General features: G+C 43.8%; 2 protein-coding genes across 2 annotated transcripts; both read left to right on the top strand.

Annotated features, from left to right (window-relative positions):
* Nucleotides 1-594: 594 nt before the first annotated feature.
* Nucleotides 595-7256, top strand: cab39l1 (calcium binding protein 39, like 1). The gene is made up of 9 exons (XM_070963007.1): nt 595-966; nt 1526-1670; nt 1774-1938; nt 2148-2266; nt 3087-3255; nt 3343-3402; nt 3476-3541; nt 3665-3808; nt 3992-7256. Exons 2-9 carry the CDS (start codon nt 1557-1559, stop codon nt 4181-4183), a joined length of 1029 nt encoding a protein of 342 aa, XP_070819108.1. The 5' UTR covers nt 595-966; nt 1526-1556; the 3' UTR covers nt 4184-7256.
* A 4615-nt stretch (nt 7257-11871) lies between these two features.
* On the top strand, nt 11872-111887 carry gpc3 (glypican 3). Its single transcript, XM_070963486.1, has 8 exons — nt 11872-12406; nt 20895-21056; nt 69795-70480; nt 79435-79574; nt 80087-80212; nt 84324-84435; nt 97753-97957; nt 109824-111887. Exons 1-8 carry the CDS (start codon nt 12250-12252, stop codon nt 109997-109999), a joined length of 1764 nt encoding a protein of 587 aa, XP_070819587.1. The 5' UTR covers nt 11872-12249; the 3' UTR covers nt 110000-111887.
* Nucleotides 111888-114994: the final 3107 nt, after the last annotated feature.

Here is a 114994-nt window from a genome sequence, read left to right as displayed (position 1 = left end):
CATACATACATACATACATACATACATACATACATACATACATACATACATACATATACATATACATATACATATATATAGAGAGAGAGAGAGAGAGAGAGAGAGAGAGAGAGAGAGAGAGAGAGAGAGAGAAGGTGACATTGTGGTCAATCTATATTAATGATTTATCTTTAGAGATTATATACAAAATTATATATTGCATTGATGTTGAAGACTTGATTAGGAAAATGACTACTCGTAACACATAATAGTAACTGGTGTAGATGTTCTTCTGAGCTTTACAAACTATATTACTCTCACGCTCTGCGATTGTTTATAAAAGTTAGTTTCCACACGCAAAAGACTGTCTCGATGTCTCATTATTTCAGAACTTCATTTCTTTGCACTTTTTCTTATAATGTAGATGCACTTGATTAATGTTACAGGGCAGTCCGGCGAGGTTGGCTTTCCGTGTAGTCTTTAATGTGTCCACCCACACGAAATTTGCGAGCCATGAAACACGCGCACCGACAGCGGAGAGGGCGTTTCTACTTCTTCGCTTCGGTCAAAGTGATTGGCTAAAGTTAGTGGCAGTCATTTTGTAAAGCAAAACATATCCGCCCAGTGTCCCCGGGATGAGGAGAGGACGGGAGTTTCAACAGAAGAGAACAGGGAAATGAAGTTGTCAGACAGGCCAGCCCAACAACTCTCTCTTTACAACTAGCTAGGCAGCTAGCAAGTTAGGTGACAGGCGGTCACGAGTCAAGAGATTTACATGAAATATCACAGCTATGAAGGTCGTCCGATTGAGCAACTTGTAGCTACAATTGTTTCACGTTAGATAGCCACAGCCACAGATCTCAGATAACGTTGCAGACATTTCAAACTAGCGTCACAGTGGAAAAAGAAAGTGGGGACAACTTGTTAGCCTGCTAGCTAACCTTTAGCCACCGAGCCTCCTTCAGCTTCAAAAGTAGAGTTCACTCGGTGAGTCTTGAAAGCCTGACCTGGATATTTCAGCAGTGTGTTGTGTGTGTGTTTTCCACGGTACTCGCTGTCCACGTACCGACGCTTGTTTCTTGTAAAGTCACAGCTAACTAGGTCACCAGCTAACTGAACTTTGCTGAAAAATGTTGCTGTATCTTTAGCGTTGGCATTTTAACGTCTTAATCTCCGATATATCCTTCTTTCGGTGAGAAAGTCAGCATTTAGTGCAAGTGTAAACTTGCAGAAACTATTAATTTAGCGCAAACACACCCCAGAAATGTCAGCGGTCCTTCTAATGTACCCGCATTATCTTTGGCGACAGGGTTAGGTTGACTAAAGTAACGCTAGCAGCGTCAGCTAGCTGTTCGTGCTGTGATGGCCTTAAACAGTGTTAGTCAACAGTTTAATTTTGATTGTCGACAGTGTATCTAACTTGCCTGTTTCCCTGCTCTCTTCAGGTGAGAGTGTTTCAGCCATTTCCTGATGCAAAGAGCTACAGGAAGTTGTGTTGCTTTAATTGGAAATCATAGTTATTTGAAACAGTGTTTTCTTTCATCAGAGATTTGGGCTTGGGTTACCAGACTTCAGCCATGCCTTTTCCTTTTGGGAAGTCTCAGAAGAGTCCAGCTGAAATAGTGAAGAGTTTGAAAGAGAATGTGGCATACATGGAGAAGCTGGATGCTGGGGACAAAAAGTGCGAAAAGGTCAGCTGTGGTTTTTCTTCTGACTGTCTTCTACTTGAAATCTGGTTCTTATTGTAAACATCAGCTGATGGTCTTGGCTCTTTACTGTTTTACCACCATTAAGGTTGCAGAGGAGGCGTCTAAAAATCTGGCTTCCCTGAAGGAGATACTTAGTGGAACAGGTGACAAGGAGCCTCAAACTGAAGCGGTGGCTCAGCTGGCACAGGAGCTGTACAACACCAACCTCCTCATTGCTCTCATTGCAAACCTGCAGAGGATTGATTTTGAGGTGGGGAAAATGCACTTATGTCTGTCATGATTTTATGTGTGCAAGAAGTATTGATCACTTTGGTAGACAGCACACTGTCAGTGGGGGTGTGCATGCCTGACTAGAACATCTGTGCCCAAAGCAGAAATGTCTCTGCATATCATCAGCACCCAGTCGACCATTCCTCTGTCTGAGTGCTTCTTTTTTCTTTTTCTTTTTTTTACACACAGGGGAAGAAGGATGTGGTTCATTTGTTCAGCAATATTGTGAGACGTCAGATTGGCACCCGTACACCCACGGTAGAATACATCTCTACACACCCACAGATCCTCTTCATGCTTCTGAAAGGGTAAGTTCATCTTTCCAGAATACAGGAACTCATACATGTTTGATGTGAGAGCTCTATAAGTACGCTTATGTACAAGGGCAAGTTCGTCCTTAGATACTCTTAAACTGTAGACAAATTATTTTGCTGTTGCGACTTTTTAAAAACTTTTTTGGTGATATCACCTTCTCTCAACATGCCTCATGATTTTCTGTGTGAGCCAGTATGTGTTTCAACAACTCCCAGAGGAACGAGCGCGAACTTGTTGCATTCACCTCTGGGTTGAACATGTAGATGAAGAGAGCGATGGTAGAGCTGATTTTACTGCTGTAGAAAACTGAGTCATCCTACCCACTCAAAGAGCAAAATGTCTTACAGCTGTACTGTGTTATGGTTGATTGAGGCTGCTGCGAGTGGATCAAATGCTATCGTTGCCAGTTGCCCTTCTGAAATGGGTTTCTCCTGCTATGTTTTTGAACTTTGTTCCGAAATATCATGTGTATAAAGAGGACCATTCAGTTTGATTGTCAGAGATGGACAAAACCTGACATTTAACATTGATGTGTTCAATGATTCTTCTGCTCATTAATTCCCCTGTCGCTGCGTGGCTATCTCCTGGCACAACAAAAATACATCACCACAAAAAATTAGGCCCAGAAAATATCTCCTTTATCTGGACAATTACACATTTTAATGGCAGATTATCAGTGTTAAAGTGTGTAGGGTGTATTTTCTAAGTGACTCTGATTATTTGCTCTTTTTGTTTGTGTTATATCTCCATTGTTTGTTTTGTAACTGGCTATAAATGACTTGACCTGGACCCGACATGTGTTAACCTGTACAGATATGAGAGTGCAGAAGTGGCTCTAAACTGTGGAATGATGCTGAGAGAGTGCCTGCGTCATGAGCCTTTGGCACGTACTGTGCTCTTCTCTGGAGAATTCTACCACTTCTTCCGCTACGTGGAGCTCTCAACCTTTGACATCGCCTCAGACGCTTTCGCCTCATTCAAGGTACACCGCCATATTTTGTTTCTGTTTCCAGGAGCTTCATACAAACAGTTCTTATCTGATTTCTTGGTCTCTTCTGTTCCCTCTCAGGATCTCCTCACAAGACACAAGATCATGTGCGCAGATTTCCTGGAGAACAATTATGACAAGGTGAGCTCTGTGGTGTGGATTATGATCTCAAATTGAAAGAATGTGCCTAACATGCTTTTAACATGTCCATCAGGTTTTTACAGAATACGAGAAGCTCCTGCATTCAGACAACTACGTCACCAAACGACAGTCTTTGAAGGTAAAAAAATCAAAACCGCTGTTAAACTTTTATTTGGCTACACATATGGTCATGGTCACTTACTTTACATGATTGTCCACTGAAATTAACAAGGTCTTTATTGGATTCTGCACCGTCTTTCAGCTCCTCGGGGAACTTCTCCTGGATAGACACAACTTCACTGTCATGACAAAATACATCAGTCGGGCAGAGAACTTGAAGCTGATGATGAACATGCTAAGAGACAACAGCCGAAACATCCAGTTTGAAGCGTTCCATGTATTCAAGGTGTGCACATAAAACATGTCTCATCAGTGCAGTAATTTGCTGTATAATCCTAGTTGTACTGTGAAATGCTAAATGTCTTCTAAGGAAAAAAATGTGCTGCTAAATTTTTCTGATATTAGTCAGTAAAATGTTGAAAGAGTTGTTTTTTAAGAGAAGTTCATAGAATCTCTCTCTTTTAAAAAGGTGTTTGTTGCAAACCCCAACAAGACTCAGCCCGTGCTGGACATACTGCTGAAGAACCAAACCAAGCTTGTTGAGTTCCTGAGCCACTTCCAGACCGACAGATCAGAGGATGAGCAGTTCTGCGACGAGAAGAACTATCTGATAAAGCAAATCCGCGACCTGAAGAGGCCCACGGCACCGGAGGAAGCTTAAGGCAGTGGCAGCGGCGGTAGCGGCTCCATCAGGTGGTAGATGTACAGGTGGTGGCTGGAGCTGCAGAGGGCTAAAGGAGAGTCTAAAAGAGATGCTTCATTAAGATTTAATATTAACTATGAAATATAGGAAAAAAGTAAAGATTACTTCCTTCATTTTCTGTTTTTTTTTGTTTGTTTGTTTGTTTTTTTTCTTTGCGTGGATGTGGAGCTGATTTCCATCCAGCAACCTGAATGGGCCAAGAACTGTTATTTAAACCGTAGTGCTTCTGCTTTAGTAATAATGAAATGCACCTAGTCTGTTCTTGTAATGTTGGACCTTTAAACTGTTACCCTTCACATACTTTGTTGCTGGTAGAGACCTTAGAATGACAAAACATCACCCCAGTCACAGCCGACATGAGCTCTGAGGTGTTCTTGAAAGTCTGTCTCAGAAACCTGTCTATAATTTAGAGACTGACAAGCTGTGGAGAAGTAAATATATTATTTTTCTAATGTATCTTCATGGTAAACAGTTTAAAACATACAGTAACTCCTCTCTGAACGTTGTTTAGTCTGATTAATTGCATAGCTTTGGTTTTTTTTGCCTTGTTATAAGCTGTCGTGTTGTGCAGGGACTTAAATGATCTTTAGAAATACAGCTTTGGAGGTGTGACATGTGGATCGTATCGGCCAGGTCAGCACGTGGTCATTTTTTGGTGATTAATGTCTAGTCATTAGGCCTTTGGATGCATGTATGGGGTTACAGAGGTCAGAAATGATCCTGCAGTGTTGTACTTGCCAATGCATTAGCTGGCGCAGGAAGAGAAAATCAAAACCATAGAGGAATCAATTAATTGTGCTGTGATTTTGAGGCTGTGTTCAGCGAGGCTTACATGACTGAAATAGAAACAAGGCATCAGATAATGCTGCAGGGTACCAGCCATCCATTCACCGCTAACATGGACAGCCAGGATATACCGATTGATGTCCCTAGGAGCACTCCATTTCATCCTCACACACTGAGCACAGATAGCGACAGTTCATTTTAAAACAATGATTTAACTAACTAACAGTTCATGAGGTTTTAAACTACTTGATGTATGCCACGTTAGGCATTTGTCCTTGACATCATAAGCACTGCATAACACGAGAAATAATATTGCAGTTTACACTGAGGCGTTGGGATGCATCATAAGTACGTTACACTGTAAATCTGTTCTAGTCGTACAGACGCCAACATTCATGAAGGATTGCTTTTTCCTGAGTAATCTTCCTCATTTTGTTTTCATTTGACACATATTGAACATCTGATTACCTGGATTAGAGAACTGGGCAGTTTTATTTGAGTGGAATATTTGGCTAAAACTAACTGGATCACCTTAATCTCATGTGAACAAGAACTCCCATCCATCCATACAGTTAGTTACTTCAACACCAAACCGTGTGAAAAGAAGAGTTGGTGGCAGGTGCTCAAACACACATAGGATTTGAAACGTCATGTTTTTGTCTCTGTTTTTTTTCTGCCTATAATAATAGATTTGAATAGAGCACACTGTGACATGCCTGTGATGCATCAGAAAGCACGTCCTATCCGATAATAACCACATGCACTGTTAAAACAAGAATGAGTTTGTTTTGGATGATACGCACTGAATTTATTGAGTTCCTCACATGCAACACTGATTAGTTATATTTCTTCAGACTTCTGTTGAAATAATTGCCTTACTTATGCCATTGTCAGTGAAATGGCATATTAGGGATTTCAAGAAATGTGTTGTCTGTTCGCACAGTCTTCTAGTATATACCTCATGGGATTTGAGTTTGCAAATGCTGTGTTCTCTTTCCTTTCCTTCTTAGACGAGACATTTTATTTGACATTTCAAACGACATAACAGTGGTTTGTATGCATGCAGAGACTTGGGATATATATTCAAACTTGAGCAGGGACTGGCCTGGTTTTCACGATAGAAAACTAGGTTTTTAAACTGAAATATTTCATTTGGTGGTGCCACACCAACGTTAATTCATAATGAATTGCAGTGTGGTACCTCGTAATGAACGTTGCCTTATTTAAAGACATTTAATGGATCGTAATGATTATGTAAAATTTCAGACGTCTTTATTTGTTTTTAAACCAAAGTCGATATTCAAGTCCCAAATGCATTACTTCTTCATTTCTCAGACTCACATGTAGTGTAATGTAGCTTTATCTCCAACTGCATTATGCTCCAGTATGATCGTGTGAGTGTAAATATATATATTTTAATAGAGATTTAAGACCACACACATGTGGTTAATTGGCTTTTTAAAAGAGTACATCAAACATCAGGCCTTAAGGTATCCATAGAATAGCTTGATAAATCTGCTGTGAATGTGGTACATTAAATAGACTGATGTCCTGCACACAGTGCACTGTCATGTCCTCAGTGTATGAAACAAGGTTTGTCTGAAAGTGTGTTTGAGTTTCTTAAAGAAAATCCTCATGGTGATCAACTTTTCAACTCCTTTGTGATTATTTATTGTGAAACCTAATTTTCCAGAACTATATTAATGCATTGAATTTAACCCACGTAGACAGTAGTCATTAATCTCTCCAGGAGCACAAACAGACTGAAGTTACATAACACACGTTTTCCACCAAAAATAGTTTTTTAAATTTGGTCTAAATGTGCAGTCAAACTTTCTTGAAATTTGAGTCCAGTCATGACATGCACTTTGGAAGTGCATGCTGTGCACAGTCAGTCCATTAGAGGGAGCAGTTGGCAACATTTGGTCCCTTTTATTGGTTGCACAAACAAAGTGTTTTTATAACCCTACCTCTAATTATGACCACATGAATCAGTGGAGAAATTATGTAGACATCAACACAAATTCCATAAGATCAGCACTATATATTTCATGATTTTTAGAGTTTTCTGTTTAAATATTTGTTCTTTACTTTTTTACTCCATTGCCTTTCTTTTTTTCCCCCCTTCTCTCTCCACACTTTGGATATTTTCTTTATTTACCATGGGAGCGAATTATATGTACATAACTTTATAAAGGATAAAAGTGTGAAAGCATTCATGAAAATAAAACTTTATGGCAATTTATTTCTGTGTGGCTTCAGCAGTTCGGTTGACCGACACCTTCCTGTCACTCCTGTTAGTTTGGTTGCATCTGTTAGGGCGAGACACCTCCGTAATCCTTCTGGCTGGTACATGTAGTTTGCCAGCCTCACATTAATACCAGCACGTGATGCACACTCAGAGGATTTGCTGTTTTTCTTTGTTTTACATGCGTGTGATATTGGTGAGCACAGAGGGTTTCTTAACCTTTGGGAACATTGGACAAAGAAAACGGGTTCAGGGAAATTCTGGTGGGCATTTTTTAGCAGATTTTCTCACATTTTATAAGCTTAAATGATGAATTAAATAATAATAGATAGATACACTGATGATGAAAATCATTTAGTTTCTCTGCAATAAACTTCTTGCATAGTGCCACGGTCAGTGATGCAGCATATTGGTCAATACAGTCTACTTTTTTTCAATTCTAAACAGCTTAGAACCAAGACTTAATTGTTGCGTCTTAACAACGAGTGGGGGGATTTTTGATTAACTTGCTTCGACTGAAGTGTACCTGTATCTCAGATCATCATTCTGGACAAAGTCAGTCACTGCTCACGTCTCGTCAAACTCATTTATCCAGTGCAGCGGATGACTATTTGCTAAAAATAACCCCTCCTCCCAGTAGTAACTCAGAGTGTGGAGCAGTCATGTCAGCCCAGTTCAAAACACTGGGACACATTCCATCCTACCAGGAGGTTTCCAGCATGAGGCCTGCTCAATGGGCTGCCAGTCTGTTGTCTGTGTGGAGGTCCATTAGAATTCCTACAAATCTACTGAAGCCAAAAAAAAAAAAAAAAACAGCATTATGACTCCACCAGATCAACCTTTTTTCATTCTAGCAGCTAAATTCATAATGCTAAATTACCCTGCACCCATGAACCAACCCTAGTTTTCTGCACATCAGCTCAAAATGTTATGACCATAATTAACCCTCTTCCTCTATCAGTGGCAGGCTTTGGGAGATCAAACATACTGGGTGAAAGAATTAAGCCAAAGTGGGCAGCTGCAATTTTCTTTCCTTTAAACTCCACCAATCGCAGTCGACGGAGGCAGAGAGGGGAAAAAAGCAGTATGGGAAAGTAGGTCAAAGTTCAGTCAGGGAAGAAGGCAAGTGAGGCAAAGCTGCAGCCCGTTCCCACAGAGGAGGAAGAGCCACCATGCTCTGCAAAGGCTCCGCGGCTCGGTGCTTAGGATCTCAGTAAACTGCATTAGTGCAAAAACACTTTAGAGTGATATTTGTCTGTGTACGAGGCGGGATGGTGGAGGGACGTGCTCCTGCAGACAGAGCAGAGGAGTGTGTGGGGGCAGGGTTTACAGGGGTTAAAGGTCACAAGCCTCCTGGGTTCCTTTGACCAGCAAAGCGCTGAGTGGGTGAGCGCGATGGGTTAATGCAACCAGCAGCAGACCGATCTGCAAATTCTGAGTCTGCAGGTAAAGTTTTCATGGCATGCCGCACCAGAAGAAAAGTCTACATTTGATACCAAGAAAAAAGACAGGAGGAATCCCGTGCCTGTGAGAGGACTTTAAGGACGATATCCGCAAAAGATTGCGTCGCCTGCGCTCCTCTCCCCACCCCCACAAAGAGAAAAACAACAAAAAAGATGCTCCCACATTTTCATGCACCACAGAACTTTTTGTTAGTGCTGAAGGGGGCTGCAGAGGGGACGACATCTGCGGGTAAGGTACGTAGTGATGTTAGACTTTTCTGCGTAATGGGCAGTCAAATGAGTAAACCTCCGTGAAGCAAAGGTAGGCTGTGTGTGGCTTCCCCTGTTTGTTCCATTGCGGATGAACGTGTGTGCTCGTTGTGGTGCTTGTGTTTGTTTTTGTTTCAAGAAGTTTGAGTCTTCATAAAAAATGTTTTGGTTTTGGGTAATGTCGCCTCATCAGGCTGCTGGTGCGTTACAGGAAAGTAGGGCTCAACACGTCTTCTTAATGCACGCTAACGCCTTTTTAAAGGTGATCTGAAGAGTCAAAGGTAATCTCATATTTCTGGAGCTAGAATTGATTTGTATCCTTAAAGTTGGCTCGTAGAAGTCTTTGTGAGGTCTATGGGCACATCGAGCTCATCCAGGATCTATTTTAAAAATCCGCAGAGAGCCACAAATTCAACCACCCGCTGCTGACCAGCTGGTACTGTTTGTAATACTTACGTAATTGAATAAACGCAGATGTAATCGCCAATGAGCTCCATTATTTAATTGACTGGAGATGACAGGCGCATCTTCACAGCATAAGACTGTTGGCGCCACTTTTATTCAAGCTGCACGCTGACGCTCCGAGCGCTTTTCTGAACTCATCATAACTCGGTTACACGGCTTCCAGTAAAAGATAACAGCTTTTAGGAGAAAAGAGACAGATTTCTGATATTGTAACTGTTCGTGCTGTTTTTGAGGATGGAGCCTGTAAGATTGAACTGCTCCTCGTGTGTGCTTTGTATGAGCAGCCAATGAAACCTGGGGACATTTGAACTATTCTCTAAGTAGCCTACTGAAGGTACTTGTACTTAACCTCACTATTTCCACTTTATACTTGTACTTTACATTTCAGAGGGGATGTTGTACGTTTTACACCACTATATTTCCGTGAAAATAATAATCAAATGATATAAAGCAATATTGTATCACGCTGTAAAGATCCATTCAGGTGATGAATGTTTGATATTTTAAATACATTTTGCTGATTTTTCTGTACTTCTGCTTAAATCATTTGAATACAGGCATTTTCCATGCGATGGAGTATTTCTCCTTGGTGGCTTGACTTTGTTGGACACAGACAGGTTGAACAAAGGTCAATATAGCTTTGGCCCTGCACATGTTTGTCAGGCCACACAGCCCTGTAAAAGTCAAATTAGAAGGTATTTGTTGTTTATTAGTTCATTATTATCCTTTAGAATAACTGTGAACAAACATTGTTCTTGCTTTTCAAAACTTTTTTTAAAGAGTTTGTCATTCTTGAAGCTGTGTAAGGAGAAGTTTAAGTCACGCATCACTGATCGTGACTCCTTCACATGGCTGCAGCCTGGAAAGCACGTACTCATTCCCAACAACGAGTTATTGTTACGATCCGTTTACATCTTTCTCTTCATTTGTCACTATCTGTTAATTTTGTTTCGTTTCAGATGGTCCACGCCGCAAGTGCCTTGCCAGGAGGAGTTGGATGTAATCCAGTGCATCAATCCCCCTCCTCTCTTATGGTCCTCCAGCTAAGGTGCATCTAGTGTAGTTAGTGAAGTAGTTCAGCATCTACTGCCCTAGTTGCTCCTTCTGGCTGGTGGGCTTGTTCTCCTTCAGGATGTGACATTTTTCTCACTACTTTATCTCTGTGTTGAAAGGCCTCGTGTCTTTCTTTTTGATATGGTTTAGTTCTGTAAATTAGACTTGTATATGTATGGTTTGAATGTCTTGTTTTACATAAAGTGGAAGGTGAATAAAGTGTCTCACATCGGTGTGTCCGTGCGCAGATCTTTCCCTCTTTAGAAAGACTCGTGACTTTCAGACTCTCAAGCTGAACATGTTGTCGACATTGCAGTTCCAAAGTGCTCACAGTGCAGGTAGTACACACTGATCTACTGCAGTTTGTGCACTTCAGGTACTGCTGGCCACCTCCCCTCATTTATCAGTCTTTTACACTTCAAGGTGGAACTCTGGGTTTACAGCGAGTTTTGTTGGTTTGCTCTCAGCTTCTGCCAGTCTCTGCTGTGCAAATCCATGCAAAGCTCTCTGTTTCTCAGACGTGCAGCCAGAAGCAGTGATATGGTTTGCATTTTCTCTGGTTCCAAGCTTTGATGAACACTTGAAACACTACAAATCATACTCATTGCATTCACAAGAGAACAGATGTTGCAGTCGTGTTAAGGCATCTCAACATTAGCTTCTTTGACACTGCTGTTTGTCTCGCTGTTTTCGGGTGGATGACTTCACAATTTCAGTACTTGACAAAATAAAAAGAAATTGCACAGTATCCATCTGCAATCCGCCAGATGCTGTGAGCAGCTATGCGTTTAGTAGATTGTGCTAATTTGTGAGGAAACACTGCAGAAGAATTGTTCCCGCATATGTACATTTATATGGCTTAATGAACTTTGTTCAGTCTGCATAAAGGGCGAATTACACATGTTGGCCTCTAAGGTGTCGGGCATACAGACTGAACACTAGGTGGCACCATTTCAACTTTATTGGAGCTGAGGGGAAGTTAAATAACTTTCCACTCAAGATGAGAAGGTGAAGAAATAATCATTGTCAAATAAAATGCCATTGTGTTATTGAATTAGATTTATGTAACTGTTAAAGTTAAGAGGAGACTGTTCACTTTGGTTTGTACTGATTTCAGAGCCGAAACTTGCTTTCTCTATACTCTCTCCATGTGGTTGAACAATAAAAGCTTATTTTCAAATCATGTCCGGCGCCTATGTGTCATTTTCATCGTAATGTGCAGCTCCTGGCCACACAGCGCGCCTCTGTTGTGTGAATAGTAAACTACACAGGTACTGTGCCCTAAACGCACCGGAACATACAGCGCCATTCATCTAACACGACAACAGTTCGTGCGCCGCATCAGTCTCCTCCTTACATCTCCTCTCCTGCAGCCGCACATCACTACTATTACACGAGAGGGGAGATCTGTACACGCGCAGGTTCACGCCGTGGCGCGCACGCATTTGGGGGGAGCGCGCATGTATCCGGGGTTCGTCCATCTGTGCAGAGAGCTGAGAGTCGGTGCCGCAAGTGAAGAGGGACTCACAAGTTATCAGTGTTGGAGTAGCTTCACCAAGAGGCTCAACCGAGCTGCTTTCCAGGCAAGCGCAGGGTTGAAGGAGGGCAACCAAGCGGAAGTCTGCTGATCCGAGCTGAGCCTTGAGCTGCGGCTTCACCCCATCAGCGCAAACACGGGATCCCGCTGTAACTTTGAATGTGTTGAAGTTTATCTCGGCTGCTCTGTTCTGTCCTGTTCGGCTCAGTTCTCCTCGCCGGCCATGCTCGGTCCATCAGTCCACAGTGCGCTCTTTTTGTGCGCCTTCATCCAGCTGTTCTCCCTGCCCGGCGGGCAGGTGCCAAACTGCCAGGAGGTGCGCAACGTGTTCCACTCCCTGCATCCGGGCTCCAAGTGGGTCCCCGAGAACCCAGTGTCAGGTACCCGTCCTCAGTTTATAGCGTCTGTGTCCATACTGTATCTGTTGTTACTGGGCTGGTAAATCCTGTGAGTGTCTGCGCTTCTGTTGACTGAAATTGGTTTCTACCATTTCAGCCCTCACTGTAAACACTCAAATTCAATTTCACTGTTCAGTTCCAGAGGACATGAGCATTACAGCAGTTCTCTAACGCCATCGAGCCTTTTTTCACTCTGTTTCAAGGCTGCAGACTTTTTTCATCCCACTCACACTCTCCATCCCTCTGGCTGAACATTTTCTAACCGGCCCTGAGAAAAAAAAAGAAAAAGAAATCTACTGGCCACGTTAAGTCTCCTGGTCCTCCGGGTTGAATTCTATACACCACTAGTTAATGTTGAGTAACAAGCTTACAAGATCGATTCGCTCCAGTATTGATCCAAACATGGAGCCAAGTCACCTTTCCTGAATAACTTTGATTTGGTCAGTTGTTCTGAGAGCTGGAAGCGGATATAAGCATCTTCTTGCAGGTCTTTGTTATGTGAGTTTGAATCTGCTGCTAAGTTTGAGGGGTTTTGTTCTATGATGGACTGCACACAAAGACAAAGATCTTCCTTTATGAGATTAATGGTCACATCGAGGCTGGTATCTTGGCAGCTTTCCCTCAGCCACATTGTCACAAAATATAGATTAGTGGTGTGACATGAATTGAGACCACCCTGAAAACATGTTTGTAAAAGATGTAATTATCCAAACTGGATAATTATTGTTCCCTGGAGCTCAAATGTCCCTGACTCTGGGCTGGGCTGAGGAAGGAACGTGTCTTGTGAAAGGTGACTTGACTTTTGAGACGTGAGGAAAAACACACTGAGTTAATGGTGAAATAATTCAGGCCTCTGTGGGATGGAGAGACAAGTAGAATCCCCCCATCCTATTCTGCAGAACCCAGCATGTTGGTGTACCGCAGGAGCCTGTTGCATGCATTCTGATTCGGTATGTAAATGGGGATCCCTCTCATGTGGCTGAATCACAGCCAGCTGCAAATGTTAATTGGGTGTTGTAGTGTCATGTCAGCATGGGCGAGTGCTCCAGGTTAACTGTTTTCTCTCTCCTTTCTCTGCATGCAATCCTCACACACCTCACTCCCACCCGACTCAAACCGAAATAAAACAAAATGTTCTGTGAACGTGAAAGAGTGTTACAAATCACAAAATGCCTTAAATCAAACAGCAGGAAAGATCTGCGATGCGCTTTGAAGCGTATTTTGTCATGCCTCCTTTACCCCGTTTTTATTCTCCCATCCCCAACCACTGAGCCCTACATTTCCCCGTGTATCCATCTTTAATCACACACCCACCACCTAGGCCATCAAACATTTTATCTGCCAGCCAAGGGGAGAATCATTGTAGCAGGCCAAGAGAAATATTTGGCCTCCCCCAAATCTGATGCAGAGCCACCCAGCTGTCTGTGCACCTTCGCTGAGGATTCAGTGGGAGCTGGACACCCTGCACACCAGGCAGCGTAGAACCATGACTTATACTGGAAATCAATGCACCAGTCAGCCAAAGGACAATTCATCCCGGCCAGTTAAGAGGTAGCTTGGTTTACACATTCCCGCGATGCCCATGGCCGATCTTGCAGATTAATTTGCTGCTTTTATGAAGTGATGGTTGGACAGTAAGTGGCTGGTTATAAAACACAGAATTCATGGCTGTGCAGTAAATGCTAAATTTCCATATTAATGCAGAACACAAAACCTTTTTAGTGCTAATGATCTGTTTCTGCTCATGTTTCCCAATCTTATGAATAGCTTCTAAACATGGTTTTGAAATGATGCTATGTTACGTCTGCTATATATTACTTCTATTTTGGGTCAGATGATTTTTCATATTTCCTTTATTTGGGATTGCCGTTGACAGTACTTTTTGCACCGCACTACCCTCCTAATCCCAAATAAATCCATCTGGATTTCTGTTTTCTAACAGTATCACTTGTCTGTTGCGCCTCTCTGGGATCTAATTGACTATAAATGTGACTATTTGGCACAAAAAAATGAATAAACACCGTATTTGTTCATGCATTGCCCATGTAACAAAAACTTGAAATATTTCTTTATTTGGTGATACTGGAAGATATTTCATGATCATTTCTGTATTTTCTGCATCAGATGTGACAAAGGGACGGGTTAACACTTCAGTACATTTCTGCATGCTGGGTTTGATCTTGTTAGAAGGAAAAAATATTTAAAGCAAAAATGATTGATTTTGCAGCTATTGTTGATATTATAACACATACAGCAGCACAGCAATGAAGAAGTACAGCCAACATGGAAACACATGCGTTAATAGAAGATGCCCAATTAATCTAATATGTAAAAAAAATGCCTGTTTTAACATTTGTCGCATTGAGCCACATGTGAAAAAGTGTTCTGTACTTAGATATGACTGATACAGAGCAATGTAACTGTACAGGGATAGTAACAAGGAAACGCACACCTCAGAGGAAAAATGCTTTTCTCATTCATTCCCAACATGTGTTAACTGTTAGCATCTGAAATGACATGATAGTTCAGATACTGAACAATTCCTCATCCTCTGCACGCTTCCTGAAGCCTCGCACTCTGAGGGATCTCAGGACCCCACTTTGGGAGCTACTGCATGAAAATGTAATGTGATGTGATTTCAGGACTCACAGCCAACAAGAGAGCAGGGAATGGATTACAACAGATTTAATATGAAATCATTCTTCTCTAATAGCTTTAAATTTGCAAATGGAAAGACTTCACTTAAGATAATGTAGCAAGGCCCACAGCGAGGACGGCACATGGCCTTGGGTGTGCCACAGGAAGTCTTTCATACAGCGAATTAGGGAATTCGCTTCACATTTGCACCAACATTGAGGATGAATTCAGAGAGAGCTCGCATCGTCCTTGTAAAGTGCTTGATGGAACAATGCAGTGCGGCACGGTAGAGCAGCAGGTAGTGCGCGTGCCTCACAGCAAGAAGGTCGCCGGTTCGATCCCTGCCCCTGCATGTGTGGGTTCTCTCACAGACCAAAAACATGCTCATTAGGTTGATTGGTGACTCTAAAATTGCCCCTAGGTGTGAGTGTGAATGGTTGTTTGTCTTGTGTGTTGCCTTGCGATCAACTGCCGACTGGTCCAGAGTGTACCCGCCTCTTCCTAATCCCAGCTGGGATAGGCTCCAGCCCCCCTGCAACCCCGAAAAAGGGATAGGCGGCATAGAAAATTGATGGATGGATGGAACAATGCAGTGCTTATTAACCTTTTAGGCTTGTAGCCCTGCTGCTGTACTTGCCTTTGCTTATTTCTGCTCGTTGTGCCCCCCCGACACACACATATTATATGGATCATTTTCAGGGGTAAAACTCTAACTGCTCATAAGAGATTCAGCAAAGATGAGAGCAAAGTCTGTCAAGTTCAATCTAATCTGATGACGCAATGTGTTTCTTGTGTTAATCATCTTGCAACCCTTCAAATGTCTCTTGTGTCTGTGTGTGGGGGTCCCAAACCGCTAGAAGAATCTGATATTGATTCATTGTTTTTCAGCGTGTGTGCACGAATAGCTGTATTACCAAATATTACATCATCAACAATGACCACATGCACTGCTTGTGTACACACAGTAATATATTCTGTTTTCGTGGTGGATTTCTCTCTGTGGATCCTCATAGAAGTAGCTGCTGCTAAATGGTTCCTTCGTCTCAAAAACCCGTAAAGTCACATTCTATTGCTGAATGAATCATACTGTAGATTTGTTTTCACTGGAAGAACGTGCTTTCTTTAAAGAAGTGACACATTAAATTTCCAGACATGTTTCCAGTGTTCTGCACTGTCCTTTAAAGTCAGTGTTGACACTGACGTGTCTCTCATCACTCCAGACAATATTTAAGCAATGCATAAAACTTTTAAAAGTAATATCCCGAATGAGACAGAGTTATGGCCCAAGGCTTCTACTTTAGGTAGGATCTCCCTAAATCCCAGCTCTTCCACTTTTGTCTTAATGAGCTGACGTTTTTATCTTTTTTTACATTTTCCAAAAGCATGAAATATGCAGTCACTTCTCATATATTTAGTACATTTTTCGGCTCTATTTTTCTGGTCATGCCTCATCCATAATATATCCTTGTCATTAATTCATACGGAATAAGTTGGAGGTTTTCAGTCACAGTTACATCTCCTGCAATTGTGCTGAACTTTGTGCTTGCTAAAACATTTGGCGAGTAAATGCGAAACACGGGGCTTGAAGTGCGGCCTCGTGTAACACAAGTTCTTCACTGAGGCGTACAGCGAATGAAAGATTGATGAAATTAAATGTTGAGGGTGGCTTGCTGTGATTTGACTGGGGAAGTATCACTTTCTGTGCGTGTGTGTGAGACGTGGAGTAGCCTGTATTGATATGGTGTATTGTGTGGGGGAGGTGGCTGATTCAGAGAGATGTCCGCAGGAAGGCAGAGCAGAATTCTAATAATGCTGCATGTGGTGCCACGGGGCAAAACAGAGAAAAAACAACAGCTTAAGCTTTTTCTTTTTCGCCAACGTGTTTCAAAAGCAGTGAGTGCAGAGGAACATTACAACAAATGTGCTGGAGGAGTACCACTCATGTCTTTGTTGTGGCTGTTGCTGTGGGTGGTTGTAGTGTCTGAAGGCGAAATGGAGGCTGGGTGTCAGTTCACTCCACCGTGTCGTCATGTATGAGGAAGAGGCGCGCGAGCGGCGTCGAGCTCTTACTCCAGGACGTGAGTGTGAAAGCTGCTCCATCAGTGTCAGCAGCGGAGGATGTGCTGGATCTCTGACGGCAGCGGCTGACCTGGTTCATGAGAGGAGCACCAGATTCTCACTAAATGGAAGAGTAATACTAGTTTGCTGGAGGCTGAGCTGACAGCTGCCACTTACTCCAACAGACAGTCCTGCACAATGGTCCTGCAAGGGAGGAGGGTTTTCACTCCCTGACCTGAAACAATTAATAGTTTCATGTTGTTTGATATTCCTGAGCAGGATGCCAGGGAAGGCTCAGGAGATGTGGGCGTCTCAGTAATTAGCAGCGGGGTCAGGTCATCCGGGCTTGTTGTTCGTGGCGAGAAGCTGAACAACAAAGAACAAACACTCCTGCTGTTTAAATGACACCAGACGCGACTAATAGCTGGATCAGGTCGACCTGAAGCACGAGGTCTTTGTGTCTTGTTAAGCACTGATTTGTGATTTGTTTGTTTTCTTTTTGAAAGACTCTTTAATGAAGGGCACTTGTGTTTGCTGCCTCATTGTTTTGTGTACACTTAGAAAACAGAAATGTGGCTCTTTCACATTCACGCTTCCAGCTTTCAAATTATTGCTTCATCAAACGACTTAAAGTAGAGCAGTGAGCAAAGCACTAAAAATACTTAAAACCATTGTAATCCCCAGTAGCTAATGATATTATTATTCCTTAGGTTGGTTCTAAATCTTAATTTCATTTATTGTCTCTACAAAGTGACACTGGCTTATTTTGCCCTGGAGAGGAAGCCAAGGAGTCCCCACATGCTTCGACTCGCTGGCAGTCGATGTATAATTTATGCTCATAATGAACAGCTTTTAACATATTCTATATCTTAATACAACTTGTTTTTCCCCCATGGTCTCCATCATTAAACTTGCATAGTGATAGCTTTCTAATTGGTGCGGGAAAACTACACATACTGTATTTGTGGCTGTCCCCGTTCCCTTGGCTTGGAGTCCCCGAGCTTGTTAAAGGAGTGAGGGGAGGGACTGCGCTCGTCTGTGTGTACACAGGCCCGTTTGAGCCCCTGCTGGAGTTTTCACCCGTGGCATTTCAGCAGAAACTTTCTGTCATCAGACGGGCAGCTAAGCACCGTCAGATATTGCTCTGACAAACTGGAGGGCGATCAATGCGCTTTTAAAAAGACATTCAAAGACCTTGGCACTCATGAAAACGGCAGCTGTTCTGCATGTCGAATTGTCTGGCCCACCATTACAGGCTATTGATTGAAAGTACGTAATAATTTAAAGGCCTCACCTTGGACTGAGATTGCATGTTGGGGAAATTTACATCTAAATTGCTCCTAGCCCTGCGCCTTGTCTTTCTTCATTTTCTTTCAGAGAATTGGCCATCAGGACACAAAAATCGACTAATTAACCAATAACAGACTGATAGAAAGGTGCTCTTGGTGCCCGATAGCTATTAAGCTCAAGGTAGGTGAAGTGAAACAAGCTCAGAACAAAACTGTGCAGCGATGACAAGGACTAAAAAAAGTGGGGGGAGGAGGAAGAGAGCTGAGCCTAAAGCAAAGAGGAGAAGCAGGAAGCTTATTCCCAAGTGATCTGTCAGTCAGAAAGAAGGCTTTATTTAGACGGTGTGATTTTATTATTTGTGAAACACTACGGGGAATCATTTTCCTGCCGAATCCCTCACTTGTTATTCCTCGCTGCTGTGGAACTTCTGTAATGAAACGCATTTATCATCCGCAAAGCGGCAAACGTGCAGATGAAACTGTCTGTTTTGCCGGAGATAATTGCTAAATCCTCGTCTCCTCCCTGCACCGGCCGCACTCACCTCACCTATGGTGCTATTGACAGCTTAATAATTTTGCCCCTGCAGTCTGAAATTAACTTGATCTTATCTGTCAGGAGTCCTTTGTCGGTATTGATTTAAGATATTAAGCCTGTCAGTATGCATACAAAAGGTGCTGTGTGACAGTTTTATTGCTTCTTTCACTCATTAGACGCTACACCTAAACTCTGATGGGAGTCAGGAGGGAGTTAGCTGAAGCTGTTCTCTGTTTGACTCCACAGTACTTATTAATTATCAGGACTGTCACTCTGTTGCATTTCCTGCTAGTTTAACTTCCCTCCATGCCTGCTGTTTTCTTTGTTACAGTCAGAGCTCAGTTTCTGAAGATCCATTGTTTGAAGATCTCAGAGAGACAAAGCCTCAATAGAGATATTCACTTTTTATACTAAGATAAAGCCTCTGTCTTGGCAAAAGCCTTTCTTCTGCCTTTTGACACGCTTGTTATCAAGACTTTTCTGATATAAATATATATATTCTCAATCTGAGGCCTCCCTCCAAATTAATCTCTGCGCTTCCGTCTCCTTATCCACCGCACCCTGAGCAGCCGAAGCTGGCAGACTCCCCTGACATTTGTTTACCACACCATCAATCAGGGCCTTGTCACTGACGCCTCTCAGGCAGCAGATCCTGCAGACAACTCCTCGACGCAGCCTCCGCCGAAGCTTTCAACACCCACATGGGGCAGAGCAAGAGGGAGGGAAGCACTAAGGAGAGGGAACTCCTCTTTGTACTTAAACATCAGATGCTTGTGCCCTATTTATAAGTGTCTGTGTGGTGTGTGTGTGTGTGTGCGTGCATCCTTTTCAAGCAGTGATGTGAGAATACGCTGGTGATGTATCGCTTGTCTATATTCCACTGGACCTTTCTTTTTCAATGGAGGTGTTTTGACACAGAATTGTGCTAACTGCTGCATACATTCATGTAGTTCCCTCTTCATTAAAAAACACATTAGTTTGAATTACACTTTCAGACTGGAATTTCTGCTTTTTGCAGCATTACTGAGGCACAGTGATAGTAGAGGGATGTTCATGCAGTAAAACAAGAGAGAATGGCTTTTTGTCAAAGATGTCCTTCAGTGCATCATCACACAACGCTGCAGTTCATTCACCGTCACTCTTGCAGCAGCTGAGGCAGCTTTGCTATCCTTGATCAGCCTGAATTTCAACCTTGCAGTCTTTATCGCCCTCCTCTCTGGCATTTTTTCAAATGGAATTAATTTCTTCAGGGCGTTTGTTCTTTGATCCGGTTGTGTGTAGCTACGTTGCCCCGATGACACACCGCCGTCACCGTAGTTTTGCATCGGCGGGGCTTACATCTGCACCTTTCAAAAGAACTCTGAGAATCCAATTATTTCTCATCTGTGTAAACAACTTGTAGTGTCAGTGACCAGGTACAGAAATGTTTTTTCATCACATTCAGTCCTACTCGTGGCGTTTTTTTTTTTTTTTTAATATCGTGCATAGTGAAAGCATGCTGAAACCTGGGTTTGTTTGCCTACGCGCTGAACTGCTCCTGGCTCTCATCTCGCATGCCTAGAAAATACTTTTTTTGATCCTCTGTATGAAAAGTGTAGCCTGGAGTGGGAAAGTTTCTGTTGACCAAATTGATCTCTGAGGAGAACAACATAGCTTTGGTACATTGCTTGAACGCACATCAAAATGACTCATTTTTAGCCACAGTTTATTTTTGACTTCACCCCTGCTAAATAACACAGCCTCTACATAATGATCATACGCTCATTAAGGCTGCAGAATCTGCTGTAGATAGTGTTTCTTGCGTTCAGCATGCAGATGATGCAGCTGAATCTTTTTTTGTGTGTGTGAAGGAAGCGGCTTCTGTTCTGTGAAAATCAAACAACAGTGGCTTTGCAGCTCCTTCCCTCTGCTCATCTAGACTTCTGTCCTGTCTCTGCTGATACCCTGCCAGGTGCGGATCTGCAGGTTTGCCAAACCAAAGGCCCGACCTGCTGTTCCAGGAAGATGGAGGAGCGGTATCAGGTAGCGGCACGCAGCAACATGGAGTCTGGCCTGCAGGTTGTCAGTGCTCAACTCAAACGTCTTATCATCCAGAATGCTGCCATATTCCAAGGTAAGCAGTGAGAACAGCTTATCCAAAACAGACAAGATGTTTTTTGAAGTAGCACTGAGACAAAAAAAAAAAAAAAAAAAAAAATCAGAAACACAGTTTTCAGCGGATAATTGACGTCCTCAGTCAATCCACGTTCTTGGCTACACATTCCTCTTCACGTCAGCAGCTCACTCCTCCAGACAGTGAGTCAAATATAAATAAAGAAGAAGCATAATGCACGCAGACAGGGATGAGACGCTCAGCTGCTGCTCAACTAAATGTTAGAATGGCAGAGACGTGCGGTTGAAAAGTGACTTTAGATGTAGTGTGGCTGCCGGTGCTAGACATGTTGTTCCGGAAAGTGACAGCCTCCTGAGATTTTGGCGCACTGCAGTCAGTGATGTCTGTTATTCACAGTGAAAAACGCCAGTCAGCAGTGGTCCTGGAAAACACTCACAGATGAGCGAGGTCAGAGGAGACCGACTGGTTTGACTGGTTCTAGCTATTGGATGTATTCAAAATAACAGCTCTGTGCAGCAGGGATGTGAGAAATGCACATCTAGACAAACCTGGAGACACCGAGGTTCAACCGGCTGTGAAGACGAGGATGAAGGCGCGTGAGGCAGGTGACTGCAGGGGGACTAACTGAACAGTGAAATGATGCCTGGTCTGATGACAGAAGCAGATGTGTTGTTAAGTGACACTGTCAAATCAGCTTTTCCTTGCTGAATTGTTGCTTTAAAGAACTGAGGATGTTCTGGAGGCAAAGATTTTCCCGGCTGATACGATGTAGGTGGACACAGTGGAGCATGTGTGTTTGCTTTCATTTATTTTACAGTCCAATTTCATTTAAATAACTATTTGATGCCCAGAGACGTCAAATCATCCAAAATTTCACAAAGAACATTTAGAGAAAAGTCAAAACAATTTACAGATGTTTGTGTATTAGAACTGTGTGTAAAGTAGTTGAAACTAGCTCCACCTCAAGCAGCTACAGCAGTAAAATGCTACTTACTCTTTGGTGCATCAGTATTACTGTTTTTAACAATTACTAAGATGTATTTAATGACACCTTCTACCCTTTTCTCCAAGCTGCATTCACAAAACCTCTGACTCTTCAAAGAGTCAAACAATCACCTTGAAACCATTTTGTGTGTGCTCAAAATGAAGCAGTTCTTTCAGATCATACACGCAGTCAGTATATCAACTACTACTGGGCATTTATGACACACTGCATCAATAATGAAAAGCACTGCATTCAGGACGTGTAGCCACAGAAAAAATGTTCATCATGTATGATAAACATACCCACACTTTGCATATTAAAGTGTAAAATGTATGAAATAGTTAAGTATAAAATGTGTAGAAAAACAAAAATTCCATTGAATCCAGTTCAAACACATACGTTAAATGGGACAAATTTTTCAAATTTCAAAGCGCTGCAGAAAGACAGACCTCTGCTGTAGATGTAATCCTGATATACATACAGTCCAACAGAGCAGTTTGACAGTAGTAGTATTGTGCTGTACTGGAAGCATCAGTGCTTAAAGTGTGTTTGAACGTACACTTATTTGCACGCACTGAACTCATGGGTCTTTGAAGCTTTCTCAGTTGCCCTTGGTGTACTCTGTAGACTTGCATCATGATTGCTCTGTTGTGTTGGAGGACACGGTCAGTCGTAGGAAGGCTGGCACTGTTGATTCTTTCAAAATTTACATGGTCTTGAACACCTTTATGCTGTATTTCACACAGCTGCATGGCATTGTTATGAAGGACTATCAACAATGACAGCCTGTTTGGAGTCCTTACAATTCCACCAAAAAGGATTTCATCTGAAATTGCTCTTTTTGTTCTTGCTCTTCCTCATCCTCCTCCTCTTACACGCACTCTTCCTCCTCTGCATCTCACATTGTTTTCACATCCACTGTTTTGTCAACATTGAACTCGCGTGTGCACTCTGAACTGATTTATATTCTTTTCAGTTGACATAATCACATCATTAGAAACAAGTATGAACACTGATGTTGGGTTTGATTTCTGCTGCTGGTGCGCATCACAGTGCAAAGTGTGTTTCAGTGGGTGAGAATGTGTTTATTGCAGTGCTGTCAAAAATACCGCATTATTAACGCGTTAACGCAAATCAGTTTTAACAGCATAATTTTTTTTTATTGCGAGAACTGCGTTAACTTTGTGATCTAGTGAATTTGTAGGTTTTTATAAGCTGTGGCCACTCCTAGTAACGTAAGAAAAACTACAGGATCCGATTGTAAACAGGAAACAAAACAATAGGCACGTCCCACACACGTGTTTGGTCTTGCCTGCTCGCTAGCTGTGAAAGAGTAGGTTACCGGTTTGTCTGGATGTCAAACACGAAATGCCGAAATGGATGCAAACAAGATTCTGAATGGAAAGTTTAGTTTCAAAAAGTTGCCAGATGGGTCGACTAACAAGACCAAAGTTATCTGTGTGTATTGACGGTGTGAACTGAATTATCACCGCAGCACATCCAGTCTGAAATACCACTTGATGGCCAAACACACGGCGGATGCAAATTCTCTGCCGCCTCCTTGTCAAAACCAGGCGACAATGGATGGCTTTGGACAGAGGCATACGGATGTTATTATGTTCAGAGGAAACTTAAGAAAGGAAAGTTTCAGCCATGGTTTAACTGCACTATAGGCTGAGTCCTAGTTTACAATGATGTGCAGTTTGTAACTTTATCTTGTATCACCCTGTTTTGATCCCTTAGAAAGGGCTGTTGAAGGGGCTTTTTTTTGTAACTATTTATTTTTTTGTCATCTGTTAATTGACAGTGTTAAATTGTGTGAGACTTGATTCATTCAAATGTGAATGTTACATGTTGTTGTTTTCAATAAAAAAACATTTGCACAAAGCAAGCCTATCCACTTTTCCATGTTGATAAGACTATTAAAATAATTAATGGGACATTTAGAATAGATAAAAATGTGCGATTAATTTGAGTTAACTACGACATTCATGAGATTAATCGCAATTAAATATTTTGATCGATTGACAGCACTAGTTTATTGCAATGAGAGTGACTGAATTCTGCAAATTGCTTGTAATTACTTGTAACTGTATTTAGATTGTTTTATTGGTAGTTTAACTTCAGTAAATATGAGTACTTCTTCACCACTTTCAACAAGGTAAAAATGAAATTGTTATCATGACTACATGATAAAAAAGTGTGTAGCTGTGGTAAACACAGGCTTTCAAACACTTTCTTGGGGACTAACACAACTACGTAACCTTTGAGAGGAGAAAGGCGTTTCCTCTCACAGGTGAACACACACACCCTTGCTCGACTCGGTAGGCTGAAGACTTTTGCAAGATATGGCAGCAGAGATACTGACTCATCAGTTCATTGACTGTTTATACTGTTAACTTGCTCTACCCTAACTCAATGTATTAGAATTGACCATTATGTCCTAATTTCTACAGGACAGTAAACGTTGCATTTTTTACACTTTAAACAAGAACGTCAACACGAATTTAAAGTGGCAGTTGTAAACTTTATAAGCTGGTTTCAACTCCCGGGCAACAACGAGGTACACAACTTTTCTTCCATCGTGCAGCCATGTTAGTAGCAGTTGTTTTGAAATATCCCTTTCACATTTAATGTTGAGCGTTTGTTATCATGCGACACAGGCCTTCTCCATCCAGCGCAGCAGCTCTGTTTACTGTCTTGGGGTTTCTACTTGAAGAGGGACGTGCAGACTCACTGGACCAACTTTTTTGAGAGCGCACATTCATTGGTTGTGAAACACAGCACCATCCTGACATGCCAATTAAAACTTGGGGTTTAATGGGCACCGTGGGGTTTGCTTGACTTGGTTGTTACACGCTAACTATGTTAGAGACTGCTGCTGTGGTTTGGCTGCACTTTCCTAGAAGGGGTTCAATACTAATTGCTTTAGCATAGGGCTTGAGAGAACTCCCCAAACAGCCCTGAACTGAAATCCTTTTAACATCCTGGTCTTATCTGTTTCCCTCTGCTTCATTTTCATCTTCTCTCTCTCTTCTCCTCTTTTCTTCTCTTTTTCTCTCTTTCTGACCCTGACATCGGCTCTCTCCATCTCTGTCTCGCTCAATCTACTTGACTTTTCTTTCTCCTTCTGTCTTCCTCCCTCTGTCTGCCTTTTCCTCTCGCGCTCGTGCTACTATTGGGAATTGAGTGCATGCCTTGTTTGCAATCTTCTTTGCTGCTCTCTGTCTCTTTTCTTCAGCGCTCACTTCTGCCAGAGATCAAAGGGCTTCCCCTCTCCACTCCTCTATCTCCCATCTCTGAGCGCTCTCTCTCTATCCCTGCATCCCCCTCTCCTTCCAGCTCCACCTGCCCTGCTCCGCTTTCCCAAGCCTCCGACTACACCAGAGGTTTTCGCCCTTTTGAAGTCAACTTCTCCACACAATAGAAAAAGTAATGGCTGTGTCTCTCTTTGTCTTTTAAGCAGTAAGATGACAGGCTGCTTTAACATTAGGCTTCTTCGAGATCAATACCAGGAAATAGGTACAGCATTAGGAATTTCTAATGATGCGTGCCTCTTGTGCAGAATGTCTCATAAGCCATTTGACAATCTAATGAGCCTCAGATGATCTCTTCGCAGTGTACCAGGGAAACACTACGTAATGGATAAACTGCAGCATCCACTCTGATATGTGACAGACTCTTGGATTTCATTTTGATTCACATTAGCGAGATGATAACACCATCTTCCCCCGCGTGCTCTGACTGATTTGCACTCAATGGCCTGATTTAGCTCAAAATGAGAATCTGTAAACCTGTGCAGGATGCTCATCTTTAAATCTAATTTCTTAAAATGAGAAGCTGATCGTGTTCATGCTGAGAATTTAATTTAGAAAATAAATTATGGAGTCCAATATTTCTGAAGAGCGTATTAGTATGTGATGCTGCACGTCATCAGCGGCCTGAAGATAACTTGATACATGAAATGTATTGCAGATTTTTGAGTCAGTGCTGAGGGCAGAGCACTGTGGTAAGGGTGACATAAGAATGTTTAAAGGGCCATTACACTGATTCTGCACTTCAAAGTCTGTTTACTTTTCAGTCACATAGAATCACTTGGTCCAAAATGTCCAATGACTCCGAAGCTGTGACACACTTTGCATATCAAAGTATTAAATGTGCAGAAAAACAAAGCATTGTGGTTGTACAAGCAGCCAACCTTTGGAGGTTTTATTGGACCATCAATAACTAGCTTAGCCTCAGTGAAGGCTCACAAAGTCTGCAGAAAATAAACCTAGTGATGTCATCAGGGTAATCTGAAACCTTTCTTGCAACCTGGGCTGTTCTCCTGACAGGTCTAACAAAGAGATGCTAGCGAGTAGCATTATGGGAAGTGTAGGGTCTGTTTTTCCGGGTTTCCACCTTCTAATATTCCACTTTGAGGCTGCAGCTCAGTTCCAAAACAATGTCTCGACACTGTGGCTCAGCTGACCTAAGCACAGTGTTATGTTTGCGATGTGATTATGGTGCACATCTCATGCTCTCCCCTCTCCCTCACCCTCACCCATATTCTATGCCTGTATCCCCTTTATAGCTGCACGACCAAGCAGAAACTCATCCAGAACCATCTTCTGGCATTTTGGATGATTGGCAGCTCTAATTGTTGTTATTTCCCCAGCGATGTGTCCTTCAGAGAAGCCCTGCTGCTGCTGCTGTTGTGATGCTCAGCCTGAGCCCGATCCTGCAGATTAGAAATCAGATTATCCTCCCTGTTAATGAGGCAAGCTTTTATTTAAGTTTTTAAAAATGAGTTGTTGAGATTTTTACTGTGTAAGAGCTGAAAGCCGGTGTGGCAGTGCAGGCAGGATCTGTGTACTTTTTTGTTGTGCACCGCTTGTGTAAAATCGCACATCATAAAATGAGCCTCTGCTGACTGCAGTGCTAGTGGATAGAGCAAGACCACACTGCTGTCTGCTCAGTTTCATCACAGCTCGATGCTCCTCTGCAGCCTGAGGAGCAGTCTTCACCCAGAGGGGAGTCACACTTGAGTCCAAAGAGCAAACGCAATTAATAAACATGAGGGGACAGGATTGGGCCGATTGCTTATAAAGTCAAATATGTAGGGAGGAAAGTTGAGCAGCGCGAGTGTGTGTGCAGATATCAGAGTCTGTGTGATATTTGCTGAAAAAAGTGGGACAGCTAGCCTGGTGCTCCTGAAATGACTCAATGAGTCCATAGAACGCTGGCACAGTGGGGTGTTCGAAAACAGGTCTGACTTGGACTACTTTCAGGCAGCATGAGGGCGATCTGTATGTGGCTTCACTCGTTGCTGCGAGGCAGGGGAGCTCTCTCCACTTTACTCTGAACTCACAGGGGCGACGCTCTGTAAATGATCGGGAGTTTGGAAGGAGCTTGAAAGGATGCTCATATCTTTTTATCAAACATAAAGACACCGGACAACCTGCGGTGTGCACTACTCAACAAACTCGCTGAATATCTGTGAGGACGTGTGGGACACACACCGTAAATGAAAAAGTTCACTCAACAGAAGTGTGAATAAATCTTGTTTTGTGTCCTTGAGTTCTTCATACCTCATTCCTAGTGGGCCAACAAATTAGCATCTCATTAGCAGTCTCAAAAAATTCTATCGACCTCCCCCGCTTCTTCTGGATGGGTTTTAATTACTCTAAGTGTATAAGGAATTAGAATGGCAGACCCCCTGTGGCCCCAGTGGAGGTGGTTGTTGACCTTGAGAAGAGTTTGCCCTCATTTGTCTCAGATAGTGCTGAATGGACATTTGCTGTGGCAGTAACCCAAACGAGATGTGGCAGGAGGCGGATGACGCAGAACCTGGCAGGCCTGAGCTGCTTCTCCATCAAGCAGCCAGTAATCAAAATCAGATCTCGCTGCCCTCGTTCCCTGTCTCCTGCTCGTTAGCCAGCCGCTCGATCCAAAGTGTTCCAGGACTCTGGCCTGAGCAGGCCTTTCCTCTCTTCTTCCCATCATCTGCTTTCCAATAATCATCCCCTGCCTCACGCTTTCCATGGAGTCATTTTGTCTTCTGGAGAAGTTTCCCGGAGTAATCCAATAACAGAGAGGACTGGTGGGACATATATATGCCTACTGCGAGATGTCTAAAGTTGTTTACTCGCTGCCCCGGGCTAATCTAATAACTTAATGATGGGGAGAGGCAGTTTTGCTATGTCCAATGGGCTCCTTCGAGCATCGTTTACCAGACACAATGGGGTATACCAGCCATTACCACGTCTTCTTCTATCAGCTCATAATTTGATTTTAACTTAATTGCTGTGTTTTATCATTATGCGTCACTTCTTAGTTTGCTTATGAGATTTTTTCAGACTTTTTTGGGTGCTGGGCTGGGCTGGCAAACTGTTGTACAGATTGATATTTAATAAAGCGGTGTAATCCGGAGAATATGTCTGTTTGAGTTCTGAGGTTCAGGAGCCACAGAGGATAAAGTCAGAGTGTCTCTTTGCAGTGAACAGCCTGAGAAAACATTTCAGTGTTTGTGGGCCCGAGGAAGAATATAGACACATAAGCACCAAAACATCCCGGTACAGCAAATGCACCAGTGGTGCAGCCCTTCTTAGTATTTCCTCTCATTATTCAGTCTGCTGTTTGTCGAGATCCAGTGTAATATCAAACACTGAGTCACCAGAGCCAAATACAAAATAGATGTTTTGGTGCAGTTTTCCACTGAATTAAGTTGACATGGTCTGCATGTGAACCTAATGTGTGTTTTTGTGTCCCCCCCCCCCCCCCCCCACGTGTCAGGCTGCAGCCTCTGTGTAGTTCCAGACAGAACAGAACTTATGAATCCTGCTGCTTCAAGTTTTCTCCATTGAACAAGAAAAAGTGGAATTCTTGTCTGAATTGAATCCTCAGATGGTGGATTTCTCTTGTTACGAATGATGGTTTAGTGCTTTCGGTCTTAGTGTTCTTTTGAAGTGCTATGTCAGCAGGATTTTCAGTCAATGTTAGCCTTTTTTTACCTCTTTGTAAGGAACTTTTTTGTGCAAAATAGGGAAAACCAGCATGGAATTCACACTGACTCTGAAAAAACAGTGGGGTGGTGACTTCATGCCACGGAGATCATCTTTTTTGGCAGCCCTGCCCTTGTGTCCGTCCTCTGCCATGCCCTAGTCTTCATCAAGCCACTGCTTCACTCTTTTTGGACTGAATCTCTGTCTAATGTGTAAAGTGGGAGACTGTCAGGCAGGATAAAGCAGCACATATCATAGCCACAGACACTCAGTGATCTGAATAGGATCCAGTCAGTCATTTTCACATTAAGTCAACAACTTCAAGGGCCCAGGAGTCCACATCACAGAGGACCTCTCATGGAACCTTCACACATCATCAAAAAAGCACAGTTAACCTTCCTCATCAGACCGAGGAAGGTTAACCTAAACACCAGGCTTCTCTCTCCCTTCACCCGATGCACGGGTGCATGGAGATCACGCTGACCAGCTGCTAACTGGTAACACCACAGCATCTGACCGCAAGTCCAAGCAGCAGGGGGTCAAGACGGCCCAATGAATCACAAGGACTGCTCTACCACTCACATCTACATCTACGACAACAGATGCTGGAGTGGAGCCCACGGTATCATCACTGACCCCACACACCCACACCCTGGCAGGTAGGAGGTTCTGGACTGTACAGACACACACACCCAGACTGAGAAACAGCTGCTGTCCCAGAGCTGGGAGAGAAACTGCTTACCCCATACAACCAAACACTGGACAGTAAACTGTCTACCTCTCCAGAGCCATTCCTGCATCCCTTCACTCCTATTGTTACTGTTATTTATTATATGAGGCCTATATCATAACAACTCCACTGACACTTCACTGACTCGTACCCTGACAGCTACACAGTTGTGTTCTCATGGACTGCCTTGTTGTCCCACACTGTCATGTTGTATGTATTGTACGTCATGTATGTTGAGTGTGACACCAGCTTATAAGCTTTTTGCTTCTAAAATATACCTGAGTATAATATGACAGTAAAGTTGAATTGAATTGAATTCTTTCGCCCACAGACCACTTTGGGAGGCTGTTGAAATCAGCTCTTCCTGGGAATCATTTCACTTTTCCTTCACCCAGATAACCCTTTGTTTTCATTTTTACATGCTTTCATTTTTCATTGTTTGGCTTTCCAAACGTCTGTCTTATCTCTGTGGGCTTTATGTAGGTTGCCAGGCACTCCTGTCTCCACAGGAGGCCTCAGCATCCTATCCCCAACAGGGCTGGCATCCTGTTTAAAGTGCTCCTGTTGTCTCGCCTGCTTCACAGTACACCTTTTTAATCGTGCCTCCGTCTTTTGATTTGACCGCACTCAAACCTAAAAATGCGACGGCTGTCTCTCTGCTGATAATATGTCAGCCAGTCTGCACCCCATGGGGTGGATATTTGCATACTATTTCAGCTGTGGCTCTGGAAATCTTCAATAGCAGAATTATCACCCTGGAAAGAAAAGAGCCAACTCTTTCAGACTTACATTTTGGGCTGTTCATTTTTGCGCATTTCCACCATTATTCTTAAACAAAGGCTGATTTCTCCAGTGAGATTAAGAGTTGGTGAATTATGTTCATATTCATTGTGGAAAGACCTGTGGAGAGGAGGATTAGTAAGCTTTGGTTTTAAGCTTGTTATAGATATGAAGGAAAAAAGATCAAATAGCAAATAACTTGAAAAATGTGTAGAATGAATTCTTTCATTTGTTCAGTCTTGTGTCCTTGAATGTTTTCTTCAGGGGAGCGATGCTTTAGTCAAAGAAAATCTTTCATTTGAGGTTGAATTTGAGTTTTTATTAGTAGTCGTATCTCCAAATATACTCCTCATTTTCTCTAGAAGGCAGGAGTTTGTGCTTCACTCTTTCTAGACCGCAGATAAGACTCTGACAGAGCTGCCTCATTAAATTCATTCATTCTCATTCAGTCTTTAGAGAAAGACCCGAGTTTTGACTCAGCTTTGGTGTCACCTCAGAGGAGCGTTATCTGCCGGGACAGTACATGATTTCTGTTCGTCCCTACTGTTCCTCCAACACCTACCCTGTCGTCTTCTTTATGCTGATGTGTCAAAAAATTGTCATGAGTGGTTTCTAGGGACGAGCGTGGCTCTTTGCGTTTGAGCCACATTTTAATGATGTGCCCTGTTGCACGCCTCTCGAGCCGAATTTCATCATAGAGGCAAAACAAACAGTGTGGAGTGAGGATCAAAGTGTCATTTGAAATGCTATCATCAAACAGAGCTGAAGGGACTGACAGCTCCTCCCAGCTCCAGCTGAGAGAAGGAGCCTTTGTTTCTTTCTGCGTCTGATGACTGCTGCAGAGGAGAAGAGAAGAAAGGAAAGGAGAGGAGAGGAGAGGAGAGGAAAGGAAAGGAAAGGAAAGGAAAGGAAAGGAAAGGAAAGGAAAGGAAAGGAAAGGAAAGGAAAGGAGAACAGTGCAGAAGAGTGGAGAGGAAAGGAAATGAAAAGGAAAAGAGAGCAGATGGGAGGAGATGAAAGGAAAGGAGGGAAGAGAGGAGAGGAAAGGAAATTTGTAGTAAAGGAAAAGAAAAGGAGAGGAAAGGAAAGGAAATGAAAAGAAATAAGAGGAAAGAAAATGAAATGAAAAGGAAAAGGAAATGAAAGGGAAAGGAGAGGAAAGGAAATGAGATGAAAAAGGGAAGAAGAGAAAAGAGTGAAAGCAGCATATTGACATGAACACATCTCATACTGAGCTAATGAGCTCCTTTAAATGGATCACCCAGCATGTCCATACATCATGTGAGACTTTTTTCCACTTAATGGATGATACAAATCTGCTTCTCAGAAATACCCACAGTTCTATTTAATCAAAGCTGTTTCTGTGAGCTGAATCAATGCAAACGCAAGATCACATTTGAACAGCCACATCTATTAACAAGACGTGTTCGAGAAAGTACACATTTGTCTTCATATTAACCCAAATGGAGGTTATTCTTAGATGTCGCTTTGTTTACATTTATCCTCACTCCAGGGCATGCATACTCAGTATAAATCCAAAGCCTTTACAGCTGATGTGTAGCGGCTGCAAAACTTCTCTCTCTCTTTTACTTAAAGCTATCACTCCCTCAATCTGAAGCTGTCTGAGTTCAGCTCTGTGGGGGCAACCCCAGCACGACCTGAAGGTGTTTGCTTGTCAATCCTTTTCTTTGTGCATGGCGTTTGGCAGGTTGTGGCATGGGACAGCTGCTCCAGAATTAATCTTCAAGGTCTTGTTGTTTATGAAAAGCATCCTCCGCTTAGGCAAAGTGCACTCAGCAGTCAGTTCAGTCACAGGTCTTAGTTGTTGTTTGAACCTCATTCAGGCTGCAGTGCAGAGTTTCCTTGAATAGGAAGGTTATGAGTCTGTCACTGCACTGAGATGCGACCCGTTTATTTCTGCTCATCCTCTATATTTTCATAGTTCTTCCTTCACCTCACGACCCCACCAGCTTGCCCTCTTCCTCCTACTCCAACCATGCACTTATAGTTCAAAGAGATGCATTTTTCATTTTGGCCTATGAAATATTGAAACACTTATGCAACTTGTGCTCAACCATGCAGACATAACAACCTGTCAGGGCAGGGTGAAGCAGGGCAGAGGGGCTGATCTTAACATCTTTGGGACGTCATGGCTTATTCACAGCACTATAAATATGGAACAACTGACCAAATTTAACTTCTTCTGAAAGAGGGTCACTGTTGTCACCTGAAAAACAACCATTTCATTCACTGTTCTACCACACAGCAGCAGATGTGGAAGTGGTGTGATGTTGTTGTAACATTGCAGAGTGTGTCAACACTGGTCTCATGTAAGCATACGTTTCACTAACTTATACCAAGCAGTCTTCATCGCTCAAACTGGCCTCAGCGGGCTGGAGTGAAACTCGAATCTCCAGATTAGTTAGAGAGTCTACGGCCCTGCTAGCAGCTCAGTGAGTCTGTGCTTTGAGCTAGATGCTAATCATCACCATCATCCTAACATGCTCACAATGACATATTAATATGTCCAGCAGGTATAGTTCACCATCTTTGAGTCAGTGTATTATCATACTGACGACTGCTAAGTGCTAATTAGCACAAAGTGCAGCTGAGGCTGATGATAATGTTTTTAGTTTTTATTTGTCATAAACTAAACTCCATCCATCCATCCATCCATCCATCCATCCATCCATCCATCCATCCATCCATCCATCCATCCATTGTCTATACCCAACTATCCTTTTCAGGGTTGCTGGGGGGCTGGAGCCTATCCCAGCTGCCATTGGGCGAAAGGCGGGGTACACCCTGAACCGGTCGCCAGTCGATTGCAGGGCAACATATAAAGACAGACAATCATTCACACTCACACTCACACCTAAAGACAATTTAGAGTCACCAATTAACCTAATGAGCATGTTTTTGGTCTGTGGGAGGAAACCGGAGTGCCCGGAGAGAACCCACGCATGCACGGGAAGAACATGCAAACTTCACACAGAAAGGCTCCGCCCGACCCGGGGATCGAACCGGCAACCTTCTTGCTGTGAGGCACGCACACAACCTGCTGCTGCACCGTGCCGCCCCATAAACTGAACTGTTGGACAAAATAAACAAAAGTTCCTACAATTCATCCTGAGGGGAACGTGCATGTCTGTACAAGTTTCATGGCAATCCATCTAAACATTGTTGAGACATTCAGTCTGACCAAAGCGGTCGATCACCTGACTGCCATTCATAGTTCATGGAACCGTGAGCCATGAGCTTCCCTCCATATGTTTAGATCAGGATGGTAAATAAAAATATATGTAGCTGTAAAGGCCAGAAAGAGGTGACAGATCAGAAAACACTCATGATGACTCATTTTAGAGAACAAGTGACCTGTTTTTAAAATTGAGCTGAAATGCACTTGTTGGAAAAGGACCCTTCAGGGATTGTTTCTACTCTTCTTGGTGGTGCATTGACGTGCTGTTTAGTCACAGTGATTCAAGATGATCAAATCAGACTCAACCACATTCTCTACAAATCTAAGCAAAGCTTTTTCCAACCGAGCTCCAAACACACCTCTGAGTCATGAAACTGTTCTGCTGCTACGACCCACAAGTGCAGAATAATGTTCACAAGGTTTAACTAATGACCCCGGATCACGTTTTATTGGATAAATTTATGCATACGCCCTCGTGTTCAAGGTGATCCTCAAAAATGTTTTTACACTTTACGGGAAGAGAAAAGAGATTATTTCTTTAACAAAAAATATAGCAAGATATTTTTTAAGAGGTCTATTTTATTAACAAGATAAGCTTTATTAATCCCACACTGAAGGAATTGGCCTGTTACAGCAGCTCAGTCAAAAAGAGGAGGGGAAAAAAAACAAAAAAAAGACAAGAAAAACAAGATAAAAATGAAATAAAAATAAAGACTGTATACACACAGGGACAGAGGATTAGAACCTGGAAAATCTATTTAATTTCATTGTGTTTTTAAGGTCTGGGGCTAATGTCATACTTAATTATCACATGCTTTGATCTCACATGGGTTCTTAGCCGGTTCTCACCCCTCAGCGTCCCATACAGAGACACAAGGTACCCTTTAGCACAGGGGTGGGGATCCTTTTTCCAAGGCCATTTCAGTTTTTATAACATCCTTCGAGGGCCATACTAAATTATTGAACACATATATCACACTAACCTCTGCAGTGGCTGGAACTGCTTCTCTTTGGTGAGGCGTCTGATGTCAGATGGTAGTGATGATGATGATGATGATGATGATGATGATGATGATGATGATGATGATGATGATGATGATTCTCACAGCTGTTTTCCAGGTTTGGGTCAGGCAGTCTTGAGCACAACTGATTGTTTGCAAGAGTCCATTTTGGGCTGAGCTGTTCACAGTAGCAGAGACGCAAACTTCACTGCATGTCTCAGAATGGGAAAGTCCTCTGGACAAACATACAGCTTATAGAACTGGACCAGAGGGAGGTCGTTGTACCTTTGAGCTTGTCGTTGCTGCAGCTCAATGATTTCATGTTGCTGGTTGTCAGACACATCAGCTGGTTCCAGCCAGCAAATATGTTCAGTTCGTTTACTTTTCAGGTCCTGAAACCTCTCACCAAATGCCTGAAGGAGTTTTCGCACACAGCAGCATATTCAGATGTCGTAGCAGCTTTTGTTCTTGCAGAGCAGGAAAATGCAGTGTTTCCTCTTTCCAGTTGCACTTGCCACAGCTTTAATTTCACATTTGAAGGCAGAGAGCTGAGAAGCTGCTGGAGCTTGAGGTTCAGCTCTGAGAGGTTCTTGGTAACATCCACCATGAAGGCCAAAGCACAAACATTTGCTGTCAGTTAGTTTCCACGTCAGGTTTTCTCTTCATCTCTATGAATTATTCCAGACAAACTGACACTTTGGAGCAATCTTACTTTGTCTGGTGCTCGCAGCTCCACGGCAAAAACAAGGCTCTCCTTCACAAAGTCTCCTTCTGAATGAGGTTTCAGCTTCTTAGCCATTAGCTCACTCACCACAAAACTGGCCTGAATAACACTGTCTCTGTCTGAATGTGGTCTTGTGAAAGCTGCTTGTTGGGCATACAAAATGCTTAAGCTAACTTCATTAACTATTTTATATTATTTCTCTTGTCTCTGAAAAAAGTAATTGCTATAGTCTATATGAGACACACCAGGCTTTCAGCTAACTCCAATGTAAACTTATCTGTGGCATTACTCAGAGCAAATGGTCCAGGTCCTCATCCCAGCAAGTCACAAAGCCCTCCTGCCATGGACAGGACATGAACCACAGTCTCCTAGATGAGAATCATGTTTGTTTGACCCATCCATCCACCCCACCTTCCTCCATTTGTGGACTTTCTGGCTCTCTGTACTACATCACCGTGCTCCAAGTGGCTAATATTGCTGCAGATGTGTTAACATTAGTTCAAAACCTGGTGCATCTGAAGCAAGGCTGGGGAACTTACAACCTTGTGTGTCTGTATGAGACGCAGAAAGGCGTGACAAAATGTCAGTATTTGACACTCTGGGAATGAGACCAGGCTCGGTTTGTCCCGATTGAAAACAGCAGTCGTCAGGTTTTCACCCTCTTCTAAAACAAGACCACTGCCCCATTCAGGCTGCTGCCAAAGGAGTAGTCTTAATTGAGGCGATTGACTCTAGGAATTATTGATGAAGCAGGACACCATGTTCGCCCAGCAGGTGTGTGTGAAGAGTGCACCGTAGCCCAAGGGTGAGCCAGGACTGAACATCTTAACGAAGGAAAGAAAGAGAGGTGGTGGAGGTAGCTGCTGCATGCTTCTCTGCCCGCATGGCGTGACTGATGTGAGGAGAAATGTTTGGGTGGTGAGGAGTCTGCTCCGAGTCCCGGCGGAGCCTCATCAGTAGCCTACCTCTCCACCCCCTCCCTCTTCCCATACATCCCTACATCTCCAACCATCCTGGCTGGAGGAGAGGCTAAGTGGTGTGAAGCAGGGAGCTCTCCGACAAGCTCCATTACTCCTCCTCAGAAAATTCCCCCGGTCCGCCTGTCAGTGGAGAGGTGATGGGGCGGGTGTTGGGGAGTGGTGGGTCGATCAAAGGAGCCAGAATAGAGTCTCATTCATTTATCAGCTCCCTCATCAGTTATAAGCTTTTTGAATAACTTCATAACGATGGCTGTAAACGTAGCTAATTCTGCCTTGTTAGCTTGACTTTTTAGCTTTCATATAGAAGTCAGTTTATTCTGTTTTTTCTCCTCCTAAGAAGCAAACGCTGGCAGTGAGAGTGGCGGGAAGATGGGAGGTAAAAAACAGAGAGGAAGAATTGTCATGACTAACTTGGACCTTGTTAGTATCGATCCTCTCAGATTGAGCACCCTTTCATTTATAATTCATCTCCGTCTGATGGGCACAGATGGAGGTTGGGGACGGTGGGAATCAACTGTGTTTTAGTGTGTTTTCCTCAGCAGTCTGAACCGTTTTCTTGTGATGGCACAGATGATAATGAGCCACAGGGGGGTTGTGTTTCAGCCCATAGGGAGGGCCTCTCTGCGGTTGGGTGCCTCCTGGTTGATCTCTGCTCTGTCAGGGCTGATGGGTGCCACAGGCGGCCCTCGTGGCCTCCACTGTGTTACAGGAGGCCGGCATATCTGCTCCCTTCTGCAGCGCCGTCGTCCACTTCAGGGAATGTCACTTTGAACAAGGCAAGAGGAGGGGATCACTCCCTATTAATATTTGAGGAGCTCTCGTCGCTGCAGCTGTTTACTTAACAGAACACGCTCCGGGGCTCCCCTGAAGAGCGCACCGCAGAGGAGCTGACAGCACCACCCTGTCACTCACTCCTCTTGCCCTACACCCCACACCCCCCCGTCTCTCATGGTGCTGTACGGCTACCTGTGTCTTTTTCCTGAGCTCCATCTCCAGCTTCATCCATCACAATCCCACCATGTTGCTTCCTAACTGTCAACCTCTGTAGTGACTGTCATTATTTTTCATTTGTGCAGCCATGTCATATGAGGTAAGTGCACACGCTCGCTCAGTGAATAATATCGTTGTTCTGCCGTCTGGGTCTCCCTTTCGATTTGTAAACATATCTGTATCTGTGATCTGTCAGGATCTCTGTCAGGATCTCGCCAATGTGTCACAGCACTGGTTGTTTGTCACCTTGGAGCAGTCCAAGTGGATTAATGGCTGTTATGACCAAGCTGTCCTCCTCTTCCTCCACCGCTCCAGAGATGCTGACAAGCACTCACCCGTGCAGGCCATACCACCCCCAGCCTCATTTGCTTGATGTGTATATCACTGCTCTGAAGTCAGACAGAGTTCAGGAGTTCATGCAGCTTTAATAACTGAGAGCCTTTGTTCCTAATTTCTCTCTGTCTTGTGTCTGCAGATATGGCACAGTTCACACTCTTTAAAGGAATGGTTCTACATTGTGGCAAATATGCTTATTATCATTTTTACTCAAAGTTAGACTCGACTCTTGTGTCTCTTCAGTAATTATGAAGCTGCAGCCATCAGCTTATAAGATCAGCATAAACACTGGAAACGGGAGAACAGCTACCTGGCTCTCTCCAAAGGTAACAAAATCCCCCTACCAGCACCTCATAAGCTCACTAAAGCTTGCGACAAATCTGAAGATTAGCTGAAACCTGCAAGACTGGACAAACCACACATACAGATTGTTTCCACTAATTCGCACTCATTTTTTAGTCATGGTCAGTCAGGAGGGAGTATAAACCTCACGGCTGAGAAAATACACTAGAGAACACATTAAACCGCTGGTCAGTAGAGCAGCTTGTCAGCAGCTTGTATTGGTTATTTGTAGAAAAACTTGAAAGGAGAAACAAGACATGGAGTTTTTTTGACATTCTGTCTGGAGGAAATTCAGGTAAAGCTCATTATTTACAGGCATGTCTCCCTCGGGAAACACACAAGTGACACTGGCGATGTCAGCTGCTCATATTAAATCTTATCTTCCAACTGTCAACACAAACTGACCCAGACCAGAACAGATCTGGTCCAACCAGGCCCGATCAGCTGTCACGCCCAAACCATATTCATAACCGGCTCAGCTTAATTATCATACACTGTTCATTGTTCATACTAAACCCTGGGTAATATAAACAAGACCTGGTTTTACAGTTAGTTATGTCCTTGACTCTTTCTTGGAGCAGCCTGTTGAGCTGATGCTTTTTCAAAATTACTGGTGAACTACTGATGACAGGAAAACACAACTGGGGGTAGAAGCAGAGCAGGACACTGGATGTGGCTGGTAGGAAACAGAGAACATGCTTGACACAGGAAAGATCAGGACACACTGACAACCTGAGGTGAAGAAAGCCAGACTTATATACTGCTGGTCTGATGAGCCTGATGCGCCGCAGGTGCGCAGGTGATTTTGCAGGAGGCAGCAGAGAATGGAGGAGACCACGCCCAGACTCAGACAGACAGGGGAACAGACAGACAGACAAAGAAAACGATGGGAAAGGGGAAAAGGAAAACACCAGGGACGGACAGGTGAGCAGATCCTAACACAGCCGTTCCCTCAATTTCCTGTCTTTGTGCTAAGCTAACCAGCTGCTATGTAGCTTCATAGCACACAGGTATAATTTCAAAATCAATCCTCTCATCTAACTCATCTAAGAAAGCAAAGAAACATCCAAAAATGTTGAGCTGAAGGCCTGTCATGAAGGAGGACTCACCACAGACACACATCAATAAAAACAGCAGAGCGGAAAAAGACGAGATTTGAAACGGGACTCCATACTTTTAGGTCAAGCGTTCTTTTTGTCTCTCTTTTCCTTATTCTTCTCCTATTCTTTCTGACTATCCGGAGGCTTTCTGTTCCCCTCAGTTGAGCAGGATTTGTCACAGGTGTTAGCAGGAAGCTCCAGCTATACAGCAGAGTCTTTTCCAGTCCTGCTTTGAACCTCGCTTTATTTCAGCATTCTCAGATTCAGAGGCAGGCTTGATACATGCAAGTAGATTGCATAAACTTAATGGTCGAGACCATATCAGGAGAGGTAAGGCCTGTTTGTGTGTGTGTGTGTGTGTGTGTGTGTGTGTGTGTGTGTGTGTGTGTGTGTGTGTGTGTGTGTGTGTGTGTGTGTGTGTGTGTTTGCGTGTGTGTAAATGCCCCATTAATTGAAAGAACAAGAGCTGCAGTTTGCCAGAGCCGGTGCAGATTTCCTCTTTTGTCTTATGCAGCTTAATTTGCACACCTTACACCACGCTGGTAGCTCTTATGTTGTGTTTTTGTTTGATGCCAGGCTGTGTTTTTTCTAAGTGGGCTTGTTTGTTGAGCAAAACTGCACAGTCAAATGCACCAGGGAAAGTTTAGAGGCTGGTCACGTGTCTGTCTGTGCGCAGATACTGTAGGTCGTGTGCAGGTTTGTGTGGTTTTCAGATGTTTCTCTGCCTGTCTCTTCTCATTCATACATATATGTATGCCACATGGTATGTTGATGGGTTGATGTTGGTGAATAAAAGAGACCAGGGCAAAATGGAGGCTGTAAGTGTTTTGTTGAGGTAGCATGGGCCGAGAAATGTGGGCTTTTAAAATGTTCCACATTTTTACATACTTGTAAAAGTGCCTTGGCTGAATATTCAAGTCAAATGAAGGACATCGTAAGTTCTTTTAATACTTTATTATTCATTTTGTTAAAGGTGGTTAAAGGGGTTTTGTTCAAGGTTTCTCTTTTCTCTCCTGACTTGTAAAAGATTTTCTAACACTGACCGCTTTGAACACAACAAAAAATCATCTTCATAGTCTGAGCAAGGTGTGCTGTTGCATCATGGATATTTAAAGGGTTAGACGCACCGCTCCTGCAAGATGAAAGGTAGAACAAATGACAAAATGGTAGTGTTCTTATTCATGCATTTTTCAGAAGGGCATAGAGTTTTTTTGTGCACAGTTAGTAAAGATGAACACACACACACACACACACACACACACACACACACACACACACACACACACACACACACACACAAAGAACCGTCTGAACCTTGAGAAAACCCCAGGAGAGGTGTTGGGTTTAACCACGACATTTCAGAGCAAACTGCAGACAAGGCCCAAGAGTGTGGTGGTGACTGGATCTCCTTACAACACTCCAGGACGAGTACAGATGCCCTCATGAGGTTTAGAGGGTAAAAATTAGAAGAGTGTCTGTGCGGGCTAATGACCGACTCAGGGGAAAATGTGTTCGGTTAGTGGCACCAGCGAGAGAAGAGAAACAGGCTGGGGCTCACATAGCTGGCACATAATACAACAGATAATGTTTTCTCTTTCATTAGACTTTAAAGAAGAAGAAGAAGAAATCACCTTTATTTATCACAGCACACAGAGAGTTACAGGGAGAGAACTGTATACGCCATGCAAGCGAAATACTTTCTCCACTTTTGACCCATCCTTGAATGTCGTTCCTCCGCGGCAGACCAGGAGCGGTGGGCTGGCAGCCAACAGCGGCGCCCGGGGAGCCAGTTCCTTTCCGTCACCATTGGTCAGGTGGTGATCTTCTTGCATGTTTTTAGTAGGGGTATTTTTATGGAGGATTCCCCAGGTGAGCACGGGGAGAACATGCAAACCTTTCCTCGAGCAGCAGGCACTGAAGGCATGGTGGAGGACACGCCCCCAGTGCCCACAGCGCACCAATCAGTATTTTTGAGTCAGTCAGATGACCACATGCTACATGAAAAGCGCAATGCAAATCACCATCCAACTGGAGCTTTGTGGTCTCTTTTCTCTTCATTGTTTTTGGTTTAAGGCACAAAGAATTCACTCATCAGTGCATCAGTCACAGAAGGCATCTGTTTTCAGTGAAAAAGCTGTGATAAACCCTGTGTACGCTGTGTGCCCATCACCAAATGACAGACAATGCTAGCAAGTAGCTGTTGTAACTGTCAGGTAGCAGAAACGTGGCTTGAAAATAATGCTACTGTTGCTCTGTTTGCTGGATGTTTGAGTCTAAGCAACTGTTTGCAGTAAGAACGTTATAAGATGATGATGTGTTCATGTTTAGCTGTGTAGCTGGAGCCGATGTGTGCAACCTCAAAAATAGAATTACACATTGGGGCTATGATGGCAACAGAAATACAAGGCGGAGACCGCAAGAACTGTGGTTGGTCAGCTTGGGCTGCTAGTGTCTGAGATTCCAGTCAGGACATTATTAAGAAAGATGAATAAAGACACAATCTGCAGCTTTTCACAAACACACATCTCCGCTGCAGACCTTCTGCTCGCTGTAATCACCTCTCTCTCTCACCGTGAAGAGACGTAAACATGGCGACTGCACAGCAGAAGTCTCCTATTCAGTAATGAGACACAGAAGAATAGAAGTTACCAGAGTGTGACTCCAGCTCTATAAGAACACAGCGTCGTTCCATATCACACAGTAAATGAAAAGAGAGTAAACACAGTTACTTTGAGCAGCACAGTTTAAAGCGTGATACAGCCTCCATCATGTGGAATTTTTGTGCTGTCAGCGGGTGAAATCCTCCGCCGAACTGTAAATCAAAACCCGCACCACAGGTATCAATGATGGGACCGCCATTAACCCCTGACGTCGACTATAAATCCCGCTTCAGATGAAAATGCAGTATAGTATTTCTGGCCTGATGAACTGAACACAGTGTCAGTTAAAGTGAAGTTTTTCCAAGCTGAGTCAGGAATTTAATTGTATCTCCATGGTGCATGTAATAATTTATTAAGAGAAGATGTTAGTTAGCCTCTTTCAGTCCAGACCATCAAAGGGTTGCTGTGCATGAATGGCTATTCACGCATTAGTTAAGAGGAAAAATATTGATTTGAATTAATTTTTCTTTTTACCTGAAGAAGATGCAAAGGTTTTGCCAAATTAGGACCTCAGCATTGGCGATCACTAATGAGTCCTAGAACTTTGTGATCGTATGTAAGCATCATAAGGCATTGTGTGGTTCAGCTCCATGGATGCTGCATCAATGCAACATTTATTCTTCATTTAACCTTTTCAGGTTGGTTGGCTGTGCTGCTCTCTTCTAGCCGCTTCCTGTTTTCAGTCCCACTGGCAGGAACAAAGGGAGTCACAGATAAACAGAATAACTAACGTGCAGGCTGAAAGGTAGAAGAGTTCGGAAGCGTCTTGAAGATCGAAGAGGTGCTCTGTTCAGTTCTGTTGCTATTTATTCAGATCAAATGAATCATTGGAGTTAGCGGTAATCCGTCCTTGAATTTGAAGTCACAAAAATGTTTGTAGCCAAAGAACCTTGTGTTCTTGGCTGCTGGAAACAAGGAATTTTGTGTGACTGATTGTAGATATTGGCTGTGGCCAGCTATTCTTTGTATTTCTTTGGTTCATGCTGGCGGAAAGCTCCACTGTTCTTTGAAAAATAATAGGCAGCCTTGGGATTGTAGCGAAATGAAAGCACAAGACGAGGCATGTCAGGAAATTACTTTCTCTCTAAATTATTTTTTATAAAGAATTCACTTCTCTGAAGCAATGTCTTCTATTGACCGCTTCCCTTCGGGTCTTTTTTTATTTATTTTTTTTTACTTTCTTTGTGTCCAACATAAAAAAAAAACACAAATTGAATGAAATTTGAATGAAATGAGTTTCCTTGTAAAGAAAGCACAATCAATAGCTGTTGCTGTCATTTGCTCGGCAGGAGAGACTTTGTCTGTCAATGTCATTTGAAAGTCTGCGCAGTTTGAATGACAGTGGGGACGCAGCTGCTTTGAGGCTCTCAGTGAGACATTGAAGTGAAGAACACAGAGAAATTAAATCTATGGCACGGAGCTGCAGTCTGACTGACGATGGCTGTCACTTCGCCAGCGTGACACTGAACTTGTGCTGCTGAGCCACCCACAGAAAGTCAGACTGGATTACTTCTGAATTTGAAAAAATTTGTGCATTTTAAATTTTCACTGTAGGTTTTATAGAGTGTTACAGGAAATGACTGCTTGTCAATATGCATGTATGTGTGCGAGGCGATGCCGGCGTACAGCCCAGTGTGTTTCCTGCTCTTGTGGTTGTGGGTCTAATTATGAGACCCCAGACGGAGCCAGAGGCCAACAGGTGTCTAGAAGAGGCTGCTCTGGATCAAAGCCAGTGAAAATAATTACACAACCCAACTCTCCCCTCTCTTAGATAAGACTAACTGCCTGCCGCCTCACACTCGGACACGCTCTAACCACAAACCACATATCTGCAGCCCCTTTACTTCAAGGCAAAATATCACAATCAGTTACATTCATCCTCTGTGCTGCGAGGATGGCGGGCAGACAGACGGATGGGCACCCCCATGCTTTGTGTTTGTGTGTGCGCGCACATATGTCTGGGCACACGCAGAGCGCTGAGGGGTGAGCGCAGGCAGACAGATGCAGAGTAATGCCACTCAGTTGAATATTTTATCTGTTCATCATTAACACGCAGCCAGGAAGCCAAGAGCAAACTTTAAAGGACAGACGCGTGCTCCACCAGTGCTCTGGCATTTTCATGGCCTCATTTCAAAGAGCCTCTTTGAAGTCTCTTAACTAACTACACTCAAGCCACATTTATCTAAAACTACTGAACAACGATAAAACTGATTGGTTCATCAAAAAAGGAGCCTGATTTGATTCGATTGAACTCCACTGGACTCGCCCCGCCATGACTTCAGTAACCTTGGCTCAGTCTGATTAGATTTTTTTTTGTCAAAAAAAGATATGCATGTTAAAAGATTTCCAACTGTGACCAGAAAATAGCATGTAGAAGTTCTGGAAAACACGATTAATAAAATAGCGGGATATATTGTACAGTATGTTAAGCTGGAGCTGTTATACTGAGGATGTAAGTTAAACACCTGAAAACAAATGTTCCCACATCCGTCAAAGATTGTATGCCAGAAAAGAAAGACAGTATGCTAATAAATCTGAGCTAAACCATCTGTTTATTCTAAATAAACCACCTTTTCTTTTGCATCCGTCTGTATGCACCAGTGTACTTCTGCCATGGGGAAGATTTAACTGATGCTGACAAGAAGAGGAAATGCAAAAATCAGCTTAATTGTGACACAGTTTTATTAATTAGCTGTTAAGCACACATTTGTTACAATGAAAATGGAACAGGTTATCACCTGTACACAATAGTGCTTGAGTGATATTTTATATGCGTGCCCTACAGTTACGCACAGGGACACAGGGCCTCCGGCAAGATGCGCAGTGGATGTGATGAGTATGTAAATGAAGACATTTCTGCCTTTACATTATGATGCTGGGACTGTGACTTTGACTGCTGTCCTTGCAGAACTGAAATCTCCAAACTATGTCTGACTCTTTCATAATGAATGTACATTTACTCCTGAAACTAAATATGAAAAGCATTTGATGCCATTAACCTGGGGAGTCAAAAGGACGGCGGCACAGTATCCATACAGATTGCACACACAGTATCCTGATCAGTAGGCCTTTGACTTCCCAGCGACCGCTACTGCATCAGAGTATGCAGCCAGAGAATAACGGCCAACGTGGGGTAGTTGTTAATTACGAACAAAAGAAACGATTTGTTGGTCAACCTAGCATAGCAGGCGATGCGTGATCAAGGACAGATTGTTCCATGTTGTGAGCTTTCCAAATGTCATCTTTAGCTGTGCTCATGAACCCCTGAGGGTCCAATGAAAACATACAGGAAAAGACAAGCAACAGTGAAAATGTCCTTGATCATTTAGTTTGCATGTAAAGTAGATGTGGCTAGTGCAGGAGTTTGTGCTTCGTTTCAATGTCTGAGTGGATTCAGAATGAATGTGTTCAGTGCTTTAACAACAAAAAGATAATTTCAGTTTTTCAGTCATTTCAGATTTTACAAAGTTTTTGATATTGTTTTTATTTAATGTACCCACATGGTATATGAAAGGAATATGAAGGGATCTTTACAGCACACCAAAGGCCCCACATGGATCCGCTCGTCTGGTGGTCCCCCCTCCTTCCTGGTTTGATGTCGGGGGTGTGTTGTTGGCCTACTTTTGTTATTCAAACATAGCATGGATTCCCTGTCAAATCTGCAGTGCTGGTGACTCCTGGAATACCATCTGTGTTTTTTACGGTGGCTCAGGAAGTTCATGACCTGTGTGCTGTGTTGGTGTGTGGGCAGCCACTTTAATCCTGCAAAGCCCCTTAGAGGGCAAAACTTTGTTACACTAGTTCTGTGAGTGCAGGTGAAGCCCTGCTGGAATGTCTGGTTTGGGTATGACGGTCATGTATAAATCCTGATTGATCGAACAAGTACCTGTGTGGCTGAGCGGATTGGACGACAGAGTTGGCTTGTGCTCATAGAACAATGCATGTAATACATAAAAACTCCCCCTCTGAAGGTACCATATGCTTTTTGACATTAGCATCTTGGATCTTTATGTTTTTTGTATTGTTGAATATCAGTATTTATGTGTTTTGTTTCACAAGAGATTAACATTGGTTCGTGTTTATTATTAAGCACTTCTTCTCACATTGTAAGTGGCTTATTGACTGCACTGCTGGATGTTGTTCTTTCAGCCTCCCTGAGTTAGCACTGACCTGAGACAGAGAGATTTTACATTTTGTGCTCCACATACCTGGAACAAATTGGAGCATACGCTGAGGCCTGATGTCATGGGTGCAGTGGAACAATTCAGAAATCTGATGAAAACCTGATTAACTCATGAACGTGAAGGTTTTAATTCATTTGTACTGAATGTTTGAATCCACGCCAGAATATTTTCTCTGTGCCTTTTTCTGTGTAGAATTTTAACTTGTAAAACAATAATCAATGCGTGTTTGTGTATTAAGTAAAACTGAAATGTGAAAGCATTTAGGTGTGTGTGTGTGTGTGTGTGTGTGTGTGTGTGTGTGTGTGTGTGTGCGTGTGTGTGCGTGTGTGTGTGTGCGTGTGTGTGTGCGTGTGTGTGTGTGTGTGTGTGTGTGTGTGTGTGTGTGTGTGTGTGTGTGTGTGTGTGTGTGTGTGTTTGTGTGTTTGTGCGTGTGTGTGTGTGTGTGCGCGGGTCTCACTTCAGTGGCTTAAGCTGGAACAGTACAGCTCTCACCTCACAGCTCTGATTTCACAGTGTGGCAGGGCCGTGTCATGGCGAGATCAGGCATCACTGGAGGCTCCCTGATCTGCCTGCGAGCCAGAATTCCTCCCTGGGGTCTGACTGCCAGGCTCAGCGCAAAGTGTGTGACAGACAAACTGCCGTCTGTGGCAGCCCACAGCGGACCAGAGCAATAGAAAGAACAAGACCCAGTAGGAGAGAGTCGGTGTGTGTGTGTGTGTGTGTGTGTGTGTGTGTGTGTGTGTGTGTGTGTGTGTGTGTGTGTGTGTGTGTGTGTCTGTGAGCTCTTGTGTGCTCTTGTGTATGTGGGTCTGTATGCATATAGTCCAGGCTCTGCCTCAGCTACTTAATGCAGGCAGAAATGTGATGGGACCCCCCAGTGAGACTTGAACTTTCAGCCCTCGCGGCTCAGGTCCAGAGGCTGTCAGGGGCCAGTCTTAAGTCTCTCTGCTGTGTGATCATATGATCACAGCTGGAAGGAGTTCTATCACGTTCTTCTCAGGTAGAAATGTGCTGCTACTTAATGAAATTTTGCTCAAGGGGATGAAAAAATACTGGTCCAAGCTGCATAATTTTAAAACATGTCACACTTTCAGAGTCAGCAGGGTTTTTGACCATGAATGCAGGGACGAGATCAGTAACAGGATTGTTCAAACAATGTGTTACCATCTACTGCAAATTAGGGATCGACCAATTATCGGCCTGGCCGATAATATCGGCCGATATTCGGCATTTTTTAGATAATCAGCATCGGCCGTTTTTTCCACCGATAACCGATAAAATTAATTAATGTATCTTGAAACGCGCTCCTTTGGCTCTGATGCAGCCGTCTCTCCGCCTGAAGTCAATGCTCTTGGCTGTGTAACAATGTCCCGCCCACAGTCCTCACTGATTGGCTACATGGCACGAGTCAGTGACAGCCAATCGACACTGAAGCCTCTACATGCAGCTCCACAGACAAGGAAAAGCAGACAACTGCTCTGGTGATCCAGCAGAGAAATGGTTACCGTTACATTGTGGGAATAATAAGTCTCCCAACGTGAATTGGGAGTCCTAACTCAGACCCAAATTTCAGAACAGTTCAGTTTATTTTGTTGATGTTTCAAAAATTCAGTGAGGGCTATTTTTTTCATTCATTCATTCATTCATTCATTCATTCATTCATTCATTCATTCATTCATTCATTCATTTATTCATTTGAGTTAGTTTTCAAGAAATGCTGCTTAAAAAACTTAAAGGCATTTCAATTAAGATTTTGTGTTTGTGTTATTTTACAAAAAGTTAAGGTCTTTTTTTCAGTGTGCACAAAACAAACAGTATACTGTATTCATTCTAATCCCAGGTGTGTTACTCTAAATTTTGACACCACAATTTTCATTTTTTGCTGCAAACAAATATAGGTTCTAAATATCGGCAATCGGTTTGGCTTGATTATTAATAATCGGTATTGGTATCGACCCTGAAAAATCCATATCGGTTGATCTCTACTGCAAATGTGTCCCCCACATTCCACGTTATGAGTGTGAGGGAAAGCCAGTAACTGCACGGGATTTCAACTAGAACAGCACTTACTAGAACAGACTACAATAAAATATCTACTTGAATAACAGTAAAATCAATTTCACTCGAGAATTACACAAATACATAACATGACTGAGTTACAGTAACAGGAGATAATGTAAGAATTACTTAAGTAAAAGTACCAATATGTTAATGTAAAAATATGCTGTTATGACAGAAAGTATTGCAGTATTATCAGCAAAATCTATTTAAGATAACAAAAGTACATGCTGCATACAAATGGCCCCTATGACCAGTATATTCTTCTTCATGATGTTGTTTGATTGTTAAGGGGTCACAAGATAAATCTGGGTTGTGTGGATCATAGGAGAGGAAGGAATAGAAAGCAAAGGTCTGCTACACAAGTTTATGCTCGCTTTTTGAACTTTTCCCTAACCTTTCCTTTTTTGGGAATTATTGGCTAATTTCAAATACTTGAGTAAATGTACTTATTTAAGATTCCCCACTGAAATACGACACCGTGATCTTTATTTAACATGGTTCAGATATGTTGGGCGGTTTAAAGAAGACACAGAGTTGCTGCTGTGTTAGAAGTTTCAGGTTCAAAAAGACTCATTTTCTTTAATCTAGTCGTGGTGGGTTGTTTGAAAATGCTAAAGCACCTTTAGTCATCAGACTAGACTTTAGTTTGACTCAAAGAGACTGGCCTGCAGGTGTCTCACTCTGATCTGGCTCATGGGGGATTAAAGACTCTGTAATCTAGTACAGCCATGAGCCAGGTCTGGCCTTATCTTAAAAAGTGAAGAACTTTAATGCATTATTTTATATGTTAAATTACTTCACATGGCAGGAATCGTAACATGAAAATGAACGTCTTATACGTTTCTCATATATATATGCTCATGTGTAATACAACATGTCATATAGGACAAAATACCAGTCATACTCTCCAGCCCTGTTTTAATAAGACAAAAACAAAGTGCTTTTCAGTGAAAGCACGCAATCATTCCAGGCCTGGACTTTTCATGGATGTTTGCACGTCATTGTCCAGCTGATATATCTACTGCACGGATCCTTTGGTGTGTCTGCTGGTTGAAGTTGAGCATGACAATGCTGAGAATCGTCATCCGACAGCATCACATCCTGTCTGTCAGACCGCCACGGGGGGCGACCGTGACACAGCAGACTGTCACTCTGAAAAGAGCATTTGAACATTTTTGGACAGCAGTGAGCAACATATGAAAATATACTTTCAATTTTTACTCCAACCGCTTCCAAGTAACAGGACCAGCCATTGTTAACAACATAAACTATTATGTAATATCAGAAAGTGACAGATGTAGATTATAACTTGGATATTCATCTCATCATTCAGGCAGTGTGAACAAATGAACAGCTCAACCAGCCTGCCCATGTGTAAATGATGGATGTACTGAGTGTGTGTTAAGCTCAGCACATTTCTTGGCTCTCTGTGCGCCCTGATGGTGCCACTTCCTTTGATGATTCCTCACGAAGTCAATTGACTGGTGTGTGAGACGAAGCTGTGTGTTAGAGTGAGGAGCAGTAGAAGTGCACACAGAGCTTTCGGCTGCACGTTTAGTGGATTGAATCTGCGGTTACTGTTCCTTTAATGCACAGTTAATGTCAGTGATTATGGCCTATTTGTGCTTGACGTGGCGTGGTCACAGAACTTTGCTCAGTCTAAAGTCATCCAGTTGCTAAAAATGGAAGAGCGAAGTTAACAGAATTTCTTTAGACGGTCGTTCAGCAGTTTTAATCCACTGTGATGTGGCCGAAGTTAATCAGTGATCAGATTTCTTGTCACTTGTCATTCTCACCTAAAATACAATGTGCATAAAACATAACATAAAGCCTGCACTGACCTACATCTGCTCTCATCAGTAAAATATCATCATGTTCACCATGATGTGACTGTTAACCCACCAGTTTTTATTTGGAAGACTCATCTGACTTACGAGAATTTAATGCTTTTGAGTCCAACCAGCTTAATTACACTAAAACTTAGTAACGTGAAGACTGGAAACAGGAGGAAATAGCTAGTCTGTCCTAATTTAACAAAATCCACCAAGCATCACCTTGTAAACCCACTAATTAATACATCAAGTCTACTTTGTGTAATCTGTACAAAACCCCAAAATATAAAGAATATTAACACTTCCGTTTTTACTCCCATTTTCAGGGGTTAAAATAAAAGATCTAAGACATTTTTTATGCACACAAAAGGCTTATTTCTCTCAATTTTTTTTCACAAATGTGTTTAAATCTGTGTTCATGATCATGTCTCCTCTGCCAAGAAAAGGCATCCGACAGGTGTGGCATATCAAGATTAAATAGCATGATTGTTGCACAGGTGTGCCGTGGGATGATCGCAATAAAAGGCCACTATAAGGCCTTGACCACACGTGTACAGCTGTAAGCCACATATCTCAAAAAACGATTCTGTCCACACGAGCTTTGTTTTGAAAAATGAGCAGACTTCTGGCGCACAGCCGAGCAGCGCTAACGCAAAGTAACCAGTATTCCACCATTGATGTTGTTTTAGACGCATGCTGACAAGCAGCAAGGGACACGCGTGAATTGAGGTGATGACATCAATCTTACACGCACACTGAAGCTTTGAAAAATCTACACTTTAGTTTTAGTGGCATGAAACTATTTGTGAGGCTGAAAAAAAGAGGAAAGTGTTTGCTTTACAAAATATCTGTATACATGCTGTCAAGGCTTCAAATGTGCAGTTTTATCACATAACACACTGCCACAGATGTCGCAGGTATTGAGGGAGCGTTGTCTGATGGTTTTTGTTTTTTTTTTGAATTTTGGGCTTTTCAGCCTTTATGGTAGCGACAGCTGAAGGAACAACAGGAAAGGGGGCAGAGAGAGAGGGGACGACACGCAGCAAATGAGCTGCAGGTGGGAGTTGAACCTGCGGACGGCTGACAGCCTCAATACATGGGGCGCACACCCTACCAACTGAGGTATAGGGGCGCCCCATTTGAGATGTTATTCACCCATTTTAAACACCCATCACAGTTTTAAACACAGAACATTTCCATCAGCCTGCCAGTCACGAGTGATGAAAACAGTCCCTGTCAGAAGTGACACGTTGATGTCGATGGTTTCGCAGTGCGTACCTGCACGTTTATCAGCTCAGCAGTGAACGCTGCAGAAAGTCAGATGTTTGCAGTTTGTTGTGTTGTTCATAGTGTACAGAGGCGGAAGAAATTGACAGAAAGCAACAACTCATTATGATGGGATTAAGAGAGCAGTCTGTTGTGCTTGTAAACTTCTTTTATTTGATGTAAGTGACTCTGTTTGCACTCACAGCAAGCACAGCATTTAAAGCTCCACTTCATCATGGCTTCCCCTTCTCCCCTGGTGATGTCATGAGATACGTTTATGTGGAACATCTTAATGATCAGCGTTGCAGCTGTAAATGTACAATATGCCATTCAATCATGAAGCCTGAGACAAATCTCAGTTGACTAACTCCTGTTTGGCTGTTTGTTCAGCTTGTTCGTCTGTTTGTTTGGATGATTGAATGCTGCCATGATGTTCCTTTTGCACCGTCACATTTCATTTTCATTAATTCCTGCGTCTGTTTCTTTGTCTGCCCCACTTTCATTTTTTTTGCGATTCATTTTGTTTCTGTCGCGGTCTGTCACTCGCTATCCTCTCTTCTCACATCACTTCAGACACATATTTCAAAAAAAGCAATAAAACAGAATGCACCAGTATTTCTCTCATAATCTCAGACTCATACAGTCACTCTTCGTGAACTAGAAGAGCTCATTTGCTGAACTGTAAAGCAGAGAAACAAAGATCTAACGCTGCTGATTTTTTAGATACACATGCATGAAAGCAGACTGCTCTGGGTGAATATCAGACGCAGTACCTCTATGTGTGTAGTTATGTACTTTTGAAGAGCATGCTTTCTTACATATTTCAGGGAGAAGAGATATCAGAAGATCATATACATAACTGCACTTCATGTCAGCATCTGATGCATCTTCACTTGGATCTCTGTCTGTCCTGTGGATGAGACAAAAGGACACATTGTCCAAAGAACGTATTCATCATGATGAAGCAGCTGGAGTTACAGTGCTCAGCTTTATACTTCTACTCTCAACTCAGGTTTCACACAACATTGCACACGGTGACTGAAAATTAACAACTACCTCATTTCCTAATTGTATAATGTTTGTATCTATAGGTGTGTAATCTAACAGTGTATTGCATTATATCAGGAAATACAGGCTCCTAATTCAAACACATTTTGCTTTTGTTGAAGTTAATATTATTCTGAATTAAGCTGAATTAAAAGGTAAGGCATATTCTCAGGCGCTTGTGGTTTTCGTTGAATATGTTAAGTCGAACACAAATTTATTCTAAGTGCTGTGTCATACCAGCTTACTTTACAGTAAAGAATGAGAGGAGTGCAGAGCTCTGTCAGGTGTGTCTGGGAGCATCAGGGTGAAGCAGTCGTTGATCCCTCGCAGCCCCCACTGGCTTGTTAAGCGGAGTCAGCAGTCAATGGTGGTCTAAAACAGATAAAACAGAGAAGTCAATAAACTGGGTTTTTTTTTTTTTTTTAAGTGAATCACTGCAACCAGGAGAAATCCTACAGTCACAACAGACATGCTGCATAGTTTTCATGTGAATCCCTCGTGTGTAGATATCTGAATTCAGCGCAGATCAGGGCGGACTCCACCTCCACCAATCAAAGTTGCTATAGAGAGAGATAATTGCTGAATGTAAGCACACTGAATGGCTCTTGCAGATAAAATGCGGCCATGAAAAGTATCAAAAATGTGGTTTGAGTTCATGACCGTTTAAAACTTCAAAGTGTGAAAAGCAGTGTTTTCTCTTAATGACCCTTTCACTCCTGTTTCACCTCTGACCACAGCCAGCATCACTGATGGATGCTTTTAAAAGTGCTCCTGAAGCACACCTCTACATCACTGCAGGAAGGCGACACGCACTCACTAAGTCAGGTATTGACACAGACAGCCACGCATTGTGTTGACACTGGTATTGAAACATCCCAAACAATAGCCAGTCCTTGTCGAGCCCAAGATGACTTTACTCTTGTCTTGTGTTCTCTCACAACTCGACTCCACAGACTTGTGCGCTATCATAAATTAAGCCTTTGTTATCCAAGATCCCACAAACTGAATGACATTTAAATCATGTTTTATGCTGGATTTAATTCTGTTTTATTCCGTCTTTCTTCCTCTAATCAATTCTTTGTCTGAACCCCTCCCTTCTTCACACTCTGTGTAATTCACCCCTTTTAACTCCTGCACTCACCTCTCACTTACTTCTTGTCCTCTGCCTCCTCAAGCCCTGCCACTCCTCCACCTTTCACCACCATCCACTCTGTAACATACATTCTCCCCCCTCTCTCTCTCTCTTGCTCCCTCTCCCTCTTCTCGTTTCATCTCTCTCTCCCTCCTTTCAGCCTTTTAATGTCAAAGACATTAAAGAGCTTTCCTGCAATGATAAATGTTTTATTAGGCCTTACTCGCTCTCTCTTTTTTTTGAAGGGTAAATACAAAGAGGAAGTGAAAGAAAAGTTCGTATCTCTGTCTCCCTCTTGACTTCATTTCCATATCTGTCAGTCTGCTCTCCTCTCCGCTGTGACCTCTCATCTCCACTCATCCCTCCTCGCCTATCCTCTTTCATCCAGTCTTTCCATCGCACTCCCTCATCTCACCATGCTGGAAACCAGCAGCTGTTGGCATGCTTCATAAAGGTCTGGTAATATAAAAAAAGAGTCCCATGATGGATTGGACCGTGGAGAAAACCGCATTTCTGTCTTTTTACAATTACAATAGTGTTCAGAGCCTCAGCAAATGTCCTCTATGGGTGGACAAGTCTCTTTGATCAAATCTTCAAGCATCTCAAACACATTTATGAGACATTGGGGGTTGCCGGTTGGACTTAAAAAGGACTTAACTCCTCTTCTGCACTGTTGCTGAATCTTACATTTAGCCTCTAGGCTCGTAGATGATTGTATTTCCTGTGCTGTAATAGCTGTCTGTCCTCTGGGACTGCTTGTGTGCTCCCTGTCTCTGCACCCCTCGGCTGTGCTGCTGATTGCTCCTCCTTTCTGAAAAAATGGGTCACGTTATGTGGGCTGCAGCGCGACACCTACCTGTATTCAGGACAGCCAAGTCATATCTCTTGATGAGGAGGAGGAGGACACTCGATGAAAACGCGGAGATGGTTTTAAGCCTGTTGATCGGTCCAGGCTATAATACCCAAACAACTGGAAGATGGATTGTTATGAAATTTGCTCTCTTCCCCTTGGCATGGATTTTAATAACTTCCCTCAGCTCATCCAGCATCCATCATCAGGTCATAATTTCACTGTTGGTCATTAATCTAAACTTTGGTTTATGAGTAAATACCCATCAGCCTCAGGTGCACTTTGTAGTTTGGGCTAGTTAGCAAATGTCAGCACTAACTGAGATGGCCAACATGATAAACATCATGCTAGTTAGCATTTAGCTCAATGCACCACATCCTCACAGAGACTCTGTCGACCCTTAGCCTTTATTTTGATAAACTTTAGATAAAAGTGTTGCACCATTCATGCACTTATCTGCTGCCTCTTGTGTACCAGAAACACATGAAAGCTTGACACGAAGCATCCAAACACAGTTTCCTCTCCCTGCAAGGCCTGTGCTGTCTGTGCCCCTCCCCCTCTACGTGCACTCACACAACCTCCACGCAGTTTTCATGTATGCTGCAAAATCCAATATTTCTCAGCTATGTTCCATTCAGTCCTGGAAGGTTGACACATTTCCTCTCTCATTTGTGCCATAATTGCCAGCCTTGTCCATTAATACACGCACACTAAAACCCGAGAGACCACACACTCAGAGCAGCTCTCCAGCATTGAAGCCATTTCCTCCATTTCCCCTCAGTTATCCTATTAGGCTATAGGGACATGTTATTGGTATGCTGGCTAGGCCAGGGCTAATGATGCATGGAGCTGTAGCCTCTGGTTAGACGTCATGGACCAGAGGAAACCAGCCAGGCGCTTGTGTACGGGGCTCCACGCTGCACTAATCGGTCATCCCCCAAAACATTAAGCCCGTCAAAGTGGATAATGGATTGGCCCAATTAACATAGAGCTTTGATGGAGAACACACCTGTTTATACATCCAGCTCCTACACATCTTTCATTTACCTCATAGATGTCTTGGAGACTCTCTTATCAAGGTGAATGCAATTTAATTTGGAAGCCGAGTCCTCCCTGCCGTCTGCCGACGATTAGAGTTTCCTGATTAATCTGAGTAACGGCACCGACAGCGGATTTACTCAAACAAAGCAGCTGAAGTAATGGCTCACACCCCCTACACATTTTTAAAAACCCTCATTCTCCATCCTCGCTGATGTGGGAATTCATTGTGGATGTGGTGTATGTGTTTGTGTGTGTGTGCCTGTTAGTGCATTTGACCCTGAAGTTCAAGGACAGCCTTCTATGCGCTGCCTCTGGCTGCTCCTGTCTGTACCCAAGTGGTGTTTATTTAAGGAGCTCATCTACCCACTCACTCACTCACACACACACACACACACACACACGCACACACACACACACACACACACACACACACACACACACACACACTCAGGTGAATGCACACACATTCAGGTGTCAGCGCACACTCAGGTGCAAACACACTAGCCTAACCTTGTGCTCTGAAACACAGCACCCCAAGTTCTACGCAGATAAAACTGTCTGGTGTTTCTGTCCTCTGTTTCCAATAATGTACTCCAACACACACTTACACTCACACACGCTCATACACACACAGTGTCCTGAAGCTCACAGTATGTCCTGCAACCCTGCCTCCCATCCTACTGGATTAATTACTCTCCTCCCCGCCTGTGATCCCCGAGAGCGTCTGAGCCGTGTTAGCCGGCCTCTGCCTCTCGCTGGTGGGCACGGAGATGGCAGCGCTCACCCATTCATCACCGTGACTTTGGGAAGGTAGACACGAGGGATGGGGTGCGTGGGCGAGTTAGAGTAAGTGAGAGGGAGGGAGAGGGTAGAAGTGAAGGTGAGAGAAAGGTGGCGGGAGAAGGGGAGCGGAAAAAGCCAGGTCCCCTCTGACCAAGGCCCTGATTAAAAATTAAAAGTGTTGCCGTTTCGCTGGTTCGAGTGGTCCAGATTGTAATGTATGGATTTCTGAGGTGATTCTCAGGGGGAGGAGGAGCAGGAGAAGAGAAGGAGAGGGAGGGAGTGAGGTGGCTGGAGAGGAGCACTGGGGCTGTGGGAGCGTAGGATTAGGAAGGGGGAGGAAAAGTAGGGGATGAGACAAATCTTTACCTGGAGATAAATAACCTACGTAGCGCAGCGCTGGGACTCTCCCCATTGTTTCCCCCAAAAAAGCATTGTCACATTCATTTGTTATTCTGCTGGAGATGTCTTTTTCACAGTAGATGGATGAAGGTGGGAGGGAAGGAGTGAGGAAGAGGAGGGCAGCGGCGAAGGTTAGAGCGGCTCTTATTAATGGAGACAAAAAGGAAAGTAAAGACAGAGAAGAGGGAGGCAAACTGCAGTGTGTGTGTGTGTGTGTGTGTGTGTGTGTGTGTGTGTGTGTGTGTGTGGGCCTTGTCAGGCTGTTTGTGCCTTTTCGTGCCTCTGTGTGTCTCATTTGTGTTCTGGTGACTGAGGCGTACACCGTGCAGAACTGGCATCAGCCTTAACAAGTGTGTGCGTGTGTGTTAGTGTGTGTGAGGGAGGGCAAACAAGGGAGTCCTGTTCAGCTGCTGGGATGAGAGAGATGCGAGAAAGGAGGCAGTGAAGAAGAGAGAGGGTGGGGGAGAGGAGGAGGAGGTGAGGAGAGGAGGGGGTGAGGTGTGTCTCAGCCATTCAGGCAGTGTAGGCGTTTGTCTTTCATCTCCACTCTCACACAAACAACAAAGAGGCTCTAAGAGGTTTTTTTCCCTCTCCATCATGTACAATACCCTTTCTTAACTCTCACCTATTTATAGTAGCGCCAGCTGAGAGGTGCAGCATTGTTTAATTAGGCGCTTGTTTACCAATAAACTCAGTGAAGTAAACACGGCTCAGAAACTCATCTGTATGAGCAAACAAGACTCAACTGCATTGTAGCGTCTGTCAGGAGAAGAAGAAGAAGACGACGACGAAGAAGTGGCGTGAAGTTGCAGGCCAGGAAGTTTGTTTTTCCTGCTGTGGAAAAGAGAGAGAAGATCATTATTGCCGTTCCCAGGATTGCTGCTCGGTACGTCCGTCACGTTATAAAGAAAGGAAAAAGACAGGCAGAGGAGCAAGGGAAAATCAAGCGATGCGTAGTGCAAAGTCACACAATTGTGGTAGGGAGCGGCAGATGCTTGTTTACATAATGCTCATGTCAACAGTGCACACAGCAGAAAGTGCAGCAGTGATGATGCAAGCCGTGATCAAGACTCTCAGCCTCCTGAATGCAAAGGTTCTGATGAGGCAAAGGGCTGGAGGCAAGCAGGGTGCAATTTCATTTCATTTAGTTAACTCTGTGGGTAGTGAAAAAGACTCAAATCGTGATGTTCTCTCTTTTATACCTCACTGATCCGTGAACCAAGAGGTGCATTGTGTGTTTTTCTACAGGAAGTAGCTAGCTTGGCTCTAAAGTTCTGCTGACGCCTCTAAAGCTCATTGATTCACGTGTTGTATTTTGGTGATTTGATTCATACATTAAGAGAAATGCAAAAATAGCAGTGAGCTAGTCCAGTAAATACATAATAATGAGTTTCCCAAAATGTCTTTTATTGAAAAAGTGTAGAAGGTGTACTAATAGTAGCAATATTGGTTCTATTTTCTATGATGAATTTAAATTGTTTCTTCCTGTATCCTTATGACAATGTGAGCTCCATGACTTAAATGCACCGCCATGTTTCAGGCTGCAGTTCACTGTTGCCGCTGTTGTTGTCTTAGGTTTGCTTTTGTTTTCTAATCCTTACCTCTCTGCTGCCCACAGTTCTACAACAAATATTTTCCCCTGATGTCTTTCCAAATGAATTCCTTCATCACCTTGTTGAATTTAAAAGGGAGATTATGCCACGCACTGTAATGACAATTTTCAGGGGATGCAATGTTGCGGTAAATTACAACGGTGAAACACATTTGAATGTCCTGTAGAAAGGCTTTAAGCAGATTTGGATGTTTGCTACTTGAAACGATGTTTGTGCACAGTGCCGCTAAGCCAAATGCATTTTTCAGATGTCAAATATAACTTGGGCATCTCTGCTCTGTTGTTTTGCTGATTGAATTTGGTGCTAATCATGCTTGTGTGATTTAAAAAAACACAGAAATGCTTATACTTCCTTCATCAAAGTATATTTGCTGGTTCAGTATAATTTGCCAACTGCTATGCCATCACGCTTAAGGAAATATTTGCTTCCAGATCAAAGGGGCTTATGGGCAGGAAGTGATTTCTTTCGAAATAGTCTTCCTGTTTGAGATCAGAATTCCTCCTCCTCTTCCTCTGGTTGACAGATTAGTTCTAGATTCTCTCTTTTGTTACATAAACTGACAATCCCAAAATCTCAGGACATCTGGTGTGCTTGTAGGAGGAGACTCCAGTGGGCGTTGATTAGCTCATTTACTAGGGATGCTGCCATATCAATATTAATTGAAGTGTAGTACAACCATCATGGGCAATAAACACTTTGTTGTATCATGTCCAACGACATGCCACGAGCAACAGAAGCCACTGGATTAAGAAGAAGAGTGTGGATTGTTGCTTCTGATAACTTCCATTAATTCATCCTAGTGGTCAGAGTTGTGACCACAATTTCATATCATGTGTGTAGAGCTCTAAAACAGCTGTGAATGTTTTTGTGACTCTGGAGTCTGTATTAGAAACACCATGCTTAAATATAAACTTGATTTCATGTGAAACATATAATAGGAATTCAGTTTATGTGCTGTAAGGAAGTCATAAGTACCATACTTGCATAATACATGTACTTGTACATAATGTATCAGAGATACTGTACTGCCAGATTTATATCATGTTCTTGCAATATTTTAATTACTTTTTTTAATTGATTGAGGAGCACGACCCCTCGCCTGCCTCCCACCACACTGACGACTGTGCTGCAGTTCATTCAAAGATGTACAACTGCTGGGAACTGAAATGGAAATGAAACCATGGCTCCTTGTGGTGGTATGCCCTTTGCATGACTCCAGTGAAGCTGTGCGAAGTCATTTTTAACTATGGAACAGAAAGACTCTGCGGAAAAATATCAGAATCAAGCAAATTGTGGCATACTGACAAATGTAGCAGGCACAGATCATGTGGCGTCTGTATTCAGATACATATCTGCCTTTTAGATTAGATAGTTTTAGACCACATTGTCATTTCGCATCATTAGTGTCAGTTTTATTGCTTTTCAGAAAAATATTATCGGGTGTATTATGGCTTGGCCTTGCCTGAAAACCACTGAAAGCAGTGTGTCAAGGTTGCCTTGTAGATGGAAATTCTTTGCATCTGCTCAATGCTGAAACACACACACAATAAACGTAATACGAGAGGCTCTGCTGGGTCAGGGACTAGAGTTCTGTAACATAAAAATAAAAAGTTCAAGGTCAGGTTTAGAGAGGGACAAAAGGTTCTGGTACTTATAACAAACCTGCTGGCAGCTTGTTTCCATCTCCTCTGCTCTTCTTCTTTTACAGTTTGCTGCAGCAGCTAAGCAGAAGCCTGACTTCTTGCTTCGGAGCTGCCTGTGTGGGATGTCTGAATAAGACTGAAGAACACTTGTTGCATGCTATGTTCAGATTTCGGTCCTCTTCAGAAAATCCACTCTATTTTCACTTTCTGCCGGCCGCTGACACTCTCCCAGCAAACAAAGCTGAACAGGATCTCATTATTTTGTGTGTGATTTCAAAATATATTCTAGCATTGGCTCTCAGGATGAATACATTATCGCTTCAGAGCGTCACTTAAACCTGCTAGCTGTGCTGTGCTAACTCTTGTGTTCCACTGATGCCGTGAGTGCAGCGATACCCCTGAGAAACACCATGCAGTCAGTGCTGAACACCTTCACTTGCAGTTTTGGATTTTCACATGATAGCACATCTGAAGTGAGCCTCTACCCTGCTATGTTCTCTCAATGTGTCATTTTTGAGAACACTTTGAGACAGTAGCCTCGCTCGTATCTCTCCATTTCACACTAAACTTTATGATTGCATCACATTTCGAAATGTTGGAAAAATCTTGATATAAAGGGTTAAAAGATACAAGATTACAGCAGGTAAAAAGGAAAAGTGCGAAGGATAAAAGACTGTATGATGATGAAAGACTGTAGCAGGCTGATGGGCTCTCAGCTGCAACAGAAGGGGCTCGTGTGCTGAAATACTGCCTAAACATGGGCTGCAAAGAGGATGAACATTGTTAACTCTAGATTGTATGTTCGCTTAATACATTTCATGAAGAGGGGAACGATTTCATCAATTTTAAATGAGCCTTGCAAAACGCTGTCTTAGCTCATTCATCTTCTTTGTTTCTTCCTGGCATCCTTTGTGGTCGTCAGTGCGAACAGGGATTCTTCCAGTTTACACTTTAAACAGCAGAACACTGATTCATTCTCTGTCATCTTCTGAAGGCTGGCTTCGCAAGCTGTCTCCTGCTTTGCACTCGCTGTTCAACTTGTTGCCATTTCCTAACGTTTCTTTTGTTTCCCAGACAGCTGCCTCCTTTGCCTTGGCAGACTCTGAAGCTCTCCACTCTGTCTCTTTACTCTGATAACTTTCCCAGTTTAACTGAGTGTTTCTCAGTCAATCTGTCAAACGTTGTTGTTAAATCAGCATAAATCTATTCGGGCCCCCTCTTTTTAGCGGCCCCTGGCTATTTCAGCGATTTCCCGCTTATCGTTTTCCTCCTTGGCCGTGTGGCCCTCGTGCCCTCCTGATTCCTGCATTTCAGCCCCGATGCCTCATCCTCAGTGACAGCTATGATAACCTGTGAGCTGTAGTGTGCAGCCTGTTGCTGAACTGCTGGGGCCAACATTTTTATTATTCTAAAGCCTGTTAAGGTTGCTTTCTGCCAGCCATAAAAAAGCTCAGCCAGAGCTTTTTCTTCCTTCACCAGTTCTTTTAACTGCTGCTGGTAAAAAGCTCCACATTTTCATGTTACACATCAAAGTGTGTTGGCATGTTATTTCTCCCTGAGGCCATCCTTCCTTTCACAGAGTTAGGACTAACGTTTCCCTGCTGAAAGTGTTTTTTTTTTTTTTTTTTTTTTGCAAGTGAAAAAAACTCTCTGCACGACACACACCGATTGAGTGTTTTGAGTCGCATTTGAGCCAACACTGTCACGAGGAAGAGCTGCCATAAACAATGCAGCTCCTACGCTGCGCTCTGATGCTCTGCAGTGAAACTGCCGTTGATGTCCTTCAGCCCTCATGGGTTCAGGCAGTCAGTTGCAAACATGCTCATACACTAACACACACTCACAGTCCATTTGATCTCATGACAAGGCATTTTCAAGTAATCTTGCAGTACAAGTATGTAGCAGTATATCTCACGCACTGTGTATCATTATGGAGTAAAACAGCTAATATAACTCACAGTCAATTAATTATTAAAACAGCAAGGCACTGGCCTTTCAAATCTGTTATTAAATTCAGCTTGTATTCATTAAGAAGAAAGTTCGGATTTGTTCTCACCGTGAACATGCACAAACACTCGCAAACATCAAGGGGTGAGGGTGTAATTTAATGGACTTTAATGAGTTATGTTTTAATATTAACCTCCAATATTCTGTGGTCACGCTGACTGAAGCACCCGAGCTGCTAGCTGTGGGTCCGACACGGCGGGCAACAATCTGACATGAGAGTTTTAACATCGTTTTTCAATCCGCTCAAAGTTCCTTGTCTTGTAACGACGCTGCTGCTCCACATTCACAATTAAGGCATCCCTCCTGCACCCTCACTGTTTCACTCCATCTCTTTCTCTCCATCTCTCACACTGCTTGTTTTTCTCTCCATCTCACACTGTGCACCCATCTGTTTCAAGAAGTTCAAAAACACTGTATCCCCTTGCTGATTTTCTATAAAAGTTCACTTTAGTTCAGCCCATTGCTCTTTTATGTCTTAAAAGCCCAACTTCAAAAAGGAAAGAATCTCATATTTTGCGAGTATTGAAGCACTTTATGAAATGGCAATGCAAATATTCCTCCTATAACATTTGTTTCTGTGTGAAAGCGAGCTGTGCCGAATTAAGCCCCTGCATGGGCATGATGCATTGCAAGCATGAAAGATAGACTGAGGGTGAATGAGTGGGAGTGTATTCATCTTCAACCACAGGATCTACTTAGAGATGCATATTGGATTAATAGAGCTTGGAGGCTTGATTTAGAGTGCAGTACTCAAACTGTGTTTGTCGTGACCTCTCTCATCTCTGCTCAACCTGTCTCCACTCTGGATGAGCTGCAGGCTTTTTATCCACGTCCTCAAATCACAACCCTGGAGAGCAACAAGAGCTGTGTGTGTGTGTGTGTGTGTGTGTGTGTGTGTGTGTGTGTGTGTGTGTGTGTGTGTGTGTGTGTGTGTGTGTGTGTGTGTGTGTGTGTGTGTGTGTGTGTGTCCTGTCTCTCTGTCTCGCCCTGTGTGCTGGGAATGAATCCATTATTGGAATAGCCTTTCACTTCTGAGTGGTGGGATTCCTCCGAGTCCGGAGATGTATCTACTGTATGTGTATTTTGTCTGCGAGGCGAGCATTTGATTGGGGTGTCAGGTCTCTCTCACCCGTGGCTAAGTTTTGGCGAGAGGTGTGCGATGTGTCTCGCAGCTCTGGCACTGCTTGACTCCAGCTGCCTTTGAATGCAGCTTCAAAGCCTGCCTCGCTGAATGTTTCTCTCCACACGTTTTGGCACTAGTCACTAACCCCTTCCTCCTCCTCCTCTTCCTCCTCCTCCTCCTCCCCTCTAGCTCTCTGCTGTGTTTTTCCAGTTCACTTTTGCCCTTGCGTCCTTCCCACCTCACTGTGTCCTCTATTCTGCCGTACTCCATGTCCTCTGTAATCGTCTCTTTGCCGGTCTGAGACAGAGCGTGACTCAACTTTGACCTCAGCAAGGACCGCAGCGCCAGAGATCAATGAAGTCAATGGTGAAAGACAGAAATATGGAGGCAGAGGAAGCAGTCTGGCATATTCTGTGTCAGAGCGGAGCAGCAATATTGGTCTGTCTGCATGTCCAGAGCTTCCTGTCTTACATTAATAAATAGGAGCTCCTGGCATTTCGGATAGGGCCTTATTGTTGCTGGGCTAATTTTACAATCACTCAAAAGGGAGGTGATGTATTTTAAGATGGAAATTAATATGAGTATTTAGATTATGAGGATTCTTCTCTAAAACCCCACTGAGTTCACAAGCACACAGTATTCATAACGAAAGTGACACATTAACCAGCCCAGTTTTCCACATTTCACTGTGTCCGGTGAAATGAATTTCCCTCAGTTCTACTCTTTTATTATTTTCATTATTAACTTTGACGATAAATAAAGAGAAAATGCGGAACTACCACAGTTCAGTCAAAGACACTCCTCTCAAGGAATTTACAATTTATAGTAAATTAATATACGGCTCTGCTCTTTGAGGGAGCTGTCAAAGAATCAGAGGAGCAACGAGGAGGCTGGTGGGAGAATGAATCCCCCCTTAAAAAACACATAAGATCTTATTTCATTTAGCAATACCAGAAACACATAAGGAGGAGGTTGGGGTGGTGGAGGGAGTGCGTTGGCATGAGTGCATCAGCATGGTGATGGTGAGAAGTGCCAGCTTATACTTACTGCACATGAAGTTATGAGTCAGCTGGTAGCCGTACAGCCGCTGACTGAGCCGGTGATTGTGCAGCATGAAAAAAGAAGCTGATGTCAATCATCGAATGAAGCACAGCGTCAGAGCTCTCCCTCAACTAGTGCTATTCTCCATTCAGCAAATATCACTAATACCAAGTTAATTGGATGTTGGTGGCGTTTATACTGTTATTCTCAGGAATACGACCCTGAATATGACCTGCTCCATCTGTGATGTGTGAAATAGAGATCCAGCAGGTCCTTCCTTCCTGCTGCTGTCAGACTTTACAGTCAACACAGCTCCCAGCAGACCACACACACCCAAACTGTCACATTCACTCAGGTGCAGTTTCACTGTAAATTAAACTGTGCAATATCAGTATTTCCTATGCGCAATAATATGAATTTAACCATTGCCCTGTTTTACATGTTATATCGTTTGCTTATGTATCATATCTTGCTTTTGTGACTGATGCTTCTTATCCTCTTTGCTGCTGTTAAACTAATTTCTAATAAAGAATTAAATGATCTCTTATCTTATAAAGGATAAATACAACTTGCGTTATATTCTCACAGCTCTTGTTGGTAATAATAAGTGCACTGAGTTGATTTCTGCAATGAAGGATCATGGCGATATTGCTATAAAGGAGTACAGTGTGGCACAAGCGGACAGATGATAATGCAGGTCTGCCGTCGGTACCGTAGTAGTGCGGGTACAGTTTTCCTCTGTAATTAGGCAATAGTAGTCACATTATTGCTGCACTCACTTTCTGTTTTACCTCCAAATAAAGAGATTTAGATAAGCTGACAACACTATGGGTGAGTTTACAGTTGCCATACCTGATTGCTCGTGTGTTTGCAGATCTTATCAGTTACATCAGTGGATGCAATGTCAAGAAAAGTAATGCACATAATGGCCAAAACTACTGCAAAAATACCAAGTTATAATAAACTAGAATTATCTTTTGTGTTATTTTTTATTAAGAAAACATCAGTTCAAAACAAACAGCAGTGTTGATGTTTTCAAAATGTGTCGAGTGACTGACACGCTCCTCAGTTTTGAGCAGACTGCAGTAATAAGAGCAGAGGATGAATTCTCATTGTTTCTTATTTTGTCTAGCTGTGGGGAAACATTTTCCAGAAGCTCCTGGGGAGGCAGATAAATGAATGAAAAGGAAAATCTGCTTTTGTGTGTGTGTGTGTGTGTGTGTGTGTGTGTGTGTGTAGCTCTAGTCCTTACACCTGACTCACACCTTGCCCTCCCACTATGGTCTGCCAAATGTTCGGCCACACTGTCACCACCTGGCTACTGCTGCGCGCTGTGTGATTGCATTGTGTACGTTTGTGTGCACGTGTGTTTGTGTGTGAGGCGAGCTGCTCTCTAACAGATGGAGTAACCTAATACATGTCTCATTTCTGCCCCGCTGTCCATTGGCCCTCATGGTCTGCTGGTGATGCTATCTGGGCCTTACCAGCATCCTGTCTGCTTTGTTCCTGGAATAAGCCCACCCCCACCCCGCCCTGCCCTGCCTCGCCTCGCCTCGCCGCCACCGTCCCGTAAGCCCAGGGCACCCAGACTCAGACACACACTGGTCCTGCAAGAGCAGTTCGTCAGGTGGCGCTGCTCTCGGGTTACCTGGGACAGGTCACTCAGTGGGAGTGAAATGTGACTGGAAAAACAACATATTGTTTACAGTCAACGAACAGATGCTGCTTTTGTTATAGACAGGCTCATGAAATTGCAACTGAACGCAAAGCCTTCTGGGAGGTTTGTGCGTGTGTCAGCCTGTGCACATGCTCAATACACTCATGTTAAAACTTTATCACCAGTTTTTGTGATTTGCTCTTTTTTCTGCAGACACATGTTGTGACATTTTGACCACTGTTGGCTTTATAAAGCTTCAAAAGTCTAAATTGCACAATCAACAAGCTAAAAAAAATGCCTGTTTTGCATGTGTTACATGAAAACTGACACTCTGGAGATACAAGGTTTCCACCTGACACACAGTGACACTCTGGAGATACAAGGTTTCCACCTGACACACAGTGACACTCTGGAGATACAAGGTTTCCACCTGACACACAGTGTGCTGGCATGTGTCTTTATGAATGGTTCTGCAGCCCTCCTGCCAGTCCTCTCTCTGCGTCCTGGACAGGTACTGTTTTGTCACCGGGACCAGGTGGCAGCGGCTTCTCCATCCGTCTCTGTGGCGGCTAGAGGTGACACTCCATCAGCCAAATGGATTAGTCTCATTGGCTCTGTAATTTATTGATGTTTTCCTCTCCGGGGGATAATAGGTGTATGGGCCGCTGATTGATGAGGCCGCACGGCGCATGTCTGCCGTTGCAGCGTGTCAGCCACAGTCAGTGGTCAGTCAGTCAGTCACTCAGTCAGTCAGTCTGGTGTGTTATGAGCTGCAGAGTTGACTTATGTAACACCCAGACTGATGGCCTCATGAACATCAAATATGTTCATTTGACAGGCCATTCATAGATTATATGAAAAGCCTGTTTTATGTCAGAATTGGAGTCACTTAGAGCCTCTGGGTGTCAGCAATGCAAGTGACCCCTCTGTGACATAGATTTATTAGATGTCTGTTAAACTTTGGACTACCTGGAATCTGCAGCATTTGATCATACTTTAATTGGGGGTTTGATTAATGACAGAATATAGAGAAAGTAGATATTATAATAAAGCATTCACAGTGTAACACTGCAGACTTACACTCTCCTCACTGTCAGTGTGACAGAGTAGCTGTTGAATACTGGACACGATATAGATGATATCCATATTTTAATGCCCAAGGAAGATGAGAGGCCTGAAATCCTTGGAGAAAACATTATCTGGCCGGTGAAATAGGTGGACAGAGGTTAAAAAAAGAAGAGGCAGACATCTCCATCTGCCTTGTGCTGCTGATCTGTGTGTAAAAAGCCTTCAGTCTCAGAGGAGAAGCAGTATTCCAGCAGCCAGCCTTCTGCCTCCATCTGTGACACTGACAAAATATATGCTACTGCTAATTTTAAGCGTGACCCAATATGTTTCTGTGGGCTCCTGCTCTGGTAATGCGTGCTCTTGACCTCCTACAGTTGTATCCAGAATGTCACAGGTCCCTGACATACAGCCCCTCTCCCCTCCATTAGAGGATACCTGATCCTGCACAAGCTCTCACTGATGAAAGAGTGCGAGCAGCACGCACAGGAAATGGGCTCACAATGGTTCTTACCATGATCCCGGTTACTGAGAGCCATTGAATTGCATTTATGAAGAGCCCTCTAGTCTTTCTCTTACCATTACAAAGTGGCTCTCCTCTTTGTGGTGTAAGAGATACTACAGGTAGCAGCTAAATTACAGGGTTTGATTTAAGAGGCTTTCATAGAAGTCAAGAAAAGGAGTAGCAAATAGCTTTGAGGTGAATGTGTGCATTTTTTTCACTGAAGCCTCCTGCTTCTGTATTACTGGCAATAAAAGACTTGGTATTTTTATGTGTGTGTGTGCGTGCGCATGTACGTGTAGGTGTGTCCTACCTCCTCCCAGCCTGTCTCCTTGTCTTGGTTGGCAATCTGCACATCTGTCTGCTCATTGATCACAGAGGGAAGTGCTCTAGGAACGCAGCAGGGCAGCCGTATCCTGAAAATCTAAACAGATGTGCGCTGCTCCCGAGCATCCTCTCACACCCACCAAAATATCCTCAAATGTTTTTCGCAACCTTTATTCACCCAGCAACTGTATCGCTGAGCACGCGTGTGGTTTTCCACCCTGCTTCATATTCACACACATTCAGATTTACAACCACAGCCTGCTACTGTTTACAACTGAGGCAGTTTGGGGATAAATGGTTTGTTTAAAGTGAGACTATGTAACTTCTGTTGAACATTATACACTGGGACCAGAATCAACTGATACTACACTGAAGTTAGGTGATACTGAAGCTAATTTCATTTATGGTGTGTTCACAACCCAAACCAATTTTCATGCTGTGTAATTTGCACAACCCAAACAGCAATGTATTGACTGTACTGACATGATCTGTTGCTAGCTACCATTGTATACACACTCCGACTATGTATGTGCAGTGTGTACAGCGCCTGTGTGAGTGACAGCTATATCGTTAACAGAAAATCAAGTTCTTTTTCATATTTTCTTCTTTTTTTCTACTTTTCTTTGTAAATTGTGTCATAAAGCCTTAATATAAGAACAATTTTCACTCAAGTTGCAACATTTTCAGTGTCACATCCATCGACTCCCTACCTGCTGCTGCTCTCCCTCTCATCTGCTCACCAGTCAGCCACGCCCATCTGTTCATTCACCTGACACACACCTGGGACTCATCACTGATCAGTGCAATACTTTAGGCTCTCACTCACTCACTCATTGCCAGACTGTTACGCAGTTATCCTCGGACGGATTTCCCGATATCGACCCAGCCTGCCTTTGACCTCGCCTGTACTCCTGCCCCCTGGTAACGACCTCAGCTTTGTGACTCTGACTTTGTCCTTTGTCGTGCCCTTGCAGTATGTACTGTATCTAAGCTTAGCCATAAGCTACTTTTTACAGCAGACGAAAAGAGGCTGTAGCAGCAAGCTGTACCGAATGGACAAATGTTTTGTTTTTTATGAATTCAACTTTTAATTTATGTCTTAAAAGTGAGATAATTCTTCTGTAACGTAGTTGAAATGCACACCAGCAGCAGTAAGACAGAGAGAGGGAGTTCATTTCCTTTGCTCCGATATTATCATATTCTTATATTGACCTCCTTGTGTGTCCAAAATTGCACACAGAAAAACACATTATACATTCTGCACAAAAGAGACAGAGCTGTCATATCGTTTCTCAGCTCTACCCAAAGACCCGGAGCTCTGCATAGGCTGACGAGCATCATTTGACCTCAGAGAAGCATGAAGAGAAAGAAATTAAACTATCCAAGCACGAAAAATCAAATAACAAAGATGAAATGGCGAGCTTTAGTAGCACAAAAACCAATAACTTCCTCTAATGTCCCCTAAACCAGTGCTTCCCCCGAGCCCCCGCTCTCACAAAGCAGTTGTGGCTATCACTCTCAACAAAGTGATGTAGTGGACTAGCTGCGGTATAAATGGGATTTTGGCATCCCTAGCTATTCTCCTGTCCAAAGCTTCATTTCACTGACTCTCAGCTCCCCTGCTAAGTTCAGTAATGGAGCTTTAAATCCCCTCTGTTGTTGGGTCCTCACTCATTTTGCTACTGGGTCGATGATAGAGCTCTCGCTTCTTGTGCCACCTTGTTGATAAGACTTCCCTTTGTGCCTTGAAACGCCACTGATTATTTTCCCTCCTCGCATCAACCACGCAGCCCTCCCTCCTGCGTGCTCTGTATGCTTTTCTCCCTGCAGACAACCACATGGTCATGCCTCTCCCGGTGGACTAATACAGTGAGATTAATACTCTCTTTTAAAGGGACTCTTTAAAGATCCTGGACTCTTTTCTAGTCTACTTTTTGGGTATAATGAAAGGGCTGTTACAGATGCTTTGCACTCTTTATATTCTAAATCATCGACTATTATTGCAGTATTTTGTGTGTGAGTGTGTGTGTGTGTGTGTGTGTGTGTGTGTGTGTGTGTGTGTGTGTAGTCCCATTAGCGAGAACAACAGATTGAGAAACACTGGGAAAAGTGAAAGAGAGGCTGAGCGTGGGAAGTTTCTCTGACTGTGTTAGTTAAGGATTGAACGGATGTTTGGGGAGAATTGCATCTATTTGACTGTTTCATGTTGTTGAGCGAAACTGCCTCCTATTTCTGACAGCTTTGTGTAGTTATTGTGATTATTGAGGCATATCATCGCCTGCTGAATGCAACAGCTTTCGGAAAGGGGCCTAACTTTCACCTCGTCTGACTCTGTCTTGCATTGCTTTCTTGCAGAGGCCTTTGACCTGGTGCTGCGTCACGGCCGGAACTTCACCCTGGCCATGCTGAAGTCAGAGTTCCCAAGTCTTGGAAGTGGAGCCCAAAGCTCTGTGGGGCAGCTCTTCCTGGACATGTCACTCTACATCCTGGGCTCAGACTCCACAGTGGATCACATGGTGGCGGTGCTCTACGGGCGCCTCTTCCCCCTGACATACCGGCGGCTGCTGGGGGGCAGCGTCTCCTCTGTGTCTGAGGAGTGTGTAAGAGGAGCCTGGAAGGACTCAGGAGCATTTGGCCCTTATCCCAAACTGATGATGACCCGTCTGTCTCGATCCCTCCTGGCCACACGAGTCTTCCTACAGGCGCTGAACCTGGGCATCGAGGTTGTCAACACCACTGACCACCTGCGGCCCGGCCGGGACTGTAGCCGGGCCCTGCTGAGGCTGTGGTACTGCCCCCACTGCCAGGGCATGCTGGGGCCACCAGCTTGCAGAGGCTTCTGTCAGGCAGTGATGCACGGCTGCCTGGGGGGAGCAGCCGAGGTGCAGCCTCATTGGAGGAGCTACGTAGACGGACTGGGGAAGCTGGCTGGTGCCATGAGGGGAGAGCAGGACATGGAGGCTGTTGTCCTCAGACTGCCTTTAATGATCAAACTGGCTCTGAAACACGCTGTGAACGCCCGCACGCGCCTCAGTGCCCTGGTGAGTCCAGTACACAAACACACTGCAGACTGTAAATAACACTGCATTCAGAATACAAGCAGCTGCATTGGTGCGGGTCTGTTCATATAGAGACAATTAGACTGTCACCTGGAAGAAGTCCAGTTTGAAGGCTCACCAGAACATTGCACTGTTTCGTTTATAACGCTATGACATAGTGTCATTACAATCATCTTATCTTCCTATAAAATAAACTGCAGAATTAAGCTGAAGTCACATGAGCACCAGTCTCAAAATTTCTCTCTCATTCACTTCATTTATGTGGAAGAGAAAGGGATTCAGTCCATTAAGATGCTGCTCTGTTCATTCCAATGAAAGCTGTTTGTTGGGCACGTAAGCCGAAACATTATTCAGGCTTCGGGTGTTTTGGGCCTGTAGAGCATGAGCATCTCAGTCCCTCTCTGGCTGAGTGACTGCCGCTGACTACCAGCACACATAGATGGTATCCAAATGATTTAGTGTCTGACTCTTTGGCTTCTTAATTTAACTGATGGCTTTGAATGCAAGTCGAATGATCATAGTGAAGTTGAGGTGAGTAACTGGGATGCTTGCAAAGGGGTCAGTGTGCATCATGTGACCTGCAAATCCAACTGTGGCCACTACTCCGAAATCACTGCACAGCTCAGCACTGTTCCTGGTGGTATGTGTGAGCTTCTTTGCATGACATACTTCGTCTGTCGTTGACTCATCTGCACATTTACACAGTCTCCCAATACAAATAGTGATGTATTGTGTTTGGAAACGGATTCAAACAGTGAGTCATCACACTGTTTGGTACAGTATTATGCTACTTGACTTTAAGACGAAGCATCAGCCTGTTTACACTTTTTACATTAGATTAGATTTAGTGCTAATGTTATTACTGAAAAGAGATTAAGACGAGATGATAAGATGACACTGACATTATTAAATGCTAACTGTGACTATATCTTTATAGAAAAGAAGTGTCCGGTGTGTTGCACATGCCTTATCATGACCTAAAAGTAGACTAAGATTAAAACGCCCAGGCTTTTTTTGTCAGCAACAAAAAAGAAAGAAAAACAGGATGAGATTGACAAAATATGAGAAAAACTAACAAGGATATTTGACACAGGACTAAGACTAAATATAACAAATAGAGCTGACAAAATGAACACTAATTAGATTAGATTAGATGAGCTTGTATTGTCTGCCTCAGGAGAAATTTGTCTTGGGCTTTGGAGAGACTCATTTGATGTAGCAGCACACATTTCAAATTACAGTTAGCGGTTAATTACAGAGAGTTTTTGTGCTGCCCAGCATTTATTTTTTAGCTACATCAGACCACATCACATCCTCTCTCAGCGCTCTGTGCAGGGCCAGTTCTGTTGGACAGAAACTTAATATGACCTCACACTCATGCTGTTCGTGTTACAAAGTAAACTACCAGGAATGTGCGGTCATATGTCCGTGATTAACCAAAGCAATCCGTTGCCAAATGATTGCAGTAAAGTTGAGCCAGCAGCATCGCTGTGCCAGCACAGTGGTCTCATTGAAATGAGTGAGGAAGCTGGATGTTGTGATGTACAGTCGTGGTGCTAACATCGCGGCCAGACCCTGGCTCTCAGAAAAACACATGAAGACATGAAGGAAATCTCACATTCTTGCAAATTTAATTGAGGTGGGAAGACTTTTGTTGAGTGAGGGAGGAGAAGTGATGAAGACAGACCTCTAGACACGGCTACAGCCGACCTACAACATATTCTTTCCCCGCATCTGAAGCAAGAACACACCTTGGATTCAACTGAATCAAGTAATAGCAAAAGAAAGGGAAGGAGCGAGGACAAGCCTGTGTTTTTCGGGGCAGCCAGACGCATTCTCCCAGCACGTCTCGCTGGAACTCGTCTCTGGCTCGTCAGCAGCAGTGACCCGTTATGTGTGGTTTCAACTGCAATAAAACCGTCAAGTTTGTTCGCAGCCCACATGTGAAGTGAGGGTGAAGTGCTCATGAAATATGAAGGCCTTTCTCTGCCAGAGTTACAGAGCTGGATGTGCTTCTGCCTCTGTATATCTGCTGAACTTTTCACTCTCACACCCCGGATCCCCGCGGTGACCAGGTTTCCACTCAGAACCCATCATTTATTAACACACAGGTTGACCTCACTTACTCTACAGCGCCAGGGCGTGGCTGCATCCATGAATCGCTGACTTAGGGGAAATCGCTGCATGTGTGTGTGTGTGGGAGAGAGAGAGAGATCCTTATCCAAAATTAAATAAAGCCTGTGTGGGTTTATTTAAGACTGCAGTTCCAGTCACTGCAGATGCCTTTACACTGTGTTTATGGTTCTGACTGTGGTTCCAGTTTGGGATTACAGCTGCTATGGTAGTGTATTGTTCAGCACTGTGACAAGGTCGTGTGTGTGTGTGTGTGTGTGTGTGTGTGTGTGTGTGTGTGTGTGTGTGTGTGTGTGTGTGTGTGTGTGTGTGTGTGTGTGTGTAATCTTGCAGAGACACTCCTTGCTCTGTGGTGTCATTGAAAGGACAGAGGCATCATTTCCCTAAAGGCTAATTTTGTCTCATGGTGGAGTCATGGGAGATCAACCAAAATTAGACACCTCAAATCACCTCAAATAGTAATTTGTGTGTATATTTAATTTCATTTATTTTTTGTCAGTTATATTATTGTTACATGCTATTGCAAGAAGGAAATAGAGCCATGGATCAAGCCATTTTTGTGTCCAAAAGAAAGAAGACAGTTCAGTTGGCCACAATTAAAGCTGCAAGCAGCAACAAGAGGTTCCAGGGCCTCACAAAGTTGAGCAAAGTCACTTCGGCTAGTGTGATTGTGTTTAAACGAAGAGAGATCACAAACTTGTTTGATCATCACAAAGCCTGCAGCATTTCAGTAATTGCGTACTCAAAGAAGTGGCACAGGATGTTTCATGTTGCATCTTGAGTTATGAGCAAATATGTGATTGGTCATGCCTACTTGCATGAAATAATACAATAAATAAATAAGTAAAATATAATAATTTACCAGCACAAACACAACAGAGTTCTGCCCCTTTAGGCCTTAAACCCTAATATATCATTATATAGTATATCATGATAATAAAAGGAAGAGCAGACTGATTTTCCTGGATTTTACCCAGGACTTGTTGAGTGGGTGTGCAGAGACACTGACTCAACACAGTGGCAAGAAAATATGACGTCTTTTCTCAGTGAACTCAACTGAATATGCATCATGTACTGTCAGAAAGTTGCTCGGTGCACCAGAATCCCTCGAAGTAATCAAAAACTACCGATGGTTTCAGCAGGTGTTTTTTGGGTTTGTTTTGAATTTCACCTGCATACAATCAAAAATGAAAATGAATCGGAGCCAATATGTAGAGCAGCTTTTTCATGTGATTATAAAAGCTTTTAAATTATTCAGGCAGGCTACGGTTTTGCTTTTTTCAGTCCACTGAATATCAGTGCAGTCCATGTGTTGCTTGCAGCTTATTCAGCTTACACCATAAAGACCACGAGTGACGTGGTTAGCTGTCTGAATGAGGCAATGTGCATGAGCCAACCGTCTACATGCATTGCTATCACAGTGTCTCTTTGGAAATCGCCACTGGGGGGCACCAAAGTCAGAGATGTTCAAATCACACAAAGTGCCTTTAATTTTTTTTTTTTTTCTTTTAATTACATTGTACAATAACTAATTAAGAAACAAAAAGCTGATAAGAAATTGGATTTTGGAGCATCTTTGAGGGTTTTAAGAACAGTCAATTCTATTGTCGCTGAACACAACTGGCAACCAAATGTATTACCTACTGAAGCCACTGCTGATTTTCTCTACTCTAAATTAAATAGAAATCTGTGATGACAATATGTCTAAAAATGTTTTGCAAATGCTATGTGGGCTAAAAATGCTGTCTGCTTGTCTTTGAGATATGCGCATGTTGCTCTTAAGTGGAGACATGAACTGATCTTTCACAGTATTCTCTACAGCAGCATAATGGATCTTGTTATTTATAATTGTATATAATTGCGTCTTGTTCTGTGGTTTCACATGATTGGGAGAGCTGGTGGTCCCTCACTTTACCTCCCCTCCAGTGAGAGCGCAGACCGCTGCTACTGAGGGTGACGAACGGATCAACTCAGTCTGAGAAATAGAGTCCTCGTGGCGTGAGAGAGATGTCTCCTCTCTCCTCTGTGGACTGTGAACATGGTACTCTGCTGGGGAGATGACCACTCATCGTCTGCCAGCCCGCTCCTCGGCATGTTAACATTCATTTCCTCCATCCGGTGCAACTCCAGCGTGAATCAACCAATGTTCAGAGAGACGGAGAGGGCAGCCAAGAGCCCTGCAGCTCCAATCTATTCCCCTGTCAACTTCCCACCCCTCTCCTGGAGTTTGATGTCATCCACCTTCGTCTCTACATCTCATCCTCAACATCCCTCTCTCTCTTTCACCCCCCCTCCCATTTATTTCTTTTCCTCTCGTTCTTATGTGCTGCTGTGAGAGAAGATGCATGATTTATGAAGCTCTATTTTTACCAGTTACTGAGGAGAAAGAGAGGAGAGAAGCGGTGAGAAAGAGAGGGAGAGGAAGAGGAGGGAGAAGAATGGAGGGGAGAGTGTGGAGCGCGAGCCCAAGGGGAAGGAGGACAGGAGGGTGTGAAGGAGACATCCATCACCCTGCGACCCCTCGGCTTAAGATGAAGACAGGAAGTAGGCTGAGACAGAAATATGAAGGATCTGACCAAGATTAGAGGAGATATACTGCCGAGCACACCAGTTGTATATTGTTACACACTCGATACAGTTTGGTGATTAATTATGAGACTAATATCTCATATCTCTTTGTGGGCCTCTAACATTTTTTGTCAATAACACGCTTTTCATCAGCTCTCGTTTTTGTTGTTTTCCCCATTGCGCGTGACAACAACTGAAGTAGATCAAATCACATCGGAAGTGTTGCTGCAATGAGGAAACAAGAGCACTAATTAAACCTCTGCTGCATCTTTATTGCTTATTAACCCTTCAGACATGTAGCCTCCAGCAGACACAACAATCAAACTCTGCTTTACAGACATTTAGATTTCAGACATGCAATGAATCATATTTATAAATGCTGTAAGATGTCTTCAACGTTATTAGCATTATGCAAGCTTAATTTGAATAACAGCAGATAAATGCAGGTGCTTAAAATGCCAATCTGCATTTTTCTGACCACTTAAATTACAGCTATATTTGCATTTATGATTGAAAAGTTGGACGTGATGATGAGAAATTAGCAATTTGTTAGTTTAGTAACTTCTTTGTGCTGTTTAAATTAAGCTTTAAAAGCATAAGACAAATATATGTTTTAAAAGACCTGCCAGTCAAATTGTTGTTAAATGCTGCTGAAAATCTCCTTCTCGTTTGTTTAATCCACACAGGAGAAAAAGTGCAAGAATGAAGAGTTTCTGTTTTCCAGGGGATTGTGTGACTATATTGTGACTATATTTACCATAACCATATTTACCAAACTACAGTGTGTTTGTAATGTTTTTACTGACTGATCGTCATTTGTATGCTACATAATTATTGATCATTTGGTTATAAATCTCAATTCCACATCTGTGTTACATCCTCTGAACTAAAAAGCCATTCATCAAGTCTTTATTGTTCTCCCTGCGCTGACAATTTGCCCCTCATTGCGCCTTATCGGCAAGTCTATCAAATTCCCATCACAGACCCGTTTTCCGCCCTTCTTTGATGAAAACATCATGTACCTACTTCACACCCACAAATCTGACTATTTCATCCACAGTAATGTGTATAAAATCAAAAAGATATCGAGCTTTAATGGCTTTTCACAGCTCTGAATGCTTCAGGAATTGCAGAACTCTGAGTGAGAAGTGTGAAATACGTTTTTCTTACAAGCATCTCTTTAACCTTGATTCGCAAACAGCTAATGTCTCACTTTAATCAGACTGATACGCACAGCTTCCTCATCTATTTCAGGTCGACCTATATGCTTTAGCATCGACACTACAGGTCTCACCATGCAGGGGAACTTTTGTAATCCAACCTTGTGCCAGAAACAAATGATTATATTCACAATATTTGGGGATTTGTTGATCTCATTAAAGTGAAGCAGAGAATCCTGAACCGGTAGATTTTCTAAATAGGCATACTGAGCTGAGCTGATTAGTGAGATTTGGAGATTAGACTGAAACAAGTTACCTGAAACTCTGTGTGAGTACATGTCTTATGCTGTAAATAGCTTTTATCTGTGTGTTTCAGTGCTTCATATCCACAATATATGGATCATTTCAACAATGGGGAAACCTATTTAATGTCAATGTAGAGATGAAATTGGATGATTATTTTCTAAGACTTGGCAGCTGAGGTGGATTTTGTGATGCTGGTGTTTCTATGCTGCTCTGCTATACCTGTTTTCAGTTCCCTGCTAGTTTTATAGGATATATGAGACAAGAAAGGTTGGGAACAACTGCTCCACAATTTCCATTCAAATCTCCAAAAAGCCTGCCTTAATAAAACAACAGTTTGAGATATTTGCGAACAATTTACATCACGTAGGACTGAAAGATATTGTTGCACCATATTCTTCATTTCCAGCCCAGACAGAACAGGATCTGTTTGAAGATATAACCGTGATAGCTGTCTGGTATTACTTTACTTCTGACACATGGTGAGACGTTTTCACTTCACTGGGAGAATTTAAAAGGGCTTCAGCTGAAATAGGATGTCTGCATTTCACCAGAAGTCAGTTTCTATGCTGGTGACAACAATGCAGAGAGGAGGAGGATGAAGAGGAGGAGGGCTGAGTGCTGACTCAGTCTCTCCCCTGAGCCTGGACTCCTCAGGAGCACAAACATTACTCACCAAACATTCTACAGTATGTTGTTACAGCTGTGCATGGCACCTTGCCACCTTTACAACACTGATAGTACCACCCTCCCTCCTCAAACGGTTTGCTTATTAATAACTCACTGGGATCAAGATGAATGTATAATCCTCATTATACATTAGTGTCAGCATCCTCGTGCTATTGATTTGTTTTGAGTTTACCTTTCCACCATGTTTGCACAAGCACAGGGCCACATGGAACCTAAGATGCAGGTGTGCAAGTGCCCGAACATGTGGACTGTGAGGCTGACGTATGTGTGTGTGTGTGTGTGTGTGTGTGTGTGTGTGTGTGTGTGTTGTATTACTGGCTGTCAGCACCTCTCTCCCTCAGTGAGGCTGGCTGCTCGGTGCAGATAAAAGTGTGCAGATATTTCCCAGCTCTCATGCTGAGGCAGGCTTTATCTGCAGACTCTCCTGTTGGTTGTGTTAGTCCAGCCCTGGGTGATATTAATACCCCACTAATGAGCCCTTTCCTTGAAGAATCCGGAAACAATCGGTGGGTGGGGGGTGGGAGCGGCGGCGCTGAATCAGTCTTTCCCTTGTGCCACAACTCCCCTACGGCTTCCTGGGAACGCACAAACAAAAAGAGGAACGCAGCTCCAATCACATTAATCATGGCCTGTGGGAGCGCCGACACTCGCTCCAGGCGCAGGAGAATGAGAGAATTACACGAGAGGAAGATGTGGAGGGAGAGACTGGGGTGACAGAGACCATGGGCTGATGTGTGTGTGTGTGTGTGTGTGTGTGTGTGCGTGCGTGCGTGCATGCGTGTGTGTGTGTGATTTTCTCCAACTGCATGGTAGGGGAGCGTTAGTGGAGATGGCTAGTCAGGGATGCTGGGTGTAGGAGACTCAACCATCTGTGACTATCAGAATGGTGTGTGTGTGTGTGTGTGTGTGTGTGTGTGTGTGTGTGTGTGTGTGTGTGTGTGTGTGTGTGTGTGTGTGTATGTGTGTGTGTGTGTGTGTGTGTGTGTGTGTGTGTGTGTGTGTGTGTGTGTGTGTGTGTGTGTATGTGTGTGTATGTGTGTGTGTGTGTGTGTGCATGTGCGTGCTGTATCCTTGGATGGCAAGGCTGTATTGATTAACCCTGATGATTCTATCTTACAGCTGATCAGCATTTCTGTGTGTGTCAGCATGGGTGCAATAAAGTGTGTGTGTGTGTGTGTGTGTGTGTGTTTATATAACACGTGTGTTTTTTTTATGTAGGAGTGGATGTTTATCATGTTAAAGGGTTTAGGTGCATTATGTTGAAATGAGTAATTGCATGAAGTGATTCATTTTTGTCTATGCTGGGGAATCTGAGGGTATACGTGCATGCGCACGCATGTGTGTAGTAGTGTGTGTAGTGTGTGTATCTGGCCTCGGTTGCCACCATATAAAGATGTCCAGTGCTTCTCTATCTGGTCACATCAGTATTCAGCAGCAGGGGTGCCAGCCTATTCACTTAGAGGGGAGCTGGGCACAATTAGCTGTTAACATTACATGGCAGAATTAAGCCACAATCCCCGGGGGAAATTAAACCTCAGGCAAATCAGTAAACCACAAGCCAAACATTAACATCCATTTGCATTTTTATTGCACCTGAAAAGAATGTGCCAGGTCCATTATCTCGAAGAGACAGAGAGGGACTTCTTATTTATTATTGTTATGTCGTCCCGTGTGGAAACACAATGGCATTTATGTGCCATGGGAAAGACGACGCAAACGAGAGGCCTTATTTTCACGCTCGCGTTTTTGGAGTGTTATGATTACAAATTCGAACAAGGCGGAAACGGCTGGCAGAGGATACAATGACTTGTTTGTTATGCAAATCCCCCCGCTTTCATCCCTCCCAAAAATAAACAAACCCAAACAGATGACAATTTGCGGAGGGGCTCAGCTGAGTAAGGCCGGCAGTTTGGCGGTTGACAGGTTCTTACTGTCTGCAGTGTTGCTGCTATTAAGAGTCTGAATAAACAGGCTTACGGCCAGGAACCGGGAGCAATGAAACATAAGTGGGGTGAAGAGGTTTGGGGACCTGAATTCACTCACTCAATCCCAGAATCTCATTTTCTCCTCTCTCCTCTGCAGGTGAGCGGGATGTGTGGAAACGCTCCTCAGCGCGCCTCTCGCTCCGTCGGGTACCCTCCTCCCCACCATCCCGCCTCTGCAGCCCGCAACGCGCAGCCCTCGTCCTCGGACTCGGATGAGACCCTGGCCGGTCTCCGCAGGTGAGCAAATCTGCAGCCGTAATCCAGACCGAGACCCTTCCAGCTGTCGCTCTCCAGACCACTACAGGAGCAATATGTGCCTGACAGACAAAGACTGTCCCTGACACTGTGGACAAGTTTCCTCCTGTTTCCTCGTGGCACTCAGTCTTTCTCCACTTGAGTGTTTTTAACACCCCTGATGCAATAACAGGCTTAAATGAACAGTGTAATAATGCCCAGCGGGGGCTGCTGGCCTCGGCAGCACAATTGCCAGATTAATGTCAATTAGGAATAGAGGCACTGCTTATTCTTGCCTCTTCAGCGTGCTTTCAGTGTTACCCAGCTGAATTCCCTCTCTTCTTCTATCTCTGCCTCTTCTTCTTTGTGTTTTTTTTCTTTGTTTCTCTCACTCCAGGACAATTGATCTTTTTTCTCTTCTCCCTGCTGATGTGTGTGAGTCATATTCAGATTAGCTGAAATTTTGTTCTTTGTCTCTCTCTGTGTTGAGCGTTTCCTTTCTCTGCCTGCTTCAGAGACTTCATATCCAACCTGAGAGGCTTCAGCTCCTTCTACAGTGGTCTTGGGGAGGCGCTGTGCAGCCGTGAGCCTGCTCCAGCGAACCACTCCCTCTGCTGGAATGGGCAGGAGATGACAGACAGGTAAATCAGTGTCTCTTTTGCCTGTAGCTGTAAAACAAATGAATGTGCCTGCAGACTAGTCCTCAGTCTTGCACAGCCTGCAGTCCTGCTCATGTTTATCAGCCTTCTAAAGGATGAAAGCTAAATGATGGTATACAAATAGTCTGCTCTGATTCTTGAATTCCCAATACTCCAGCAGCACATCGAGGAGAGTGTAGGTGAGTTGAAGGGTAAGTTTGCCCAGAGCTGATGAGCTTCACACGAGGGCCCCCCTCTCCCACTGAGTGTGAGTGTAAATCTTGACTTTGGCTCTATGGGATGTTATTAATGTCAGGCGTGCTGTCACCTTCTTCTCGCTTAGTTAATTGCTGTTTCGATCGTTCTCCCCTCTTTCATCCAGCATCTCCTGTGCACACTGCACAACCTCATTTGGTTTTCGCAATATTTCACTTCACCCCTGTCCGTGGGCTCCACACATCATAACCTCTTCCTCTTCGTCCACGCCGTCAGCCGGGCCCCAATTTCAATTTGGCTTAGATAGTTCTAGATATCATTCTTTTTTCTTTCCTGCTTTGTAAATTATGTGTAGAATTTAACCAATGCAGAGATGCACATTTCAGACGAGAAGCGCTGCAGGTTAATGTTTCACCTCTTTTCCCAGAGATGGACAAAGAATAAATTCTGAGCTTTTTCAAACTGCTGAAAGAGAGTCTCTCACAAAGACAGAAAAGAAGCTCAGTCTGAGGAGGAGGCATCAGGTTGGCATGAGGGCAAAGCTGTCCTGAGGGTGTGATTACAAGCTGGACCAAACAGTGCGATAGGAAGGTACAGGGAGGCGGGAAAGGAGACCAAATGATGGAAAGATTACAATGTCTCGCGGCTAGCAATTCTCCGAGTCTGCGAGGGCACATGTCCTCAAATTCACTGCGGGTCCATTTTCACTGTGAGATTTGTTCTGGATCATCTTCCATTATCCTCCCAGAGAGGACCTTCTCCAGAGCCAAACCTGGCATTCATGCTCATATTGTCTCATGCAGATAAATTTAGATTGGGCGGGTGGGCTGTGTGTGTGTGTGTGTGTGTGTGTGGGGGGGGGGGGGGGGGGGGGGTAAGCGCTGGAGGGGTCGGGTACTGAATGTCTCTGATACTTGAGGAGTGATCTTTAGAGCTAAATATGGCGCTTTTTATCAGACGTGTTTACCATCCCACCTGGAGCCCAGATCAGAAGAGCAACACTTTTCACCACATCAAAGAGCGTTACACTGATTAACTGTGATAACAGATGCGATGCCGTGTCAGCTCAAAACATTACATTTCCATTCCTCTTTCGGATCTAATGACGGTGTAAACTTGTGTGTGACATGTGATAAAAGATAAAATGCTGCGTCAACTATGAACATTTAATTTAGGGGCTGTATGAAAATGAATAGGGGGGAGAAGTCAGGAAATGGGGAGGATATTGTTATTTTGTTTTTGTTTTTTTGGCCTAAATTGATATTTTATTTCAGTCTTGCAGAATAATTAATAGCTAAAGAAAAAGTTACAATAATAAGACAACCTTCCGTTGTACAATGTTTTATTTGTGTGTGTTTTTCAGGACAATACACACTGATCAGCAGCACTGTAGATGTGTAAATGAAGATGTGCCAGTGTTAACCAAAAGGCTCATTTTCAACTGCTGTTGAGTAGGACTGTCTTGTTCATGGGAGACTGACAGCCATGCTGATCCTAGCAGCTCTATGAGGCTGTACAGCTTTGCCTTGAGCTAAATACTAATGCCAGCATGCTAGCACGCTGATGTAAAGCCGCTGTAATGTTTACCATGTCAATAATCATAGTTTCGCATGTTAGCATTCTAACTTTTGCAGTTATCTCGTCAAAAAACAAAGTGTAGATTATAATTTTGATCTTGTGGTGTTGTTCAAGGAAAAGTTTAGGGATCACCAAAGTAATCACAATTCCTCCTAAGGGGAACAGGAATGTCAATTTCATGGTAATCCATCCAATACCTGTTGAGAAATCTCACTAAAAAACACAAATGTGAGTCTCATGGTGGCAGGAGAGGAAAAGTCAGGGATCACCAAAGTCATTAGAGCAGAGTACATTCTGTGGGTACCATATCTGTGCCTTCCATCCTATTGTTGTGGACCGACAGACAGATGGGCCAACACAATCCCTCGAGCCATGCCACGAACATGACTGTAAATAACATTTTCACACGTTGTGGGGAAGCTGTCGTAGCTTTTTGTGTGTTTGTTTCCTGTCTCGAGACAAAGGTTCACAGCACACATGAATAGCTCTGAAGCTTTGTGCCACTCCGGTAATTTCCACACAGTCCCTTGCAGCTCTTTTCATGATATCATCTAAATTTGATTCTGTTTTTGCTCGATATGGCATTCAGCCAGAAGAAGTGCGGTGTTTTAACAGTAACAACCACAGTGTTTACACACCACGGGACATGAAGTGTGATCAAGTGGTGTGAAAAGCGTCAGACTCCATTATTTATTTCCTCAACACCTGGACTCCCGTGTCTCTCCTCCTTTTGTCGTTTATTCTGATGTGAGAGCCAGCTCATTCACACTGGACCTAATAGCATAGTAATTGGTGTTAGATTAGATTAGGTTATCACTGGAGTTAACTGGTCTGTTCAGATCTGCTAGCAGCAAACAATAACACAGAAATGATCAGATAACAAACTGAGAGCTGACAACTGGAATGATCAATGATGAAAAACAGTCAAATTGCGTCTCGGTATAATTATCTGACTGGCATCCATCATGTGGAACACTAACCTGCCTCTGCTCCTTATCTTCACTCAAAATCTCCCTCGCGTAATCCTCCTTCCTCGACCCATATTTCCCCTTTTCCTCTTCTAAATGGATCACACATCTCCCTCCATTATTAATGTGCTAATTAGCAGCGGATGGGGGTGAGATCATGGCTAATAAGAAGAATAAATAACTTGGGAAATGTAATTTGAGTTTAATGAAAAGTCTCACTTCAGGCAGAGTGGAAGACTGATGAATGGAGATGGCAGGTGAAAGGTGTGTATGTGTGTGTGTCTGCTCAGGGCTGTGTCACAGAGATGAGAAAAGACAATGACCTCATGCTTTGCACACACACATACATTTTTTAAGGCCCTTTTCTCTCTCACTAACCTTTCAAAATCAGTTTTGCCCACTCCTGTCCATTTGTCCTTCATCTCTCCAACATTTGCGGCAGTATAGCTGATGACATTTACGCTGAGATATGACCTCTGCCCTCACCACCACATGGACTCCAGTTCATCTAAACACGCTCATCTCATATGTGCAGGAGTGAGTTAGCCTCCCCCCCAGAGCTGTGATGTTGTGGTGGGAAGGAGTTAATTCCTGTCACTCCCAGAAGCAAAGAAAACACCTGCAGGAAAGTTTGAGACTCACCAGCTCCTCCTCTTGATGACTTGCACAGGTGTCAACAGAGCCATGTTTCCTCAGTTACACAGACATGTAAGCACCTGCCTGTAGGCTAGCTGTGCCTAAATATACCCTCACCGCTAAAGCGGGACAAAAGTACATCTCCACTAATGCCCTGTTACATGGAGATGATTAAAAGCCATTAATGTCCAGTTTAATGTAGCATGAAATTAATTAGCAGCTGGACTTTGTTTAATGGTTAAACTCCTTTGAGGATGTTTTTACATCATGATGTTTATGAATCAAATTTTATGCATAATGCCTCAGTCTGAGTACATATCCTGATAAAGGACAGCGCTGAACATCAATAGTTTCTTTCTAAGAAGTATGCAGTCTCCATGGCTTTTACTAAAAATATGACCTGAAACATTATAAATGTTATTTCCTGTTCAACTGTCTAGACGTAACGCCTTCAGTGATGGAAAAGTCAATCCTTTCTTTGGGGTCGAGTTACAAATGAACTTTCCAGCTCTGGAAATCGGCCCTTAAACTAAAAACCAACATTCACCTTATCAACACAAGACTGTGATAAACACCTTGTTTGGCGTGATGGAGCAATGGTCATTAAGCTTTCCATTCAGGAAGCTTACACTGAAGTTTCTAAATTCAGTGAAACTCCTCTAAAAAAATCAGAAACATGTGAGTCTCGTGTTCATGTATCCATCCTGTTCTGTCAGGTTTCCTGGGCCTGGTCTGAAACGATCACATCCCAGCTCCGAGTCCCGAAGCAACAAGCCCCCGGAGCCAGTAATCAGCCAGATCATAGACAAACTCAAACACATCAACCAGGTGAGCTGTGTGCATGTGTTGTCCATGTTTTTGTGTGTTTTGTACATGCACCACACGTCATGTTGTTCCCGTGCAGTCTTGTTTTTAACTGTTTTACAGGAAGTTCAAACACTTCCAGTCTCTGTGGAAGTTGCCCACTCCTCTGCGGAGGTGTGAGAGTTTACCTTACCATTAGTTCTGCCTCTTGTTTCACAATTGCACATCGATTTCCAAGCTGCTGTAGGTCTTACTCTGCAGCTCCAGCGGGGGTCAGCAAAGAACAGGTGAAGATGTGAAATGAAGAGGCTTTGTGCTTTCTATTTCATATTTCAGAGAAACTCCATCGACAAGCTGTGTCCAAGGTGATGTCACAGCCCGACTCTTTTTAGAATCAATGAAACAGGAAATTTTTTGAAAAGACATTTTATTTTCTGTCTAAAAAGAAAAAAAAAAAAACCCAAAACAAACTCTTATTAGACACAAATCCACCGAAGTGGCGACCAGACGAGGACGCGTTTTCTGAGAGAGATGGGAAGTTGTTGTGACGGCCAAGCATTATGTCCTCCATCCACAGTGAGCCCCAGCTGTCATCAGGGCAGAAGCCCCCGTTTTTCACAGCTGCCATCACCATGGAAACCACCTTTTGGAGAGCACTGAGTGAGTGCAGAGATACTTGCGTGTAGGTTCAAAGTCTGCCTCTGTAGGTACATGTATCAGCCCAGAGATCTGTCTGTATTTCCAGGTTCCTGGTGGTTGCACTTATAGCTGTCAACACGTCGGATTGCCACTGACCACCTACCACACCCCACCCTCCCCCGCCACACACACACACACACACACCATCTCCCATCTGAAAAGTGTGTTTGCGTGTGTGCGTTTTGGTATGCATGTGTGTGTTTGAGCCTCTGAGTGCTACAGGCCTGTCACAGAGGATTACAATCCTTCTCTCCTGTTTAAACAAGATGGGAGATCCAATACGCAACTGTGGACCTTCCTCCACTCCCTGTCTGACAGCCAGAGACCCTCAAGAAAAATACAGAGGGTTGTGGTTTGAGACGCTGCAATTTTCTCAATTACTTTAGCTGTATTAGCTCATTCACACTGCTGTAAGCGAAAGGAGCGTTACTTGGACAGGAGTGTTTCCTCACTCTAAACCCTCTTCAAAATCCCCACAATTCCTCCTATATCTGACTCTGAATGTTTTATGAAGGTTTAAAAGATGATTGCGGCTTATAAAAACATGGGCATTGTTTTATAGTTCAGAGCACCTTTTCTACTCTTCATAAAAAAATATTGCATTTTCTGCATTGCATTATTGTATCTGATGAGATCAGGGAGCATTGAAACATCATTGAAATAAAGCTCAATGGGACAAGAAGCAGGAGTGGTCAGATGATCAGACAGGATGTAAACTTACAACTGTTATGCCAGATTGTCTAAGCCACTTTATTTTGTGGTAAAACAAAAAGTGTGTGTATATGTCAGAAAAATCCGCCATTGTACAGGAAAACTGTGTGAACTCAACTTTGGTAAGCATGTTAGGTCAAAGCTGAAGCAGAAGTTTGGTCTTTAAAATATGACTACAATGCACAGTTTGGGTAATAATTTTGCTGCTCACCTGCATTTTTCTAACCTGGATGTTTGCCTGAAATGATTGTCTTACTGTGTTTGTTTCCTGCTCCTGTGTGCAACATTCCCAGATCTCAGACCTTGTTGAGTACAACGTTAAAAGTCCAACAGGAATGATGACCAAAACAGCAGAAATAACATCCAAGTTGTAATAAACCAGAATATTCCTTTAATGTTAAAAACACAGGACATGCACACACATGCACGCAAACGTAATAAGCCTTTCAAGACTTCTTGCTCTGACAGGGGCAAACATCTGTATCCATATGACTACAAGCAGAGCTGCTGCAGCGCAGACTGTTTACTGTGTAGATCAGGTTCCTGATAGGCTTTTGATGAGATTTTGCAAGAAAATGCGGTTTGGTGAAATGAGTGAGCTCATTGTGTTACAGACATTCAAACAATCCCTTAGAAACATGGACACAGTCACACTCCCTCTCTCTCCGTGTGTGTGTGTGTGTGTGTGTGTGTGTGTGTGTGTGTGTGTCTCAGTAACCTAATATTTCTCATTGACTCCCATGTGGTGCTGATGACGTGGTGTACATGTGGACATTTGGGGGTTTTGAATCTGTTTCCATAAACGCCTGATATTTATGCAGATTAGCTATTCACAAGGGAGCATTTAATCCCATATCTGATGACCATACATACAGAGTCAAGTACATTTCTGCCTGAACTCAAACTTCCCTTTAGATCTCAACTTCAATGGACTGGAATAACATCTGACAAAAGACTGACTGTGCTTGATTGCATATTTCATGTGCAGTAAAACTGTTTATGACTCATCGCCATTTGTGCACAAATGAGATTACATAAATATTTTTACTACAAATCATCACAATACTGAGGTGTACAAAATAACAGGAACGCCTCACAATATGATGCAATATAATACACTCGTCCTGCAATAAAAACTCCCTTTTGGGGAGTTAACAATATCACAGTTTTCTTGTGCCTGAGAGAGCTCGTTCAACTTCATGGTAACTTTTGAGTTTTCAGTTTATGATGTTTATATATCCGTTTTCATTATTTTGTAAGCTGTTCCTGTTATTTTGTCTAACCATTTGGATATGCATTTTTAAAATTAAGTCAGTGTTTTGAGCTAAATGCTAATGTCAGCATGCTAACGACAATGATAACATTCTGATGTTTAGCAGTTATAATGTGCCCTGTGTTCGACTTCTTATTTTAGTGCATTAGCATGATAGCATTTGCTAATTAGTACCAGAACCTCATGGTGATACCAGTGGAAAAGTCAGAGGATCACTCAATATAGTAGGACTCACCCTGTCAGGAACATGAATGACTGGATAATACTTCATGGCAATCAATCCAATTGTTGTGAAGACATTTCACTCTTAGCCTCATGGATAGGATATATCATCTGGAAATCACTAATTTCTGTACAAAGCTTTATGTCATTCCATCCAGTAAATGTTGAGAATTTTCACTGGATCAGTAGAAACCTGCTGGTCAAATAAAAGAAATAATTTCAAAAGTCATTGGGATTTATCCTCAGGGCACCGTGAAGTGTTGGACCGACCGACTGATGATGCTAGTGTGGCTAAAAACATATCTGCCAATGGAGTCAACTGGTGTCAGGCAGCTTTGCTTTACACTCCTGCTAAATGTTTATTGACTACACACAGTATTTCACGGTCCTAGCTGCTCTGCACCGGCATGTTGTAAACAACCTCTGAAGGCACTGGAGAAAGTGATGTTGTTTAGTTAAAAGCAGTTTTACAAGGTAAAACCTCCCCGTCAGTTGAAAGACCACCAGCTCTGGATGTTGCGGGGCTAAAAGCAAATGCACTAATTAACCATCTGATACGAGAGAGCAGGCCACAACTCAAGAGATAATTACTTTCATCTGCCCTGTTTATGTGCAGAATGTATGAGGACAGGCCAACAATGAGATGTGTAATGTTCCTGGAAGTCAACCAGGAGAGCGCCATGCTGATTAAAAACTGCACTATTTCAGTCTCGTGATGTCGTCTCCATGTTGGAGCGCTGTGTACAGTATGTTCAGAGCTGCAGGCTGAGGAATGTGGACGTTATTGTCCTTTATATGCATTCAGCTCCACATTCAGGACACGGGTCACTCGCATACAGGCCTTTACAAGTCCTACGAGGCTCTTTTATCCTGCACACGTTTTCCATTTGAATGATCATTATTCCCCTTTTGGCTCGAACAGAGAACACAATCAATGGTTCTTCCAGCTTGTACTGACCCACTTTCTAACCACGAATCAGTCCCAGCCCACGGTATGTGAGACTGTGTCATAAAATATAGGGGCTACACTCTCCAACAGTGAGGGGAACATGGGACCCCTCCAAAGAATCCACTTCCTCCCCACTTTAATCCCCCTGATGTTTCATTCCTCCACTCCTAAGTGCTCCGTGACGATGGCCCTGTGAAATGCAACTATGCAGCGGAAATGTGTCATTTCTCACGTTGTCAGTGTTGATCAGAGTATCAGCAGATACAGGGACAGTCTGGCAGGGAGACCCTTGCCTTTGTGCCTCTGTGAGGCTAAACTAAACACCAAAAGAGAAAAAAAAATCTCTGAGCCAGTCGCCTCAGCTTATAAAACATCGTTTTCTCACGCCTAAAGCAGCTGATGTCACGACTGAGCGGCAGCCAAGTTTAAAGTGAACTGTGCACTATAAATGGATGAAGAGGAATGGCGTTTTACTTCGGTTATTGCTTCTCAATTTGGAATCTTTAAACATTGCAGGACTGCGAGGAGCCATGCATGCTTACACTTTGTTAGAAATTCCTGCGTGAGGTCCTGTCTGCGCGCTCTGCCCTGTTTATGGTAAAGCCGATAAAGACGAGCGTCGACACGCTTTCCTCGGCTGTGCCATCAAGTCGACGATATTGTGTGATGCCAGTCTGACAAGTCTCGCTGTTCTCTAGAACTCTGCTGTTAACTGTGACACTGCATCCAAACTTGGATTGTGTAAAAGCTGGCCGAGCGAGTTCCCCTGTGGAGAGACAGAGCCTATCTGGAGTCAGCGCTCTTAAATTAGAACATATTATTTTGGTGATGTGTTCTTGTTCTGAGGAGATGAGTTTGTTTTTCAGAACATCTGTTTAACTTCCCAGAGTATCGGGTTTCTCCTCTGAACAACTAATCTCACAGGAGATGGTTGAGCTAGTGGCAAAATAGAGCAATTATGTGATTGGTCTTTGATTACAGAGTGTTTCCCACTCATTTGTCAGATGAGTTTGCCATTTGGAGGGTCAGGCCTCCTGGGATTATTCTGACAGCCTCTTCTTGGCTGTACGACTCACTTTGGAGACGATTCATTTGGAATACCACGGATATGAAACACATCTTTGTTGATGATTTTTATGAATCCCTTTCGGCAAAACACAATCATTTCATCTGACGCTGTTAAAATTGCTCTGTCATTTCAAGAACAGCGAGCGTCTTCACAGCGCGTGCCAAAGCTTTTATTTTCTTAGCACCATATTCGAACGTTTTATATTTTACTTCCAGCATTCTCTCTCTCTCTCTCTCACTCCCTGTTCGCTGCCTTTCTTTCCATCTCTCCAGCTGTGCTGAGTTGTGTGTGACAGACTCCAGCTCTGTCGCCCTTCCCTCCTCCAGCCCCCTCCTTCTCCCCCTCTCCTAAAGCCCTAGATCCCCCTCCTCTCCTCCTGCTTCCCAGTCTAATTGAAGCCAGAACCTGGGAAAATCCTGCAGGTAGGACAAGAATCCAGGGTGGAAAATAAACCAGATCCCGAGCGCCACAAATTCCATCACGCAGTCTCACTTCCTCCGAGCCACCGGAGCCTGGGCAGCGTGTGCTCGACACCTCGCGCATGCTTGCATAGAATACACACATGCACACGCACACTTCAGCTGGGACAGTTTTTACTGTGCACACTTGCAGCAGTTAATCTTGCACACACATAGTTAGAAATATAACTGCAGCAGATACATTTCCAGCTGATATACAGCCGTGACATGTAAACATACGAGTGGCTAAAAAATAAAGCAGCACAAGTACTCTTTGAAAAGTATGAATAAATACAGTGAAATGTGTATTATAATTAGAGTAGAGATAGAATTGAAGCTGCTTCACGACAAGGCCAGCATGCGGTGGCCTTTTCCTACAGGGTGTGCTTACAATCAGACTAATAGACACCATGGGTGTCAGACTAGGCCTGCTGTTTTGTAAACTTACACTTGCTAACCTGGCCATTATGGTCGCTCCGCTCAGAGGCTGACTTCTGTTTGATGTTATTTACTGAGGGTTTTTGAAGCGTTATTTAATATACCCCCTTAGGGGCCTTTGTCCTCTCGCCTTCCTAGTTTTTATGTGTGCGAAGCACGACTGCTCGGAAAGGAGGAGGAGGAAGGAGGGCTGTTATTGCGCTATATTTGTGAGCAGGGAGAAGCCACGAGGGTTCTTTAAATGAAGTGTGACACCTGGTGTAAACCTCTGAGGAGCTGCAGGCTGTTTGTGGAGGCAGAGTTGGTATCCCTGTTAGGGCAGCGCACACGCATGTTATCCTTTCACTTTCCTCAGACTCCTGACTGCATGGCAAGTTTAGGATTTGAGGAGTTATAGGGAGTTATGGTTCCTTGACTTTAGGAATCCAACTATCACATGCCCCGCCATACACCACACACACACACCCACACACCCCTCTCGAAACTCCAGCTTTCTCCCCTGCTGGCTGGGAGGTCAGACAGAGCATGTGAGGGCCCTTTTCCTCCCAATTAGTCTGCCTCCTAATGAGGCCCAACCATCCCCTCTACCACTGCCACCCATTCCTCCTTACCTCCGTACCTCCATACCTCCACCTCTCCCTCCCTCCCTTCCTCCTTGTCTCCTTGTTCTCCCCGCCTCACACCCCCCACCATCAGCCCCAAGGCCTAAAGCAGGGTCGCCTCTCTGTACCCACTCCACCCCTTTGCTCCCACACCACTACCACCCCACTGGGTATAATTATCACACAGCCGGCTTATAAAAACCCTGCTGCACAAGCCAGGCAGCCGGCTCGGTAACAAGGAGCCACAGCACACACGTCGTTACCTACGCGTGTGTGTGCTGCAGGCTTTTCATGCTCTCAATCTAATATTTCTTTGAGCTGTCAGGGAGCAGAGACATGAACAGCTGAGTCTTCCTGCTGCACTCTCTGATCTGATCCACACATCCTGGCCTTGTTGTCACTGGGCACAGTCACGTGTTGCTGTGTAACAGGATCCCCCCTAAAGAGGTCAGGGGGTCACACTTCCTGTTTCCTGTCTCTGCTAGGTCATCAGAGGGTCTCTCTGTGAGGGTCAGGGACCTCCTCTGTTCCTCCTCTGCCTTTTGTTTGGGGCAGCGGTGTTCTGGGGGGCACAACAGAGCAGAGGCTCCTCTCTGGACCTGTCAAAGTGTTAGCGCTCCATGACTTTATCAGTCCCCCTCCTGCCTCTATGCCTTTACTTCTTGCTAGAAACCCATGTCAGTATGTGGTAGTTCTCTCTCTCTCTCTCTCTCTCTCTCTTATTCTCTTCTACGTCTCCCTCTTCGCCTCCATTTTGTTATTTTCTAGCATTCTAAAGCAATTTTCTCTGGATTTCTGCAACAGGCCAACCGAGAACAGCTGGTTGAAGCCCCAGAGCCCACTGAAGCTTGTGCAAGCACAAGCAACATCTTCCACACAACTATCACCCGCATACCCAACCGAATGTCCGCCGGCTCCTGCTAGGTGTGATCATGGGACCTGCAGTGATGGTCTGCTGATGTCGAAATGGAGGGTTTCTTAGCAACACATGACTCTGGGAACCACAGCGATAACGTGTAAAGCAGACGAGCAGCAGACAAAAAGAGATTGTCTGAAGGGCGTAATCTGATTTAGCAACCAGTGGCCTGTGCAGGAATGAGACTTTTTAAACTATTAAACCCCATGCAGACAATCAGGCATATTCACAGACATAAGGGAAGTTTTTCATTTGGTTAGCCTTAAAAAAGACTGAAAATTGTTGTCATACCAAATGTATTTAACACTGCGGGGACTTAACCCTGTGTATTCATGCCCTGTATGGATCAGAGAGAAAACAATGGTTTTTTCCTCCAGAGCTCGCAAGAATTTATTCCATCTGCTATGAAAAATGTATAGTTTTCATTAGCTTTCAGTTATTAACCAGAAGAGGAACAAAGTCCCTGCCAGCATAGTCTAAATATTCATTCAGGTTTCAGTCTAATCTAGAGAAATCTGGAAATAGCTTTATGGGCTTAGTCAGAAAGGTGGAGTGGACACACGCCCAGTTTAACACGAGACTGAAGAGCGACTTTTTTTTCCTCTGCGTTCTGTTCCAACTGGAATTAACATCAGGAAATGAATCTTGTCTGCGTTAACTGTCTGAGGCTGGGCTCCCGCTGCGTGACATACTTGACCACGGACAGATACAAGGGAAAGGAAAAGAGAATGAGAGAGCATCGGTTCCCCTCCTTGTTACATTTCAGAGTCCATAAAAGTTGAGTAATGAGTCGCGGAGAGCGGGTGGGACTGGAGGGCAGGCCGTGTCGTCCGAAACGTCGCTCTGCCTGTCAGCGTGCTGAGGAGCTTTTCCATGACTCACTCTGTGGAAAGTGTCCCCTGTCATTCCTCTGTCTGACCGTCTGTCTTTCTCCCATGGTGTCCCTCATTCAGTCCCACTCCCCTGCTTTTCTCCTGGCTCTCTCCTCCAAATAGCACGTCTGCAAATTTGACACAAGGGCAGCGGCTCAGTGTACATGAGGGGATTAGGTGCCAGGAAAGTCCATTTCCTTCATTATCATGAAAAATAGTTCTCTGTTTGATTAGTCTTACACATCAGCTCCTACACTGAGTTAAAAATATAAATTCTACTACACAGCATGTTTTTGGTTTTACAGCAGCTCTCAGGAGATAGACAGTACACTATTCAAGTCCCAGAGTAAAATGCAGCAGTTTGTCATTTTTAACCAGAGCTCTGAGTGCCTGAAGGATGCCTGTTCCATGATAATATACACAAACTGATGACTTCTCCCACTTGAGAACCAGCCTCTCAGCCAATGTAAAAATTAAAGGGTAACTCATGCAGTGGCAACATTGCTGAAAAGAAATCTAACAGGGCAAGAAACTCTAAAAGATAAGACAGGTTGTAAACAAAATGCTGGCGAACAGTAACGTTATTAGTCATCAAACTGAACGTTGTAAACATCCATCAGATTTCAGATAGGCGTCATTGTGAAGTTTGACATGCGGTGCTTGCTGTAGCTCTATTTGCACAGTTTTTCTGTGCAATTAAGGATTATTACTACTACTATTATTATTATTATTATTATTATTATTATTACAACATTTCAGGTTTGCTCACTTTTGATTTTCCTTCCAAACAAAGTGGTTTAGGTCATTTGGCTAAAGGGTTATCTTGAATACTACCAATCTGACTGGTTTAACACTTGTTTCTGGTCCTACTTTGTTGTAGCAATGTTACCCTGTTTTTGTATTTCTGCGATTGCTCAAATTGAACACAACATTGATGAAAGCTAAAACAGTGAGTGTGTGGGACATAAAACCAAAACAGTGCACTGAACAATGCTGAAAAGCTGTGTAGAGCTGAGAGGGACTGCAGAGTTCTGATCATTTTCTGTGACTAAATATGACCCATTTCACTTTACACACAATTATCTGACCAGTTGTTATATAAAAATACTCATGAAAGTAGCTTCAAAGAATGCGTATAAACCCCAAAATCAGCAGTTTTTATAATTATGTCATACTGCAAACTGCACGTGTTGATTGTGTGCATTTTGAGCCTTTAACTCAGAGAATTTATGGCGGCCATCAACATTAGACGGTGAATCCATGGCTCTTGTTATGAGTGTATGGAAAGCAGTGGTCTGTTTGGGAACCGAAGCCTGAAGTTCTGTAGATTAGATTTGTTGACAAGATGTGTTGAGGCATTGATAGAAACATTCAGGGCAGCAGATTCCGTCTGGGCCGAGTCATGAGCAGCTTGTCCAGACAAGTCCTGAGCGTGGAGAGGAGGACACAACACAGGGCCTGATCCCAATCACACACACTGACAAGAAGCCCCATTTTTCCTATACACACTCTGTCTTCATTACTCATCCTTTCCCAGTTCACTCCCAACATCACTCATTCACTTCAAAAGTCGCTGCATTCACAGTAAGATATTCATTTTCTTATCTTCAGATTTTGTTCTTTATCTCTGTGATTTATGGGCAAATGTGAACTTAATTGCCAGCTCATGTACTGTAAAAGACCCCAGCTGATGATCAGTGAGCGCAGGTTGATTCCTCTCAGTGCAGGTCAACCAGTGGCTGGGCTCTGGGACTCGGTTGCAGCTGTCGTGTCGAACAGTGACCCTGTGTGGAGTTCATGTCATGTGTGGGAGGCAGTGACAGACTTGCGGTTTCTGTGTCTCTGTCTGGGCTGGCCTGCGTTGAGCAATCAGCCACATGTTTGGGCTTTGTGTGCAGCCTTTGAGCCGGTGTTTCCTTGGTGTGACTTGCGCTTTTGTGTTAAGGGGAGGTGAACCCTGTGGCCTGCGGGATGCCTATAGCCACCCTGATTACTGTGTGTCCAGCTGTCTGTCCAAGCCAGCTCCCAGTGCAACTCTATAAACACAGAGGAGGAAGGGGTGAAAACGCCAGATCTCCTCTCCTAATGGAAAACATACTGAGCATTTCTCAAAAAAAAAAGTCTCTTTTATTTGTTTCCTCCCTGCTTCCTTTTGCTTTTTTTAATTGCGGAAGGTTCCAGCCAAGAGCGACTTGAGGTTTCTCCCTCTTGTGGTAAATCTGGAGGCTCTTACGGGATCACGCTGCGGCTCAGCCATGCCAAAAGCGCAGCGTCACTTTCGACACAAACATACATCCCACCCCTCCCGGCTACCGCAGCCATGGCAGAGGCAGTCAGCCAGTGGGCAGAAGCCACAGCTCCCTGCCACAGAGGTACTGCCCTCCACCCCCCCATGAAGAAGGGCAAGGTTCGCTGCTTTGGCTCATTTAGGCCACTGCAACGATTATGCAGCCAATTTCTGCTTTTAATTCCCGCAAACCATTTTTTAAATTGTTTTTTCATCTGTTGTTCATCTCTCGCTATTTATAGCTTGTATGGTCTTGAGTGCACTTCCCTCACATGTGTGTCTGAAACTGGATTTTAATTCCAAAATGCGAAATTCTCAGAAGCTGCAGATGGTTGTGTTTTTCGCGATATTAGCAGCATGGCTGTAGGGATGGCAGTGCTGGTTGGTCACGACGTTTTGCTTCAGACTGAAATATCTCTGGACAGCTATGAAATTTGTATAGACATTAATGGTCACGAGAGAATGAATCCTAATCACTTCTCGTGTCACCATGTGGTTGACACTCAAAGTATCAATTTGTCCAATATTTTGGATAGTGACAAAATATTTGCAAAACTGATGACATATGTTTACGCCATCATTGTGAGTATGTTAGCCTGCTGATGTTAGCATTAGCGCTGAGGTTCTTCCTCAGTGGACTCATATAGTCTTGTTTCCTCTACCATCAGCGTACAGTGAATCAGAGGACAGCGCGTCTGTTTGTGTGTTGAGGCGAGTTGGTGTGTATGCTGGCAGGTGGTGAGTCACACATGGCGGTGTTCACACAGACTGAGCTCTAAGCGGGGGCAGTATTTTTCCCCTCCCGCCTCATACCTTTTTTTATGTTTTGTTCTAAAATACCCTGAACCACATCTTTTTCTCTCTGCTTTACAAGTGTTTGTTTGCCTTTTAATTGGTTTGTGAGGCGCCCCTCCCCTCCCAAAGTCCTACTGAGTTGCCAGGATACAGACCATTAGAAGGAATTTCAGGACCTCTGTAAATCTATGAAAGACTCCGACAAATGCAAGCAAACATGGTTCTGTCTTTAAGAAAGCAGTTCAGTAAATTAAACGCTCATTTATCTTGTGGTGTTTGTTTCTGGGACATGTTTTAATGTGACACCTTAGGGCTCTGCTCTGTCAACAGGTGGCGCTTTGCTAGATGCCTCAGACAGAAGTCGAAATATTCCTATGGATCATTCGTGCTCTCTGTGAATTACTATTTGTCCATCCCGCGGTCCAAGTGACCAGGCTTTTAGAAATGTTGTGTGTATGGCCTCAATCTTGGGAAATGAATGGAGGTTTGTTGGGCAGCCATGCTGGGAACAAGGTGATGTGTGTTCCCTTTCTAAACTTTGAGTTTATGTCACTTGTAAAACCCAGATTCACTGGTTTGTATATGCAGGCGAAGGCAACAGGGTTGTTTATCTTCTGACTGACGTAACTCTGTGATTAGCTCTGGGTTTTTATGCCTCTCTGTCTCGGGCACACACAAACACACAGCTGACCTGAGACAAGGCCCATATGAACTCAATTTTCTCCCACAGACAGCCAAAAGAACCAAAAACAACAACAAAAAATGCGTGCTGACGTATGCAGATAGGAAGGAAATCAATAAAAAAACAAACAAGGAGGCAGAGCGGTGAGATGAAAGGAGGCTCGGAGGGCAGGCGGCTGGAATTTAGCACATCTGTTACCTTGGCAGGGCTCTCAATCATGTGTGATGTTGTGGAGGCTGAAAGACGGTCAGAGAGCGGCCGTGCAGGTTGTCTCCAAGCTCGCTCACATGTTTTTCAACCATGGATACAAGACATGGTTAGGTTATTTTTATTTCTGTGTTGTTCTAAAGCCACACAACCAAAGTATACCGTGAAAGTCGTCTTTTAGGTTGAAATATTACACTCAGTGTTAGTAAGTGAATGCTTTTCCCCTCCTTTTCCACTCGGTCGAAAGGAATTCAGAGATTTTAAATGAAATTGCTGTACAGCTCTTGGACATTTCTGTATTATTTATGGGTTGATTAGTTTACCACAGTTCTCAATAAACACTTCTGGTATGTGTTGCACAACACATTATGAGCTTCTGTAAATCACATGAGAAAATATCTGAGTTGAACAGCAACTGCTTTTACAGCCCAGAGGCCAAACTGGATTAAGATTCTGTTGCACGTAATGTCATATTCCTGAAAAAGCTCTACTTCTGCTGGTGTTAGAGCTTGTGTTGCATGCTGTTTATCCTTCAAAACATTATTATCTGTCTTTTAGAATCAGGGCCCCACTGGTTCAGTCAAATGAAAAATAGAAGTCTGAACATGACAAAAATTAACATCTATTTTTCTCCATCTTTCATCCTGTTTTCTCATTTTAGATCTTGAGGCTTTGACGTCCACTTGGACACACATGTTATGTGGTGTTATTGTATCCCTGTTGCCCTGAGACAACCACTCAAGACAATGATGTTTGCCAGTAACAACACAATCGCACCGGTCTGGTTGTCCCACTGTTTCTTTTTCTAACAGTAAATTACATGGAGCGACAGCCACAACCCTTTGAATGAATCACGTTTGGACAAAAATAACGAAACTGGCAGCGATAACAAAACTGTTTTCCTGCCTGGTGATTATAATTAGAGTATGGTAAATACCAGTGCTTTTAGATCTCGCTGCGTTTTTGTCTGGAATTCCCCTCATACTCTTATAATCATACAGTACACGCTCAGATCAAGAGACACCCCTTACTTATTTTCACAGCTTTGTTAAAAGCATTAATGCACAGGCACATTGTGGCCACACAGTGAATCATGAAAAGTGTGAGGGCGGAGAGCCTTTCAGCCACATTACCTTTAACCTCCTCCTGTTTGTCCCACAGTTGCTGCGGCTGGTGACGGTGTCTGAGAAGCGCTGGAGAGCCCGGTCGCGTGGAGGTGGAGGCGGAGGCGGAGGTGGAGTGGACGGGTGGAGTGACGAGGGGGAAGAGGGATTCGAGAGCGGTGACTGTGACGATGAGGATGAGTGCGCTGGAGTGTCAGGGCTGGGGCCGCCACCCAGACGCAAACGGTTACGCATCTTTGCAGGTTAGACACACACACATTCAAACTGGATCCAAATGAACTTTAACTGCAACTTGTGTGGTTTCAAATGAAGTGCGGCATCCTAGCTGATATCTTAAAATGAACTTGAATTGCATTTATGAGATGGGCTGCGAAAAAATGTTGAGCACAAGCTGTTAAGTTGTGTACATTTCAGCCTGCTAAGCAAACTGGAGCTGTTTACTTTCAGACTGGTAGGTGCATGAATAGGTTTGGCGTCTTCTGCAGAGGGTCAGAGAGATCACAGTCCGAACGCAGGCAGTGGGCACAGCAGAGAGATGTTTACATGACTACTGTACATGTTGACACCACTGTGACACTGCTGCAGGAGACGTGAGACTTCCTCAGGTAGCCGCCTCACCTCGACCTCTTGACCTCCCCGCCGTCAATCCCTTGGAAACGTCAGACATGCTCTCTGAAAGCCAAACAAAGAAGAAATGAAGCTACAAACTGTTGGAAGAAAAGAAACCAAACAGAAAAAGAGGGAGAAAACAGCTAGGGAGCAGGAACAAGGGGGTTCGATACACCGACACAAAGCCAGCGCAGCTGAGCAAACACGGCACTGGGAGTAGTCCTCCTGTCGGGGATGTTGTGGCAGAGATCTGGGTTCGCCGGGCATGGAGCGAGAGCAGGAACCCGGGTTAACACAGGAATCCTGCAGGGCCATCACTTCCAGCAGGCTGGGCCGTGAGAGTCTGATGCCCTCTCTTCCACGCTCCTGTTAGCCTGACTGTGCAGTTCTGCTTCGATACACACAGTCATTATACTGTCTCCTCTGGCTCTCAAGCTGCTGAAGTTGACACAGCGGGAAATTAAAGCGTCCTTTATGGTCTGACCTCCATCTCAGTCTCAGTATCCTCTTCATTTACCCTTATCTGCCCTGTGAATTAGCAGATTAGATGTGCATTTGTGTGTGCTCCTCATGAGTGTGTGTGAGTGAGTCTGCAGGCACATATACGCCTGTTTGCACATGTTTGTACAAGAGCCAGTAATGTTTGCAGACCTTGGAGGGTCCCTTCTCATTGGCAGATACATAGATAGCCACTGATAGCCTGTGATGACCCAGCAAAACGCTGACCTAGCACAGCCGCTTAGTCCATTTTGGTCAAACAGGGGACTTGGGTTCAAAGGTCAACTTGCAGAGCATGAGGCCTAATGGGCTGCCTGTCTGTGCTCTGCTGCTCTGCGATGGACGAGGCAGATCTGGTTTCACAAAGCCTAGAGCAGAGCGATGGTGTAGCGCACACACGCGCACACACACACACACACACACACACACACACACACACACACACACACACACACACACACACACACACACACATACGCCAGACAGGGAAAGGTGACAGAAGCCACAGCAACAAGGTGCAGACAGGACAGAGGCAGGGCTGAGACCCCCACACAGCCCGGCTGTCAGCCTGCTGACCACACAGATGATGTACCCAAACATGCAGAATGATTGATCTGTCGTCCCTCATCCTCCGCACACAGATTCCATAACCTTCTGATCACAAATGCTTCTCACTCGCAACACACACACAGACACACACATTTCCCCTCCCAACCATTCAAACCCCACGTTGAACATTTCCCAGAGCATTCCAGGCCAGGGGAGCTATTCCAGGACAGGGATCCCCCAGCCACACACCAACCCCTCCCCCCCAAAGCCAGAGAACAGCCAGGCAGTGGACTGGTTACAGCACACACACCAGACAGATCACTCACTGACCTCTCTGGTGTGTCAGTTAATTCTCTTATTTGCAGGGAGTGTAAAATGAGTCATAAGAGGATCAATGGGATCTTTTCAAATCATTTGAGGCTGCAGCAATTTTATTCGAGTGATGGGAAATCCATTACGACTTCACACATGTGATAGGATAAACAAAGGTCATGGTGAGACACTGCTGATGAGGGTCACATGATTAAATGACTTGTCTTCAGTCACTTATTTTTGCTCTGTGCACGTGTCAATTGTAAGGCTGTATTTTAAAATAAAGGGTGACAGTAACACAAGTAGGGAAGAGTCATAAAGTCAGCCAGCTGACTCAATGCAATGAGTCAGCTGGCTGACAATGTTATTTATGAAGTAATATATACCTAAAGTTAATTGGCATTAGCTAACGTTAGCCACCAAAATCTTCTGATAGCAGCAAAACCTGTAAGTGTTTTGAACGGAACAAGGGTTTGTTTCATGCTGCTAAAACTAACAATGTTATTTGTGTTATTTCTTCTTTCAGGAGTCACATAGTCTCCCTTTTATTTTTTCAAACTTTGCCTCTGGATGTGTTATTTTCAGCAGCGTGAATGAAGGTCTTTATTACACAATCAAAACTCAAGATTATATAGTTACATTCTATGCAGTCAGAAAATACCCGTTGCACTCAGAGGGAGAAATCATAAGCATGAAAAATAATTATTTTATATAATTATGTATAATCCCAAAATGTGTATGTGTTACAGTAATGTGTGTGTATCTTTTTTAATCCTGTAATCTGTGATGCCGTATGACCATCTTTCACTCATGATGAGGGCTCACCTGCGTTTCCATGCTTTCATGCACACCTGGTCTCCGACTGTACGGCCTCTGTGGGAAACAAAGAGCCTGCCACCATCTCCATATAATCTGCTAAGCCGCTCTTCATTCCCTTTTCCTCATTTTTTCTCCCACTGTCACTGTTTTCAGGATACAGCTTCACAAAAGCACATTACAAATACTGAGTGATTTACCGTTTAAAGTCTTGAAGTTTTGTAAAATAAGTGAAATGTAGCAAATCATTCTCATTGGTCTCAAGGTTATGTTCCTTGACTCAAGTTAGCTCTTGAAGCAAAATGATTCACAGTGAGAAATGTGGAAACAATCTACAGAAATGGCTTTTTTTCTAAGAGGAGTTGACCACTCAATTCTAACCCACTTATAAAGATGTCTGTTTAAGAGTCTTATGCTAAGCGCTAGACTAAATAGCCTGTTAAAATGGGTTTTTGATGCAGTTTGGAAGCATTCAGTATTCAGAAAGCCAACAGTTGGTGGGCTCAGCCATGCAGCCCAGAGCTCTGCCTTGTGTGTTTTCTTGCTGAGCTGGATGGGCCTTCGCTGAGCGCTGTGCCTCGCCATGCTCAGCAGGAGCCGTGTGAATAGGCCTCTTGTTATGTTCCTGCACTCAGACATTCGGTCACTGTAAGTACCCTGAAGGAAAACTGCTCTTTTGGAGGCTCTTGTGCATTTTATCAGCACCAGGGGTTAGCAAAATACAAAGTGGAAATATTCCTGTAATGTGAAACATGCGGCTTATGATGAGAGGCTGGGCTGGGCTCACCTTTCAGGTCTGCTACAAATTTTGTGGCTGGAACAAAGGCGGGAGTAAAAGAAAGAAGGTGATGAAAGAATGTGGGGAACGAACAGAAAGACAAAAACGCCTTTGATAACTCTACAGGTTGATACACTGGGAAACCTAAACATTCTTTACTCTGTATGTGGGTCGAATATGCAGCCATACGTGCTGCCAATACGAAAACCTGGTATGTTAATTAACTGCAGCTGCGACCTCTGACCCTCGGCACCTGATAGGTGAGTCACACGGCGCCGGTCCTTGGCAGCAGTGTTTGCCACATGTCTTCATCAAAAAAGCCTCAAGCTAGACACTGTTGACTCTGGGTGCATCCACCCTGTATACTGTTTCCTCCTTCTTGAAGCTCCATATACTTTCATAAAGCTGATTGTCTGAGCTACTGCTCTCATGAATGTGCTTCCTGTCAGAGCCGTCCACATGTGGTTGCCGGGTAGAGGGCCCGCCACGTGCCACAGGTTAGCGTGAGACAGAGGGAAACGGGCTCAGACGATGCAGATGTGCGAGGAGGAGTGCAGGTGTTCGGGTGGAGGAATCTGGGTGCCCTCATGGCCTGAGTCCCGAATTCAATAGCAAGCAGAGCCAGATGATACAAAAACATGCAGCCTTAACCAAGGTATTACTGTTTGAAGCCCAGCTCCATCATGACTAAACCATCCAGCAAAATATATAGAACAAAAAGGGAACAGTTGAGTCCATTTGTCATCTGAAATGCTGACAGTTCTACTATGTTGAGTTAAATCACATGACTTGGACTCAAGTCTGACAGCAGCTACTACTGTGTTAACTTGGGACTTGACTTGAAATGTTTAAGACATTTTATTTGTAGCTATGCTAGCAGTGTGGCTCGAGGGATAGCATGCCTTGAAAATGAGCTGATACATCTCTAGGGGCACCACTTAAGTCAAGACAAAAAAAAAATCTCAGAGGATGATGTGCACTGAGTTTGATGATCCTTCAACCTTCCATGCAGCGCGATCATCAGGTAACACAAAGATTAAGATTAGTAGAGTATTAGATTTGCTTACCAGCATGTTAGCATTGTAACACTAAGAATGATGCATGCAGAGCAGTATGCTGACATTAGCACTTGGCTCAGTGCACAGCATCACAAAGATGCTAACGTTGTCGGCTCTTGCTATTTTATGCCAGCTGAAATTACCAACCAGAAACATAAATTATCAATCAAAACTCTTTCAAATACCTCCAGTGCTGAAAAGCTTTGGTTGTGATAACATATATTGATGTTACCAAATATGTTTCTGCAACCAGTGATCTTAAGTGCTGCTACGAAACAGTATAATTATGATTTATTTTTTCCAGAGAAATCAAAGAACAGATGTTTTTGCTCAGTTGAAGGCGATCTGCAGCTTCACAGCAAATCAAAATCTTCATTCCAAAGAGAGATTTGGAAGAGATGCATGCACTGCTCTCATCCTTGGCTGACAAAATGATCATTCTTTTGCCAACTAAGATCTGTTTATCTTTCTGATGATTAATGATGAACTTAAATCAATGGCTGTTTTCCATAATGGATTTGTAATATTTCTGGAGAAGTCTTTAAATTGATGAAAACCTAAAAAAATGTGGGATAGCAGAGGTGTTGAAAGGTTTAGGGGTGGTGTTGGTGGAGAGACTGATAATGTGTTACACACTGGATGTGTTCTTCTGACCCAATGTTCTCTACCACCGTCCCTCCTTGAGCTTACAAGCAACCTCTGTAAATTCAGCCAATCCTCCTCCTTCCCCACCTCCTCCACGCCCCTCACAAAAATAATGAAGCTTGCCACCATCTGTGTAAACAGGCTTCGCTAGTAAGAGCTGCAGTCTCTCACTCTCGCTCTTGCTGGAGCCTGCCACAAGGCCCTGTGTGTCCCCGGTTATGGGGCTGAGTGTGGTGGCAGTGGAAGGGAGGATGTGAAAGCAGAGGGAAAAAAGGGAGGAGAGGAACAGGGATGAAGTTACCCTCTTACTGGACCCTTGTTGGTCTTCCGCCATGGAGCTTTCTCAAACCAATCCGGGGATAAAACCCTTAAGATTAGCCAGAAGGCAGGAAGAAGAGCCCTGGTTTTAATTTCTGTGGATACAAGTGCAGAGAGCCGACTGGGTTCTCATCATCTACACAAGGGGGGCCCACCAGCGTTTGATTCATTTTGTAGGCCTATGCATTTTTCTGTGTTTGTGTGTGCCTCTCGGAAAAGCGTTTGTTTGCTCAAGAGCTTTATTTACATTCACAGGCACTTTTTGGACGCACTAAATTGATTCCAGGCCCGTTCCTGGGTCATGTCCATCAGCTCAGCCACAGTCCACAAACACACTGCACACAGCGGGACCATTCTCGAGGCCCGCTGCTCCACTGCTCAGCACCGCAGTGACACACAGCAGCCATTTTGTGGGAATGTCTTTAAAGCCCGGTTGAGGGTTTGGGTGGTTTGCATTTTACATGTTAACCCTCTGCTTTCACCTGCGACTCCTAAATTCTCCCTCTATCCGTCTTTTTTTCCCCGTGGCCTGCTGCCACTCTGTCTTTCCAGCCCATTCTTCAAAGTAAGTCAATGATGCGGTGAACATTGCAGGAGTCCTGCTGTCGATAGACTCTGAGCTGCTGGAGGAAACCGCAGGCTAACCACTAAAAAGGGCTCAGATAGATAGTGAAAGTGTTCAACAGGAACTCCTGTGTGTACAGCCAGACCAGCCAAATTGTCACTCTTGGCTGTATTTCTAGTCTGTCATTCCATGACAGGAATGTAGGGAAATTTCTGCATGTTTGTTGGAAGGGACGTTTGCACAATAAACACACCTCTCAATCTGCCAGCCACATTTCCTTCACCGGACTGACTGCGGGACTGAGGAGGAGAATGTAAACAGGTCTGTGTGGGATGTCAGCTTCCCTCATTATTAAAAGATAAAGATAGTGTCCGAAGAATGTGTTCCTCAGAGGCTCCCTGAGCAGGACGTCCCCCAGGACAAACTGGAACGCTGACCCACCGGTCAGCAGCTCGGCTCCGGTCACAGCCACTCCTGCCTCTCCCTCCATGTCGGTCTCTATCTCTCTTTTGCTGATAAGAACCACCATTGTTCCATCTCTCCAGAAACCTCCGGAACCGGTGCTCCCTGCCAACCTCTGACCCTCCGTCAGCACCGACCTCAGAGCTGCCGGAGGTTACAGGCCTCCTCTGTACGCGGCAGCGCTCCCCACCCTGAACGAGCTCCTTGCCCTCAGCACAGAATCAACTCTTTGTATGTTTGATTTGTTATGGTTTTTAGCCCTCTCACTCGTGCACACTCTTTCCACCCTCACAGAACTGGCGCAACGAAGAATTCTCGGTTAAAATTTATGTCTCTGTTTCAAGCTTTTATTTCTCCTCAAGCTCCTTCTCTTTCTCCTGTCTGCGATCACATTAGCCATTACTGTAAGTGGAGAATGTAAATACATCAGAGTAAATCTAATTTGGACGGTGCAGGGAGAGGCTGGTGGGTGCAACATGCTGGTCATCCATGCACTGACACCACCTCCCTTCACTGACCATGTTAATTAATAGGTGTTGACTCGCGTTTGTCCCACAAAGCCACAATTTAGAAAGTGTCTGGGAGGGTTGGCTTCCTCCATTTGACAGCTGGCTGTGTTCCTTTCTTATCAGAGCAAACCCACACATTAAATGCTCAGTTTGGAGTTTGAGTTTTTTTATATGCAGACTCACCACATCATTTGTTTCCTTTCTTTTCCCCACTAATGTTCTCATTCTGTTTTCTCTTTGGCTAAACTTCCTTTAGTCTCCTAACCCCATTAATCACATCTGATTTCACCTTTCTTTTCCACTTTTTACAGCTCCATTATGTCTGTCTGTGCCCTCAGTCCTCGTTGGCATCATGTCTCTCTGTCTCACTCTCTTGCCCTTTGTGTGGGAGGATCCCTCAGCCTAGAATAACAGTGAGTGTTGTGGAGGTTGGGAGGCCAGAGCAGCTCAGAGAGCGGTGCTGTTGCAAAGGCCCAGGGCAGGGCCTTCTCTGGGCGTCCCGTTTGTCTTGGCCCAACATTCCCAGCCTCTCCGAGCGCCCCTGTGGTCAGCCTGTGGGTGTGGAAGCAGACGGTCACATTCCCGCCAGCCCATGGACAGAAGCATCCTGCACCGCTCCCTCAGTTCCTTTCCAGCTCCCAATCAGCAATGTCCCGGGACAAACAGCCGAGACCAAGTCACAGAAGTTAGAGAATGTGACCAGCGGGCCAATAATCACAGTTTAGCTCCAAGTGTGTTACCCTCTACAAGATAAGACCCAGTCAATCAATCCAGCAGCTCCTATCATGTTTTTACAGAACCGGTGTCGTCTTTGCAGCTGTAAGGGCAGCTCCTGACAAAAGATCGCACACACAAGCTCCTCAATTTCTAAATTTGCCGAGTGCAGTATTTAAGCGAATGCTTTCCTCAGCAGAGATGAGACCAGTGATAAAATATTTGCTTTACCTCGGAAACCATAATATCTTTTAAGCTGTTGAATCTTAAACCTAGATCAAATTTGACCAGCTTAGGTGTGTTATGTGCACACATCGTCTGCCAATGTAGCAGCAATCTAAACCATCTCTCCCGTTTCATAAGAAGCACCTGTGTTTGGAGTCTTAACATTCCACATACTTATCTGACCAAAAAAGGCCTTTGTGCATAGCACACATGTACTGAATAAACTGTACTGGACCATGAAGGTACACATGTGCCAGAGGGGTTATAATAATGTGTCAAACGGCTACTGATGTGCACCTCCTTCGAGAAGTAATTCAGCTGCATTTAAGAAACATGTTTACTTTGCATGCGAGACAGCACAAATCACCCGTTTCCTGTGATTTTCTGCATCATGTAATCATCACCTGTAGTTGTGGTGTGCATGAAGATGTGGCTTTCCACTCACTGTTGCAATTTTTCGACATAGTTTGCTTGTTGTGACAACTGCAAACTGTAAACGACAAGCCTCAGGCACCGAGCACTGCTGAAAACAAAACTCCAGACTCTCTCCCTCCTCCCTCTTTCCCCTGTTCTCCTCTGCACAGACATGCACAAACACCACACACACATACATATACATACATGCACACACCCCAGCCACTGTTTGACCTGTTAGAGGGATCCAAACAAACATCCGCCGCCCCTGAAAACCACAGTCTGGACTTATTGGTCTGTCCTTCTGAGGAATGGTCTCTAAAGAAAACAAGTTAAAGCCTGAATGCGTCCCCATCTGTTGACTTGCATGCAACTGAACCTACCTGCTCATTCTTAGTCCGGAGCCTTGGCGTAACTAATCAATGGCTGGACTGTTGACCTCTCCCCTGAGTCGTAACTCGAGCTCATAAGGCCTCAATAAAGCTAGCAGGGGCACGCTAGCAAGGTGGCGTCCTTTGAGGAGTGATAGCCTCAAAATGGAGGGTTTGAATGGATGAGCAGGAGGAGGGCTCGGCTCCGCTCAAAGCCACAAGGGCCCACATTGGTCACATTAATCACAGTTGGGATCGTGGCTCTATTTTTAGCTGGGAGTTATCCATCTATTCACCTAATTGTCCCTGCCTGTCCACTGTCCTCGTTACTCCCTAAAAGGCCCTGAAAGGAAAAGAAGAAACAGAAAAAGAAGGTGATTCTGGATTACTTCTGTCTGTGCTTTCCTCTCTTTCAAGCTCACTCTGCACAGGTGTTCATCACTAATGATACCAGGATATTATTAGTCCCAGGCCTGTGTAGGAGTGTAGGGGATCTAAGTTTGCATAGTGTTCTGTCCCTGTTGGGTTGTTTTTAAAGCCTGCAGAACAAGGCCCCTCTGTGGCGCTGCTCATGTCGAAGTGTTTAAGCTAGTAAGAAAGACCCTCCCCCCCCGAATTCGAGGGATTTTTTTCACAGCCTGAGACTTTTTTCCCTCACATTATTGCTGCTGTAAAGCACACCAACACAATGCTCTCCCACTTAGTCTCCCGCTTTTTCACAAACACACAGAGGGACGGGCGCACACACCCCACTCAATCATCCACACACAAACACACAAATGCGGACGAGCCTGCCCCCCGCCCTCCCTCTCATCCACAGTGTATATAAAAGCTGTATCGAATTGCACCTTGAGCTTAATTGGCTCGGCAGTACAGTGTGCCGCTGTCGACAGTGACAAATCGTTCTTTCAGAGCCCTGAAGAATGTCTGCCCACTGCCGTGTCAGAGGACACAGGAGGAGAAAAAAAGTTAATTGTCCCCTGGCTGCTGTTCAAATGATGTCGTAACTGCAAAGACATTCATAGGAGATGCTGTTTGGAGCTTCGGACGTTTATTTATTTGCCTCCTTCCTCTGTTTAAGATGGTGCCTGGCAGCACAGGGACCTGTGGGCACCAGGGACTCAAAAGGAAGGGCCCCTTTCTGTGTTTCTACTCAGGGAGAGCAAGCCAAAGCTTCAGCTGGACTCCTGACTGCTCCCTCTGATCACACAGCGGTTCAGATCAGCCACTTCCTCCCACTGGATCACTCCCACTCGGGAAAACAGTGCACAGATCAGATGAGACAGCTAATTCAATTTGGAGCTGTCTGTTATTTTAGGAGCTCAGATACGACAGCTTGCATGTGTGTGCGAGAAAAAGTGAATGCATGTGTGCGCGCGCGCGGCCACCAAGACTGCGCGAGGGGAGAGTTATGTCAAAAATGCACCGGTGTGTGTGTGTGTGTGTGTGTGTGTGTGTGTGTGTGTGTCTGTCTGTCTGTCTGTCTGTCTGTCTGTCTGTCTGTCTGTCTGTCTGTCTGGAGAGGTGCTCTGCATCTGGCTTGACAGGGGACAGCTCAGTTCATAGTTGGCGTTCCTGACCATAGCACTGCTTTGTCACTGATATCCTCATGCCCTCTCTCATAACTCTGCCTTCTTATTTCAGTCTCCCTCACAGTTTTCTGCCAGACAAAGCAGCACAGAATATGTCTCACACACACACACACACACACACACACACACACACACACACACACACACACACACACACACACGGAGGACGAGCTCTGCTCAGTGTCAGTAGGAGAACAGCTGTGGATGTGGAGCAGCAAGACAGCAGTAAGTGAGAGCAGAGCAGCAGGTGATCGTGAAGTCACTGCAGCATGCAGAGCAGATGGAGAAGGGAAGAAAACAGTCAAATGCAGAGGTAACACAGGATTCACATGTGAAACTAAAGAGTAAACTTTCATTTATAGTTTCTTATGCCCTTGCTTGGCAAACCCTCTTCCTCATATTTACAAGGTAAGAAACACAGAGGACACCTGGGAGTTTCCAAGTCAAACCACAGTCTACTGTCAGCTGAACAGCCTTATTGGTGCAAATGAGATAAGTGCCTTGCTTTAGGGCACCTTTGCATTGTGGAGGCAGAAGAGAAAGTTAAGAATGACAGGTTGGTTGCAGTGGGCGGCACGATTAGTGGAACAAACAGCAGCAGCCCACACCTGTGGAACTTTCTCCACAACGTTCTGGAAGTCATTTAACTATTTTCTCAAAGTCCCAGAGAACCTCATCGCAGACATGCAGCACCATGCATGACGAACAACACTGTGGAAGCAACAGTGTTATCCACAAAAACAAATAAGAAGTTGTATGTGGAAGCCATTGAATTCAGTGTCTCCTGACAGTATTGCCGGAGGACTTTGGAGTCTGTTAAGCCAACTTCTACAACAATATTTTAAAAAGGGTTATTTTCAATATGAAGAGTACAGACTCAGACGTTTTATCAGATCGAACAGACATATTTTGTTCTCAGAAAGGTAGAGATTTGGTTTTATTTTCTACATACATCAGTACAACCCCAGACTGTCATCTGTATTTCCTCTCATTCTGCTTGATTTATTTTACTTTTTGGGTATTAAGTACAAGAAGCTTATTTTTGCAAGAGAAATACAGAGGCCAAACGCTCAATCAGTTTCACATGCAGTAAATCCTTTAAGGTTCTCTTGAAGATTACAAAAAATGAAAGGAATAGTACAATATTTGGGGAAAATATTCTTATTTTTTTCCCCCAACGGTTAGATTATTTAACTCTTGGCAAGAACAAGGAAAAGCACATTTCCTAAACTGTGTAAGTTCTAAGAGAAGAGACACATGCACGTCAGTCAAAATGGTTGTGTCTTTCATATTTTGAGACATGACCTCATACAGCCTGCGTGGTTTTTATTTTTATTTTGTGTTTTCAGCATCTTAACACTTAACTCCACCTTTCAACACTCGCTCTCAGTAAAATATGTGTCTGTGTGATTCCACATGCGTCTACAACAATAACATGCGACATCTGGTTATATGTGGAGCTTGCGTTTCTCATTCTCTCAGTGTAACATTGTTTTTACAGCTGTGTAAGACATCATGCAGAAGGAGGACAGACATACCACACGTGTTTTTCAGCTTTTGCGACAGTGTTTCTTCTAATTGTCTCCATCCTCTTTCCTGTCGCTCCCATATTTTTCATTCTTTGCCTCCTTTTACTATCTCTCATCCAACCCCCCCGTCTGTCTCCCCCTCAGACTTGGCTGATAACCTGGCTATGGACGACTTCACCTTCCAGGAGCAGCTGCTGACCCCTCGCTTGGCCACAGCCGGGGTCGGAGGCGTCTCCTCGCCCGCGGCTCCTCTGTGGAGGAGCTACCTGGTCCCGACGCTCCCCATGATGCTTGCTCTGCTCCTGCTTTGTCGCCACTGACCAGTGCACTCACACACCCCCGTCACCCCTTCCCCCAGGATTCCATACAAACTGTGGACCAGGACAATCTTTTAAAGTTCTGGTTCCCAAAGTAAAGTTCAGCGGCTCATTAAAGGAAGAAGGAACAACAAAAACGATGCTTCATTTCTCTCAAGCTGTTTTATTTTAATCAAAATCATTGGATGCTCTCAACAAACCTTTTAAAGCACACTAGATAAACCCATGGCATCGTGTAAATAAGAAACTTGCCATCTGGTCCACTCCCTCTATGGTTATCGCTACTTTTGTGCCCTCTTGTCTCACCTCCTCTCTGCTCTCATACCGATTTCTGTATAATAGCAAAATGACAGAGCCCTTCATCGTTAGACAGCTTTGTTGTGGACCTGCGAGTGAGGAGCGACTTGGAAAACAGACAGACCACAAACCTTTTTAAAATGCTCCCACTCACAGTCTGCAACAAGTTACTGCGATGCAGGAACAAGCTGGAAGAAGAAGAAAACTTTTGCTACTCTCCTCCTGGTGAATGATCTCCTGCCAGCACTGGACTTCAGCTGGGGAGTCGTTGTGAACTCCTTATCCTCAGAGACTGAGGTTAAACCCTTATTTAAACATGCACTGTACCTTAAAACGCTGTGTTGCTATTTAAAACTCTCTCTCTCTCTCTCTCTCTCTCATTGTTTGTGTCCTAGTGATAGCTAAATTATTTCTGACTGATTGACACTCTGGCCGTCAGTGTTCGCTTTGTTTTGTAATAGCAATGATTTTTTTAACAGTAACAGCCCCAAGATAAAAAAGATTCAAGGGCTATCATTAGAGCGTCCGTCTCCACATCAGCCTCATAACTGTACAGATGTATGTTTCCCTGTGTTGGTGCCATGTTTACAAAGGTATGTTTATTTGAAATATTGACATATTTCACAAGAAAATGTTGGTTTGTGGGTTGAATTATTGGCTGGGCTGTGAAGCATTGCTGCAAATGTCTAGCTTATTCTTACTGTGGGTAAACCAAGAATAAAATAAGTTCTAAATATGTGTAAATTAATTTTGTAATGTCGGTTTGCGTTTGGCTCCAACATTCTTAAAGTCTGGCCTTTGTTTTTAATGTTTTGTTCTTCTAAGCTCTGTTTAAAACAGAAGTCAGATTTTTTTATTGTTTGTGTAGTTTTGTTTAGGCTTTCAAACTGGTTTCCATCTCCCTTGTTGAGACTGGAGGACGTGTGATGGATGTTTAGAAAGACACTAATTAAAAGCTGAAAGTGTATCTGCTGCTGCCACCCAGCTGACCTCACAGCTGTGAACCAGACTATCCATCCATCCATTCACCACTCACTATACCGGCTTATCCTTGAGGGTCACGGGATGCTGGAGCCAATCCCAGTTGATGCTGGGTGAGAGGCAGGGTACACCCTGGACAGGTTGCCAGTCAATCCCAAGGCTGACACATATGGACAATTTGGAGCCGTTAACTTGCACGTCTTTGGACTGTGGGAGGAAACCAGAAAACCCACACAGGCACTGCGAGGACACTCCACACAGAAAGGCCCCAGCCAACCCGGCAGGTACCAGACTATTCAACACATAATTTCAGGGAAAGCACAAGTGTAGCTAATAACAGTAACAACAGCTCTGCTCCATTTAGGTGTGCCAGTAAGCCATGTCAGTGAGCCAGCATGCAGAGAGCTGGAGGCCTAACACAGCAACACCTAAATAGAATGCAGCCCTAATCAATGTTATTAGTTACACCTGTGTCTGCCATGAGACCTCAAGCAGCCAATGGCAGACCGTGGATTAAGCGTTGATAAAACTGAATGCCCTGTAACATACTCATTTGTTTCAGTTGAATGTTGATGAGGAAGGTACCATGTATAATAAACTAAACATGTTTTACAGTTTTGTGTTCTTTGCTCATGCGTCTACATTTGAAAGACATTTGGTGTGAGTCATAAAACTAATTGCAAACTAATGTCTGATTTAAAGGATACATTCAATCCGTAACCCCTTCCACAAGCCTAGCACATCAAATTCAAAGTGCAATTCCACCTTAAAATGACAACCCTGAAATCTTTCACATCTTAATATTGAATATTAAAGATATTTATATACTTAAACAAAAACCCTGCAAGTCTGCGTTGAGCTGTGTGGAAGTGGTTTAATTAGATTTCACTGAGAGTAGTGAAAAGGAGCACGGAGAAAAAAACATGACAGACAGGAATCTTTACTGTGAAATAAAAAAGGCCAAAGTGATTGTGTTGTCTTACTCAGAGAGAAGAAGCCGGCTGAGAAAATCTGTTTTCAGGACCAGGTCCAGCATAGAGGAAAGATTCTGCTGCACTGACCTCAAGGTCATTGAAAGGTTCAAGTCTGTTGGCCTTCACACCTGACTACACCCATCATTACACAAGGGTGTGGTCTGTTTAAATCAGAGTGCGATCTATACAAATTGGGGGGTGGGGGGTGTCAACTTCTTCTTCTTCTCTCTTCTTCTCCAGGGCACAGAGGGAACCCAGTGCAGTGCAGGCATGTGAAGAAGAAGAAGAAACGTACTTTATTGATCACATCACACAGAGTTAGTTGCACACTACACGCCATGCTTCCCGTGAAATTATTTTTCTCCGCATTTATCCCATCCTCGGTCTGTCGATCCTCCGCGGCCAACTCCCAGACGACACCGACGCTGGTGCCCAGGGACCAGTACCCCTTTGTCACCATTGGTCAGGTGGTGATCTTCTTGCATGTTTTTAGTTTCCTCCTTTATTAAGGAGGCACTGAAGGCATGGTGGAGCACACGCCACCAGCGCCCACAGCGGGATTCAAACCGGGGACCTTCTAGCTGTGAGGCGACAGTGTTACCACTTGTGCCACCATGCTACCGTGCTTCAGTGAACTCAAGTTGTACAATCCTTACAGTATTTGTCTGCTGTATGATGATGATGATGAATCAAATCCATTACACCAGCTCATGGTGCTTGTACCACACATCACCTTTTGTAGTCACAGGCCCACATTCAGACCCACACCCATGCGCACAACAGCAGACGCTCAAGCACAGACCCACAACGCTGTACCAGAACCAAAGACACTATCAGCATGCCAAAGAGGTGGGCAGATGTGTTACTACCATGCAGGATTTTCCGCCTGAGCCTGAAAAAAGGACTATCAATGCAATCTGGAGCCTTTTCAGTGGTTTATTTTCTTCCTGTATAACAGGTCAACTAATATGATGTGAGTTCATGTCAAAGTATGTCCCTGGCAGCATATCGTATTGCATATCAGAAACAAATTCAGTCACCTAACACATCAGCAGTAAATGTCAGGTCTTGGTTTCAGTTCCTCAGAATCAAAGACCAGAGGATTCTTCTTGGACTTTGCACAGCTTTCAGCAATCAGAGAGTTATCCATTGCACAAACAACAGATGCCAATGTGTACACCAACAGCAGCCACAGCAGACCAAACTGAAATGCAGCATGTTTTGGGGAAGAGGAATGACTTCTACTTTTTCACAAGTGGAAAAACTCTCTCTCTTAGGGGTGGAAAGAATTGATTCACATAAGCATGTGATTCATTTTGTTATTTATTTTATTTTTTTTAATTCCTGAGTCGATTTTTCTTACAGCGCTAACTTGATGAGGGTTTTCTTTATGTGGAGTAAAGCAGTGACGCTGCTGAAATAAAACTCTGTGCATTGTTTTCAGAAATATGAATCATGATATTCAGTCTCGACAAGCATATGTTTACATTTTTTCCCCATGGTCTAAAAGATTTTTTAAAAATTACTATTAGTGTAACTACATTTCCCATGAGTCATTGCCATAGGCATGCCATCAAAAAGGTCTTTGCTAAGAAAATATTTATCTTAGCTAAATGAGAGAGTGTTCAATTCCTATTCAAGGAGATATCCACTGAAACGCTGTCGGTGTACATTTAAGTTAAACTTTCAAATTACTTCTAATGCAATAAGCTTTGGTTGGTAGACCATTGACACATCCACCATGAAAACAGGTGCTGTGTTGCTTTCACATACATGAAGGTCTGATGTGCCCACTGACTGCTGTTTTGCCCATGAGAGAAACAACTGACAAATCAGAGCTCAGAAGGTGGGATTAAGAATAGCTAGCTAGCTGCTTAGCTCCATTCATGCAAAATAGCAACAGAAAAATGGCGACATGCATGAATGAGACTGATACAACTGTACCAGTTGTTTTATGTCAACTTACAGAAATAAGAACTTTCAAATTGAAGTATTGTTGCATAAATTAAATGGTCCTAGCGACCACTAGCACAGCTTCCATAAAAATTATGTTGGTGGGACAGATATGTCACCCGCTACTGATTGTTTGGAGGAGAATGAAAAAAGAAATCCGGCAACATGAGCTCAGTGTCAGGCTGAATTAATTAGTGATGATAATAAGTGATGAAATTGCCTTCTGGTTTGACTCTCAGGCTAGTTTTATATTAGAAAACACCAGCAGTGTTCTTTTAGCAATTTTTAGCTCTCCAGACAGAACCATCTTTAGACATGTTTCCATCGATGTAGTTTTATGCACATTTTGAAGAATTACATTAGAGAAGGTTGATGGAAATTGGTTTAAAAAAAAGTTTTTAGTGTTGCTTGAAGTGATTTTTGCATTTTTGAAAAAAATTAAATGTGTTTAATTGTTCATGGAAACACCTATTTTAAATAACTTCTGACATAGCAAGCATTCAGCTCACAGGTCTGAGTGGTTTCTGCTTCAAGAGAAGAAGAAGAAGAAGAAGAAGAAGAAGGAGAAGAAGAAGAAGCTGTTTCAGATCTGATGAAACCTTCCTCACACTGATAGATGAAACAAACAGAAATGTCATATTTCCATCATATTTTCCATTTTTTTTTCACTGTTAGATGTTTGACTGCCATTCTTCTAATAACGTCCTCTTATTGCGCCTTCTTCTTCTGCCATGGTATACTGGTTTTCCGACTGGAGAATTAGCACCACCTACAGCTTAGCTTGATTAACTAA

The sequence above is a fragment of the Chaetodon trifascialis genome, chromosome 5 (genome assembly GCF_039877785.1).
Source record: "Chaetodon trifascialis isolate fChaTrf1 chromosome 5, fChaTrf1.hap1, whole genome shotgun sequence".
Lineage (NCBI taxonomy): Eukaryota > Metazoa > Chordata > Actinopteri > Chaetodontiformes > Chaetodontidae > Chaetodon > Chaetodon trifascialis.
This window is presented reverse-complemented; position numbering and strand designations above follow the sequence as displayed.

Excerpts from the sequence above, each read along its gene's own strand:
- cab39l1 (XM_070963007.1), top strand. The coding sequence starts at position 1,557 with ATGCCTTTTCCTTTTGGGAAGTCTCAGAAGAGTCCAGCTGAAATAGTG. Across the intron at positions 1,939-2,147 it reads TGCAGAGGATTGATTTTGAG|GGGAAGAAGGATGTGGTTCA; the intron begins GTGGGGAAAATG and ends TTTTACACACAG. Across the intron at positions 3,256-3,342 it reads ACGCTTTCGCCTCATTCAAG|GATCTCCTCACAAGACACAA; the intron begins GTACACCGCCAT and ends GTTCCCTCTCAG.
- gpc3 (XM_070963486.1), top strand. The coding sequence starts at position 12,250 with ATGCTCGGTCCATCAGTCCACAGTGCGCTCTTTTTGTGCGCCTTCATC. Across the intron at positions 70,481-79,434 it reads GCACGCGCCTCAGTGCCCTG|GTGAGCGGGATGTGTGGAAA; the intron begins GTGAGTCCAGTA and ends TCTCCTCTGCAG. Across the intron at positions 79,575-80,086 it reads ACCCTGGCCGGTCTCCGCAG|AGACTTCATATCCAACCTGA; the intron begins GTGAGCAAATCT and ends TGCCTGCTTCAG.